Consider the following 144,179-nt stretch of genomic DNA (forward strand, 5'->3'; position numbering starts at 1 on the left):
AACAATGTCCTTACCAGCAGACATAGAGGCATTTCTGCACCGATGGGTGCATAAAAATGTTTTGCTAAGGGCGTTCTTGCACTGAAAGGACAAAATTTGAACAAAACCAAGCTAAGTATAAATATGGGCTTGCATTATTTCCCATATTATTATTTTTTTATGAACAGGTTGATTATCAGAACTGAATTCAGAGCTGCTCCTGTCTGTAGTAACATCATTATAAGAGTGGACTTCAGAATGAGGGCGTTGCTTGTTTAAAAACTTCACTCCATGGAGCTCTCCAAATTCATCTCAAATTAGACTGCTTCTGGAAACCAGATTTGTTCCTTCAAGCAGAGACACTTGTGGCTTTCCTGACTGGACTTCTTTGGATTCTTCATGCCAACCTTAAGGACCGTGGTCTTCTGCATGATACACATCAATTTCAAACAAGACATTCTGTGGTGAAACACTTGATGTAGATGATATGAAATTTTCTTTCATATAACTGAATCTCAGAAGTAATTCCTCGGGAGCAAGAAACATTGAAAAATGAAAATAAAAGGTCCATCAATAATGAATGTCTTGAGCAGTGTTCTTTTTTGTGCACAGATCAATGGATCTTTTCAAGTCCAAGCAGGGATGTAGTCAATGCTGACCTTGAGGCAACATTTTGCTGGCCTTGGTCCGAGTCACTGTACAGAATCTATGGGAAGTTCTCTCAAGCTGCCTCATGACTCTGAAGAATCAGCCTCGACCTCATCCCTGTATGCAAGTGTGATATATATCTACGATGCAATCTCATGATTAAAGAGAGAGAAACAAGAGAGCTTCAGATTTTGAAGTGTAGCAATCTCCTGAAATGTATGTTTTATTTGAAAATCAAACTAAAATAACTTAATTGGGCATGTTATTCATTATGATATGTATGAATGAAAGCATTTAAGCAATTTAGTGCTCTTGCAAAACATATTCTGAGTTGTATTTACTGCAGACCCTCTGAAATATTGATAAGCATTTGCCAGTGCATGAAGTGTTTTAATAAAGAGTGGCTTTTGTGCCTATGGAGAGTTATTATTTCTTCAACATTTCTTCATACAAATTATTTCAGAAATCACAATTTGAATATTCCATGACATCTGATAACAAGAGCAGAATATTTTTGGTGATTGACACACTTTAAAATGATATTAGGAGAGAATGTACTGAAATTGTGTGAAAATAATGGCATAATTGCTGAAGAGGCCTATAAAGATTGAAAATAACATTATTTCAAGTTTTTCTTGAAAAAACCCGTTGGAAATTGAAAATGGCATAATCTACACAAGTTTTCAAAACAAAATACAAAAAAAAAAAAAATTGCAGAATTTTTAGTACACAAGCCTATGGACAATCAATTGAACGTAAATCGAACGCAAATTTTGCGCATCCTCCAAAATCTTACATAAGTTACGGTCGATTTGCAATCAATTGCAAAGCTTGCGCTTGATCTACGTTTAATTGATCAAACGCAACTTCTTCTTGCAACAGGATTGAACGTATCTTGCGTTCAATTGCAGATTTGCGTTTAATCGGAGGACTTACGCTCAATTTTGGGAGTTGCGTTCGATTTGCGTTCAATCGCAAGTTTCTTGCAACACCCCATAAGTGTCCTACCAGTCAGCAAAATGCAAAGAACAAAAGGCCCCCAAAACTTACGAGTTTTCAAATTATACAATTATTGACATTTTCACCAACATAATAGTTTTTGCAGAATGAGCAGAAGCAAGACTCGTTAAATAATATGGGATGGGGCGAATTTCCAAAGTTGAAGTTAAAAGCCATAGTATAGTTGACAAATTACAGAGTAGGCATACATTTTTATAAAACTAAATTCTGCCGTGGAAGAATTTTTTTAATGTTATGGAGTTAGAATGTGTTTGGGGTGGAAATAGGGGGTAGGTTGAGGTTGCAATCATTAGTGCAATCAATTCCAGGCTTCCAATATCCAGTTTGAAAGCATTATAATCCCTTTTATTGCCAGAACTGTCATCAAATAAATCCACTTTACATAATCACATTTAGTATTTTAAAATAATGCTTAAACTTAAAATAATGTTTGCCCATAAGAAATTCTTAATGAAATGACACGATGCTTTCCCATCATCTAAATAGTCTGATACTATATTTATCTAACCTATATGCTGCTAATTATCTGCCCTGATTCATGTTAATAGTTATTGTTAATATTGTTTGATTGTGATCCTGAAAGTTGGAACAGGTTTGCAGTGGTGGCCAAAGCGGGAGGGGGGTGCAGGGGGACAATTGCCTCCCAAAATTTCTCGAAGAAAAAATGCAGGTTTTTTATAATGGAAATTGCCCCCTTTTTTAATGAAATGTGCTATTTTTCAAAGTGAAATACTCATAGACTACCTTTTGTTAAGTAAGCATGTTATTTTATGTGAGAAAATCACACATTTGTTGGCTCGCGCTGCGTGCTCGTATCAATTATTATTTCGTAAGGTAATCATTCTGTCCGAGGTTACAGAAATGCTTAGAATTTCCAGATTTCACATTAGAATATCACAAATCTTTGGCTCGCGATTTGTTCTCGCATCGCATTATTTAGTTTGGGAGATATGTATCCTATTAATCAGTTACTAAAATACAGTCCTTATCAGGTCCCCTGTCTGGTCAGTATATTAAAAATTTCAGGTCGCGCTTTGCGCTTGCGTGAATTCTTAAGTTAGATACACAGCTTTTTCATGATAACAAAAACTAATTGGAATGTTTAATTTGCATGTCTTATTAAATCAAATATCCAACAGTATGAGCTTGCGATTCGCGCTCGCAAGATCTCGCGAGGGTGCCCTTTTAACTGTAAATAGCGCCATAATTAACCCAAAAGCGAGTTTCACAACTTCAGATATAGAAATTTCTCCACCAAAAATAAAGCCTAAATGTATATTATATTAAATAGAATCAGAAAAAACGTTTGAAAGGCTTTGCTCAATTACTACAAAACATGCAACTACCTAAGGCAAATAATAATCTCATGGCGAAAATATCCGTTTTCACCACAATGCCAATTTTGATATATAAGTACCCTTCCCCCCCCCCCCCCAAAAAAAAAAAAAAAATACGCCGCCTCTGAAAGTTTGGCCATTGCCAGGAATAGATTAGCCTATAATCTAGGCGGAGGCTGCAGTTATTGTCTTTGCTACTATGCCGAACGCAAGAGATACGTCTGATCTGGCGAAGACTAAGCATTTATGGATGCGAAGCATCCAGTCTTCGCCAGATCAGACGTATCTCTTGCGTTCAGCATAATGGCAAAGACAATAACTGCAGCCTCCGCCTAGATTATAGGCTACATATAGGAATAGATAAACCTGAGCAACCTCAAAACGGAAGCAGATCATACTACTATGTAAAGTTTGTGGAGCCATAATTTCTGACGACTTAGCAACAAAGGTATTAGTTTCTCATTTGATCCAAAATGTGTATTTTTTTAAGTCCAAATATTTTCAAATCTTTGTAGAATCCACCTTAAAATTTTCACCAAAATGCCACGAATTCAATTTTAAAAATATCTATCCCCATCATCACGTGGTTTTAACATTTTATTACATTAGCAAGGAAACTTCGTTGTGGTCAGCGAAATCGATTTGAAGTAATAATGGAATTGGTGACAATTATATATATTTCTTTATTGCTAATAATGTTAAAAACATTCTCGGATATTATTATTATTATTATTCCTTTTCTCCTGTTTGGTATCCGCCTTTCTCTTAACAGGTTTGATAAACCGGAAGCACCTGTCTTTAATACACGATTCTTCACAGAAGGCATCACTAAGTATTCAGGCTGGGAACATACGCGATAACGAGTACACACACATCATCGTTGGAGCAGGGTCTGCAGGATGTGTTCTGGCCAACCGTCTCTCTGCCCAATCTAGCAACAAGGTACTACTCCTCGAAGCTGGACCGAAAGACAATTCGTGGAAGATTCAAATGCCAGCTGCCGTAGGGATTCCCCTCCACGCCAAAGACCACAACTGGTATTACCGCACAGTTCCACAGAGACACCTGAACAACAGGGAGATATACTGGCCAAGGGGTAAGGTCCTAGGCGGCTCTTCATCTATCAATGCAATGGTATACGTCAGAGGTAATGCGACTGATTACGATAGATGGGAGAGAGAGGGAGCTATCGGATGGTCTTATGCAGATTGTCTACCATACTTCAAGCGTGCCCAGTGCCATGACCAAGGTGAAGATGAGTACAGAGGGGCGGATGGCCCCCTGCATGTTTCCGCCGGTAAATCAGAAAACCCTCTCTTTGCTGCGTTTGTTAAAGCAGGTGAACAATGTGGATACCCTTACACCGCTGATGTAAACGGATACCAGCAAGAAGGAGTTGGGTACTTCGACCTGACAGTTTACAAGGGCATGCGATGGAACACCTCGAATGCATACCTCGGACCAGTGGATGTCCGAAAGAGGACAAACCTGAACGTCCAATCACAGGCATTATGTGATAGAGTTTTATTCGATGGGATAAAGGCAGTAGGTATAGAATTTACCTGTGACAACGAAAAGCAGGTGGCAAGGGCATCACACGAAGTGATTTTGTCAGGAGGGGCAGTGAATTCGCCGCAGTTGCTGATGTTGTCTGGTGTGGGAAATGCAGATGAGCTGAGAGAGCTAGGTATCCCAGTAGTTGCTAACCTTCCCGGTGTAGGACAGAACCTTCAAGATCACGTACAGCTCTGTATCAAATATAAATGTACGAAGCCCGTCACACTTTATACAGCAAAGTGGAAGATGCCCTTTTATATGATTCGAGTGGGCCTTGAATGGTTTATGTTTAAGACGGGGCCATGTACCACGGTTCACCTAGAAGCAGGTGCTTTTGTAAGAAGCCGCCCAGGAGTAGAACATCCCGATATCCAGATGCATTTCTTGCCATTACTATCTGAGGATAACGAACCAATGTTCGAACATGGTCATGGCTTTCAGATTCATGTCAATACGCTGAGAGAGACAAGTCGTGGCTTCATCAAGCTTTTATCTCGTGACCCCGGCGAGCATCCCCTCATTGATCCAAACTACCTGGAAACCGAGGTTGATCGTAGGGACTTGCGAGAGAGTATCAAAATCACGCGCAAGATCATTGCGCAGAAGGCCTTTGATGAATAACGTGGGGAAGAATTGTCGCCTGGATCATCAGTCCAGACTGATGCTGAATTCGATGCATTTATCACTGCCAAAGCTGACACACTCTATCATCCAACATCCACCTGTAAAATGGGTTCTGAAGGTGATGCAATGGCCGTGGTTGACAACACTACCAGAGTCTTTGGGGTGGAGAATCTAAGAGTGGTCGATGCTTCCATCATGCCTAGCATTGTCAGCGGGAACACCAATGCCCCAACGATCATGATAGCTGAGAAGGCTGCTGACATCATCCTTGGTAACAAACCACTTGAGAGAAGTAACCCACCAATCTGGAGTCCTGCATCCTTAGAAACTCAAAGTGATGGTTAATGGTAAATGCAATGAGCTCGGTTTACAAATATTCAGTCAGTGACAAAAAATATATCAGTGATGAAATCATAAAAAAGAAATAGGCCTATTTGACCTCATTGCGATAATATAACTAACAAGATTAATGACAATTTTGAAGATGTTCGTCATCGCGGAGAATTCAATAGAGTTGGTTTGATCGGTTGTCTCGCGAAGCGGTTGAAACTGCAGAAGATTTCACGACGTTTCGTTGGCTGCTGCTCAACTTTGTCAAGTGATGGAGACTTCGCATACCCGCTATAACCTTCGCCCTCGCACCGAAGTCTCCATCACTTGACAAAGTTGAGCAGCAGCCAACGAAACGTCGTGAAATCTTCTGCAGTTTCAACCGCTTCGCGAGACAAGATTAATGACTTTAACCCGCCTTTCTCCCGAACAGGTAATTGACATTCTGAGTATTGCGCGTGGATGACATTTCCATCTATAGTAGGTTTCTATTTTAGTGATGTCAAGTAATGACAATTATATGATTCCTAATATTGTCACACCTTTAGCTTTTCATCAATTGAATGACTGGCGTTTCTGTAAAGCATTTCTAATTATGTTTCTCTATATGTCAAAACTATGGTATCGATCTAAAAGATAAAGCGTGATGAAGCTATACGTAGGAAATGTCATCAGTCTCTCTAAGTGTTTATTCACGGTCTGCATCGTCTTTGTGAGGATGCCTCTTCTGAAGAAGGTAATATTGGGAATCGTGTCTTGCGTTTATGGTACGCACATTTGCATGGGCGGAAATCCCAGGGGGACAGGGGGGACTGTCCCCCCCACTCAAATAGTAGGGGGACACAATATCAAATGTCCCCCTACTACCCCCCCCCCCCCATATTGGCGGAGCAAAACAAGAAAAAAAGGGAAAGAAAGAAGGAAAATGAAGTGAGAAGAATGGGAAGATAGTCATTTTCATGACATTTTCAAAGTAATAATAATGAAAATTTTAGCTCTTTTTTTTAAGTGCGATCCATATCCACCTTACAATTTTCCTACAAAGTGCTTGAAATATAAAGCTGTAATTGACTCTTTTTTCAGATCGGAATATCAAAGTTCATGATTAAAGATGTATTTAGAATGCCTAGATTCTAGGTCTAAATATGAAACACGCGCGCGCATGTTTATTCAAATACTCAACTTGTTATCTAGTTTATCCAGTTTCAGATCACAATATCAAATTTGTTCTGCCCGTGCTTTGTGCTCGCATTATTAATGTAGGAAGACCCCCTATTACTCATCCTTTTCATGATTTACAAAACATTGATATTGATTGATTTATTATATTTAACCACGGTAAAAAGCCTCGATCAGCATATGGCTGTTTACAAAACATGAACAGAGTGGCCCATTTTTAGGTCTTTCTTAGGTCATTTTTAGGTCTTTCTTTAGAAATTGTCATAAATTTTCAGCTCGCGCTTCGCGCTCGCATTTTTTGTTTGTTAAAATATGTAACGCCTTCATTGCTAAGTGCAAGCAGTCCTTATACAGGTACCTTTTCAACAGGTACCAGTTCAAAACGTATATAAAAATTTTCTGCTCGCGCTTTGCGCTCGCATTATTAATACTCATTCTTTTCATGATTTACAAAACATGAATAGAGTGTCTCGTTCAGTAAATATTATAGGACTAAATCTCGAAATTTTCCGCTCGTATCAAGTGTCTACTTATATACCTATTCTGCTAGAGTTACAAAAAGTGCTTAGAATTTCCATTATTTAGGTGAAAATGTCAAAAAAAAATCAGCTGGCGCTTCGCGCTCGGATTATTTGATTGTTAAATGCTAACTGCACGCAGTCTTTAACAGGTATCTTTTCCATCAGTTCATTTCTGCTTGCGCTTTGCGTTCGTAGTAATTATTAAGTTGCATACACATTTTTTCAGGATAACAAACATTGCCCAGAATGTTCAAATTTTAGGAAAAAATACATTAAATTTCCAAAAAATTAGCTCGCGCTCGCATCATATAAATAAGGATTATGATATTATATATGAATTTATAAGAATAAAGCTAAGAAGTGACTAATGAGGACTACACCTTCAAAGAAACAAACACAAATCATCTTCGAGCTGCCGATCGGGGAAAATATGGCTGAAACAAGTTTCCGTCCCCCCCCCCCCCCCTATTGGCGATGGCTGGATCCGCCCCTGTGTCCCCCCTACCTTTTGGGAGAGATTTCCGCCCCTGCACATTTGCAATGTGACACAGAGTATTCACAAGCAAACAATTTAGGCTTTTTGCTTATCTGTACATCATGACGCCTGTAATTGTCCTGTTTATTACGGTTCTTATCATTTTTATTCCATTTAGTCTAATTGGAAACATATTTGTGGTTTGTGTACAAAAGTGAAGCTCTGCGGACACCCACTAACCTGATAATACCTAGTCTTGCCATTACAGATTTTCTTGTTGGGCTCGTTGGCAATCCTGCAGAAATCCTGGTACTGAAAGACTTGTAATACTTTTTTTTTTTTTAAAGATGTTTTATTGTTTTTCTCTCAAATCAAATTTCATATACAATGCAGTTTACAAAGTAATAATTGTAAATAATAATTCGAACAAAATAATCTCTTAAACTCGTATCTTATGCACATCATGAAATAATATTCTAAGACACTGCATCGTACCACTACCAGATGAGTTTAACAAACAAATATCAGAGAAAAAACTTTTAAAAGTATATGCGTTGTACCTGCCCTCTCCTTACCCACCCCCATCCCCCCCGCCTTCCCTCCGCAAACCCCCACACTTCACACCCTCAAACACTCACACACATCATACGCCCTTGCATACGGTGCCCGCGTCCCGTTTGAAACAAGAAAAACACCATAATGAACGAACATAATCTCGTGAGCTCTGTCGCCTCTATACTCTTGTAGGTGTTGTAAGGAAATGTTCCCATTTCCTTATATGGGTTGATAATTTACCCCGCGTTACTGCTAACATTTTCTCTTCACGTTCATTTTCTAATATCTTCTCTCTAATTTCGTTGGGACTTGGTGGTCTTTTTTTAGTCCTGCTGTATACAAAGATCATATATTTTATTAAAAGAATAATGTGATTAATTATCTGTTCCTTCCCTATATTAGCATGCTTAACACCAATGTGTATATCCACCCACCTGGCATTTTTTATTTCATACATATTGAATAAGTTACCACAATCTATCCATACGTCTCTCGTCTTTTCACATGAAAAAAACAGATGCTCGTAAGTTTCTTCAGTATTCCCACAAAATGAACATTCACTATCTGAGAAAATGTTGAATAAATGTAAATATTTCTTCGTGTATATTAATTCATAAAGCATTTTAAATTGAAACTCTCTAAGCCTACTGCTTAGAGTACATTTTCTGGGTCTTGAAAATATAGCACAGATATCTTTTTCGGAGAAATTATATGTCTTCTCTATATTATTAAACGCATACGATTTTTCCAATTTAATACTTAAAAGTGCCTTGTATATTTTCTTGGATGTCACGTTTGGTAAACTGTTAATCTTACCATTAAATATAAACTCTAGATTTAGACCAGTGTCTTCACAGTTGTCTTCTTTCTTTAAAAGGTGTTTCCATGTTGCTGGAATATTTTCAAAAACTTTATAAACTTTATCTATTTCATTTCCATCTAAACCCATTCTCAGAAAGTCTCTAGGAGATTTGATGTTACCTTCCTTGTCAACAATATGATGCAATTTATATATGTTTTTAAGAAATAAGTTTTCATCAAATAGCATTTGCCCGTTTAGTCGAATAAGTTTATTGTTAAAAAATATCTCATTTCTTTTAGATGTTTCTTTTTTTGAAAGGACTTCTTTGGTAGCGGCCCAAATTTGCAACATATCCATATAAAATTTTGGTAATGATATTTTACAAATATTCAGTGAAGTATTAGTGAATAATAACAAAAGTCCTCCTACATCACGGGTTCCAAATATAAAAAAACGTTTCCATCCTATTCTGAAATCTCCTGTCAAAAGCTTTTTCAGCCACATGACTCTTTGTGCATATACAAATAAATGAAAATCAATCATTTTAAGTCCTCCCCTTTCGTACTCCATAGACATCACGTTTCTTTTGACCTTATCTTTACCATTCCATAAGAAATCAAACATTAACTTTTCGATCTCCTCAAACACCCATATTGGTACTGGTAAAAGTGAAGACACATAATTTATTTTAGAAAGTGCAAATGTTTTCAAAAGTTGTATCTTGCCCATCAGGGTGAGATCTCTTTGCTTACACCATATTAACAATTTTTTTATTTTACTTAAAATCTCTTTGTAATTAACATTTTCCTGAATTTCTACATCTAATGAAAAAGTTATTCCCAATATTCTAATAGCTTCAACTAATTTACCAAATGGAACTTCAATATTTTTTGGAGAAAGAGGACCCAACGCTAATATAAATGTTTTGTCTTTATTCATTTTTAAGCCTGAAATCTTAGCAAAATCTCCAAATATTTTTCCGATTCTATCAATAGATTGGGAGTCCCTCACAAAAAGTGTCATATCATCCGCGTAGAGCGCTTGTTTGACTTCTACATTACCAAAGCTGATTCCGTGGATGGATTTATCTTTACGAATGGTATTAGCAAGGACCTCGATACAAAGTATAAATAAATAAGGAGAGAGGGGATCCCCCTGTCTCACACCTCTTTCAACACTAAAGTATCCTGTCGATATACCCCCATTAAATACGCAACTCAAGGCATTTTTGTATAATGTTTTGATCCAGCTGCAAAATGAGGACCCGAAGCCAAAATAACGTAAAACGTTTTGCAAAAAGATGTGCGAGACCAAATCAAACGCTTTTTCAAAATCTATTGCCATTAAGAAACCAGGTGCATTATTTTGCCGTGTATAGTAAATCATATCGTCAATCAATCTAATTGCATCTCCTATGTTTCTATCCTTTATATAACCAACTTGGTCGATAAAAATTATTTCATGTAATACCTGTTTAATTCTATTTGATAATACTTTAGTTAAGATTTTGTAATCGACATTTAATAATGAAATTGGTCTATAATTTTTTATTAACAGGGGATCTTTCCCTTCTTTGGCAAACATAATAATAACAGCTTGCTTCTGAGATGATGAAAGTTCTCCTTTAGACTGCTCAACATCTCGGTACATGTTAACCTTTCCGATATTCATCTTATTGGGAGTATCTTTTCTTCATATCATAGCCATTACCGCTGACCGCTTCATCGCGGTTACACGACCGCTGCGTTATCCAAGAATCGTGACCAACAACCGCGTTGCCTGTGGGATCGCATTCATCTGGATAGCTAACATTTCGTTTTATACAGTACGTGCTTTGGTTTTAGCAATCCCAGGCAACGAAGAGTCTTCACTGTTTGGGGTCCAGCTATACTAGTCCAGTAGATATGTGAAAAAGATGCTCGAATCTGGCAGAAAGTGTGAAATTTGGCATACAGGGGTATTTTTGGGCGCTGATTTCAAAAATTGCCGGCCCCAAGCGATTTGACCATCGGGTCGGCCGCCATTTTGAAATCCAAGATGGCCGCCATGAAAAATCATTAAATGTCATTTTCTTGAGTTTTACATGGCATGTGACACTGAAATTTGGCATATAGGGGTATTTTCAGGCACTGATTTCAAATATTGCCGGCCCCCGGCAATTTGACCATTTGGCCGGAGGCAAAATGGCCGTCATCTTGGAATCCAAGATGGCTGCCATGATATATTATTGCAATCATTTTTTCGATTTTGACCATCGGGTCGGCCGCCATTTTGAAATCCAAGATGGCCGCCATGAAAAATCATTAAATGTCATTTTCTTGAGTTTTTCATGTCATGTGACACTGAAATTTGGCATATAGGGGTATTTTGAGGCACTGATTTCAAATATTGCCGGCCCCCAGCAATTTGACAATTTGGTCGGCGGCAAAATGGCCGCCATTTTGAAATCCAAGATGGCCGCCATGAAAAATCATTAAATGTCATTTTCTTGAGTTTTACATGATAGGCGACACTGAAATTTGGCATGTAGGGGTATTTTGAGGCACTGATGTCAAATATTGCCGGCCCCCAGCAATTTGACCTCCAGGTCAGCAGCAAAACGGCCGCCATCTTAAAATCCAAGATGGCCGCCATGAAAGATAATTTGCTCAAGTCTTACGTATGGCCTGTAACACTTTAAATTTGGAAAAAAAACTTGATCTTTGCATCCTTGATCAATGACAAGAACATAGTAAATAGATGCTATTTTGAATTCCAATATGGTTACCAAGTTTGAATGATGTTCAACATTATAATGGTGAGTAAAACCCATTGCATTGGCACTGAAAACAGATCCAACACAACCACATCTTTGTCCGTTGCAAGGAATTTGGCATCCTTAATTGCTGATATAGATGTTACGTAAGTATGAAGCACCATAAATACACAAACCAGCTAGCTTCTTCTGCAGTTACACATTTGAAGTGGCTTTGGTTGAATAATAACCATCCGGAACAATCATTTTCTGTTGAGAGGCTTTAAATTATTTCTTTGAGTTTGATATGATCTGCATTATTGCACTTTGACAAATCGACGGAGTGTGGGGTGCTTATTTCAAATATTGCTGGCCCTCAGCGATCTGATCCTGAGTCAGAGGCAAAATGTCAGCCATCTTGAAATCCAAGATGGCTGCCATGAAAAAGATCATTGAAAAAAAATCACTTTATCTAGTATCACGTAACGTATTATTTTAAAGTTTGGCATCTAGGGATATTGAAATTGCCCCCAGTAATCTGTCCAACAGATATGCTGCAAAATGGCCACCATCTTGAAATCTAGAGAGGGTAGACTGTCATGAAAATTCATTAAAATAATTTTCTTGGTTTTAAACAATTTGAGGCACTGCATTTTAGAAATACAGGCAGGATTTTGGCCCGCTGGTTTTAGAATATTGCTCCAATAATTGCAATATTTTATTACAAATCAACATGAAGAAAACCGCTCCAGACTTGAAGTACTGATGGTTATATAGTAGTATGATGATGATGATGATGATGAAATGAAATTAATATTAATAATGGATGATAATAATACATATTTTATTGTTCAAAATAGAATTCAGTAACAGAAATGCTCCGAAAATTTATTTTGCCCATACCCTGTAGATCGTGAGCCCGGCAGCAACTTAGTAGCGCGACATCGGACGTTGCTCTATCCTTTAAAAAGGGAGTTCACCCCAGAGAAAAGTTTGTTGTAAAAACAAAAGAAAATATGATATAAAAAAGATATTGGTGGATCCATCAAAGATATTAGAATTTTAAGTTTTTGATTTGTGACGTCATATAGGCTACTGTACGAGCAGCTTTCCCATTATGTTGCGTGATATAAAATGCATAAATGGTTCATCATGGGTATTTTTTTTTTCCTGGAGCGGGTGTGAAATCATTTGTTTGTTGATATACTGAGGGTCCAATAAAAAAACATTTCATTTTTTTGAGGAGGCTACATTTCATTGATTTTTGTACTATAAGAAACATGGGGGAACTGCTTGCATCTGACGTCACAAATGCACCAAATGAAATTCCAATAGCTTTTTAAATATTTGATGGAATTTCCTCAAACCTTCAATATTTTTTTTCATTACTTATTCTGTTATTGTTTCAATAAACTTTTTGTCAGGTTGAACTTCCCCTTTAATTCGTTGACCGCCAAACAGGTTAGAAGCAGCTCCCCTTTTCTAACATCTTTTGGTCTGATGCTGTCGGAGCTTGAACTCCCGATCTCCCGATTGAGAGGCGAACATGCTCCCATTGTCAGATTGTCGAACACACGATGGTTATCCAAAAATGCCAGATGTGAAAATAATACCTACATTATAATTATGATACTTGATTTTTTTAAATGATTTTTTTATGGCAGCCATCTTTGATTTCAAGATGGCTGCCATAAATTGGATGAACATTACTGGATTCGAAAGAAGTCTATGGAGATCACAGGGAAATCTCAGTTGTGGGCGATGCCGTCGAACTTAACACACGTGTAGAAAGCAACTCGGACGCCAAAAGAAAGCTTATTTTCTTCTCTTTTGACTGATGATACATATGTTACTCACCATTATAATGTTGAACATCATTCAAACTTGGTAACCATATTGGAATTCAAAATAGCATCTATTTACTATGTTCTTTTCATTGATCAAGGATGCAAAGATCAAGTTTTTTTCCAAATTTAAAGTGTTACAGGCCATACGTAAGACTTGAGCAAATTATCTTTCAAGGCGGCCATCTTGGATTTTAAGATGGCGGCCGTTTTGCTGCTGACCTGGAGGTCAAATTGCTGGGGCCGGCAATATTTGACATCAGTGCCTCAAAATACCCCTACATGCCAAATTTCAGTGTCGCCTATCATGTAAAACTAAAAAAAATGACATTTAATGATTTTTCATGGCGGCCATCTTGGATTTCAAAATGGCGGCCGTTTTGCCGCCGACCAAATTGTCAAATTGCTGGGGGCCGGCAATATTTGAAATCAGTGCCTAAAAATACCCCTATATGCCAAATTTCAGTGTCACACGTCATGTAAAACTCATGAAAATTACATTTAATGATTTCTCATGGCGGCCATCTTGGATTTCAAAATGGCGGCCGACCCGATGGTCAAATCACTCGGGGAGGCAATATTTGAAATCAGCACCCCAAATCAAGCCTATATGCCAAATTTCAATACAGCAGTTCATATAAAACTCGAGAAAATGATTGCAATAATATATCATGGCGGCAATCTTGGATTTCAAGATGGCGGCCATTTTGCCGCCGGCCAAATGGTCAAATTGCTGGGGGCTGGCAATATTTGAAATCAGTGCCTCAAAATACCCCTATATGCCAAATTTCAGTGTCACATGCCATGTTAAACTCAAGAAAATTACATTTAATGATTTTTCATGGCGGCCATCTTGGATTTCAAAATGGCGGCCGACTCGATGGTCAAATCACTTGGGGCCGGCAATATTTGAAATCAGCAACCCGAATTAAGCCTATATGCCAAATTTCAATACCGCAGTTCATATAAACTCGAAAAAATGATTGCAATAATATATCATGGCGGCCATCTTGGATTTCAAGATGGCGGCCACTTTGCCGCCGGCCAAATTGTCAAATTGCTGGGGTCCGGCAATATTTGAAATCAGTGCCTCAAAATACCCCTATATGCCAAATTTCAGTGTCACATGCCATGTAAAATTCAAGAAAATGACATTTAATGATTTTTCATGGTGGCCATTTTGGATTTCAAAATGGCGGCCGACCCGATGGTCAAATCGCTTGGGGCCGGCAATATTTGAAATCAGCGCCCAAAAATACCCATGTATACCAATTTTTACACTTTCTGCCAGATCCGAGCATCTTGGCCATTTTTTGTCACATAACCGCTCCACTATACTGACAATGCCACAAAGTCCATTTCTACGGCTTTGATAATTTCTTACTCTGTGTCGACGTTGACTGTTCTTGGGCTCAATGTGCGCATATTACGAAATGCAGTAATAGCTAATGGAAGAGTGAATGGACTAGGAAACTATCAAGGGAACCTGCAGCTCAAAGCGTTTAAAACGAAGTCTCTGATCGTAGGAGTTTTCATCTTGTGTTGGTTTCCTTTCCTTGTCATGGTGTCTTTAGCTTTGGCAATCGATCTCACTGATTCTTTGAGTGAGATTATTGTAGGAATAGTGTTCACATCATGCTCATTTAATTCTATCATCAATCCCCTTATTTACTGTTATCGAGATCATGGTTTCCGCAAAGGTTTCTTGGACATCTCTCAGACTATCCTAAGCTTCATCAGATGTAAATCGTCCGCATAATGTAACATAGAAAATTGACATCTATTCAAAGCAGTAATGACATGTTGGCAAGGATGGAAACTATTAGTTGATGACATATTATAATGTGTGACGACAGCACAATGCTAGGGACTGATTCGATGAAATGAGTTGATGGACCATCCACAATGATATGAAGTTTGCAAGGTTTGAAACTTGTAAGGTTGGAAAGTTAAGAAGAGACGAAAGTACATTTGAATCTGATTTAACAGATCTGAACATCTGGGTAGCACATTTAAGATTCCGTACTATATGCATAATTTTGAAAGGAGTTGCTATATGTGTATGCACAATTATCGATTCTAAATGTTACTCACCAGCATTGCAGAAAGAAACTCCATGATTGATGGCTCAGCCATCGTTGGACCAGAGCATTGTCAGACGACGTTGTATCGTTGTTGGAGGTTGTAAACATCATTGAAGGTGCATGCACTTCTATCGTGCTAACGATGCGTGACAACCTTGAGGTATCGTAGCTAAATATGCACAACATTGATCTAGCATTACTCTACCGCTACATTATTTATTGGTTTTATTTATTTGTTTTGGTTGTCATTGGATTTAAGTGTGGCCACTTTCTGACACACTCTGGTTATTTTTATGGTTCGAATTCGAGAGTGATATGGAACTAACTTTAAGCTGCCCACATTAATTGGCCTAGCCGTTAGAAGAGTCTCTATGTATCTGAAAGCAGATATGCTGACAATGAATGATGCTTTTTTTTTTTTTTCAAGTATATGTTTAGGTTGCGTTAATCTTTTTATTGTCTTGTTCTCACTAGCATGTGGTCTCGCCGGTACTTGGGGGTGGATCAACCACAATGGGGTACACTTTTTCAAAAAAGTAAATTAGCACATCAACGATGTGGAGCTCATCCGGCATCTCGCAAAAGAAATTTAACACACTTTTTAATGTTAACCTAGTTGACACTATAGTGAATTAAATTGGTGACATAAATTGAGGAAATAGAATTGAACTTGATGAAGAAATGACAGAGAAGAAACATTTTTCTTAGATTTATGAAATAATTTCGTATAAATAAGCATAACTGATTTTCTAGTCAAATTTTGTGTGTGCAGAACCTTGGTGAACCTCATGTAGCTCTTGGATGGAACAGAATGCTCAGTAGTGAGCATATTATTTACTAACAAGCTATACTTACCTATACCATCTCATCAAATTGCTATTCGTTACCCTGACTCGAATAGCCAACGGTAAAAAACTCCCCGAAAGAGGCTAACTGCAATCAGGTAGCCCGGGAAACCCGTCACGGAACGAGACCCATAATACCCGCTCGCCGCATTTAAGCCTCCTCTTTCGTTGCCAAGGAGGGGCGAAGTCTGCTGGGGAGGACGGGTGGGGAGTTATAGGTAAGTATAGCTTGTTAGTAAATAATATGCTCACTACTGAGCATTCTGATTTACTACACTGTGCTATACTTACCTATACCATCTCATCAAATTGTTAGAATGGCACGGAAAAAACTGGAGGAGGGGCAGAAATGACACCCTTCCCAGACATGTTAGCATAACAACGATAAAGAAACTGACTATAAAATGGAGTAGTCTCCCAACTGGAGAAGCTACTCTATATAGGAATAAAGGGATATAAATATCATCAACCTCGTTAATGAAATATATCAACTGGAAATAGTCTAGGAACGATTAGGACAAGACAGAACCGCCGAGGCAAAACCTGTGTCTCGGCTAATTAGTAACAAAGATACAAAGGTATTGGAATTGGTCCAATAGGCTGCCTGGAGGATCTCCTCCATAGAGGTACCCTGAAAGAGCGCCCAAGATGCTGCTATGCCCCGTGTATCGTGGGCTCTAATGGACCCTGATAATATGGCGTCCTCTCCACCCGCCCTGATCCCCTGCACTAACCATCGATAACTTGTAATTGGACTAACAGGGCCGCGAGGTTCTATTGAACTAATGAACAGTTGGTGGGAAGTGCGAATACACTTAGTCCTATCAATGTACCACTTTAAGGCACGTACGAGACACCATAACCTATCTTCGGAAACTGAAGAGAGATTGCTACTGGCTGGAAGAACAATTACGCAGGGTTTAGAGGTTTCTTATTGATTCCTAGCTAGGAAACCTGGTCTAGGGATCAAGCGGACTCTGTCCTTCTCCCAACGGATATGACCCGGCCTTACCGTGAGTGCATGAAGCAAACTACGAATTTGACCTGAAGCTATGGCCAACAAGAAGGCTGCCTTAATGGACAGATCAAGGAGGGAGCATTTATGCATGGGTTCAAAGGGGGATTTGGCTAGGGCCCGAAGGACCCGTGGAAGGTCCCATTTGGGGAAGAGTCTTCGGCTAGGGGGATTCTGTAAGAAAAAGGATCTTGTTAGTCTGGCAAGGACAACTGAATTTGAGATAGTCTCCCCATTAGAGAAGCCTGAATGAATGGCTGCTATGGCTGACCTGTAACCCGTTATGGAGGAGACTGATAAACCTTCGTCAAATAATAGAAGTAAGAAATCTGCTATCTTACCTAAAGAGGCAGAGGTTGGATCAATCTGTAAACTGCCATACCACCGGAAGTATCTCTGGAGTCTAGAATCATAAGTGTTCCTGTTGGAGGATCGCAGGAATCTAGAGGCCATGTCTGCAGCTCTCTCCGAAAGGCCCGCTTTAGTTGCAGATTTCCTGAGATGGGCCAGAGTGTTAGGCAAAGCCTTTCCGGGTTCAGGTAATAAGTGTCCGTCCCGGGTTGTTTCAGGAGGTCCACCAGTGGAGGTAGCCATTTTGGAGTCACCAGGAGATATGTAAGTGTTGTGAACCATGGTCTCCTCGGCCACCAAGGTGCGATGAGGAGAACGTAAGCTTCTTCCTTCCTCACTTTCTCCAGCACTTGAGGTATTATGGGAAAGGGCGGAAAGGCGTAACCCAGGACCCCCTTCCATGGGATTGTTAGGGAGTCTGTCGCAAAGGCTAAGGGATCTTGATGCTTCGTGCAATAAATCGGGAGCTGCTTGTTCAGGGCTGATGCAAATAAATCTATCTGAGGCTGGTCGCCCTGACAGAAGATTCTCTCCACGATGTTGTGATTGAGTTACCATTCTGACGGGAGATAACTTCCCCGAGAGAGAAAGTCTGCTATGTAATTCTCTTTCCCTGGGATGTGGCAAGCCTCTAGGGTTATGCGATTGTTCTGGCACCATGCTAGAATGTCCAATGTCAGGAAGCAGAGAGTAGGTGACCTTGTCCCTCCTTCCCTGTTTATGTAGGAGACCACTGTGCTGTTGTCTGATTTAACCAGAATGCATTGGTTGGCAACTTGGGGGAGGAAGGCAAGTAGAGCCAGTTGAACCGCCTTCATTTCTAGAGCATTGATATGCTGTGCTGAATCTCTTTCTTGCCATTGGCCGGAGGCTTTGAATTTCCCCATGTGTGCTCCCCAACCCAGCTTTGAAGCATCGGTCGTTATGGTGAGAGTTGGTTTCGGGTTTTGAGTTTGCTTCCCTTGGTTCAGAAATCGACATGCTGACCACAGATGAATTGCATGCATCATAGCATCTGTCATGGGAACAAGATGGTCCCTGTGGTGAATTCTGGGCCTGAAGTGTCTCAGGAAGTTCAGTTGGAGTGGCCTCATATGTCGTCTGCACTGCGGGATTAGATCCACTAGGCTTGCTAATAGGCCTAGGAAAGTTTGCCAAGTTCTGGCTGGCGAGTATGAGTTTGAGTAGAGCCCTGCACCTACTGACTGAATCCTCTTTATTCTGTGAGGGGAAGGGCGAACTATTAAGTTTGGGATGGATATTATCGCCCCTAGAAACTCTGGTGATCTTGTTGGTGTGAACCTCGATTTTTCTTCGTTGATCAGAAACCCTAGATCAGAAGCCAGCTTTCGGACAATGCTTACGTTTTAGGCAAGAGTGGTACTGGAAGGGCCGAGGAGGAGCCAGTCGTCCAGGTAACAGAATATAGTAATGCCTCGCCTTCTTAACTCTGCGGCGAGGACTCTCACCAGTCGGGAAAATATCCTTGGGGCAGGCTTTAGGCCGAACAGAAGGGCTATGATCTGGTAGCAAACGTCTCCTACTTTGAAGCCCAGAAACTTGCAGGCCTCTGGGGCTATGGGGACATGATAGTAAGCGTCTTTGAGGTCTATGGTGACTGCCCATTGGTTGGGTTTTACCAGAGGTAGGATGGTTGTAAGGGATTCCATTCTGAATGTCTGATCTGGAAGGAGTTTGTTTACCTTCTTTAGGTTGATTATCATGCGGAAACCCCCGGAGCGTTTCTTTACCAGGAAAAAAGGGGGAGAGGATGAGGGACTTGTGGTCTGGGACTGTTACGATAGCTCCTTTCTGGAGTAGGGACTGTATTTCTGACCGGAGAGCCTCTCGGCGTGAAGGATCCCTTGGTATGGGGGTCTGTTGTCGAAAACGGGAAGGATGAATTACTCTTGGGAAATTTGGATTGTATCCCGACCTTATTATCTCTAGAACAAATTTGTCTTTGGTTATCTTTTCCAGTTCTGTAAGCAAAGAAATAGTCTTCCCCCTACTGGGACTTGCTGAAGGTGGGGAAGGACTAGTGTTTGATTGTCATAAGTCCCGGTTATGAGTGGGGACCCTGAATTCGGTGCGCTGAAAGTGGGCCTGGCGGCCCCGTCCCCCACCCCGAGGTTTCCTATGATTTTCCCCGCGGCCCCTTTCATTCCTGGCGTCGCCACCAGAGCGAGGGAAGAAGGAGAGGGATAGCCCCTCATGTTCATTGTAGGTCTGGGGCTGGGGTCTGGAGCTAGAGCTAGCATAAGGGGGTCACTGGGCCTGGCCCTGGGCCGGTCTAGGGCCCGGCGGATTAGGTCTACTCGAGGAGAGCTTATAAAATGTCTTGTCAGCTGTGGTGCTGGCTGAAATAGACTCGTCCAATACTTCTTGAAAGTGTCCATGAAACAAGTCCTTACCTTCGCAAGGAAGCTTATTGAGAAGTCTGGCTGCCCCTTTCTCGATCTTGAGAGCATCTAGAACTTTAGCCCTCCTTGCCCTCGTGCATAGCAGTGTTGATCTTGCTGCTTGCTCATACTGGAGATCAGCGATTTTGTGAGCGACTCTAACAATAAGTTCTTGTCATTGTTAGAGAATCCAAGCCGCTCAGCCTCACTAAGAGCGGTTAACAAGCACCCCTGGTACATTGCGAGTCTCATACCGCTCCGGGCGGCCGCGTCCAGCGCTGCTAGCTGATATTTGGCTGAGCGGTAACCAGTGCCGCGGAGAGGGTTACGGCCCGATCTAGACTTCCTCGCTCCCGCATCACCGACACGGAAAGCAACGTCCGGGACCGAAGGTGTGCACAAAAAAATCCTCTAAGTCTTGAGCGGCAAACCGATAATCCTTCGAGACTTCTTTACTGATCGGTTTAAGCCGAGAGTGTTGCTTATCTAGGCCCCGAAAGTAGGATTTATACGGAGCGTCCATCTTGATTGCAGGACTGACTTCGTCCGAATGACTAAGGGACGAGCTCAGGTGGAAGATTGACTTCTCTCGCTCAGTCTCGCTACTGGTACTGTCTTCGGCCCGAAGTTGAGGGCAGTATTTAGTCAAGATCAGGGCTGACTGATGCCTGTTCCCACTAGCCGGAGTATCGCGTTCGTGTATGCTAGAACTCTCTCGTACCCCTAATGGTGATTCTCCTCGTTCAAATCCCATTTGATGGGCAGCTTGCAGGGAATGCACGGGGCTGCTATTAGAATTTGATTGGGAGAAATCGCCCCAATCTCTTTTGCGAGATGTAACAGGTCGGTGGTAATCGAATTCCGAATCAGAATCTCCCACAATGGAGAACTCCTCGTTTCTATTCAGTCAGACGGCAGGTCCCAAGAAAGTGGCTTCTTTCATCCAAGTGATATTCATGACTTGAAATGTTTTGCATATTTAATGAGCTTGATGCGGACCAAAACACCTCTTTTCATTCGGTCATTGCTGCTCTAATTGTGCATCGAATTTCATAAATTTGGTATCATTGTAAAGAAGAAGAATCATTTTTTCAGGTCATGTGTTTGAATTTATTCAAAGATTTTGTAATATAGGTTAAAATTTTGATCTAAAATATGCTACAAAATAATTATTTTAACCTGACAAAAGCTGCTATTTTTACACTTTATTTTTGTTTGAGCCCAAATGATTTTAGATCATGATAAAGCTGAATATGTATGCTTTAAAATGATATAGGTTTCAAAATAAAAATGGGTTTAATCGGGTCAAGATCACACTTTTCATTTGCCAAGTACATAAAGCAGCTTGAAAACAAGAATACTGCACACTGATTGGTCAAAGAGACCACCCATTGGCAAATTCCAACGGTTCCCGTGCCTGGGTTCATGGGAAGGTCACACTTCCCATGTGGTAATCTCCTCAAATACCCCGCGCCTGTTGTTCTGTGAACCTTATCCAGCCAATCAGAACTCTGGATTTCATGCAAGTACAAAATTTCAGATATCTCGTCTTGTACCTTGGTGGGAAAAGTGTGATCTTGACCCGATTAAAAGGTGCCGCATATCAAGAGTGGCATTGTGAGAAAGTACAGAAGTTCAGCTTTATGGTGATATAGATATCATTGAGGCTCAAAATAAAAAGTTTTGCACAATTTGCAAAAGAAAACAGAGGAAGAAAATTCAGTTTTGAGGCACATTTTCAGGCCAGAAATTTACTTATTTAACAAAATATTGTATACAAAATAAATGACCAATATGAAAGAGTAACATTTACTCTGTCTGATGGTGCAATAATATTTCATTTAACTTGAGGTTAAAACAGGTAAATTCTTAGAGAAAGAAAATCTCACGAATCACGAGATTTTGCAAGGAGGAGGATTCAGCCACGAGATAATTTGGATGAATCTGGCCTTTTTGCTCATTAGCATAGGGACCTGCGGTCTGACTGTATTCCGTCCCCTCCTTTCTCTGCGAGGCGAGTATTCGCTAGCTTTTTCTCTACGGCTAGAATGAGGCGAGTTATCATTAGGCCCCACTCCGCGACCGGTACGAGGCGATCTAGACCTCTCTCTACGTCTAGAATGAGTCGAGTTTTCATTAGCCCGTTGTCTCGGGCGGCTTTGTCTAATACTTGCCGGGATGGCGGTAAGCAAGTCCAGTGGGTCGGGGTCGGGATGGGTCGATGGCGGCGCCCGCTGGGGAAGGATCGCCTGCAAGGCTTCCAAGATCCAACTACCCGCCTCGGCGGGGTGTGGCAATGAATGGACTGACCGGTCACAATCCCGGGCCAGTCGGCTCTTCTTCTGAATTACAGGGGGTTGTAGTGGGTCGTTAATTCGAGCCTGATTGTCATTAGAACACGAGTGGTCATCGCGAGGCCTCTTCTTGCCCGCCCTACTCTTTGATGAGAAGCTACCCCGATCGGAAGGAGTGTAAACAGTCTCTTCCGATTTATCCGTACCCTTGTCTACCTCCCGCCTATGGGACTGGGTGTCTGATTGTGTAGTGTCATCAGTCGACGTTGTCTTGGCCGGGTTACATTAGGGTTCTTGTTCTTCGGCTTTGTCTTGGCCGCCTTATCATCTTTACTATTATTATTTCTCGGCTTTGTCTTGGCCGAGATATTGGCCCTAGGCTTTGTCTTGACCGAGTTTTTCTCCCCTTTAATGAGATCTCTTGGGTTGGGGGAGGCTTGGGAATTATCAATGTTTATGTCAGTTATTTCTTCAGACATCGTGATTCATAAAGAAAGGCACTGAAGCGCGGTGGCTAAACGTTTCGAGTGTACTCAGCGACGTCGCGGTAACGAAAGAGGAGGCTTATTTGCGGCGAGCGGGTATTATGGGTCCCGGGTTATGGGTCTCGTTCCGTGACGGGTTTCCCGGGCTACCTGATTGAAGTTAGCCTCTTTCGGGGAGTCTTTTTACCGGTGGCTATTCGAGTCAGGGTAACGAATAGCAATTTGATGAGATGGTATAGGTAAGTATAGCGCAGTGTAGTAAATAATCAAAATCGGTCAAAAATGAGTTTCAAAATTATGTGTAGAAATTTTGTTTCCCCTCGTAGAACTATCTTAAGTGAAATTGGTGAACAAATGAGGGAGAAAAAAGCATTTATGAGTAGATTTCTGGCCCTTCGGACCGGATGAGCTAAAAAACAATCAAGCTATCACTGATGGCAAGCTTTATGAGATAAATCATAGATGGGGAAAGTATGTAATCGATTGTCTGAAAGCCGTCACGTGACATCTCAATCAATATTGACAATGTGGCACCAAATGCGTTTATGACCAACATACTTATCAAAACAAAATCGATTGTAGTTAACAAAACAAGATACTCAACTGTATGTCAACTGTCAGTGACGGAGAATTCAATGAAATAATTATATACGGTGGTGAAAATAATTATTTGATCATCTGCAAACTGTTTATCACATGACACTCTCACTAGTATATGTGATTTATTTTACTTTGAAAAATGATGTCGAGGTGTCTCCTTGGTTTTATAAGAAAGGTTTTCTTCATATAGTTCGAATAAAAATTGATCGGAGCTTACAATGTAGGATACATTTTCCGATTTGCGAATTCTCATTATCGACGGTAGTTTAATTGAATGAATTTTTGATAAACCCTTTTGGATATGGATATTTACCAAATAAAATTCGAACCATTTTCAACCAAGCCTGATAAATATATGGCTTAATCAAATTACTTGTTCATGTGGTATGGTTATTGCTACTGTGAATTTCTTTGCAATATCCCTTAACAAGGTTGTATGAGAGATGATTCAGGTTTTAGCAGACTTTGTTAAAACTTTTCCATGTTTTATCCTCTTATATTGCGCTGATTTATACCCGTTCTTTTCTCAAGAAGGCCTAACTTCTTAGGATTAAAAAGGAAAATGCCTATCTGTAGATACTCTCCAACAAAAAGAAAGATATGCTGTAAATATATGTTGTATTAATGATTAGTTGACAAAATTCTGCTCAATGAAAGAAAGACGTAAATCGTTTTACTTTAGGCAAATATATTGCAATCAAATACACGGCCAACTAATCTCAATTTGAGTAGAACTTATATTACCTACTTTGGTGAACTCAGCTAATGGACTTTGATGTGGGGCACTCAATGACTTTATCTTTGAAGTTTAACGTATCTTTGGAGACCAAGTTTGCGACGCCTGGGTACCAATTGTGAAATTACGCGACATTTCGTAAGTGCCCATCAGACCAAAATTTTTCCTAAACGTGTTTTAGAAAACAAATTCAATGCAAAATATGTATTTAAAAAAAATCATAAATGCAAGATTGTTTTGCCTGCACTGGTTTCAGTTGATTAATAATGCTCTTTATGAACACAAATTAGCCCCTGACAAAGTTTATCGAAAAAGACAACAACAAAAATAAAAAGTAAAAAACAAAAAAATGAAAAAAACAAAAAAAAAACAATAAAATTCAAGTGAATATTAATACTGGTTTGGCATTTTTGTAGATATTTGTTAAAATTCCCCAAAAATGTTTTCACCAAATATTAGATCAATAAGATTAAATCGTGATTTTTTTTAATTGCCATTATTTTATCGTGTTTTAAAGAGATTTCTCATGTGACCTGAAACTCGCACAGTGGTAGTGTGCTCTAATCTACAAGGCTGTATGTTTTTTTTCTTTTCATAAGAATATTTTCATTCAATGAATTATAAAATAAAACATTTGCTGTTATCGACTATCATACGGCCCTAAAACTGCTATTTTTGCCACAGACTCTTTATAGCAATCCGATCAAATGAACTTCCAACAAAAATTAGTAGCGCAATTTTTCTTTTGATTTTAATTTATGTATTTCTATGTGTTTCGACTCTTTGTTTTTTATTGCTTTTTCGATGAAAATAGTTGCAGACTTAATTCTGATCTAAGCAACACAAAGTTATATAAGTTCACTCGGTAATAGTAGAAATAATGATACATTTGTGAATTTTGGCTTAATACACAAATTGCATTGGATTTGTACATCGTTCACGTTTTTATTTTCAGTTTTGGGTCTGACATGCACTTACATAATGTTGCGTAATTTTGTAACTGCATACCCTGGCACCGCAAATTTGGTCTCAAAAGTTGTGCGAGATATGAAAGTAAAAAGTCAGCTAGCGGCGCTATTGAAAAATTTTGCACGACGGATTTATCGTGTAAAAATGTATAGGGGGGCGGAATCCACCCCCGGGCCTTTTAGGGTTAATCAAACTTACATTCTTTACTGACATGGAACAAAATGCAATACAAACCATACCATTATTTTGATTTTATTTTATTTAAGAAAGACAAGTTCCGAGTATAAAAAAAATTATCCATATACATATTTCTTAATCATTCACAGATAAATCAAGCATTCAATGTCTCAAAATACATGTACATCAGATGCATCTTGTGGATCTCCAGCACATTTAGATATAACATATCTCTATGAGTCTATAGAGAATTTTCCAAAATTTATAAATTGTTATACATGTATGGTATTAGATGTATACAAATAGAAAGAGGGGGGGGGGTGTGAAAGAATATTAACAGAGAATGATTTACACAAAAGTACATAATCATAATACCTGTGTTTTAGAATGGTGTGGGGTTCTATACATATCTTGAGTAAAAAACAAAATAAAATAATTTACCCCATACTATTATAAGGTAATGAATATTACTAGGGGTGAAAAATCATCGTACAAATATAAGAATAACATTTGATCAGATACGTAATACACATTTTGATATATTCTACAATATATATCAAAGATTATTATCCTCATTTAAACAGAGAGGACAAAAAATCTGTCATAACTCCAATTTGAAATGCAATGAGAATTGAATGCAGTTTCAAACAAGCATGAAGGGGTCTCTGAAATGAATCGATAATAAATTTACTTGACAAGATTAATAGAAAAATTTGAATCTATACATTAGTGTGACATTACATGTTCATTCAAAATGTACTTGTCAATGTTATGTGAAGAGTTACAGAGTGAATTAAAGACTATACAAATGAAACCATTAAGAGTGCATTTTGCTTTAACACTGAATAAAGATAATTTCCTGAAGATTAATTTTCATGCATGCATTCATAAATGATTATGCCATGCAATGTGCTTGTTTATACAAGATTATATTATTTACTCACGCACATTTATGCAGATAACATAATATGTACATACTTAATCAATCATGCATGGAAAAGAATCTTTGCAAATTAGTTGTCGCCATCTGGTATTATGCACAGATCCTAACAGTGACAAAAAAACTAAAATTACATGGATGTGATTATTTTGATAATAAGTTATATTTCAAGCAGCATCAATGGGTGGAACATAATGTTGAAGTGTGCATGTTCATGGCAATGAATTCTAACTTCAGGTAAATCCATCAACCTTCCACATGTCAAATGCTTGTCCATGTCCTCAAATTGAAATAGGAATAATAAATAAATCGGATTATCCAAAGTTGAACAAATTTCTAATGTCCTAGAAGATTTGTCTGAAACAAAGTATCTGTATCTAGTTCTCAAAGGAAAGTATTCTGCATTTGTCCTGGGCCATCCTAGCTCAGACAGTCAGCCATACGCTTGTTCACATTTCTACCCAGTGTGTACCTTTTCTGCGCAGAACAAAAGTAATGGAATTACCAAAAATTCTACTGGTTTTGCCTTATCCTTGCTACTGACAAGTTACTGAAGCAATTCTGAGTAAAAAAAATCAATCATAGAATCCAAGCGACCAGCGCTGAATATAAAAAAAAACACTTGATGATTACTGTAGATATTGTCACTTCACAATGTCATAAAAAAAACAAAACAATATTATACTTTCAATTACAACAAACTACGATAATTTCCTAACAAGTACCTGTACTTTATTTGAATGTCATTCATGAATAATCTCTATACTTTGACTTTCATCCAGTTTATTTTCAAATAGAAACAATGTATCAAGCCAAAAAAGACAAAAAAGTAGCTTTTCTCTTTTATTGATAAAATCATATGCCACTATTCAAACTTGATTACAAAATATAACATACTGAATCATATAATTAAGAGCATTTATCAATATATTACGTATGGTATATCTGTAGTTATCAACATTACCTTAATCATAGGTCAGGTCTACTCCAGATAAATATTCATTTGAATCAATAAAGAAAATTGGAAACAAGCATAATGCTGGAAATTTCATAAAACTTGACTGTAAATATAAAAAAGTTATAACATTTGAAGTTTCGCTATTTTTCCCAAAACAGTTGTAGGCACAGCTCAGTGATATGCAACTGAGAGAGTCGATGATGTCCCTCTCTCACTATTTCTTTTGTTTTAATTGTTTGAATTATACAATATTTCAGTTTTTGCACATTTGAAAATAATGATCAACTTGACTAAACCACAAAATGTTAAAACAATGGTAAGAATAAAAATATTTGTTACAATGAAATACAACAGAAGTAGTTTATGGATGATGTCATCAGTCCCCTCGTTTGCATACCAACCAGGCTGTGCATATACATGTAACTATTTTATATAATTAAGCAAAACTTAATAACGTTTTAACTTTATTTTACATCCAACTTGGCTAAAGCTTTCTGTGTTATATTTTTGTTAATGTTGGATTTTTCTCCTTTATTCAAATCAAGGTTTTCTGCGGTGGACTTGTCTTTCAAACTTAATATACAATATGAGTTGTGATCAATATTTTGTGGCATGACATGTAATCCTCACTTAATCCTACTTCAAATAAAATTCATTGCATTATATAAACAAGTGGTATGCCTCTGGCAGTCTCACCTGCATCACGTGATTCAATATAGCAGCAGTGCTGACTTTGAAAACTACTATAAAATAATTATTCACAAAAAACACCATTCATATAATGATACAATACTACGTTCATTGACATTTGACCTTGATCATGTGACCTAAAACTTGTCAGTGATACTTGATTACCCCTATATCCACATTTTATACACTATATCTATAAACTTTGAAAGTTATGACAGCAATCTAATAATTACCTCTAAAATGGCCAAAGTTCAATGAACTTAAATGACCTTTGACTTTGGTCATGTGACCTGAAACTCGCATGAGATGTTCAGTGATACTTGACGACTCTTATGTCCAAGTTTTATGAACTAGACCAATATACTTAGAGTTATGATGGTAATTCAACACATACCCCAACATGGCCAATGTCCATTGACCTTGGTCATGTGACCTGAAACTTGCACAAGATGTTCAGTGATACTTGGTTACTCTTATGTCCACGTTTTATGAACTAGACCAATACACTTAGAGAGATATGATGGTAATTCAACAAATACCCCCAACATGGCCAAAGTTCATTGACCTTTCAACTTGGTCATGTGACCTCAAATGCGCACAGGATGTTCAGTGATACTTGATTACTCTTATGTCCAAGTTTTATGAACAAAACCAATATACTTTCAAAGTTATGATGGTAATTCAACAAATACCCCTAACATGGCCAAAGTTCATTGACCTTTCAACTTGGTCATGTGACCTGAAATGCGCACAGGATGTTCAGTGATACTTGATTACTCTTATGTCCAAGTTTTATGAACTAGACCAATATACTTTCAAAGTTATGATGGTAATTCAACAAATACCCCCAACATGGCCAAAGTTCATTGACCTCTCAACTTGGTCATGTGACCTCAAATGCGCACAGGATGTTCAGTGATACTTGATTAACCTTATGTCCAAGTTTCATGAACTAGGTCCATATATTTTTTAAGTTATGATTACATTTCAAAAATTTAACCTTAGGTTAAGATTTTGATGTTGATTCCCCCAACATGGTCCAAGTTCATTGACCCTAAATGACCTTTGACCTTGGTCATATGTCATGAAACTCAGGCAGGATGTTTAGTAATACTTGATTAACCTTATGGCCAAGTTTCATGAACTAGGTCCATATACTTTCTAAGTTATGCTGTCATTTCAAAAACTTAACCTTCGGTTTATTTGGTGTTGACACCGCCGCCGTCGGAAAAGCGGCGCCTATAGTCTTACTCTGCTACAGGTATGCAGGTGAGACAAAAACAGATAAATGCAAATAAGACTTTTGACACTAATATAAACTATCCCAAAATAACCAACACCATTATTGTACTCGCAAGAGGACCATTACAGTTGTTATCAAGCACCATAAATAGCTCTCATGTAACTGAGGTATTCCATTGATTGTAGTCTATTATCTATATTTCAATTAAATGAACGACTTCAACAAAAAAGACACTGTTTACACAATTTTCTCTTCTAATTTTAACACTCAAGTTATCACCAGCTTGAGGAAAGGAGTTGTCAAGCATAAACCCTTTTCAGATTAATAATCCGTAAAAGTGTATAGCCTTTTTAGTTTTTACCAGGCTATATTCATTTCTGGTGCAACAATCAGTAGGTTTTTTTTCAATCAATGAAATTTCTCACTCGATCAATGTATTAACTGTTCAAATAATTCAGACTCTACTTCTGATGGTAGTCCCCGAACTATTATTTTTAATTCTGTTAGCCTTAAACATACAGTATCTTCTACTTTACCAATGTATCAGATTAGTAAAGGGTCATGTTGCCCTCTATAGTTGAATACTGTTTATATGAACTACATTCCAAACAAAAACATTCCTCCTGTATACAGTACACATTTATATATATATATATAACCATGTATATGAACTGAAATGATTCATAATTATCACATTATTATTATTTTTAATAAAAGTAATACATATTGGTATTTCAATGAAAATTCATCCTCAGATCAACTGAATATTTTATGACAAAAATTATTATTTCTCATAAAAGCAAATTCATGATTCAAGAATATTTTTCTACCACCTTGCAGTAATACATACTTCCGGTGTTTATATATATATATATATATATATTTATAAACATGTCTTTCTATCTCTATAATTCAGACAACTTCTAACAACCCAATTTTGGTGACACAATGAAAGAATAAGCTGTATAACAACAAAACTAACTAATTGTTGTAGGGCATTTACAATAAGATATATTAGACTGAATAAAGGAATTTGCTAATGTTGCAAAGTAAATTAGCTTTGTGCTCTTGAATGATAGCATGAAGTGTCTATTGTTATACTGCTTGAAGCCAATATCATGATTTGTTTGCAAAGTGTTTCAAATTGCATCCCTGTACAGTCTCTTTCTAGCAACTTTCTCTCACTAACATCTAAAGAATTATATAAGTCATTTAAACAGTTAAATCATTCATATTCCTGCTTATGTATGCAACATACATTATAAATGCAAAAAACAAAAATGTTTTATCAAGACATATTTCATACATGTAGGGCTTACTTTATAAGGCATGTTAACAATTAAAGTGCCATGATGATTTTGTTTGTTCAAAGATTCTATCTTACAGTTTCTGAACCTCATTTACCTTCAAACACTCAGCAGTATATGGAATGTATTCGTAGAACAGAAGGAGATAGTAACTCAAAATAATGTTCATTGGCTTTCTATGGATTTTACCACTTGCATTCTCTATTCTCAATTATTTACCTTTAAAATTAGAGAAATATCCGCACGCTGAAAGCGATTCCCTTGGCAAAAAGTAGCATGGAACTTGTCAGGAAACCAAACATATCTTAGATGACTTGCAGTTTAAACTTTGACATTGAAGATGTGCTTTGTAGAAAGTTTATTTGTCCATAGATTCACAAGGCACTCAGGTTTAGACGTCAAGACTTGGAAGACTCTCAGGAAGATGAAATGTAAAGAAATCCTTTGAAAATAACGTATGTAAGTGCTGAGGGTTCTCACTTGGTCATTTCCCCTGATACATACATTAAACTTTCTATCAAATCAGTTGCTTTGTGAGAACATCTGGAATAGAATGAATAACATAATAATTTAGAGATGAAAAAAATAAAAGGATTACAAAAATATGATAAAATATGTCTCACTGACACAAGCTCCCACACAGGAGAAAATACAATTTAATAGCTTAGAGGAATCCTCATTTCCAAGAAATGATACAGAGTGTACAGTGAAGCCTACTAGCTGACTATAAATTTTAATAACATTACAGCCCCCCCCCCCCTCATGCCTTAAAAATAAAAATAAACAAGTCCAGTCAAAATAGGTGGAATTTTCAGATTAGTCCTTAAATTATTTTGCAACAATACTATTTAACACATTTATTCACATCCACAGATATATGCATCTTAACAACCACAATACTAAACAAAGATCATTGCCAGCACTTGACGGATCCAATCTGGTGTGACACACTAACATTTCAACACAATGGTCTGCCCAACTAATAAAGTATCAAGTCTACCCTGGCTAGATATATGCCACTAACCACATCTTACTGGATCGACCTGAGGGGTCTAAAACATAGTCAATCCTGAGATGAAAGACATCTTACCTTCATTCTATCTGATACCGTTCCTTTGCTAACATTTTCTCTTCCTGGCGAAGATGATCTCACCGATGCTTTCTTAGTGAAGGGCGAGGATTCACTTGCACCATTTTCATTCTGTTTCAAAACAAAGCAAAAATCATAGTGAAGTTTTTTTATCATCTATTCATGCACATTCTTGACTATGTTTTTTTTTTCATGTCAGTAAATTACTTTTTTTCTTGCTTGAAGACACAGTAAAGATTGTATTGCATGAATCCTCCTATAGAGGCATAACACAACTCTCTCTTTCTCTCTCAGCCCCATTGACCCGCATTCTGAAGTACGGTTTAACTAAGGCCATGGTCTAACTCTGCTTTAAAATTATGGGATGCAAGAAATGTCAAACTTGCATTATCATTTTATGTTTCATATCTTGACAATGCTCTAGCCTCATGTCTTATGATGAAGAGAACTGTATCAGTAATCATTCCCATTCAGTTATGAATGATTTGAGCGTTAAAGGGGTACTTTGGGCTGAAAATTATTACATCTGAAAAAAGAGAGTTAAAATTCACTGAGCAAAATGCTGAAAGTTTCAACAAAATCTGATGACAAATAAAGATTTCATTTAAACTCTGGTTTATAGTTGTGGTTAAACTATGGAAAGCCAATTTGTGACATAAATCTCCAACAATAGAGGTTCAAAATATCAGCTAATTACTGTCTGGGAAAGATTAATAAGATAATTGTCTTCACCATTAATGAATTCTGGAAGAGAATAGCAAACACAAGGAATATGCAATGTAAACTTTTTTTTTTTAATTTTGATTAAACCCGACTTCAGAATACGGGCCACTGAATTGTAAAGTTTAGCATTAATTTGTGAAAGCAGTTATAAACATGCTATTATGAATATTCATTAGGTGGGCTGACGATGTCATGTCCCCGGTCCCCATTTCCCTTTCTTTATGTTATTAAAGAAATCACAAATATTTCATATGGGTTAACAGTAATGAATATCACATGCATTAAATCAGTTGTCAATCCATTTTTTAGGACAAAATGTGAATAAATCTAATTTCATATGATAAAATACAAAAGAACAAGTGTGAGGATGTGATATCATCAGTTCGCTCATAAAATAGTCATGACCACATGTATAGAACTCTTTCACTGAAATAATGAAAATCTTTAAAATGTCATAACTACATGTATGTAATACCTTGTCCGATTTGTTGAAATTTTCAGTGTTTTGCTTATCTGATTTTTCTATATCTATTCAAAGCATATTATTTTCAGCCTGAAGTACCCCTTTAAAAGAGCTGACAAATCAAACCTGAACTGTTAGAGATACCTGTCAACACTGGCTTACCAAAGTAAACCACAACTATAGACCACAGTTTTATTAAAACCCTCAGATCATGTCATTTTGGGCCTTATCATTTTTTACAATCTAAAAAGGGTGTTGCATCATCACTAAACATACATGTACAATCCCAACAATTATCAAACTGAAAAAAAATAGGAATGAAAGAGTTTCATTTTGACATTTAAGATGAGTTATTGTTTTAAGGTACATGTACAGTACATAACATCAAATGAGTTTGTTAAGGGCTGCATGTAGAACAATGATTATAATTTTTGTAGTGGATAGCTTATATAAATGTATTCCTACATGTATACAGCTTAAGATGAAATATTTTTTTCAATGAATTACATCGTTCACATGCCACTATAAAAGACATCAGAGGTTGCTATGCACTTCTTTATTGTACAGGCATTAATGAACATAAACTTCTACTATTAGACATTGTGATTCAAAGACACACAGGTCTGTACTGAATCAATATCAATTACCAAATTTCATCAGAACTGAATGAAGCACCTTTTGAAATTGAGATAAATTAATTTGACAATGTGAGTTTGAACTACTTTTAATCAAATTTATTGGATTGCACCTGTACTAGTGAGGTGTCCCCAGTCTGTAAACAGTGAGAGAAGTTTGGTAATAATAATATTATCTGCATAATGCATTCCAAGATAAGGACCTTTAAACAACTGGTTTCATTGCATGTTTCTGATTAGAAACATTCATCTGAAAGCTTGCAATTAAGAAAATAATCCAAAGATGATCTTGTTTTACAGTTTGAGTTAATTACTTCATTGTGATATAAAATAAAAGAATATACAAAAAGACAAACCGTAAGTTGTGTGAAAAGATGTGATCTTAATCTGAGATAGACATTTACATGTCAAACCTACTATCAAAATGTCTAAATAAAAAAATAATATGAATCTAGGAGTGAAATAACAAGAGATATGATACATTTTTTAAGGACCAAATTCCAGTTTATAAATGAAGTTTTCTGACATGATAACAACATGTATAAGATGAGTATTCCAGAGGCATTATCAGGAAAAATCATACTATTACCCAGAGGGGGAATGAAACTGTTCAACTATCAAATTATAATTTCACATTGGATGAATATAATCAATAAAAAGTACATTAATGGTCAGTGCACTTGTGTAAGATTTGAATATTGAAATCAATAGTTGAATACATGTATAATTCACATGGGATGTTTATCAAAACATGATAATTCAGGCTTTGATCTTGAAAATGGGATTGCTTGGATACAGTAGTACAAAGAGCTTTTTACACACTTTATTATTTTGATTCCTGGGCTCAATTACACAGAGGTTTATGAAGCTTTGTAAAAGTGAAAGAACATCCCTGATTGGCTACCGGTCTGTGTTTTGAACACAATTGACATGCAACAAGAATCCTGATTGGTCATTGACATTTTAGCAAACCATCTTATATCAGTACTGCACATTTCTATGAGCATTTACATGTACTTTCATATATTTCATTTTTTATGCATGTATGTATATAAGCGTGCTAAGAACAGCATTTAGAACGGGGGAGACAAAGAGGGAAGGATAAATATAAACCTAGAAATTTGACGTGTCCAAAGGACACAGATGCCCCCGCTTAATGCGATCAGAAATTCATTCAATATGATTAAACTTAATATCATGCAGAAACAATATAATTTAGACCTTTTAACCAACTTGCATATTTAATGAGCTGTGACCTTTGTCCTGCGGACTCCGAATTCGAACCTAGACTGTATTTTGGTGTCATCTACCTACACAACAATTTTTTTTTAAATCAATTATATATTTTTCGAGTTATTGCACGAAAACCAACTCACATATTCAATGAGCTGTGACCTTTGACCTGCAGACTCCAAGTTCGAACTTAGACTGTATTTTGGTGTCATCTACCTACACACAACAATTTTTAAAATCCATTAAATATTTTTTTAGTTATTGCACGGAAACCAACTCGCATATTTATTGAGCTGTGACCTTTGACCTGCGGACTCCGAATTCGAACTTACATGTAGCCTGTATTTTGGTGTGTACACACCAAATTTTTTTTAAATCCATTAAATATTTTTTGAATTATTGCACGGAAAGTTGGGGGGACGGACGGAGAGGGGCAACGCTTAATGCCCCCTCCAGACTTCGTCTGCGGGGGCATAAAAATATTGAAATCAATAGTTAAATACATAATGTATATAATTCACATGGGATGTTTATCAAACATGATAAATCAGGCTTTGATCTTGAAAACGGGATTGCTTGGATAGTACAAAGAGCTTTTTACACACTTTATTCTTTTGATTCCTGGGCTCAATTACACAGAGGTTAATGAAGCTTTGTAAAAGTGAAAGAACATCCCTGATTGGCTACCGGTCTGTGTTTTGAACACAATTGACATGCAACAAGAATCTTGATTGGTATGGCAAAACATCTTTCAAGATATCATTACTGCACATTTCTATGAGCATTTACTTTCATATATTCTATTTTTTATGCATGTATGTACATAAGCGTGCTAAGAACAACATTTAGAAGGGGGGGGGGGGGAGAAGGGGAGGAGGGAAAGGGGGGGGATGAATATATAAAAAAATTGTAAAGAAATATCGTCATACAAATGGGATGCAGTGATATACTTTTAACACCAATCAAAGAACAAGATCTACAACATTCGTGGACAAACAAGAGCGTAGAATGTTAGACAAAGGGCTACATGGCAAAAATAGAAGAAAAAAAACAAAGTCTTGAAAGTAATATCAAAGGAAGGTTTGAATTGTAACAACACTTGCACAATGCTTCTACTATGCTTTAAAAAAATCAACTCACCTCTGATGAGGAATCACTCTATAAAGATATTACAAAAAAAATTCAATAAAGCAAATTCTTAGACTATAATCTAACACTTTGTAAAGCATTGTTAATCAAGGCTCAACTTTATACAATTTTAGTATTGAAAATCAATAACAAGGCATAAACGATGTTGTGTCTCGCCCACTTGTGAACATAACAAGAAATATCGCGTCATAAGATAGTCTTGCACGTAAACGTTGACCTCAAAATGACCTTTGACTTTACCATGTGACCTCACACTGCAGCATAACATGCATGTCTCCTAAGTCCATCTACAACCCAAGTTTGTATGAAAACTGACTCTCGGTTGAGGAGTAATGTGTCATAACAGATACGTCTTGCACATCAAATTTAATGTTGACCTCAAAATGACTTTTGACCTTAAGATGTAACCTCCGACTGCCAAATAACATGCAGGTCTCCTTAGTACATCCATAACCCAAATTTGGATGAAGAGTGACTTATGGTTGCAGAGTTATGTGTCATAAAAGAGCTTTGCACGTAAACTTAATATTGACTTTAGCACATAAACTTTAACATTGACCTCAAAGTGACCTTTGACCTTACCATGTGACCTCAGATTGTAGCATCACATGCAAGTCTTCTAAGTACATCTACAATCCAAGTTTGGGTGAAAAGAGACTTGCGGTTGCAGAGTTATGTGTCATACTGTTTGTGACAGACAGACAACAGTCGGACGACATTTGGATCCCTTAGTCTCACCTTCACCGCTTGTGGGTGAGACAAAAAATGAAGATAGCAAGAGAGGAGGACAGAGAAAGAGAGAGATTAGGACAGGTTTCGAAAGGAGAGTGAGAAACCAATTGGAACATATAAGGGAAACTATATGAGAAAATAGAGAAAGATAGACAGGGAGACAGATAGGGAGAGATAGAAAGAAAGGGAGAGAGAGAAAAAAAAGAGAAATGGAAATTGGAAACACAAACTTACTGCATCTTTCTTTTTCCCAGTAGCGTCATCAATTTCCGCAGAGATTTGGACATGTTTCTTGTTTAGCTCCCGTAAATCTTTCTGCATGACATCTATTTCTTTCTGTATCTTCTCTTTCTCTATTGCATCTGAAGATGACATCTTCTTAGCCCTGTAAGGAAACACATACACTCATAATGATGATGATTGTTACAAACAGCATAGAGATGACACCCTAGGTTCTTTGCCCTGTAAAGAAACACATACACTCATAATGATGATGATTGTTACAAACAGCATAGAGATGACACCCTAGGTTCTTTGCCCTGTAAAGAAACACATACACTCATAATGATGATGATGTACCTTATTACAAACAGCATAGAGAGGGCATGCTCCACTGGAACCAATTGCTAGGTTCAAATCAAAATATAATAAGACCATAAACATGCAAATTGATAAAAATCTAAACAAAGCTATCAATTAAAAACAAACAAAATGTGATAAAAAAGCTTTAAGATTATTCAAGCAAACACAAGGCCAGAAAGAATTATTGGTTGGAAAGAAAAAAATTCAAGGGTTGTTGAAGTAGACAGGCTTATCAAAAAGGTCAATGGAGACAATAACCTCATTACATCTATAAATGATATTGTCAACGAATTCAATAACTACTTTGTAAATATTGGTCCGAATCTAGCAGATACATGTACTTTGCCAAATGAAAATGTGTCACATAGACGTTACTTAGGGGCAAGAGTTAACAATTCTTTATTTTGGAAACCTGTGACTGAGGATGAGGTTTTTAATCATCTTGTAACTCTAGATGAAAAGAAAGCTTGTGGTCATGATAATTTACCAGCACGATTGTTAAGAGATAGTGCTGTTTACATTTCAGGTGTCCTGGCATATATCTTTAATTTATCTTTAGAATGTGGGAGGGTACCAGATGAAATGAAAATAGCAAAAGTTACGCCTATCCACAAAAAGGGACCAAAAGATGAACCTGGAAACTATAGACCAATATCTGTTTTGCCAGTGCTCGGAAAGGTTTTCGAAAAAGTAGCAAACGGGCGATTAGTACAGTTTTTAGAAACAAACAATGCTTTTTACCACCACCAGTATGGTTTTCGTAAGAAGTACAGTACTAAGTTGTCATTAATAAATTTGTCCAACACTCTCTTAAAAGCAATTGATGAGAGTAAAGCTACACTTGGGATATTCATTGACTTCAAAAAAGGATTTGATACGATCAATCATAATGTCTTAATCAACAAACTCTCTCACTATGGAATACGCGGTCTCCCGCTTAAATGGTTCGAAGACTATCTTAGAGGAAGATATCAGTTTGTTCAATATGAAGAGACAGTCTCTAAAAAAATGGAAATCACATGCGGTGTTCCTCAAGGTTCGGTTCTAGGACCTACATTATTTTTACTGTATATAAACGATCTACCATCTGTTTCTAATTATTTCAATTTCAGATTATTTGCAGACGATTCTAATCTATTTCATACCTTCCCAGCTGGACAAGATGAAATTGATGTAAATGAAGTCAATATCAACATAAATAAAATACAAGAATGGTGTGTTGCAAACAAGCTTACTATCAACTCTATGAAAACGAAATTCATGTTGATTGGTAGCAGAAGGAAAAATATTAGACTAGCTGGTAAATTGGAAATAGCCGGAGAGGAGATTGAAGAGGTTAATGAAGCAACTTTTGTAGGTATAACAATAGATAAACATCTAACTTGGAAGAACTATATTAGAATAGTTAATTCATGTATACGTAAAAGAGTAGGAATTATATTTCGGTTGCGACATTTTGTACCAAAATATACATTAGTATTATTATACAAGGCATTCATAGAGCCACACATAACTTATGGAATCGAGGTGTGGGGGAGTACTTACAAGAGTAGCTTAAATTGTATATTTTACACCCAAAAAATGGCAGTACATGCCATCACATTCAGTGAGTGGCGAGCTCATACACGTGTATTATTTCAGAATTTAAAGATCCTAAATGTATTTGAAATGCACAATTTATCTATATGTACCTTCATGTATGACCTGGGTAATAATAACTTACCTCACTCTTTAGTAGATTATTGCGATGTAATAGAGCATAGATACCCAACAAGACAAAAAGAAGGTCGACAAGTACATTTACCAAAATTACGGACTACTCAAGGACAATTCTCTCTATCTTTCTTAGGAAGTGATTACTGGAATAATGTACCATTAGCCATCAAACTAAAAGTATCCAGAAACGATTTCAGGAATTCATTACAAAATCATTTATTAAATCAATAACTTATCATATTGCTCTGTATATAACATAAAATGTTACACTCATAATTTTATTTTGTTTTTTTGTAGTTGTTGTTTTTGTTGTGTTTTAAAAAAAAAACATACTTTAAAGTTCAATATTCGCCTATATTACTAATATGTGTAGGGGCCAGGCTCGACTAGCACTTGTGCTATTTTCTGGTCCCTTTTATCAGCTCTTAACATATACATGTATGTTTCATTTCTGTAATATTTATATGCATGACATAATAATGTAATATGTAAACATCTGTAAATATGTTGTTATCGTTGGTGAATAAAATCAAATCAAATCAAATCAAATCAAATCAAATTTATTGATGCTTTTAAACAGTCAGTCCGCAAGCCCTGAAAAAGTAGCTTCTTTTATCCAAGTGATATTCATGACAAGAGGGTTTTTGCATAGTTAATGAGCTTGGTGCGAACCAAAACACCTCTTTTTATTCGGCCATTGCTGCTCTAAATATTGACAAAATTTCATGTTTTTGGTATCTTTGTAAAGAAGAAGAATCATTCTTTTAGGTCATGTGTTTGGATTTTTAAAAGAATGTTGTAATATAGGAAAAACTTTTGATCTAAAACATGAAACAAAATATTTTTTTTCATGCAACAAAAGTTTTTGTTTTCACACTTAATTTCTGTTTAGGCACAAATGATTTTTAAATCATGATAAAGCTCAAGATCTAAGCTTTAATATGATATAATTTTTATAAGAAGATGTATTTTAGATGGGTCAGCAGCCAGCTTTTCATGGGCCAAGTACATTTTGCAGCTCAAAAACAAGAATACTGCGCTCTGATTGGTCATAGACCACACACCCACGCAAATTCCAATGTTCCCCACACTGGGCCTCTGCAAGGTCACACTCACCATGTGGTAATCTCTTCAAATTACCCGCGCCTGTTTGTTTTGAAAACAGTATTCAGCCAATCAGAACTCAGGATTTTATGTTACTCAGAAATTTCAGAAATCTTGTCTTGCATCTTGATGGATATAACTGGCTGCTGACCCATCTAAAAGATGCCACATATCAAGAGTGACATTGTAAGAAAGTATAGAGTTTGAGCTTTCTGATGATATAAATAATGTTGGTGCCTAAAACACAAAATGTTGCACAATTTGCAAGTGAAAACAGAGGAAGAAAATTGTGTTTGATGCATCTTTTCAGGTAAAAAATTCACTTATTTATCAAAATATTTCATTCAAAAGAAATGACCAATATAAAAGGGTAACATTTACTCTTGCCCATGGTACAAAAATAATCAATATTACTCAAGGAGAAAGTGGTTAAATTCTTTGAGAAAGAAAGTCTCACAATTCACGAGATTTTGCAGGGACATGAATTCAGCCACGAGAGGACTTGGATAAATCTTGCTCATTTGCTCATTAACACAGGGGCTTGCAGACTGACTGTAAACCCTGCACTGGATTGGCAATCTTTCACAGCCTATAATGTGTAGGCAGGACTGTTTGACTTTGCCATTTATTTTGACATAAATATCCTTGGCATATCCTTTTCTTGCCTCATAAAAATGCACTTATCTCTCAATATACAAGTCATATTTCAGCCCTATTGAATTTGCAAGCATTATTTGATCCCCGACATTTGACTTTTTACATGTAAACCCTACATGTATCTAGGCCGGGTATTTTGGGAGATCATATGGCTGGAGGGGGGGGGGGGCTCCCAGGCCCCCCCTTGAGATCTTGGCCGTTGATCGCGCGATCATGCCAAAAATTGGCACGCAGCTTGCCTGAAACATACTCTACAAAATTCTGAATTAATTTATTTCATGCAAATGGCTATTTATTAATTATGCTAATTTATGCATGATTAGTATGCAAAATCATACTTTGTCCTCTAATTCCCTAAATAAAGCTCCAAATGTTCTAATTTTTGGTGAAGAAACTCTTTGTGGTGTTCTCAGCAAATGAACATGATAAAATTGCGATATCACAACAATTTCTTATGTTTTTTATTGTTTATTGCAATTTCTTATGTATTTGTTTTTTGGACCTTTTGTTTTTTATTGTTTTTAAATGAACTCTGTTGGGGATTCTTTTGAGATCATAAACACAAAATAAATACATTTAGACCAGCAAAACTGAAAATAATCATACAATTATGATTATGAGTTGAAAACACAATTCGCATTGACTTTGTACACGAAATCACGTTTTTGAGCAATTTTTGGTCTGACATGAACTTACAAAATGTTGCGATGTACTTACAAAATGTTGTGTAATTTTGGAGCGGCTCCCGGTCGTCGCAAATTTGGTCTCAAAAGATGTGCAAGACTTGAAAGTAAAAAGTCACTGAGCAGCCTGGTCAAAAAATTTTGTGCAACGAAAATATTGCATAAATCGTTGAAGGGGAGGGGTCTCTGAAGCCCCCTCCCCCCAGCCTAGATAGGGTTAAGAGTGGTGTTGTTTTTCAGGCTTACCTCAGGTCTGCTATCTTTGTCTTAAGTTCTTTCTGCTGCATCTCCAATTCCTTTCTATCCTGCATCAATTTATCCTTCAGTAATAGGTGACTCATGCTAGAATCCTTGAATTTATTCACTGGGGCTTTAAACAAATAATACATTTTGTCAGATTGATATCTAATACCTTACCAGTGAGATCAAAACACATTACAAGTCACAGGGCAATATTTGTAAATACCAGATGTGGTAACAATCTCAACATGAATTTGAACTGAATCCCAGGCATGAAATGACTAATATAAATGAAGAAAAAAATTTCCCGAATGGTTCAGGTAGTAAATGCAGTTGTTGTTGAGGGAATACCAAAAAAAGTATGGTATCTGACAAGTAACGGGTCACTTTTTGCTAGCAAAGTTAATTCACATAATCCAACATGATTAAGTAAATTCAATTTTCATTTTACTTGCTCTCCAGCTTGTAATCCTTGATTCACAAATGTATCTTAATGGAAACAATATAGCTTGATCTAAAATGACAGTGGTGACCAGTGAAATCATGGTTTGCTGACATTAATGTCTCATCAACCACCCTATAGGCCTACTGATTGCAGTAAGAAAACTGTTATCTTCTTTTAGTCTTAAATTCAGAAAATTGACTCATCTACTACACTGTACATATAATTCTTTTATAAAACAGGATATAACTTACCTGATGGTTTCCTCTGAAGAGCAGGAGATGGTTTCTTAACTTCTCCTATCTTCTCCGGTGTCTCAAGAGTTGATGGAAGAGATGGAGTTGACACTGGAGTTGATGGAGTTGTTGGAGTAGATGCTACCTCCTCCACTTCTTCCTTCTCTTTCTTCTTCTTTTTCTCCTTCTTCTCTTTCTCTTTCTTCTCTTTCTTTTCCCGTTTCTCCCTCTGTTTCCTCTCCTTCTCTGTCTCTTTCTTCTCCCCAGGAACAGGTTCCGTTGGGCTAATCACCTCCTTTTCCTTGTCCTTCTTGACTTTGAAATTCTGATAAAGGAATCAATGACATGGAATAGTAAAATGAGATACAGCTCAATCTACTCTCAAATACATTATTATGATGAATATATATACATTTTTTCACAGAATGTACACTTTAGTAATCAAAATTCAGATTTCAATCTAATTTTTACTGGTCAGGTGAATGACCAGTAAAATAATAAATAAATAAATAATAACATTTGAAGGACGCTTTATACTGGTGTTTCAAAGCGCACAGGTTGGCAGATTATAATAATATAGTCAATCCATTAAAAAAGAAAACAAGTTATGAGAAAAGGTGAGTTTTAAGTGAAGATTTGAAAATTTCCACGGAGGGAGCATTTTGGAAATGACCTAGAATTCAACCCTGAAGACTTGATTTTGACGAGTCAATAAGACAAATCTGTCCTGATTTCTATTCCCTGTACTTTGTAATGTAGTTTGCTATGTTGGCTAACCTTTGGCAAGGTCTTGAAAAGGAACCAATTCTTTCAAAAGAAATATAGGCGATCTTTCTTTAAATATGTTTATACTACATTCCTTTCTCAAAATTATGGTTGGCATTTAAAATATTCCTTAATCATATACAAGTATTTTTAATTATTAACAATGAAGCATTATCATTTGCACTTACCCCAGAACCAGAAAAGTTTCAAAATTATTACTGCCTTTATAAACGCAGCAATTCTGAGTTTCATTAACTTTTCAATAATATTATATCAACTTTATAAAACAAACGAACAATCACATTTATTTATGTTCTTCTGTTTGTAAGGTGCATTATGCGACATTTTCTTTCTTGTATTAGTGCACTCAAGCATTTAATTTCAAGTGCTATTGCTACTATAAAAATCATGATAAATCACACATTAGTTCATATGTCATCATTACATTTCTCAATATTTAGCACTGATAAGGAATGTTAGACTTTCAAATATATGATACAACATACAGGTGCTTGTTTTATTCATGCAATGTTGAAGAATGAAAAATCAAAAGCTTAATGAAATGTTAGTGATTTGCATTAAAAGAATGTTAGCATAAAATAAGAGTTGATCAAAACAATGAAAATTCCATGCTAAGACAAGGGCCTATATTCTGAACTCTTGTTTTAACTTAAACACAGATCTAAATTTGGGGCTTAACTTTAACTATGGGCAGCAAAATGTGACTCCTATTAATGTAGAGATACATTTGAAAATCTAAAAAATAATAACTTTCTGGGGAATTGTCACATTTTGCTCCACCACTGAAACTGTTTTGATTATAAGGAGGCCAGTAAAACATACAAATTATACATTTTGAAATGTTTGGACATGTTCTACTTTCTGAAATTTTTGCACAAACGTAAACATTGTTCATCAAAACTTCAGAATACAAGCAGAAGATTTTAAATCAGAAGTACATGTACAAAACACATAGGATATTACTGAATGAATTAATATTGAAAGATCATGCCACAAAATATATGAACATTAGATGGCAGAAATGAGGGTCTGCATCACAAAGATTTGGAATCAATTACACATTCCAAAGAACAACAATTTTCGTCATTATCATTTTGTGATTCATTTCAAACCTTCGTCTATCAGGACCAATAATATGACATATGAATAATGTAATATACATTAAAGGTTAATTGATGGATTAATACAAACATGTGGTAGGATAACAGTACACACATCATAATATCATGTAAAAGCAGCAATGGAATAGATAATCAATCACAACTACAACTTTGTTTGAATACAAATGTCAATGATTCATCAAATGTGATGAATGATATGATTTTTAAAATTGGTTTGGATATTTCAAGAGGGTAAATGACAAGAATAGGATACCAAGCAAATATAATCAGAGAATAGCTGGAAAAGAGACAATTGTAAGAGATAAATCAGAACAGATAGCACTGTTGTATTCACTTTAATGAAGAGTATGTAACATACTAATTCCTTGTGATATAGGTCATAATCAAAAGCCTCAAAAAACGTTTTTTGTATCGTTCTATTTCTTTTTTTCTCCCCCCCCCCTCTCTCTCTCTCTCTGTCTCCATTCTCAGTTTCTTCTTATACTCAGATTCACACACATCTCCTCCCCTGTCTCTCCCAATCATCTAATTGCACTCATCACATTTACCAATTTTCCACAGAACAGCACCACCTAAAGTCTTCAACTATTTAAATCTGGCCAGGTTCCTTAGCCATAATGCAACATTTTTAGCAGTATATAGGTCTAATTGAATGGTGACATAGTCATACCACCATCATTGTGGTATTGAGTAGCAAAGCAAGTTTCTTATCTCTAAAACATTTTGTTTTCTCTATGGCAAATAAAATCATAGGCTACTTACAAAAATATTTGTATTTGTAAAAAGGTAAAAAAGGTATTGCATATGTATGTTTAAGACGAAAATTCATAACACATAGTCAATGATGGAAAAACAGTGTTGGTCAGTGTGTGCTCCCTTTAAAACAAACACCAATGAAGCATAACAACCTTCATAGCAAATTTTCTGAACTTTCAACATCCCCCCCAAAAAAATGAATACACACTCATTGACAATTGATTAATCATAGAGGAAGTGAGAGAAATCAAGGTCCTAGAGTCACAATTATCCATGTTTAACCCTGGAATATCAACAATGACAAAAATATTACTTACCTGGCCAAAAGCAGAAGTATCATGAAGGTTAGATATGTTCTACTTGCATTAATGATTTATGAACCAATAGTGTCATGAGATAATTTGAAAGTACATGAGGGGTTGAGTGCTAAAGCTGAAAAGAAAATATATGTATAGCATGTATGCTTCTTAGACAAGAATATTGAAAATAAAATAATTAATATGAGGTATGAGTATATATTTCATATAAGAATTGTCTGCCAGATGTGACCAAAACTATCATTGTTGTTGTTTAAAATTTTGGCATTTTGATCAGTAAAGCAAGGGTTTTCGCAATTAATAATTTTATGTTATTTGTAAATTTTAGTCAAACTTGAATCTTTGTGAAACCCCCTCCAGAGCCATGTTAAGCCGTCACTTTTAGCAGAATCAATTCTCAGCAACTTATACCTACCAATAATACAATTTATATCTGTAGAGAAAAGAAAATGTGAAACCATAGATGTACATGTGGCAAAGCAGTGAAGTGACTTGTGTGACGATACCTAAATGAATATTGAAAATGGGAAATGGAAGTATGGGACATAATCACATGAAACAGATTTTAGGCAATTAGCTTACAAATCTTCAATGTCTGAGAAAAGGAGACAGATTAAATGCAAGCATATTAATGAAATAGATAGATAGAGGTCTGAGTTGTCAATACAAGATTCAAAGGGAATATTCAACATCAGGCTAAAAGAATACTAATGCATTTATAAGTTGATTTGAAATAAGAACTACTGCATTTAGTTTATCTTGCATGGGTAAACAAATTGCATTTGTAAGTTAATCTGACATAATGTAGGTAAAACAAATGCATAAATATCATGTAAGTCTTTCATATAGTCATTTGATTTGCATGAAGAAATTTGCAGTAGTCTAAATATCGCATTTTACGACCTTGCATAAGTAAAATATTTGTATAAAGTTACCTCACATAAGTCAAAACATTAGGTGACTTCAATGTGCACAAGGAAAATAATTGCAAAAATCAATTTGTCCATGTCAATATTTTGCAGAAGTTGAGCTCACAGATGGATCAAGTCACACAATTGTATTAGTCAAACTTGAATATTAAGTATAAGAATATAAATCTTAGTCCTCATACACACGTAAATCAGGGAATGCCATATAAGTTGGTATAAGATAATCACTGTACACTCATTTTATTCTTATACCTTCTTTGTTTTGGGCTGTGTGTTTTATAAAGCAAAGCTACTTTAAACCCTCAGAATATTCTATTTTACCCACTGCTTATTGCGAATAGATTTTGTTATATACACAGATAGTCCATCGACTCTAGCAAGAGGTTTCTTGAGCATAGTATGCAATGGTATAAGATGTATAGCTGACTGTAACTCATAAGACATAGTGCATAGTATGACTGTGAGTAGATTGTGCTTGTTCAAATGAGATGATGCAATAAGCAGCAATTCATCAATATTTAACCCGTTGACTACTGTATTTGGTATTTCCCCAATAGACTTATATTGGGATCTTCTAGTTAGCAATTAATAAAACAATGTTATCACAGTTATTAAAACTTGTGTGATCTGCAGGTGATTTGAATTTCTGTGAGTGGTGCGTCAGCGATGACAAAGAGCAGGGGGTTCTCAAACTTTTTCTTTGAAGGGCCAGATGAGACTCAAAATAAACCTCAAAAGGCCAGGGTGAAGTGGATTCTTAGAAAAAAATGTGCAAGAAGAACCCTGCGGCCGGGGTCCTAGATGCTCTCCGGTGCAATCTGGCCCTTATTTTGGGAGAATTTAATCCAACAAATTTATAACAGTTTCAAATGGAACACAGGCAAAATTAGAAAAGAATTCAAAATACAGCGAGAGTCAATAGTAATAACAAAATTGTAGTATTTTGTTAAAAGGAATGTTGATTGTACCTATGTCAATTTTAACACATAGCTAGAATTGAAGAGACAGTTTTGTAGTAGGCCTATCAATATTTTTTGTAGTTAAAGTAGATTGGCCAACACATTTGCCTTGTGCTCGATTGCGGCAAAATGAATGCATACTTGCCTGTCCATTCTTCATGAAAAACACAATTTTCAGCATCCACCATTCTTTTCTTTGCAGAATTTGATGCCATCTTGACTTGGCTAACAATTAATGATGACTAATGTTCCCCTGAGAAAATCTGCAGAACTGAACCGCCTATTAAGCTTACGTTTTAACCAAATTGATCGTGTGTTGGAATGTGTGTGCATGTGTTTTCAAATTATGCAACGTGTTATCAACGTTTGACGTGAAACTACTTTTTTTAATGTAGCGTCGTGCTGGTCATCTAATAAGAATGTAGAACTGACAGAAAAGACTCCACTAAACTTTGTTTAAAAGTCAAATTAATTTGACTGCCATTACTTTTATTACAGTTTCATGGATACACAATGTAATAATATTGAGCAATGTTTCATATTGTGACTTAAAAGTGATTAAAAAAACAGCAGTCTCCCAGGCCGGATCCCGCCCTCGGGCCGTAGTTTGAGAACCCCTGACATATAGCATGGACTGGTGGTATTTGAATTCCTGTGTGTAGTGTGTCATCGATGACATAGAGCATGGACTGGTGGTATTTGAATTCCTGTGTGTAGTGTGTCATCGATGACATAGAGCATGGACTGGTGGTATTTGAATTCCTGTGTGTAGTGTGTCATCGATGACATAGAGTATGGACTGGTGGTATTTGAATTCCTGTGTGTCAGCGATGACATAGAGCATGGACTGGTGGTATTTGAATTTCTGTGTGTCAGCGATGACATAGAGCATGGACTGGTGGTATTTGAATTTCTGTGTGTAGCATGTCAGCGATTACAAAAAATATAGAATGGTGGTATTTGAATTCCTGTGTGTAGTGTGTCAGCGATGACATAGAGCATGGACTGGTGGTATTTGAATTTCTGTGTGTAGCGTGTCAGCGATTACAAAAAATATAGAATGGTGGTATTTGAATTCCTGTGTGTAGTGTGCCAGCGATGGCATAGAGCATGGACTGGTGGTATTTGAATTCCTGTGTGTGGTGTGTCAGCAATGACATAGAGTATGGACTGGTGGCATTTGAATTCCTGTGTGTAGCGTGTCAGCGATTACAAAAAATATAGAATGGTGGTATTTGAATTCCTGTGTGTAGTGTGTCAGCGATGACATAGAGCATGGACTGGTGGTATTTGAATTCCTGTGTGTAGTGTGTCAGCGATGACATAGAGTATGGACTGGTGGCATTTGAATTTCTGTGTGTAGCGTGTCAGCGATTACAAAAAATATAGAATGGTGGTATTTGAATTCCTGTGTGTAGTGTGTCAGCGATGACATAGAGCATGGACTGGTGGCATTTGAATTTCTGTGTGTAGCGTGTCAGCGATTACAAAAAATATAGAATGGTGGTATTTGAATTCCTGTGTGTAGTGTGCCAGCGATGGCATAGAGCATGGACTGGTGGTATTTGAATTCCTGTGTGTGGTGTGTCAGCAATGACATAGAGTATGGACTGGTGGCATTTGAATTCCTGTGTGTAGTGTGTCAGCGATGACAAGAAATATAGAATGGTGGCATTTGAATTCCTGTGTGTAGTGTGTCAGCAATGACATAGAGTATGGACTGGTGGCATTTGAATTCCTGTGTGTAGTGTGTCAGTGATGACATAGAGCATGGACTGGTGGTATTTGAATTCCTGTGTGTAGTGTGTCAGTGATGACATAGAGCATGGACTGGTGGTATTTGAATTCCTGTGTGTAGTGTGTCATCGATGACATAGAGCATGGACTGGTGGTATTTGAATTCCTGTGTGTAGTGTGTCAGCGATGACATAGAGCATGGACTGGTGGTATTTGAATTCCTGTGTGTAATGTGTCAGTGATGACATAGAGTATGGACTGGTGGTATTTGAATTTCTGTGTGTAGTGTGTCAGCGATGACATAGAGCATGGACCCTTACCAGTTTAAATCTAACTGACTTCATGACTGATCGCTAAATGAAATGAATTGAAAGTGAAGACAAGTGAAGCAATACTATGCACATCAGGAGATTAAATAGAGAGACAATTTCCAAGAGGATAAAAACTATGATTGGTAACAAAGAAATAATATACAGTCCAAGTACAGTGTGTACATGTATATATAAGAGGGAATTATGAAGAGTGAACAGTAGAACAGAAGAGCGATGGAAAGTGGAAATTTTTGGTCCAGATTTAGTGAGATAGAAACAAGGGGGGGGGGGCAGTATTCCATGCCATTAAGAAGCATTTTAGTACTTTCCTTTATCAAGGTAAAAACAATATTAAAAGGAAAGTACAAAGAGGAACAAATTGAACTTGATTAAGCCAGAATAGGTTCTCCTCAGCAATGTTTTAACAACCAACATTTCCGAGGTTCATCAGCTGATTAAAAACATACTAGAAAGGTGTACAGAGGATGTGATAGTATGAAGAATATAAATGTAGATGATGCAGGCTGATACAGCATAAACTCTTCAGAAATTGACTTACTAATTTGAAATTCTTTATTCGAGATTGCGCAGAAGAAGGAGAAGATGGGGCTTGAGAGGTATTAGGAATTTGGAGTGTATCAACAGATGCCTCTGCCGGCGATTCCTTGGTTGTTGTTTCTGAGTCGTTTAAAACCTCAAGATAAAGATCCTCAAACACAGCAGGTACATGTACGTCATTCTCAGGCTTAAGGGGACCATAGGGAATATAAATATGTTAGCAGGTTCTTTTATTCAAACGATAAACAAAATTATTCAGATTAACATGCAATGATTTACAGTGCCATAGAAAATACTTTCATGAGGTATGGTTAAAAGCCCCCTCACACATGATCGAATGTAGGTGGATGAAGGGTGACCAATGTGAAAAATACACAAAATGCACACAAATTCAAAGAATACAAATACAATTTCCATCAAATCATGCGATCAGTAACTATTGTCAAATTTTATCAACGAACGGAAAGCGAAGGATAAATATGACATGTGAAGAATATCAATATTTCGGTTCACCTCTTTGAGTAAATTGCAGCCGAAGGCGAGCGAAGGCTTGATATAACCCAACAAGTGGAATGCCTCTGGCAGTCTTGCCTGCATTACGCGATTCGATATAGCAGCAGTGCTGACTTTGAAAACAGCTTTTATTCACAAAGAAAACTCTCATAAAAAATAAAAATACTAAGTCCATTGACCCAACATGACCTTGACCATGATCATGTGACCTAAAACATGTGAAAAACATACTGTACTTAATTACCCTTATGTCTATGTTTCATGAACAACATGTGCAGATCCATAAACTTTCTAAGTTATGATGCCAATTCAACAAATACCCCCAACACGGCCTTAAATGACCTTTGATTTGGGTCATGTGACCTGAAAGGCCCACAGGATATTCAGGGATACATGGTTACTCTTATGTCAAAGTTTCATGAACTAGATCCATAAACTTTTAAAGTTGACAATTCTACAAATACCCCCAACATTATCAAAGTTCGTTGACGCCTTTGACCTTGATCATGTGACCTGAAACCTGCACAGGATGTTCAGGGATACTTAATTAATCTCATTCCTGAGTTTCATGAACTAGATCCATAAATTTTCAAAGTTATGACAATTCTACAAATACCCCCAAAATGGTCAAAGTTCGTTGACCCTAAGTGACCTTTGACCTTGGTCATGTGACCTGAAACTCTGGCAAGATGTTTTGTGATACACTATTACCCTTATGTCTACGTTTCATAAACTTTGTTCATATACGTTCCAAGTTATGACAACATTTCAATAACTTAGCCTTTGTTATGATCTCAATATTGATTCCCCCAACATGGTCAAAGTTCATTGACCCTAAGTGACCTTTGACCTTGGTCATGTGACCTGAAACTTAAGCAAAATATTTAGTATTACTTAAATAAACTTATGTCCGAGTTTCATGAACTAGGTCCATATAATTTCTAAGTTATGATGACATTTCAAAAACTTAACCTTGGTTAAAATTTCAATATTGACGACGCCGCCGTCGCTGTCGGAAAAGCGGCGCCTATAGTCTCGCTCTGCTATTCAGGCGAGACAATAAGACGAACTGTGAGCAATGGTTTGATATGGCGTGCGGTTAGAAACGAAGACGAAGGAATAGATCGAGCATTTTTGTACATTTGTGTCATCGTGTTGCTTCGTTAAGGGTTCTTTCGAGATCAATCCACTTTGGCAAAAGCGCGATGAGGAATTATGCGCGACAATAACACACAAACGATTACCGCAGACTAAATAAGAGATGCAAATTCAAACAGATGACCAACGATTTTTTAATTCGTCAGGAAATATTAAACGTTTAAAATTGCCGCGCGAAATAAAATAATTGCAGCTGTTAGTTCAGAAGGTGTACGAACCCAAACACGAACGGTAAATATCAGTTACCATTGAAAACAATTTTTTTAAATGCCTTACGCCAGCCATCGCAAGGCATATTTCAAGCAATTCGGTTAGGTGTGAGGGGGCCTTAAGACTGACACCATGAGATTGAAAAAAAGACCCATACTTTTTACTTGTTTGAGCGTGAAAAGCTCTGACACTCCTAGAATTCCACTTTCTTAAAGAACTCCACTGGTGTGACAGCTACCCCAGATATCATACCCACATAAGAAATCCTAGATATCCCCAGCAGAGGAAAGCTCCTTGCATGGAAATACACTTGACTTGTCACATTCCAATCCTTTGTACAGTCATGGTAACCCCTGGTACCCTGTCATCTCAATAGACTGTTAATACATGTACTACATTCTAAATGTCAAGGAATGATTCCTGTCTGACACCTTACTTGGGTACAGGGTACCAAAAGTAGATCACTGCCTTGCAATTCCATCCAAACATGTAATATTGTACAAACATGATTCATATTGAAATAATTAGGAGGCTTGTTAGCTTGGGTGATAGAGCGGGAGTTTCGGATTGCTGTGAACCGGGTTTTGATTCCCATTTGGTGCGCTAGTGCCCTTTGGCAAGTCATTCATTACCAGGTCCCTTGGATAGGACTTTAATCATTTGGTTCCCCTGGTTGCTTACTTACAAACATTCATGGTTTCTTAGCAATCAGGTAAAAAAATCACCATCAAATGAAAATCAGCTGTGGCTAGAATAGTCAATTAACATTTTGAGGAAAAAGGAGAAAAAAAAGTACATTGCACAAGAAATTATGACAAGAGAATGTTCAATGATGTACACACTGAGAAAACGTTTGAAAATAATTATTCTTATTATTCCTGTATTAGAGTTTTTAAAAGCATTGAAATGAATACAAACCTGTACTCAAATTATGTGAGATTATAACGGTGTTCAACCATCTCACTAGAAAATGAGATGGCTCAGATCCAACCCATTTTCTAACTTTTCTAAAAAGTACAGACATAAAAAGTACACATAGAGAATTTCCAATTACATGTCCATAAAAAGAGAAATGTTTATTAAATGCCTTGCTCACGGGCATAAGTGGCATGGATAGGGTTTGAACCACTGGTTTTCATGTCTAGTCAGGCTCCTTGGACCACTTGGCCATAGCACCTCCACATTTTCTAACTTGACACTGATTTGAGCCCTGCTTTATTGAGATGCACCTGCTGTATTATTAACCTATTTGGTGTTTCTACCTCAAATCCTGATTAAATGAATAATTTCAGTGACATTTTGGCATATAAATTGGGTCAAATTCATACCCGACATATATGGTGTCACAATATTGTACCTGTCAATTACATTCTACAATTCTACATCGAATTTAATAGAAAAAACTAAATTGAATGAAGCATAAACATTCATAAAAGTTGTGACACGTTTGGTGCAATGCAGTTTCACTCATTAAGAAACTAACATGTGACCATGTGTTTCAAAAATTTTGCAAAATAAATGAACCCAGTAGTACCCACTACATTAGAAGGCAAAAATTGTTATTCAGTGCTCATGTTCTAGAAGCAAGCATAGAAAGGCAAAATAAAAAGACAGACAAGTGAAATTTCATAAGATCTATTAAGCTCCCCCCTTTAATTATTTATCAATCAAACAGTTCAAGACTCTTTTATGTACATGTACCATTCCTTTTAGATATATTTATTTTCTTCTTTTTATCATTCTCTTTCCCGTCTATCCTCTCTCACATCCCTGTCTCTCCCCATCTCTTTTCCTCCATTTTGTTCTCTCCATCTAACTCTGCTTCTAGTACCCTCTTCTCTTCTTAAGCCTAGAGTCATCTCTACAAACATGCAGTTTGATATACAGTGCGTCCCAGAAAAAACGAAACCGAGATTAAGCGATGATTTATCATAACTTAATCACAAATAGAATAGACAAATGACCTACCAATGTAAAGCTTAGAATCTCCCCTTTCATCTGATATTACTTAGATTATTCCCCATTCACGCATGAGTGAGCAAAAACAATTTGAAGAAAGGATACCAAAACTCATTTGGCGGGGGGTATCTGAATTTCAAAAAGAAAATCACATGCCTAAAAAGTTCAATATCTGCTCTTTTATTTGATACCTTAATCACAAAAAATGGTCAAGAAGTAAAAAAGTTATGTTCCCTCGAAACAATACTTGTATTTCCATAATTTCATTAAATAAACGTGTTTTCACCGGTTTCCCACAGAAGCTATTGCATGGTTAACAAAAGAATTAATGCATGGCTGATCGTCAACAAAACGGAGTGTCGAGTGAGTTTGAACGATAGCCTGTAAAACCTCTTCATTTTATGAAATTATTGAAATTCAAGCCTTATTTCAAATAACCAGAAATTTGTTATTTCTTCACTATTTTTTGTAATTGCGGTATCAAATTAAAGAGCAGATATTGAAATTTTTAAAAATGTGGTTTTCTTTTTGAAACCCAGATACAGCCCGCCAAATGACTTTTTGGTATCCCCTCTTCAAATTGTTTTTGCTCACTCATGCGTGAATGAGAACTAATCCAAGTAATTTCAGATGAAAGAGGAGATTCTAAGCTTTACAATGGTAGGTCATTTGTCTATTGTATTTGTGATTAAGTTATGATATATCATTGATAAATCTCGGTTTTGTTTTTTGTGGGACGCACTGTATATAGCAAAGTGCACAATAATACTGCAGTGAAGTGATATCAGCAGTGGATCCAGTTCTGGTTTAATGGATAACATGAACACTTTCTCTCTCTTGCGTACTCTCATAACAGAAAAAAATTTATTCTTAAAAAATAAGATGCTGCATGCCAGATGAAGCATTGTACCAGACATAATAATGTCAGATATATCATATAAAAACAAAATGAAAATGAAATTAGTAACAAAAGACAAGAGATTTCATCTATATACTGTAAGGGTGTGTTTATGCTTCCATTGCGAGGACAGAATCAGCGTTTTCAAACGTCGATCCAAAACGCTGATCGTAAACGTGGTTCTGGGAGTGCTGTTTATGCTTAACTTTTCAGAGGCGAAATCACGATCTCCAGCTGGCTTCGCATCGTAATTTTCGTTGAGCAGGAAAGCGAGGTCAAATTGGGCGCGCCCTTTTTCGAAAGTTTGTTTTTCTTCCGAGTGTTGTTATGGGGAAGGTACGTCGACTGTTATATAAACATCGAACAATTCCCGATATTTTAGTCATTGCATGGAGCTTCTTGATATAACCATATAATTTCCACCATGGTGAGGATAATAGTAAGAAAAAATAAAGAATATTAAGTACACAAAATAATAAAATATCTATTTGTGTATGCTATACTGGGGCATCTGGCGATGTCTCCTCATTATAACTCTTGTTCCAGGGTTTTTTGTGTGTAAATCCCTCAACATTCAACGTGATGACAAATTGGAAGAGTAATACTAGTAATAGTACTACACATGCAAAACAAGGGAGATGAGAGGTAATTCCGTGGAGGTAACATGCGACCATGGAGCAATGCGACTGTATTTGCCCGCAGATTTTCATCTCACCGGAAGCATGTACCAAATGGCGTCATTTAAACACATTTACGATCGTGGTTCTGTTTATACTTCCCCAGAAAGCCTGATTCTGGTCAAAGGACGTTTACAAACGCACCTTTTTGTGAGTTTAAGATCGGCGTTTTGAAACAGCGTTTAAATGAAAGTAAGCATGGACGCAACCGTGTTTTGGACTAATCACGTTTGGAAACGCTGATTCTGGCCTAAAAAGTGGAAGCATAAACACGGCCTAAGTATACCACATACCCAGTTATCACACTCTTCATTTCTCTGATGGATAATAAAATTTATGAGAATTTAGTTTTTTTTTAATTTATAAAGTTGTGGATGGCATTTCAATATAGAAGACTAGATAATAATTCTACACCTGTTATGATATCTATGTTATTTATTTATAAGAAAAATGATTAACATTATAAATAAAGAAAAATGTGGAAATAATGGCACTTCCTCTCACTCCAAAGTTTATATCCAAATTGCAGGGCTAACATAGGTTAACAAAGTAATACAAAGGGTGCATTAGTCGCAAAAGGTCCCATGTGTGTACCACAATAACATAAATTGCAATGGTACTGATTAAATCAAGATTTTGAAGAATAAAATACACCAAAATCATAACATTTAAACATAAAGTGTCACAGTTTCATTTGCAAATGAAAAGCAACAAAACTAATAGTTTGGAAAGTAGATGTAGTTTATTGGACTTTAGAAGATTAATATCATTACAAAATGTAAAGTGAAGAAAGAAAGTGAAAACAATTAGTATTACATTAAATTTCAGTGAGGTGCAGTGATTTTTTTTTTTTTTTTAATTTGCAAGATGATTAGCAAATAAATAGGAGCTTGCAATTGTGAACAAATTCTTGTCACAGACTCACTGGTAACGACATTGTTTTCTTTTGGGCTGTTGTCTTTTCACTAGGTGGAGGAATGGGAGGGGCTAGGACATCGTCATAAATATCGTCTGGTGCTCCTCCAACAGGTGGCGTTATAGTATCCTCATACAATCCTTGGTCTTCTACAGTAGACTGACGACCCCTGGTAAACTTCTATTCATTGTTATTAATAAAAACATAAATTGGGTGGGCAGGGATTAAAGGTATAAATATTCATCAGGTAATCTGAAAAAGCAATCAGAGTGTAAAATGTCAAATTCGGAACTTATCTAAATATCATAGAAGTTTATTAATTATTGTAATAAAATATAAATAGGATCGTTGTTTAATAAATCATTGATCAGGCTAGAAGAAATAAATATGACTTTTGTAGCCATACTATGACAAATAAATTGAGCAATAAAAGCAAAGGGCATTCTACTTGTAATCCTCCATTGACAAATAAAGTGTTATGAACCATTGGGAATCAATGCACTCATTGTCCTTTTAAATTCTTAATAAAACTAGCTCTCTTTATAGCAGGTAAATTAAACAAAAAAAAGATGCACATTGGATAAAGATACACCGTAATAATCAAGATATTTCTACATGTGTTAATCTTATGTCTACTTCAAAATGATAACAGATCATATTGCTAAAAATGTATTGCTCTGTCATAACACTTGTAGGACAAAATAGCTCATAGAAAAAAAACAGAATTGCCAAAATGAATATAACAAACAAAAAATACACAAATATTTGATGCAAATCAAAGAAAAAAAAAACACTTGCAAGAGGATATTGCCACATTATTATGATATAAATTTCTAACAGTAAAACACAATACATGTTGGCATTATTAGCAATTGCTGTATACTGTGATCATGATTTTTTTTTTTTTACTTGCAGAATTCATGACATAAACCATCACCAAATTTTAGACTGCAAAGTAGGCCATTATGATTTTGTTCTACATTCACTTTTGAAACAAATTTTAACATAAATTATCAATCCCTCAAATATTGAGCGAAAATTGTTTTAAAAATAAAAATGGGAAACTCAATGCAAAAATATGGTGGAAAAGAGCAAATTTATTTGCAATATAAAAAAACACACAGGATACACCACTTCAGCAACAAATAGTATGATTCAAATCAAATTAACTTTTATGAAATGAATGGAATGGGCCTGGTATGTAATGTAGGAACTAAGAGTGTGAAAACATTGTTCCCTATTAAGATTATTTCAAGTTGCAGCCTCCTCCCCCCACACACACACACTCACAATGACAACGTTACCCTCTTCCTATTCACTTTTTGATTGAAAAAAATATATACATATCATTAATATTCATAGGGTTCCTTCCTCTTTTTTTCATTGGATATTCCATGACAAGTATGATTAATGTCACTCGCAATTTGTTTTTATCTGGCTATTCAATATTTTGTGAATGTCAATCTGCTGAATAACAAGTAACGACTGAACATTGCTAGCTTCAGCCTAGGGTTAATTTCATCTAGTTTCAAATAAGCACTTTTCAGCCATTGGTATGAGGAGCTTTGTCTACTGCAAAGCCAGCCCAAACACATAGTAGAACAAAAAAACATGTCCTGAGACAAAACTTTACTTGAGCTTCACTGAAAAATTATACAAAGTTAATATTTGTTTATATATTTGTTGAAACATGTATGCTTATGTATTTGTTGAAACACCAAGCAAAATTACAGAAAATTGCATATCTAAATTATTTATATGTAAATGAGAAGGAAAGAAGATATGATGAGTAAATGATGTGTTTATACTAGTTTATACAATGTAGGTGACAATATGACATTCAAAGAAATGATATTTCTCAGCAAGTCATGTTGGCCAGATAAAAAGTAGATAAGAAATAATAACTTAAAATTTGATCTTCTCTTTCTTCCCCTTTCTCTCTGTCTCCTCTTTGTCTCAATTAATTTATAAAGCGCCTTTTCTTTATAAGTATATTTTGTTCTGTAACTATAATTTTTTTTAACGTTCTATTCCAGCAAATTCGCCTTTCTTTCAATGATTGCAATGCCTGTTATTGTGAGTATGTTATCCTAAAGCTAGGGGTATTACAAATTGACATAATTTGCTAAATAATATACACATTCCAATGACCAGTAAATCTGAAAATGCAAGTTAAAGAATTTAGCCTTTACTGCAAGTAGATAAGTTCAAAGGTTATTCACCCAAATAATAAACACAAGAAATATCAATTATACACACCCACTTCAACACACACTTAAAAACACACACCCACTCACGTGCAGACTGATGTATGATTTTATTTTTTTTTCTTAATGAGTGCAATTTGAAATGAGATTGCCATGCCAAACCCTAAGTATACATATAGGGCTATATGTTTTGCATTTTGCACATGAAATTAAAAACTATATATCCCAAAACATCTTTCTCATCCCCCTACCACCCCCTCTCTGATTAGACAAAATCTCATCATTTATTCTTATCAATGTGATGCATCATTAGAATCCATAAAGAAAAGTCAATTATCCTCAACAAGAAATATCACCAAAAAAAGCAACAATGCAAAAACAAAGAAATGTAAATAATAAACAATAATTCATCCCAGTTACTGGGATTTTCTAAGCAATGCATTCTACTATTTCACCAGCACTTCTTTATTACCTATGGCATACCATCGCCTAGTTAGGAGTTGGTTGTGACTGTACCGTTAATGTATATTGTATCATCGGGAAACCTGAGCACATGACTAGATAGATGGCAGGCAAGTTCCAGACACACAAACCAACATGTGACAGCTACCAGTGCCTTGCTAACAGCTAGTGTCTTTGTGTCAATTATGCAATAAATATGTACAATGTGTAACCATTCACCCTAAAACCCATATTAATTTGCCATGGATGGTTCTTGATAGGGAGCTAGAATAGATATTTGGGTTTAAACAAATGAATCAACAACCAGTTCATCTTAAAGATCTTCTGACATATATGAAATGTTTGCATTTAATCAAAGCCAAAATATAAGTATTTTTGTTCGATCACATCACCATATGCATGCCTCATGCTTCAGTAAGCATGAAATACCAAATAGTGGTTTCCAATATTTTCTCGATATCTCCCTGATTTATTTAATGAAATCAATACATTAATACAGGTTACATCTAAAGTTCCAGAAGTTACACCCAACTTGAATTCAATGGATCTGCTTTGTTTTCATTTTAGATTAAAATCTCAAAATTATGTTGGAAAATTGTGGGGTTTAAGGTGGAAGGTTTAACTTTGTATTGTATGCAAATTTCATGATTATACACTACTTTTAAAAAAGAAGTATTTATGAGCTTGCTGCAATGGTGTTTTGAATGATAACCAGCTTTTCCCAGCAAAGGTAGATAGCTAGAATATCCTTTGGAAAAACAAGACTCACAAGCTTATCTTTAAAAAAATTCTTTCGCTTTCCTGCAGCTTCAGAAGGTGGTGATCTGACAATGCTGTTTTCATAGTTTTCATCTGGTCCTGGAGACAAATCTGTATCATCGTATAATGGCTCAATGGTGGATGCGGTCGACAGCTGACTTATGGTTGAAAACCTTCTCTGTTTTTGTTTGTTTATTCATAACGAAATAATCATAATCAATCATATCAAGTCACAATAAAATAAAACTTAGATATATAGGTATGAAAAGAAAAGAAAAAATGTCAAATCAGAATCAATGATTTCAGGGAAGTTACCATTGGATTTTGTGCATTTATAAGGTACTGTACCTAGATAATGCTCCCTATTCTTAATTGTCATATGAACTCCTTCTTCCCCAGCTGCCTCTCTCTCTCTCACTCTCTCTTTCAATGAGCCTTGAACACTCTGCAAAATGGTTTTTATCACATGATAAATCATATGCCATTGTATAATTATAATATCATTGTTATCACCAATGGATGAATAACAATATAAGTATGGATGAAGTAGAAAGGTGTAAAATTCAAAAGATACTACATCAACCACTGCATCATGGTAAGGTAGGTAGACTTCTAGAGTGCATTCAACATTAGGCTAAAATCATAAACAAGATTCATGAATCAAAACTTAAAGATAAATGCCAGTTGTGGTAACGATCTCAAAATGACATTTTACAGAATCCAATATAATGACCACCCAAGTGTCTGTTTGTATGAATAAAACATATGTGCCAAAGGATTCTGGAAGACATTGTGTAATTGCTAAGAAATAAGCAAAATAAGCACAGATTCGGGCACTTCCGTCGGGTCTTTATTCCAGCAATAATAATATATACTGTCCCACGTGTGCCTATCTGTGTTGGCGATCTTTAGTGTGATTATTTTTCAGCTAAGATTTTATGATTTCAAAAGCTCAGTTTATGTAACTGTACCACATCTAGATCCACGATGATATAGGAATACTTAACCTTGGTTTTACAGACTCTTTCTCACGAAATCAGTGTTTTACTGCAACTACTTTCATTTAGCTTTAAACACAAGACACAATAATTTCAGGAAAGTGGTCAAATACTACTATTTTCTCCTCTTTCATGACATTTGCCAACAATATATCACAGATAAGCAACACCCAAACATGATGCATTTTTGCAACAAAATGAGTTGAAGTTTTGTTTCTCCAGCATACCTGATGGAAAGAATATAATCTATAGATAGGAATAATGTTTCAAAGATGGTTATAAATAACTCTGTAAATAACATCTTATGATGCTAATGTGTCGGAATGTGGATTTATACAAAGCATCCAAATTCCAGCTGCATTAATTCCAACCTACAATTACAAATGGAATAGACTTTCATTATGTACAGCATAAATTGTACATGCACATGCAATGGAGACATAGATCAAATAATTTGTTAAAAGCGATCAAGATTAGTTACAGGATTTGAAGCAATCACACTGATTTAATTAGTTCTCCACTAGGAAAACAACGCTTTACATACTGAATTGAAAATATATTAACAACAGGAGAGTCTTCACATTAACGATTTAGTGCAGAACAGTATACTGCTAAAAATTAGCTTGATTTAGCAACAACAATATTTAGTTTCAAAGCTACATGGATATTGGCACCAAATAAATCAAATATCTTTCAAAAATAGTGAATCCAAAATACAATAAAAAATAGAGAGGAAGTGGTAAAAACCCTAAATACTCATTTTGATCAAAAAGGACTTTCATCTTTTCAAGCAAACTAAGGATTTCATAGCTAATGTTCTTTAAAAAATTGCAATTTCTTTAGGCTGTAAGCCTTTGAGCCGTACAGCGAATAGTTATGTTTTATTACCTTCAGTGAATCTCTCACCTTTTCCTACATGTAATATGTGATATTTTCCCTTCATAAAACGCATTTATTAAGAACTGATAAAACAGGATACTACAAAATTATAATTATACGTGGCATATATGTATCTATATCCATGCAGGGTTAACCATTGTATATCGCATGCAAACAAACCTTATTCAGTTGATTTTGTAATTGTACTCTTCTTCCTCTTTTGATCTAAATATTGCAATGCCATTTGAAAATGGGGTAGGTAAATGGAGAGGGGATTGGAGTGAGTATCAAAGGAAAGGAAATCAGAAACAATCCTGGAGTATAAACCATTTGTGATTGGAAAACACTCAGAGTATTCCTAAATACATAACAAAATCAATATAATAGTTATCTTTGGTGTATAAATAAACATGCTTTATTACACCAGTCTATGATGACATATAAATATCATTACATGTATGTACATCAATGCTAACAATGGCCCCTAAAATCTCCAAACAGTGACAATTCTGACGAATAAAATATGAAAGTTCAGAAAACAAAACAGAAAAAACAAATTCCCATAATATTAGTGTCCGCCAGGGTCATTAAGAAAAAAATATCATCTACTTGCAGGTATTGTATTGTTTGCAGGCGCGGATCCAGAGTTGAAATTTTAAGGGGTGCTACAGGATCCAGGATTTTTAAAATAGAGGTGGCACATTGAACCCATTGGAAATTTGACAAGCAAAAAAAAAAGAAGGTTGTTATCTAAATTTAATGTCAATAATTCATCCGCAAAAAAGTAACAAGCAAAAAAAAGAAAAGGTCCATTTATCTCTCTTCTTTTTTTTTATAAATCCTACGGGGGTTAGCGCACCTTTAGCCCCTTCCCCCATGGATCCGCGCCTGGTTTGTCCCACCATCATTAAAAATAAATGTAATATAAACCTCCAACATTCTTTGAACCACTTTAACATTGTAAAGCACAGAACAATAGGTCTTGATACTGCATCATTAGGCAAAGCAAATGATCGCAGGGAATTTTTATTCAATGATCATACACACCAATCAAAGCTTATCAAATCAGCAAAATAATTATTGATCAATAAGCTTAAAGTTAGTGTGTCCAGGTTCACTGAACCTACTACTCTGCGTCTTTACTTTTTAACATTAAAGTGAGTCTGATTGAGGATATTGAACATAAAATCATAATTAGTATTCAACAAAAAGCAAAATATAGAGTGCAAAATTAAACACAACAATCAAACACCTTGAAACTGAATCCCATGATATCCAATGAACTATATTGCAGTAAATGCAGGCTACATGATATTAATAGTACATTTTTCCCTGTACTAATACAAGGAAGTCTACCATAATATCAGGTTAGATTTCAATAGAATCAGGTGAACCAAGTTAAAGAGTAATTCATGAATTAATTTGTGAGTGATTTGTAATAAAATATCTGTAAAACGTTTAGAAAGACATCATTCTGCTGTGTCAAGCGCTGTATAAAAGCAGAATATTATTACATGTTCTCCTCTCTATCTATTAAATCCAACATGATAAAGGTGGACTCCCCTTTAAAACCAATCAAGATATTAACAGATGAACCTACCTGTGCGTTGTCTGTCTGATCAGCAGCCGTCTCAAATGAAGCAAGTAGCTTAGCCACCATGCCACTCTCCTCAGCTGCATTAGAGCTTGCTGGTTTTCCTCCAGCGCTTGTCTTGGTAGTAGCACTCATGGAGGCTGATACAAGCTTCTTCAGTAGGTGTCCAGCATCTAACATGTTGAGTGCCTGGGACGGCAATTAAAAGGCATACATCAGTTAATCTATACATAAAGTAGCACCAAACATTTTACCCTAAATAGACTCAAGGGCTATTACTATGGGCTACTAATGGGCTATTTCGAGGGCTAAGAAGATGGGGGGGATACCCCTATGATCTGCGCTGTCGATCGTGACAAAAATTTGCACGCACGTTACCCATGGCATAATCTACAAAACTATAAGATCAAATTCTGTGAAAAAATCTCATTGCTAATTTATGCATAAAATCAAAAGTTTGTGCTAATTAACTAAATAATGCCCCCAAAACGCTGATTTTGGTTTCACAGACTCTTTATTGGAATCTGATCAAATGTACTTGAAGGTCATGTTATATTGATTTGAATAAATTTAGAAAAATCAAACTAGCATAACACTGAAATTTTCATCAAAATCGAATGTAAAATAAGAAAGTTATGGCATTTAAAGGTTTCGCTTATTTTACACAATACAGTGATATGCACAACTCAGTGACATGCAAATGAGTCAGTCGATGATGTCCATCATCACTATTTCTTTTGTTTTTTATTGTTTGAATTATACAATATTTCATTTTTTACAGATATGACCAAAGGGAACGACTTGACTGAATCATATAGTATTAAGCAATGCTAATGTCACATGTTCAGGGAAGAATTAATCACTGTTTCACTTGACAATGAGGAGAAATTTAGAATATTTAATATTTCATATAATGAAATACAAAATAAATAGTGACTGGATGACGTCATCAGTCTCCTCATTTGCATACCAACCACGGTGAGCTTTCTTTTTTTACATCCGATTTTGATGAAATTTTCAGTGTTATACTTGGATTTTTCTCTTTTGAATCAAATCATTTTTTTGTTCGGGTGGACATGTTCTTTAACAAAGATTTCAACTTTACATTTAATATTTTCTTAGGTATTTTATTGTTTCCTAAATTTCTTATGTACATGTATTTCTCTGTTTTTCCAACTTTTCTTTTTCCAATGGAAATTGTTGGGGTCTTTGTTTTGACCATACACAAGATGAAATTGATTGACTTTAATCAGTAAAAATAAAAATAATTAAACACTAATGAATTTTGGCTAAAAAGACTATTTGCATTGAATTTGTACACAAATTCATGCTTTTGAGCAATTCTGGGTCGGCATGCACTTACGAAATATTGCGTAATTTCAGAACTGCATACCCGGGAGTCACAATTTTGGTCTCAAAAGTTGCGCCAGACTTGAAAGTAAGAAGTCAGTGAGCGGCGTCCAAAAAATTTGCGTGAAGGATTTATCACCACCCTGTCTTGTTAGGGTTAAGGAAAAACATCATAGGCCGTCTTTTTTCAGATCCTCTTCAAATAAGAATCTTGAATTGTACCATTATAGAAAAACCTAACTTATTATAAATGTCATAATATGACGATTTAGAAATTGTACTCAGACATTTGTGTATCTTTATTTTGTTTTGAGTTTATTATCAAGGTTTTAGGGATTATTTCTTCCTTAATGCAATGGCTGTGAGTTGGTAACTAGTAAGTATATGTAAGTAAGTATACAGTAAGTAATTAAGAAGGTCAAAAAGGGGCCTAAGCTTTCGATCCTAGCAGAATCTTCGTCGGAGGCAAAATGACAAACATATAAAGTGGAACAACCATAATATAGACCACAAACAAGCTACAGCAACACTAGAAACAAGGAGACAAAAGGGGCATTAGTGAGTAGAGAAGACCAATCAGGTTAGTGAAGGGGATGAAAGAGAAGGAGTAGGCAGACACAAAGGGAAGTTAGTGTAAGTAAGGCCAGTAAAAGACCTCAAGCCAAGAGGGATTAAGATAATGAGGCAGGCAACATCAAACAGGATCTGGAACAAAACAGTGATAGAGGGATGAATAACAAGAGAATTAGTGAGAGGTGGGTCAAACAGGTTACAAAGAAAGGCATAATAAACTGGTGCATAAGAGTGGGGTAAAAAAAAGGGAAAAGAATGGGGAACAACTGGTAATGTGCAAAAGACATATAAGTATATAAGATAAAGCATTAAACAAACTAAGAGAAGAAGGTACATGTAAGTGTAAATATGTATCTATAAGTGATATGTATATAAATATATCCAAAAAAGAAATGTATATTACCAGTTGTTCCCCATTCTTTTCCCTTTTTTTTACCCCACTCTTATGCACCAGTTTATTATGCCTTTCTTTGTAACCTGTTTGACCCACCTCTCACTAATTCTCTTGTTATTCATCCCTCTATCACTGTTTTGTTCCAGATCCTGTTTGATGTTGCCTGCCTCATTATCTTAATCCCTCTTGGCTTGAGGTCTTTTACTGGCCTTACTTACACTAACTTCCCTTTGTGTCTGCCTACTCCTTCTCTTTCATCCCCTTCACTAACCTGATTGGTCTTCTCTACTCACTAATGCCCCTTTTGTCTCCTTGTTTCTAGTGTTGCTGTAGCTTGTTTGTGGTCTATATTATGGTTGTTCCACTTTATATGTTTGTCATTTTGCCTCCGACGAAGATTCTGCTAGGATCGAAAGCTTAGGCCCCTTTTTTACTTTCTAATTTACTCCATTGGCTCTGTTATTAGATAAGCAGTTTTCAGCAGCTTCTTTTTGCCAGTAAGTAATTAAGTAAGTAAATTATGAAGTAGGCGGTAGTTACATGTAAGTAGGTAAGTAGCCAAACAAGTACATGTAAGTAGATAAATAGTAAGTAATAAGTATAAAGTAGACAACTAATTTTCACTGACCTCAATAAACAAGTAAACTTCTCCATCTTTGCTGAGTTTAAATGCTCCTTTCATCTTGACTTCCTTCTTATCAGCTGCAGTGACATCAATACCTCTGATACTAAAGCTAAAACTCTTAGGTTCCTCTCTGGCCACAGAGCATGAGAATACCATATCATGTAGTGTGATCCATCTTCGTCTGATCTTAACATCTCCAAACTTGGCCCCCAAAATGTTTACATAACCTTGAGGGAGAGGGAAATAATCCAATATATAAAATTATGATACAAATGATATATTTTTACCTAAAGGTTATGTTAAAATCGACACACATAATGAGCATTGCTTCTCTAAACTTGGCTACAAAATTGTTTCTTTGTGGAATAAGATAAATGAGAAATGGTATGATACATGTACAATAAGATCTATTCATTTACAAATATCCTAGAGCATGACTCTTCTCTGACTGATAATGGCTTGACTTTGTTATTACTGGGAACTTTTTCCTGACATGATAATCAAGGGTGGAAAGTGACATTTCAAGGAAATTTTTTTTTATTTCATTAATTCAGACATCTGCAACAATATTTTGGCATCCTTAATTGTTCCCAATTCGTTTTACCCACGAATGCAGTAAAAAGCAACATGAAAGAAGGTTTTGCTTTAAAAATATGTTCAAATTTTTTGTCCAAAAAATAATTGTCAAAATATTTATCCTTACTGTATGATTACTCAAAGTTGAGTGGCACTTAATGTGTAAGGAGGATTAATGATGATAGCTAATAGCCTACCTGATAATACATCTCCTTCTATAGTGAGTTGTGGAGTTCCATCTTTCTTTTCTCGATGAAACAATTTACCTGGAAGATGTAGGTGGGTGTATGAAAATCAAATGTTAACAATATCCAAGTAGAATGAACATTTATTAGTAAAGCAATATGTGTACACTAAAGTTCCACAATCTAGACAATTACATGTGTCATGTACACTTGATCATATTTTGAATTTTTTTATGCCTTATTTACAGGGGTATCTACCTTAGGTAATAATGTTTGTATTATGGCTCTAATACCCTTTATATGAATTTAGGAATCCAGCTCAGATGAAAATTGGTTGCTGCCTATTCAAAGGTCTAGGACCAGACAAATATACCGGCTTTGGGAAAGTATAGTGGAAATATTTTATCTGAGGTTCGTCCGGAGGCTATTACCAACATTGAATCGTGAAGAAATGAGTGAATGTACCAGTTTCTCCTTTGCTGAGCAAGTGAGATATTTTTGTAAAAAGCCAATATTGCGCAATTGATAACAAACTGATCTGCAAATGCTTGTAATCTGGTTGGACATGGACATGTGAAAATCAAAAATAACTCCAAGATTGCGACATGATTTTGACCTTCATGGATCATAACTTGATATCATACTAAACAAACACCTGTTTTAAGGTTCTATTCAATCTTAAGTTAGGGATTATAGTCCAGACAAACATGTTCATTTGGTTTGATGAGTATTGAGAGGGTTCTGGGTAAATGATGAGTGCATAATTCTTGGAGTGACCGGGTTGGTGAGTATTGAGAGGGTTCTGGGGTAAATGATGAGTACATAATTCTTTGAGTGACCTTTCTATTGACGATATATGACCACTGGTCAATGTTTAACCAGTGATCAACGCTTTAAGAACAAGCTTATGACAAATGAAAACAAATGGTCAATCAGTGAAGCTTACAAAACCAAATGTTTTAATAAGTTTTTATCAGATAATTTTCTTCATTTCTTTTACCCCTATAGAACAATATACAGCTTTATCATGATGGCCTGTTCATTGGATTTCAACTGACCTGCATATATCACTGACTTGACAATGAAGTGGTCTATAAAACACCTGTCATATGACAAATGAGCATCCAAGCACTGCACACTGTGACTCAGATGTTTTTATTTTTCATGTTATCATTTGAATTGTTTGTATACGTTTGTACATTAACTGTGACTGGAATATTTTGAAATTGGAGTTTTGTTCATGTCACCATTATTATTTCATCTTATTTGGCATAACCAGGAAAACATAAAGACCAAATACAAGCAATGTGATAAGAAGAGTATCTAGGATTTATGGAAAGTCAAAAGTGTAACTAAGCAACTGTCTTCATTTCCAATAAATGTGAAAATTACATAAACAACATGGGTACTCAAGGCTGTAAATAGCATGATTTGAGCAGATAAAGTAAAAAAAGACAATCAAATAACTGAAAATTTCATCCAAAAATTTTACAAGAAATAACACATTCTGACATTTCAAAGCTTTGCACTAGTTCGGTAAAGCGGTTCTATGCATGTCCTCGTAAATATGCAATGCACAAGTTGATGATGCCAAATTCCCACTTATTATTTTGTGTTTTATTACACAAAATTATATATTTATTCTTTTAAAGTTTTCCACCAAAAATGAACAATATTGTATTAACATATATTAAACATAACCATGATTTCAGGTCATTGGAAAGTGATGACATCATCAGACCTTATGATGAATATTTATGACAGGGTGCATGTAACTGAGCTCACAAATTTAACATTAAAAAACTTTGATTTTTGTTATCAGATTCATATAAAATTTTCAACATTCTGCCCAGAGAACTTTACTTTTGTATTTTCATATAATTATTTCCAGCCCCAAAACCTGATTAAGGATTAAACAAGAATGGACACAATCATATTTGAACAAAAAAGTGTCATTCTTGGTATGAGTATATAATACAACAACACAGTTGTGTGTGTAAGTAGCCAACTGAAATCAATTGAAATTAGGGAGTGTTTCATATATTATATATATATACCTTTCTTCTTGTCTGGACTATCCTCTCCATCCTCTTCATCCTGCTGACCTCCAGGAACAATGGTGTGATTTATGGTAGAATACCTCTGAAGGACCTACAGCAAATAATTAAAAAGAGTTGAAGATTGTAAGGAGGTAGGACAAATGTGGGGAAAGAGGATGAACGAACATTATATAGACATTTTAAAATAAAGAGATGAAGAGAAAAGAGAGAGACAGAAAGAGTAATCAAGAGAGAGACATGTATATACGAATGCAGGACAGGAGATGAATTAGAAATGGAAGGAGATGGGACAGGGAAGCAAATTTAGAGAAACGTGGAGATAGAAAAGCAAGAGGAGAAACAATGGGAAGATACACTGAGGGTTAGTAAAGGTACAAAGTGGAGCAAGGATAAAATAAATTGGTAAACAAGTAAAGTTTAAACAAGATCACTGCATAATTTAGAATTAAAACATGGGGATAGAATAAAATAATGAGAGCGCAAACTGGACTCATTAAAGAAACAAGGCAAAAGCGATTTTGTGTCTCGCCCACTTATGAAAATAACCAGAAATATCGTGATTTGCGAGGGCACGCAACATAATTGTATCGAAACTTCATTGTGAAATGAATGGGATGGAATGACACTTGTCATAAGGGCCTTGCACGTAAACTTTAATGTTGACCTGAAAATGACCTTTGACCTTACCAGGTGACCTCTGACTGCAGCATAACATGCAGGTCCCCCAAGTCCATTTACCATCCAAGTTTGGTTGAAAAGTGACTTACGGTTGCGGAGTTAGGTGTCATAAGAGAGTCTTGCATGTAAACTTTAACGTTGACCTGAAAATGACCTTTGACCTTACCATGTGACCTCCAACTGCAGCATAACATGCAGGTCCCCCAAGTCCATCTACCATCCAAGTTTGGTTGAAAAGCGACTTAGGATTGTGGAGTTATGTGTCATAAGGTTTGTGACGGACGGACGGACGTCATTTGGGTCCCTAAGTCTCGCCTTCACCTCTGGTGGGCGAGACAAAAAGAAGGGCTTCTTTATGCACAATGTTTATTTTTATTTGTATGAGAACCAACCAAGAATAAATACATGCATTCAATAGGCTTAGAAACCTTAAAACCAAGAAAGGAACACAGCTTCATTTCTAAATGGCACAAACTTATGCTCCCACTTCAAACCATTCAGCATTTAGATATTGCGCAAATCAACCAGTTTCACAAGCAGATCAAATTCTATTAGCAAAGCAAAAGCCCTTTTTGGCAACATTTTATTTATTATCACAAATGTTGTTTGTTTTGTTCAAGAACACCACATGAAGATGACCATGTGAAAGCTTAACCCTAAAAGGACGGGGGGGGGGGGCATGATGGCCCCCCTCAATGCTTCACACAATATTTCCGAAATGCAAAAGATAGCACCGCAAAATTTGGTGACTTTTTTTAATGGCAGCAGAGATCAGAAGGGGGGGGGGGCATCATGCACCCTGCACCCCACCCCATCCTCAATACACCTCAAATAGCCCAGTCCTTTTAGGGTTAAAGCAAAATGGTCTACTGGTGAAAAAGACAAAGATGATATTGATGATGATGAAAATTATGATGATGTAAACATGAAGACAATAAATAGTACATGTATTTATGGCAACAACAATGATAATGATCAAAACAATAATGAATCTCACTACGGGAACTCAATTAGCTACCAGCTGCAAGCTGATCTTCCTCCAGGCCCTGCTAAGCTTAAGTTGTATCATCACCATTCTCCATTCTAATACACTATGTGCCTTGATTGAAGGTATGAGATGGCCATGAACTATACCCATGTTGTCTGTTCATGATATATGGTTATTATTATTTGTTTAGCATCACCCATGCCTGAGAGGAAAAAGGCAAACTGAATGATTATGACCTGATATAAATAATTTGGGATGTACAGGTGGACCACTACTCAAATGTTTCCCCTTACTCCTCTGTTCATATCCAAGGGATAATGTCCTATAATCATCATACTCACAGCAACCCATTTGTTTGATGTTTCAGCTGAATCTGAAGCAAGAAGAATAGGAGGTTTGATATTGTGATGTTCTATCCTGATCACATGATCTTGTTTACCTTGTTGTCCTAGTAAGAACACATTGTAGCCCATCAACGGTAACCGCTGGGCTTTTGATTGCTTGTCCTAAGAGAAAGCATAGTGTCAATACAAATCATCTTATTCTAAATCTAGTCTGAACATCATTAGATGCAAATATTTCATCGCTAGTCTAAGCAATTATATCTAGGGAAGATGTCATTTTGTATCAATGTTAATATGTAAAAAACATATTTTCATCTATTTGGACTCTGAAACAATAACAAGTATGAATACCAAATGCCAAATTGCATGTAGTTGGAATATGAATTTTGTGCATAGACTTTCTAGGGTAAATAGATAATAGTGATAAATGAATTTGAATCTTAAAGATGATCTGGCGCTGCTCAGAGGATGTCAGGCGTACGTTCAGTTGAACAAAATGAATTTTAAGAGGACTTCTACTTCTGATTTTTTTTCTATTTCAAATAATTAACATAGATTTTTCATTTGTTTATTTAAAATGAGTGTTCCGATAAAAACTTCTATGATTTGTTTTGAACGGTACATTAAGAGATCTAAGTTCCGTTTGTACATGTATGTAATCGTTGTCAAATCCTTCAGTTAGTTCCTTTATAACTACTTGTGAGAAACCAAATCAATAAAATGTGATGCATTTTAAACTATTTCCTTTGAAAAAAAAAATTCTCCAAATATTGTTAGAGCAATAATTTCTTTTCCTATCCATTGACTTTTTTTTTAGTGTGGGGGGGCTATATTAGTTTCCAGGATTTTTTACAAGCAATTTATAATGCTATACATGTATGTGTCGTATTTCAATCCTGAATCAAGCACTCATTGCATAGCATTTGAAAAGTAGGCCTATATTATAATTTTGTTTATTGTAAATACTTAAAAAACATAATGCTGAGTAATAAGACTAAAAGAACCTACTTTATATGATTTGTAGAGAAAGAGTTGTCCATCCCTCGCTATGCAGTAACGTTTTTCCCACTTGCCAACACTCTTAATTGTACTGAAATAGTTGTTTAGCATAAGAAGCCTATCGATAAGGTCAATGTCCTCTTCGTGTCTGTGGTCATTCTTGAACTCCTCCAGTTTGTCCACCTTTGGTTTCTTCTGCTTTTCTCTGAATATAACGATAATTGGTGTACTTTTATAAGTAGGTATGTAGTACCATTGATAAAATAATATACAGATCTTTCATTACAAATCTATGTTATCATACATACATGTATGATGTTAATTATGAAAAACAATTCAGTTTATTCAAGTTTTAAGTGAATCACTCAAATGGTGTACTGCAGTAACCATGGAACAATTTAATCTAATATAATAACCTTTATGACCCTGGAACTCAGAATTTGATACCCCAAACTGTGCAGGTAGTGGTCACCCCGACATGCAAACTTGGAGTAGATTTGAAGATGACCAATCAAACAGTTCTTTTGGTATCAGGAGAAGGAAACAGGCTGCTGAATTTGGAATAAGTCCCACCCATGCCTGCAATATACCAAGATGCTACTTACTGCTGAAGTTGTTCTACATCGATATCTTCAACATCTTCATATTCTGTGGAGTCACTGTTGAAATCCTCTTCGATTTGATAATCTAATTAAAAGGGTGGAAGAAAAAAAGTCACTTCTGATGATATTGCATCATTTCATAAATGGTGCAATTCTGTTGGGATTCCTCTTCAAAAATGAAAGTTAGCTTAGAGAATTGTATGTACTGTACATGTACTGCATATGAGGTGTTAATTTCAATATTCTTAGGTGAGGGCAAGGCCAATTTTCAAAATGACATATATCTTTAATACAGAATAAAAACGTCAATGAGAGGGGCATTAATATACAATGTAGCCAATCAACATGACATCCAAGGCCTTAGATTAATTCAAGCCCTGGTAAATCACTATTATTTGTTTGTCGTCACCTGTGACTTGGAGGCAGAAAGTGAACTGAATCACTGTGACTTGCATGTCTCTCCTCCTGATATACATGTAACTGATTGGGGGAATTCAGGTGGACCACTACACCGGGGTTTCCCCCTACTCTATGAGAATAGTGCAGAGGGTTCTTAACCAGCAAAGGTGGTGGCTCTCCTCTACATGGGAGATACACTGTATTAGATTAGATGACCTCAGTAACTCCCGTTGGTTGGAAGTATTAGGAATATGTGCGTTGTCAAAAGTCACAATTGCGTCTTTCGCGTGGGAATCCCGCAAACGGCCTTTCATTATCAATTCTCACACTTCATCTTAGACAAACAATAGAGAATGAATGAAAGCCAAAGACACAGGCCTGTATTCCGAGGTAGAGTTTAACTTTGACCATAGTCCAACTCTGTGTTAAAATTATGGAAAGCCAAACATGTCAAAATTTTGTTTACATTGTATGATTCTAATGTTCACTATTCTCTTTCCTAATTCTTTAATAGGGAAGGCACCTATCTTATTGATCCTTCCCAGGCAGTTGATGATTTGAGAGTCAAATGAGCTGATGCATTGAACCTCTACTGTTAGAGATTTATGTCACCATTGGCTATCCATAGTTAAAACACAACTTTAGACCAGAGTTTAAATTAAACCAGACTTCAGAATACAGGCCACAGAGCCTTTATAGCAGGATTCCTGCAAAATGACACGCACTGAAAAGGTACATCATCTTAGTCACCTAGTAAGATCATAGCTAAAAGTTCACTACTCTGTGGATTTCAAAGAGGTTGTGCTGAATCCCATATTCATTTTTATGCAGAATTACAGGATAAGAAATGAAAGATACTGGGTTAGATCTGCAAAACAATCTTTATAAAAATTATGGATATAAGTTTTTATAAGGTGCATAATTCTACACCAAACTTTTCTACACAATCCTACATGATCTTGCTTCTTTCGTCATGCATCATACTCTGATTCAGGGGAGTGTTTCATCAACATTTTTGTCAGACAAGTTGTTAGATCTGACAATTTTCCTTGATCCCGGTTGGTCGAGAGGCACTGTTACTATGGCAACTGTCGGATAAAACAGGACTTGTCAGATAAAACATCCAACAAATCCCTTCATGAAATGCTCCCTAGGTTACAATCTAAAGCTTATATTTTTCAAAATTTGCTACATATATTGTCTTACTTTGAATCATCAAGCATCACAACAAACAACTTTAGGATGTTTCTTACCAGTCTTTTCTCCTTTTTGTGAGAATACAAACGTATTACCACTCCCTTCATCACTGCATGACCCAGGTGGCATCGACCCCTGAAAGATTGATATGAGAAACTTGATATATGCAGGTCAAGAAATGAATGAATTGATTGCTAAGTAGTCAAATACAGTATAACAGTTATTAATGCAAAACCAGAATACAGTACATCTCACATTATATTTAAAATGTTTGTCTATAGAGACAACATATCAAAAGAGATACATAGTAATTCAACTTGAGATACATGTCAAGAACTGAATGAATAATCTCAGCTGAGTGGTCATATACAACAGCTGCTGGTGCTATATGAGGATATCTCTCACTTCTAAAAAAGTACTTTTCAAAGAAGACATATTAAAAGCTTGGGAGTAATGTACATAAAACTTTATAAATAGGGTGTTATCCTTTTCTTCCACTGCAATTGAATCGATTAATTACTCCTTAAAAGTTTGAAATAAAAGGCCAAAAGTTTTTTTTTTTCATTTTCTTTACAGATTATCTTTTCTCTTTTAATTCAAGGCTCACTCCAGTGTGATGTGTGCTTTATTGTCCAAGATGGTAGATCTGATAACGTTCCATGAAATCTGACTAAAAATAGTATTCAATAAAATCTGTATCTCATTGGTGAAATTCCAAACAAGGCCTCATATTTTGGCAGGTAGGAGAATAGTCTTTCTTAAAGAAAATAATCTAGCAGCTCTAAGTTCTATTCTAGCTTAGTATTCTATATATTAAAAATTACCTAGTACTAACTTATATTTTGAGAATACTTTGTGAGTAACTTTACTTTCACACTGAGAAATTCCTAGTATTTTCTGATCTAAAGAAAATTCCCAATCACAAAGTACATATATGTGATAACGTGGGTATAAAAAGTGCCTTATTGAATTTATAAATACTTTGTGTGTATATATGTTCAAGGGCTTTAACAATTTAAAATATTGCTTTTTTATAGCTACATCAATCATTAAAGAAATATACATGGAACACTTACCAATGTAGGTGGAATATCCTCAATATAAACAAATTCAAAACTATCATCCAAATCCATTCCAGCTGAATTTCTTTTCTCAATTCAAATTCCAAAAATAAAACAAATATTGTGCACTTCGCTCTGAAAATCTTAAGTATACACTGTCAGCTGCAACCACAATGTAAATGTATAGTCCATTGTACATTAAATGAAGGAGAATAAACATGTAGTAGTATTTTGTTTTGCAAATCTCCAATGTTCAGCAGCCATAAAGCAGTGAATTACTTATTTCAATTACTGAATTTCCCTATGTTAATTAGGATTCATACCAAAACAGAGGGAATTTATAGAACAAAATTAGCCAAGAAAGTAGCCTGATGTAATGTTTCAATTCCTGATTCAACAAAAGATTGTGAAGTAATTAACAGTATTACATGCAAACGGTCAAGTAATCATTTCCTTCCCTACAGATAGAGATAATTCATTTCCACCCTATCAATCTATTTATATGATCATGTCCCCCATCCCCCCCCCCCCCCCCGATCCAGATGCCACTGTGCCTGTATCTATAGGTCATGCACTGTTTGGGGATCGGAAATAACAACAATATAACCACCCCTGGGCCCTGGCACATCTCTACTTCTCCTAATCTCCCTTCTCTTGTAATAATTTATTCATATGTAGGTTTACAATTATTCAGTAAAACTACCTCAAGAAGAAAATAACTGATTCAGTGAAAAATTGATGAATACCTTAATGTCACTCCCCCTCACTACAATGTGTATGCTACAAATGGGTACAGGAAATGCACACTGAATCATACACTGCTATTATTAATTTATAATCCTACATTACAAAATGTAGAGGTCTGGTGTACTGTTGGGAGGGCAAACGTGAGATATATAAACCCAATCAATACAAAGAACAGGTATTTCATATATATTTGGATACACCTTTTCAGGTTGAAATCAAGGGTTTTGCCAGGCATTTTATATGCAAAAAATAAGAATTGATAATTGCAGTAAACTAAGATAGATTGGTAACATATTGTGTCATCTCCACACACTTCATTGAATTAAGAGCAGGAACGCACTCAAATTTGAAGAAGAAACATTGAAAGAAATATATACATATAGATTTATACATTTCTTGAATCAGCTATTTCAAAGCTAATATTAGGAGTGGGCTATAAATGGGTGATTTTTGGTTTTACTGTGGCAACAGTTTTTTTTAATTCCTTTTACCTTATCTCAACATGAAATGACAATATTTTTTGTCTCGGGTCCGAGAAAAAAGTGTGCCGGGCCAAAATCCAAAATGGCCGCCAAAACCTCCCAAAATCACATTTTTGGCCACAACTTCTCTATTTGGTGGTCTTTTTCTCTGGTTTTGGTGTCTATTCATACGTTTTTGGGGGCAGGCAATTTGTTTTTCCTAAAGTTAGTATTTTTAAACCATTATGTGTAGAGTTAAAAGGTGATTTTACTTAAATTTACAAATTTTTGAAGCCTTTTTTCAGTCAAAAAGTAGGTTTCATCGTCTTGTGGTTCTTGGATATTAGACGATACCAGTTGAACAGTACAGTAAGCAGCTTCATTTAGCTATATTGCATTTATTCCTCTTAATTGGGGTTTACGGATATTTGGGAAATATATCTTATCAAATAAAAGAAAATGTAATTTATCCATAGGGGCTATGCGATGTACTGTACATACTACAGGGACACTGCATACATCCATGCATTGACCACCATGACATATAACAAGGCCTGTATATAAACTATATAGTGTCATAAAAATGAGCATCTGAGGTTTACATGTAGAATTAGATTGTGAATTTGACTGCTTGTCAGCTGATGTACATGATCTAACCTGATGTAACATAAATTGCACATAAACATCATATATGTACATCACAATTTTAGCAATTTCTACTTCATTTGGAGTTTGGTTTTTTTTTTTTACCTGGTTGTGGTGTCTAACCCTATGTTATATGTCAGGTAAATACCATGGTAATGCTGATCAACAGCCAATCATAATCAAGGATTCCATGCAAGTTACCATTGGATGGCAAAGTTACCATAATGGTAAATTTTATGCAACGGGCCCAGAATAGCTACAGTGTAAATGTCATTATGTGGGGTTCACTATAATCCATTGTTAAACCTCTCTTCGCCCCCTGAATGAGCATATTTGACAAAAGATGTCTTCAATTTCTGAGACAAAACATATCTTCAGTTTCTGAGGCATCTAATTTTAAACCTTAGAGCTCATCTCTATGACACTATAGTTTATATACAATATGTCATGGTGGTCTATGCAGGGACATACATGTATGTGTATGCGGTGCAGTATGTACAGTATACTGTATATAAACCCCTATGGATAATTGACATTTTTTTATATTTATACTTTTATAGATATATTTCGCAAATATCCGTAAAACCCAAAGTAGAGGAATAAAAGCAATATAGCTATTTGCAACTGCTTGCAATTGTGGAGCTCGCATCGTCTAAAATGCAAGAACCACAAGACGATGAAACCCCCTTTTTGACTGAAAAGGGGGTCTAAAACTTGGTAAATTTAGGTAAAATCACCTTTTAACTCTACAAATAATGGTTTAAAAGTACTAATATTAGGAAAAACAAATTGCCTGCTCCCAAAAACATATGAATATACACCAAAACCAGAGAAAAGAGCCACCTAATAAAGAAGTAGTGGCCAAAACTGCGATTTTGGGGGGTTTTGGCGGCCATTTTGGATTTTTGCCCAGCACACTTTTTTCTCGGACCCTAAGCAAAAAATATTGTCATTTTATGTTGAGATACATTACAAGGAATAAATAAAAACTGTTGCCATATTAAAATGACCAAAAAAGTATTTTTGACCCACGTATAGCCCACTCCTACTAATATACAAATAGCAAATCTACCTGCAGCTTGTTGCTTTTGGAAATATTGAGAATTTGAAATGCCAAGTAAAAAGGAAATTAGGAGAAGAGTAAATGCTTTGCAAACTGTGCGGCTGGTTCTCGATTGCTTCGCTTTGTTTCGGGATATGATAAAGAAAGTAAACACAGCATTCAAAACAGGTCAAACAGCACTTTGCTATTCCCACTGCATCCTCTAATTCTTAGGATAAGCGTGCCTATTTACCGATGTTGCTAGCTTTTAGAGAAGTCAAAATGATTGGCAATGATTTAGAATTTGATATCAAAACTAAATACAAACTCACTATCATGTTTTAAGTATGAATTTCATGGAGAGCAGCTAAGAAAAACAAGTTTTGGCAGATTATGCTGGTGAAAAGAATTAATCATTTCCCAAATTAATCCAAAGTGTTATTTTATTTTTTTTACAGATGTACAAGTCATGTACCATCAATACTGATTATGGACACCAGGATGTCCCTTATCAAAATTCTGGAAAATATGAAATGCCATCCCCAAAACAACAATGAACAACCAGGGAATATTTTCTGATCAAAAGTAATGAGCTAAATTTGCTAATCTGAAATAATAATTCTTCATATTGTCAAATATGAAGTTGTAAATTCAAATAAAAGACACAATTAATTTCTCTGGCACCATGTTTTTTTTTGGTCTGGTTTATTTCACAGTTACACTTAAAGACTATGTAGTGTGCACACTTCATGTTTGAGTAAACCCAAAATCAAACCTTCTTTTCTCCTTAGTCTTTGAAGCTCTCACATGATATCATCTACATTCCATTAAGTACAGGGTGTACCTGTGTGAGTTATTGTTGATTTAATTATCACACTATATTTACCATTTCAAAGCTTGGAATGTGTCTTTTCTAGCTCAATACAAATCTTGACAATCATTTAGGGCAATTTATTGTTAGTTTGGGGGTGGCAGGTCACACATATATAAAAGGAATGTTCATCATGGGTTGCAGTTCTTAAAAAAAAATCTACAAACCCTTCCTGATTCTTGATCATCTGGATCTTCATAGAAGTCTTCTCTTTCATCTATTATTCTCTTGATTGGTGGTCTGCTAATGGTTGGTGGTAACGCTGGAGGTTCATCTTGTACTGGTATCTCATAGGTATCTTCTGGAAGACTTTTGGAAAGGATAGACAATGAGGGGGTATTTCATGAAGCTCTTTGTAATGTGACACAAATCATTACAAAGTCATTTCAAGGCTGTTAAACCATTGTATGTAAAAATGAACATCATGAGGAGAGCCTAATTTTAGAATTATGACATAAAGTGGCAATATATTTTTGCTAGAGATTGTTCTCTGCAAGAGCGAGGAGGCTGTTTTCAGACAATATGATGCTGCGACTATTTACATACATTTATAAATAAAAAAATGACTATATCTGAGCTGCCAAAACAATTTTTATGTCGAAACAAAGTCAGTTTTACAATCAAAATGTACTCATTTTTTTCATATCAATGTTTTGATGGAGTGGATCTTGCCAAGAAGTGTAAGCCTCTTTGAAATCAATCACATGAAACCATGAAAAATAATGAAGAAAATTTGAAGGGTAAGAGTGTAGGCGTTAAACTGAACAAAACAACAATTTTTGTTCAACATTCCATCACTTTGCCAAGCTCTGTTACAAAATGGTCATATGTTCTTTATAGCACCTGTTGTTGAAGTATGATACCATTGTATATACAAGTTTATTATATTTTTTAGACAAAAAAACAATGAAAAGGTTAAATCACAATAAAATACTTACTCTCCAATTGTTGTGTTTTGGTATTGATTCTGAAAAACAAGGGATAAAAATGACTTGTAACTTGCACCTTACCACAATATTTACAGTTTGGTAAGAAAAATATTTTTAGCAGATTAACAGTTAGCATCAAGTTCATCAGCTGATGAGTTTGCTGAGAACTAATATTAATTCATTAAACATTTACAAAATTGAATGAATGTGAGATGTTAAAGGACAAGTCCACCCCACCAAAAATTTGATTTGAATGAAAAGAGAAAAATCCAACAAGCATAACACTGAAAAAAAATCATCAAAATCGGATGTAAAATAAGAAATTTATAACATTTAAAGTTTCACTTAATTTCACAAAACAGTTATATGCACATCCCAGTCAGTATGCAAATGAGGGAACTGATGACATCACTCACTCACTATTTCTTTTGTATTTTATTTTATCATTATATTATATTCTCCCTGAACATGTGGAATTACCATTATTTAATGTTTTGTGGTTCAGTCAAGTTGGTCCTTATAGTCAAATCTGTACAAAAATGAAATATTGTATAATTCAAACAATCAAAAATAAAAGAAATAGTGAGTGAGGGACATCATCGATTCTCTCATTTGCAAGTGACTAAATTGTGCATATAACTATTTTGTGAAAAATAAGCGAAACTTTACAATGTCGTAACTTTCTTATTTTACATCCGATTTGAAGAAACTTTTAGCATTATGCTTGTCTGATTTTTCTCTATTGATTCAAATTAACATTCCTCTGAGGTGGACTTGACCTTCAATATATTTTTTTCATCATTACCATTATAATCATTCTTATAATAATTATAATTAATAGCACTTTCATGTTTCTCTCATAATTATGTGTATTGGCCATATGAAGATGTTTGAAATGATTTCATATTGGATGCCTTCAACTTATACATGTACAGAAGCTACACCAACATGTACATCTTCAGTTGGTAAATTACCTGAAGAATATGCATCTCCTTTTTTTAATAAAAAACATAATATGAACACATATTCCCATACATAATGATTAGATAAAGTTGAAGGTGATCAGGGTGGGGGTGATTCAACTATTTATGTCAAAAGAATACTGATTTACCGGTGCATCGACAGATTTGCTATTCCTCCACGCTTCTTCTCTCAGCTTTGCAATATCTATTGTAAGCCCTTTGCTTCCTGATGTAGCAGCTGCAAAAAGAGATGGAAAACAAAAGTGAGATGAAGGAATAATAAATATTAAGTAAAGCAGATGAGCAAATACAAATCATGTTTGTGTAGCTACATATATAAATTATCACAATTGGTCAAAATTGATTTTACAAATTAAAGATATATTTTAACAGGAAATAATTATATTATTTTTCAACACTTTAACAATTTACTCAAAAGTCACTTTATTTTATGGAACAGTACAATTAGCTAACAAAAGTACAACCAATGGAAAGAATCAAAGCTTTTCTGAACAAAAGAATGGAAAGAAAGACTATAAAAGGATATTGGAAAGAGAAAGTGATAGCGTGCAGGTACTCTACCAATTAAAATAAGGAATTCAATTGCACAATACATGCCAGAATCACACGTTTCCTCTACTGACCATATAGTGACTCAATAGGGCCGTCTGCACCACCCCGAGTTTTGAAATTAGCGCGCTATTTCTGATCCGGCAAATTATCCCGATCTGAAAAATCTCGAGATTGCAATCCCAAGTCAACTCAGGTTTATTTGCCAAATAGCACGCTATTTTACGAATTATCGCGCTAATTCGTAGGTGCAGACGCACTCGGGATTATTTATTCACGGCGTCAGACCATAATGCATCGATGTCTCGCTCAAGCAGGAATCGCTCTTCTTGCGATGGTGGAGACGGGGTTTCTTGAATCTCGAGATTAATCGCGAAGAGGGCCGATCGGGCTAAAATCTCAAGATTGAGCAAACTCGGGATGGTGCAGCACCGCCTATTGATTGCATATCGCGGGAAGTTTAATCAAAAGCGCGGGCCATTGAAACTCCAAGATCCGAAAGTGCGCATGCTCGGAATATCGGGCCTGTTGCCTCGCTCGAGCAGGAATCGCTCTTCTTGCGATGGTGGAGACGGGGTTTCCTGAATCTCGAGATTAATCGCGAAGAGGGCCGATCAGGCTAAAATCTCGAGATTGAGCAAACTCGGGATGGTGCAGCACCGCCTACTAGTACCATAGACCTAGTAGGTCCATGATAGTACATAAGCTAAGCGGTTGTAAAGTTTGTAAACCACTTGAAAAGAAAGAGTGAAATTGAATCATTCAAATGTCTTTATAAACCAGTCATTTTATTCATGGAAATCTTAATTTAACGAGCTGTTAAATTGTATTTCCTCATGAAAATAGCAGTGGAAAATCAAATTATAAACAGGGTTTAAACAGAAAATGTGCATGAGGGAGAAGTGAAGCAGGGGGGGTGAAAAGATTGATGCTATGTTTAAAATTATAAATCCAATAGCAACTAATTTGAACTCTTTTGGAAATTAATGACTATTGATTTTTTTCTTTTACAAATGTAGGGGGGGGGGAGTATTCTCCAAGTAGCCGAAGTGTATTTTTCCATTGATAAGAAATGACTAGTTTAATAAAGTTGTTATGGTAACAGTAACAATTATACTAAATATGGCTAATTATAGGGTTTTGTACTGCTCTAGGAAAAAAAGAACATCATTGTCGAGACAGAAAATTATATAATACAGATTTGGATGCTTGCTGCAATCCATGAATGTTACCAAGCACAAATTTTGTTTTCTAATATGAATTAATCAGTGCTCAGTCAAATGAAAAACATTAAGAGGGAATGAGGGGCTCAGAATCAGCATGCCCACATCAAACTTTAAAAAAGTTTTATTCTGCATCAAAAATGCTACTGTCATCCACCCCTCCACTCTCCCTTCTCCAGGTGATAAAATGTATGCAAGACTGTATGTCTATTAAAAGTGTTTGATAGATAAACATGTCTCTTTAAAATACAATCAAGTTTCAACACCATATCCATTAACCTATAAACTTTTGGAGGAAACACAACACAAAACAGCCTAAAACAAAATACATGCAGAGGATCTGCTTGAGCAGGGTTGGTAAATGAGCTAACCACCAATATCCTAATTAAATTTGTCAGTATTCATGAGCAGTTATGGGATTAGTCCCAACTTATTTCCTAATTGACATATTTACCTATCAATTTGTAAAGCTTGCATGTTTTATGACATACCTGTTATAATAAACCTATGGGGGACTGTTTTTTTTGTTATAGCTACTGATGTACATTGCAATGCAGAACTGTTTCTCAAGTCCATTTGAACAGCATGAGGTGAAATACAATAATTAGGTTCTTAATTTATTTTCAAATAATACTCACTGGTAGTAGGCTTGTTACTGTTATAAACCGTTTTTTCTCTCCCTCTGTTTTTATTTCATTTCAATACAATTACTTGCATTGGAATGATACTTTACTTAAAACCACATTTTGGAACTTATTATTCAAATTCTGCTTTATTGAAACATGAACCAACAAGTGGGTCTTGTACAATCCAAGCCCAAGTTGCTTAATTATGTCATAATATACAAGGTTCCATTCAGCTCCTGGTAGTCTTACAATTCTGTCCATTAAATAAGAGAGCTTGATCAATCCACAAGCTATCATATTTCAGCTAAGTGGAAATTACAAACTACACAACACCCCTGGCCATATGCCAATATTTTACCCTTTTAACCTTCATTTTCCCATTTTCCCCAGCACAACCACAATACAAGTACATGTACCTGGATAATTTTATTTCTTAATTATCAAAAAGATGCACTTCCCTTCTCACTTGGGAACCTTTTCCTTCCTCCTTTACCCTCATTCTAGTTTTTTCATCACCTGTTCCTGTAATTGTATTTTGTATTTCATATTAGATTATCTTCAATATTGACTTTGTGAGTTGATACAGGGAATCGGATGATTGATGTAAACTAAAAGGAAACACTATCATTGTGTCAGTAGCCATCATGAATGATTTTATGATAATCATTCACCATGACAAGAGGAAATCCAAATGTTGCGTCATTGACACAACATTTGCTATGTAAATGAACATTCATCAAAATAACAACATCAATAGTTAGATTTAGTGATTAATCACTGAAAATATACCCCTCCACAACTAAGAAAGGAGAAAAACATAAAAACATAGAGCTGTATATATACAAACTCAAAACAAACAAGAACTCACACATCAATACACATCTATACACAAGCAAAATTAAGAACAAACAAAATTTGCCATTCTTGAAAATTAATGCCAGAAATAATTCCAACTTTGGAAAACCAAACAAACCCAACAGACAATCCTATTACCCACAGTGAGTATTCAAACATATATGGTTCATTGACACAGGGCAAACGTGAACACATAGCTTCAAGGTTGCAAGTTACACTCAAAAAATTGTTTTCCCTTGTCATATTGGCTTCATTTACACTCTAATGCAATTCTGAACCTATGTCTTGTGATGTACGATAAGCTGTCATCACCGATGCATCCAATGAACCCAAACCACCATTCTCAGTCCATCCTTCCAGTTCATTGACACACTCATAGTAAGTTAAGACTAAAGCCGTCACATGTTTCCATGTGAGCCTTGCATGTAACTTGCGGGTAACTAGTTTTGCTACCCGCAAGTTGCCCGCAGGTCTCTCGCATTGACAGTATCTTGCACGTATCTCACACGCAGTTGCCCACAGAAGTGCACGCAAGTCTGATATGAACAAAGAAGAGTTTTGAACATGCTCAAAACTTTGCTGCGGGTGAATTTTGGGAGATCACCCACAAGGCCCCGGGGGAGGGGGGGGGGGCAGTCAAATGTATTGCTGTACACACGCGTGACCAAATTATTTCCAAACATCCCCTAAACAAGTTTTTTCTGTGTGCAAAATAACCCCCTAAACAAGTTTTTGCAGGCTTTATTTACACAATTTGGACCCGAAACAAATTGTCGCCAAAATATGACCTCCGGGGAAAAAGCTTGGAGAAAAAACAAACCCTAAACACGTTTGGCTAGTCTTTAAAAAAAAAGCTTTGGGGGAAAAAACATACCCTAAATACGTTTGACACCGCGATTGACCATTGACCAGTCTTTCCAAACCACCCTTTTTCTTGAAAATCTGTGTTTTTGATACCCTTAACGAGTCCATGCGCGGACCGCGTCCAAAACTAAAAACCCTTTGAACGCGTTTTTTTGTCACGCGTGTGTACAGCAATATATTTGACTGCCCCCCCCCCCCCCCCCCCCCCGGGCACAAGGCTTGCATGGACTGCTGATGTGACAGGGCCTTTTGACTCAACTCTTGGTGGCAAGAGGCATTTAAAAAAGATACATTGAGGTAAAAGTCTCTTTTTTACCATGTAATTTCTAATAAGGAGCAGAATACTAGTAAACCACCTACATTGCAATGAGAGAGTGATGAAAGATCACACCCACTTTAATAATTTCAAACTCATTTTCATGGAGGTTCTCCCAAGGGATTTTTCATAAGGTTATGATTGAATTACATATCTCAGGCCAGAAAATCTCTAAATCCGTGGCTTAGGTGTGCTTTCAATGAAATGGCTAGATTTCATTGCTTCCTAAACCCTGACTGGTAATGAACTCGACAGGGAAGGAAATGTATCTAATTTGATAGATTAATGATTTAAAGTAGGTGAACTTATTTTCTCAAGTTCAGCGTGAGTGTAATAATCATACAAACTTCATTTTTATACACGGTTGCTGTAATTTCTGTTGGACTTTTTAAAAATCATTTAAGTTTGTCAGATATGACAGCAAGGAAACAAAGTAGCACAGTATGTCAAGACTTATTACAGGAAATTCCAAGTACATCCTTCTTCGCTCATTCAAATTAAGCAGTTGTTGTGGTGCATGTATAATATGCAACAAAAGTTACCAAATATGGAAAAATTTAATCATTTTTAGAAGAACTTGTTGATTATTCATTACTTTTAACCAAAAGATAATTGAGCATATGCTATAGCCTACATCTAAGCTCTTCCTTTTAGCTGGCAACAGAATCTAAATACTGTTTGCCAGTGTGATCCAAATGTAGTGCATGCGACATATTTTTATTTTTTGTAATGATAAATCATAGTTACCTTCTGACCTTTGCGTCTCTTCTTCAGAATCTGTAAAATCATCACTATCCTCATCTTTAGTATGCCCATTTTCTTTGATAATTTCACTGTGCTTTCCATTTTCCAAATTATTCCTCTCAGCCTCAGCCTCTTCTTCATCTTCTTCTGGAACTTCCTCCCTGACAATGACCTTCTGACCTTTCTTTGATCTTTTCCTTCCACTAAAAACTCTCTGGAATTCTTTTACAACCACATCTTGTCCAAATGTGACAGTTTTCCGTTTCTCAAGTTCTTCTTCCTCAGCAATGGGTCCACCATTGATCTGCTTATCTGGTTTGAGATTTCCATGACTATGCCTATCTACTTTGTTATTATTGCTGTTCATGAAGACACCCTTGATGCTCTTTGCTAGACTACCACTTCCTCGTCGTACACCACCTTTGGAGTTCCCTACGGAAGGAACCCCTCCACCATCTCCATCTGCTCCACTGTTATCCTCCCCTGGTTCCAATATTCCATTTTCAACTTCCTGGTGGCAATGCTCGCAGGAACCTTCCTTCTCCTCAAGGACAATCTTTAGTTTCTCATCGATAGAGTTCACCTTCTTCCGTAGTTCCACCATCTCTATCCTGGTATTGTCCAGCTTGTTGTTGATATGCCATTTCATCTGCTCTAGGAAGTCCTTGAGCTCCTCGTTGCTCACTGCCGACATTGATCCGACAGAGGTCATCGATGTCGTAGATAGCTTTCCAGAGAGGCTGGTTCTGTGAGGGACATCCTCAGAATCAGGGTCTGCATTGTTGTTTTCTGATAGGCATGCCTGAAACTCAGCATACTCTTTTGCAGGTTTTGACAAACATAACAATCCTTCCATCTTGGTTGAGGATATGAGGGTACAAAGAGTATAGGCTTCCAGTGAAGAACTTCAAAGTAAATAGACTATCTTCAATGAAAATGTTGAGAAAGCACCTCCAGCATTAAGGCAATATTGTTGAACAAAAACATTTGGCTAATGTTATGGGTTAACTGAATGTTTACCTAAATTGTACATTCATGACAAACATTCCAGTCTCTTTCATCGCTCTTCCGTATCAACTTCTAAGGAGGAATAAATGCTGCAGTCATGCAGTAAAATGGTTTACCTGAAATCCTTATTTTGTTCACATACATGTACTCCTGGGAGCATGTTTTAACTTCTAAATCTTTGTCACTTATTCAACTGATTACAGCTTTAGGTCTTTCCAAATTTCACCGGCAAGCAACTTTCACAAATCTTCTGATATATCCACAGAGATTTCAACTTGCCATCAGAAATTAACAATTTGCTAAGCTTTCCATTTCCCAGTGCGTCAGAGGCACAGTCATAGGTCACAACTTAAGCCAAGACATTCCAAATCTCTTTAATTAGTCCATGTCACCTTGCAGTCGGATCAAAAGTTTCTTGAGGAACATACCCTCTCCACATCCTTGATTGCTAATACACAAATCAGTCACGTCAAACCCCTTAGATCCCACACACTGATGTCTGCGTGGTTCTAGCAAAACTAATCAGGAAAAAAAATAATGATGAAATGCTTGAGCGCTGCTCATCGGAAACATCATTAGAAATCACTCATGTGAGCCTCACTGAGTCTTGATGATTAGGCTTAAGTTCACTGATGAGGCAGAAGGAGGAGAAAGATTTGCAAAATAAGTGATGTCAACATGACAGACCTATGAAAATGCTAAGGAATTTATGTGACAACTGTCGCAGCTTCAAGCAATGGGCATATGAAATCCTTGGAGATGCCAAAAACAATGCATTAAACTTTGATCAGATGTAATTGAACAGACAATCAGAGCCGCATTTACAAGGAAAAAAAGGATAAGGTATAAATTAAAAACTACATGTAATTAAATGCCCCATATGGTTACATATTCAAAGCCCTATCATAAATCAAAATGACCCTCTAGTTCAATCAAGAATGGTATAATACCCCTTTCATAAACCCATCCTCCAATTATTCGCCTAAGAGTAATGCGGATAATTCAATAAAAATTGCATTCACAAACTCCGAAAATAATCCGCACTATTTTTTACGAGCGCCCGACCTGAAAAAGGCGGATAATTGTCATGGCAACTGCACACACCCCCTCCGATGGGGTTGTGTTGGAAAAGGGTGACCTTGTGACGACACCATGGCAATTATCCGCATTACTTTGGAAATGCGTTCATAAAGTCAAAATCTGGTCCCGATGCCGCTATGCGGATAATTGCAGCATCGAAATAATGCGGATAACTCTGGTCCCGCTCCGATTTTACGACCAAATTATGCGGATATTATCCGCATAATTGGGTTTATGAAAGGGGTATAAAACATGGAGTAAATCTTGGAACATCCCCATAAGAGAATTAACCTCAAATACGGTCATAATGTACGTAACAACTTTCAATTTTCACATCAAGAGATTATCATAACTGAAGGGTAGATCTCTGGCTCTACTTCCAGTCCTAGGTCTAGCAAGCAATCAGAAAGAAAAATAAATTGTGCAATTATACTCTATCTGTTTTTCTCTATGTCCTCTTGTTATTATGGTGCAACCCCTAATCAATTACGCCTATGCAGTAATTTTTTATGATAATTGTATCACAAAAACAATCACACTTTCCCTGAAAATTGACATGAAAAGATTGTAGTAAGCACCATAAGATACATGTAGGTATCTTATGGTGAAGATAGGAAGAAAAACAGAAAACGGTGTTGGTTTATAAAAGAGCCTATTACATGATGTAGGCCTGCAAACCCTGTTAATCAAATTACCTAGGAAGGAAGGATATTATACATAGGGCCTACATGTTAAGGATTCAAAACTTAAGGCCCTATCAGATAGGTTCACACATCTACTGTATTAGCCCAAGCACAATTTTAAAAGGATACATGTAATGTATCATTCTTAATTTACAACCTCTCGAAAAAGAGAAAAAATGAAACAATGATGAACACACCCAATGTGGGCCTATGTTTCACATTATTGTTAATCAAAGCGATAAGTGTGACTTGGCATCAATGACAACTGTTCAAGTACTGCATCCTGGGGTGAATGAGAAAGTATTCCAATCGGCCAAGGAACAAGGCCTAGGAATCTAGTTTCTATAGACATCAACGAAAAGTGAATAAAACTAACAACCTATCACATACTATGTAGATCTAGAGCCTAAAGCAGGACTGCACTTCATACATGCCTCATGGTCAATGAAACTCTCATTCAAATTTTAATTCCATAAGTGGATATAATCTGAAGATTAAAGAGGATTATCCCGCCCTCATAAATCTGTCCTCTGGCTATGAGATCATTGAAAAGAAAAATTTTGTGCCTGGAGTGAATGCTCAAATAAACAGTCTGATGAACTAAGGCCGTGTTTATGCTTCCACTTTTCAGGCCAGAATCAGCGTTTCCAAACGTGATTAGTCCAAAACACGGTTGCGTCCATGCTTACTTTCATTTAAACGCTGTTTCAAAACGCCGATCGTTAACTCACAAAAAGGTGCGTTTGTAAACGTCGTTTGACCAGAATCAGGCTTTCTGGGGAAGTATAAACAGAACCACGATCGTAAACGTGTTTAAATGACGTCATTTGGTTCATGCTTCCGGTGAGATGAAAATCCGCGGGCAAATACAGTCGCATTGCTCCATGGTCGCATGTTACCTCCATGGAATTACCTCTCATCTCCCTTGTATTGCATGTGTAGTACTATTACTAGTATTACTCTTCCAAGTTTGTCATCACGATGAACGTTGAGAGATTTACACCAAAAAAAACCCTGGAACATGAGTTATAATGAGACATCGCCAGATGCCCCAGTAGCATAAACAAATTTTATTATTTAGTAAACTTAATATTCTTTATTTTTTCTTACTATTATCCTCACCATGGTGGAAATCATATGGCTATATCAAGAAGCTCCATGCAATGACTGAAATATCGGAAATTGTTCGATGTTTATATAACAGTCGACGTACCTTCCCCATAACAACACTCGGAAAAAAAACTTTCGAAAAAGGGCGCGCCCAATTTGACCTCGCTTTCCTGCTCAATGAAAATTACGATGCGAAGCCAACTGGAGATCGTGATTTCGTCTCTGAAAAGTTAAGCATAAACAGACTCCCAGAACCACGTTTACGATCGGCGTTTTGAATCCATGTTTGAAAACGCTGATTCTGTCCTCGCAATGGAAGCATAAACACACCCTAAGAAGTGTATACCACATCAGACATTAAACCATACCTAGTCAGATTAATTTCAAAATTTTCAAGGGTTTGTGTTTCTTCAGAATTTTTTTCTTCCATTTTACTCTCAAGTCGACTGCACTTAAAATCCACATGAACTGCAGAAGCCAGAGATAAATAGACGAAGATGGCTAGGGGACATGGGTGCCAATCTTTAAGGGGGAGATATGGGGACATATTTCTCATCACCCCTTCCCCCCCCCCCCCCTCTCAAGTACTGGTGAAAATTTTCAAGAAATTTGTTGTTTGTATTACTGTATTTTTTTTTGGGGGACATGTAGTCTGCAGGCTAAGACTATGATTGAAACTTTGATCTACAAGTGGGTCTTCACACAAGACTAGCACATGACCTGCTGTTTCACTTTCAGCAAGAGGGGTCTTCTGTTCAAAAGTCTGCGTGTGCAGCCTACAAAGGAAACAAAAGAAAACACAATTCAAGCGATATCCTTTTTATCCCATATCCCCATACCATTTAAATCCAGTATGGTTCAGACAAGAAAAATAAGAAAAAAAGTTTGCTTGATATGTTAAAGGTGAGTACTGGCATATGCCACGAATGTGGCAGGTATATGGTTATGCCATTGGACTTCAACTTTAACCTTTCTCCTAATAGTTACTTTCACTTCAATTGTGAAGATAGTTCTGAACTGCGATCATTACATTTTGCAGAACTGGTTTTGACAGGTGAGGTGGAGCAAATACTCTTTTCTGTCCGAATCACTTTAGCACCTCTAAGGGTGCCAAAGACACATGTACACACATGACAGAATATGATGAAATGAATTCTCCTCAGGAAGAAGAGATAGTGCATGTGATCCTAAATCCCACTGAATCATGTTTATTAAATGTATTAAATACATTGTACATGACAAGATCTAAAGCTATTAGACATCATTCCAATTAATCATTGCCATATTTAAGGCAAATCCCCACTTCACATTGTTCACTGATATCAAAATTATCAAAAGGTGTGAGGACACAAAAAAATGGTTTGCAAAAATGCTTAAAAGGTGAAAGAGATGTACAACCACAATGACATCAGGGAACTTGGTAATACATAGCATGCTATACTAGCTTCCCTTCCCCCTAGCAGTCATCTCATTTCCTTTAAAATCATAAGTGCATTTTCCCCCTCTTTAGAGCATCAAACAGACTCTAAAGTTGCTCCATGTTTGTTTCACAGTAACCATGGAAACTAGGGATTTTACTTATCTGCAGACTATGACCTGACCCCCATGTGGTACATAATAAATCACTTTGGTCTAGACAACCATAACGCAGGTATATAAACTTCACCTTCACTGAAATGAAGTTAAGATGAATCCAACAGAAACAAATATTCTCAATGTCATTTTCTGTAGATGAGGGGGAGTTATCAATGCTCTCCAATCCCTATTTGCCTCTAGAAAATACAAGCAATGAAATAATTTATAGTAAAGTTATACCAGAGTTATAACCCCTTATAGGCCTTTACACACAAAAAATAGTAAAAAATATAAACTCTGTTGGATGGCTCAAGGAGCATGTAGAAACTTATTTTATCTTAACAGGCTAAATAATATTTTTTTAAATGCCATCATCCTTAGTTTGGGACAAAAGTCCCTTCCAGAGTTTCTTGAAATCGGATCATGGCTTGAGACTGTTATTGCTCATTATTATCTGTTTATTCCTGATTGAATATGTACATGTACATAATACACCCACATCATATGAATGCATCATGACTTGTTTGGCAGGGAACCTACTGGCTTGGCCCAATGAGTTGCCCCCAGGGTGATGTTTCATAAAGCTCTTTGTAAAGATGCAAACGATTTAACACACAATTGGAGCATAATTGCACAAGGTCATCAATTGCTTGTAAAATCTTTCGTATATAGTTTTATGAAAGGACCCCCTTGGTTTGGCAGACAACTCAAGCTGAGCAGGTAGAGGATCCTGACTCTTTCTTCACATCCTTTAGTCAGCCTCACCATATTGTTCTAAGGAGACATGATACCATGCTTCTTGCTTGACATGAGACCAAAGACATTACTCACCCTTCCTCTTTAATACCCCTTTCATACATGTATTCATGGATGCAGATCTGCTCCGGACCAGATGTGGATCAAATGCAGTTTATTTCCAATTCATGAAAGGTTGTGGAGCAGAATAAACTGCATTACTTACTTGAGTTCTCCTTCTATAAGCACTTTAAAATTGATGAACAGGATTCTCAAATAATATGGCTTATTCTGGCTTATTCTAACCCTAACCCTACATCCTTGCTGCACTAATTCAGAGTTTTCTAAAATCATGAACGCGTTTTTTTTTATTGCAGAGCTGTGCTATCCTGATCCACATTCAATTAAGACTATTTCAGGGTGAATTTATAAAAGGGGTATAAGTGTAGGGTTAATCCCGCTCTGTTGATATGAAAGAGTGATAATAGCTCTTATGTGACCAAAAGATGCACAATTCTTTTGTTGTGAAAAAGGGAATGAAACACTTCCAGACAACCCAGTGTCACAGGCTGCTCATAATAATTAAGATTTCTCTAACATTAACTTAATTTCTAAGCAAGTATGTACATGGTTCTACCGAATGTCCTTTTAATTCAAAGTTTCAAAATGCATCACTTTTAGTAGTGTTTCATTTAAGTTTGCATGTTGAAAGACATTTATGTTTGGGTCTTGGGTCCAACAAAAAATTATAAAACACTGCAACTCCGATCCATTTCAAACACTCTTTTAAAGCTGTGTTTTGAGGGTAAAATAGTGTCAATACATGCAGCTCTAAACTATGACTCAGTGGTGCTCGCAACATTTAATGTCAAGAATTCATGGATGATGTCATCAGTGTAATAGCAGGTTGATGGAGAATATAGGAATCATGTTGCTGACATGGCAACAGTCTCATGGTAAAAAAGGGTAAAGATAAAGTTCAATTAAAGGGCCTGAGATTGATATACATGTAGAAATAGAGAATACATCAAATTAAATGGAAAATATTGATGATTAATATGCAGGGCCTACTAGTATGTTGTAAGGAAATTCTACCAGCTCTCTATTAAAATAAGGGGGGTGTTTGTTTTGTTTTTGTTTCGGGGGGGGGGGGAGGTGAAGGAGGCCTGAATATTTGGCAATGATAAACAAACAGCACTCTTTTTTTTACACATTATTGTATGAAAGTTAGTGCAGTAGAAAATCGACTATAATACATTTAAAATGACATGCTCCAGAGTACAGTAAATGGATACTGGTCCAAGAGGCCATTTCCTGGACTCTTATACCAATATTTTTAAATATTGTGGCTTATAAACAACATACATGTATGCACATGTGGTCTACACAGAATAATCACTGGACATATTTACATTAGAGTAGTTCCTCATTTTACCCTAAACTGAATGATAATCTGATGACTGTGAAAATAATTTTACCAAAGAACTGACTTTCCATATTCATTCAAATACAAAGCTACCCAGCTAAGGGAATTATATAGAGATGCAAAAACTTTACATAAAAGTGCAATATGTTTCAACGATTCTGTGGTACTGAGTGTTTGTTTGTTTTTTATGATACATTGACTCTATTGTTCATACAGATCAATTAAATTCATTTACTTTTCACTTGATCATTAATCTTATCCATAATTACTGATTCATTTAAAGTAGAAAGTCTTAGGTCTCTAAGTTACGTTTCTCTACTCATTTTCACAGCTTAACATTAATTCATTCAAATGTATCTATTAATTCATTTATCATTCATCATGTTTCTTAACTATTTGATCACATGAATTTCAGTTTTTTGCATCTGGATGGGCGACTGGTCACTAAATATTTGAACATGCATGGGCCTACACACGTCATGTGTGCTGAATCAAATCTAGCTAAAATGGCAGACTATTGTCACAATATCAAATGTTACAAATTCCTGAAATAACTTTGAATTTCAATGAAAGATTCCAACCAGTCAGTGTATTCCTACCTAGATGTCAAAAGTTCATTAATTTATATTTTCTAGCAATGCTAGTATTATCAATAATTTCTGGAAAGGAAAATGTTTATCATCTCAGAGACTCTCTTTAAAGTAGAAATAAATATCAAAGCAAGATATTTTATATAATCAAAATAAATTATCGCCTAGATTTAAACAAAAAGGGAACTATTAAAAACATCACATTCATTATCAGCTGAGTAAAAAAAAAAAATGACCAGTCCAAGCCAATAATTTGTTTTCCTTTAAAGTCTGTCATAACATGGAGTGTTCACTGCACAATTATACAGCAAAAGTATATTTTTAGGAGCATTCATAAAGCTGAATATCGGTTTATATCAATCAAAACACGATCTTGAAATTATAAAGTAGCCCCTTCCTGGCTCCAAAACTAATACCCTACTTAAATAAAGATTAGTTGTGAATTATTATTCAAGCATAAATAGCAATGCATCTGTTATTCATTTTTATGATCTAATGTGGCTAAGGCTATGAATGGTGTGACCATGAAGCTATTAAACTAAAAAAATACCATCATGTCAAGATTGTTTTAATAAAATTGAAGGAAGAAAACAACAAAAATATGTATAAAGGTGTGGTGTCAAAATTTTATCCTCCGTTTTAATTTGTGACATCAATGTGTGCAGCTACACTGTACCATTCATTTATTGTTCTGGATTACTGATATTTCCCCATAGTTATAAGTGTACATGAAAAGTCATGAATGCACATCATAAAAATCCTTTTCAAATTATTGAGAAAATTGCATCTTATTGGAGGGGCTTTGGAATTGTTTTTCGACTGAAATGACAAATCTGAAACCATCCTCTTCCCCACCCCACCCCCACCATTACTGGTTCGGATGCCTTCTCCTGGAGGGGCCACTTCCATTGCCGAGTTGATACCATGCGCGACCAAGGGGTCTCAAAAAGCACCCTAAACACGTATTTTCCATATTCTGAAAATGCACCCCTTAACAAGTATTGGCGTCTCAAACCCTACCCTTAACAAGTACTAAAAACAAAACGATACTCTTGGCAAGCATTCCCTGAAATGAACCCCTTAAACAAGTACAGCGATATATTGTCACGTACGGGTCCGTCGGTCGTCGGTTTTACCTTTACACACCATTTGGTTTCGTACGGCCCCACCTTCCACAACTCGCAAATCCACAAATCGGACTCTAAACACGTAGTGTTGGGGCAAAAAGGACATCCTTTATCAAACATTTTAATTTTGTTTTGTCATCCCCGAAAATTTGACCCTAAACACGTAACTTTCCTAGCGAAATAGACATCCTTTTTTCATTATTTTTGTGTTTTTGATACCCTTATCACGTTACGTACGTAACGTGCCCTATCGTGAAAAAGACATCCTTTTTACGTGTTTGTTTGGTCGCGCATGGTATCCACTTGTCAATGTAAGTGGCCCCCCCCCGGGTGCCTTCTATGGGATTACATGTGATGGAGCTGGATGCATATGACCCCCCCCCAAAAAAAAAAAAAAAAAAAATCAAAATTTAAACATGCATAACTCTTATTCTTTTATGGATTTTCAACAAACCATAAGAAATATGTTTCTTGCAATTTGTGTCTAGTTTTTTGTTTCTGTTTTTTTTTCTGAGTTAACATCGGGGTCGACTTGCCCTTTAAAGCATTAATCAAAATAAAGCTAAGTCTTTACAATGTACAGGGGAACATGCCAAGGTACATGCATGATCAAGGTGAAAAAAAATCATGTGAGCAAGCCAAGGATATTATTATTATTTGTTTGGCATCACCTGTGCCTGGGAGGCGAAAAGCGTACTGAATCACTATGACCCGCAGGTCTCTCCTCCCGATATAACTGATTGGGGGGAATGCAGGTGGACCACTACACCGGGGTTTCCCCCTACTCTTATACGTATAGTGCAGTGGGTTCTTAACGTGCAAAGGTGGTGTCAAGAAAACAGATAATCTTGTAGTGCACCTTACAAGTACACTTCAGATGATATAGCCTGCCATACAATCAAATGTTGAAGTAAGTGTAAACATTAATTTAGGTCATTAAATGATTTGTTTAGAATGATAGTCAATGACTGTCATAAGTACTGTGATTGTGAAGATGGGTTTTATCATGGAGATATTGACACATATACCTTGATTGACACATGGCGTTCAAAGACGGTCAGTTCAACAATTAACCTAATACAAAACCTTTCAATTTTACTACTGGCCATTGTAAATAACACATTGGACTACAAGCATACCTGTCTTCCCTGACAGTCAAGAAAAAGGAACAAATTATTAATAAATTTTCTTCAATACTACAAGAAATCTCATACTGGTTTAAAATGAAATGTTCTTTTCTTTAAAGTAGGAATAGTTTGCACGTAGTCCTATGCACATGTACCTACATGTAACTACATATAGGCCTATATATATCTCTATAATAAAACATTAGCCCCCTCTTCCCCCACCCCCTCGCAACCATAGTCTTCAGTTCCTTAGATCAACAAAATGGACTTGGGAAAATCATATAACAAAGATGATACCTCTATTGCGGTAAATATCACATCAAGTTTGAACAGTGTATATTGGACTTGCTGAGCTATAAGCTTGACAACCCCCTTCAAACCTTTCTAATCTTGACCCTGCTACCAAGTCATGCCAGGTCACATACAGTAGGTGGTTTCAGACCGCCTCGAAGTTCGTCAGTTCCAGGTATTCTCTGATCGGGAAATTTACCCGGATCAGAAAATACCAGGTATTTTGGTAATGTGAAAGCAAACTACCCGTAATTTCCCCGAAAGAAAATACCCGCAAAATAGTAGGTACTTGGCGAAATTACGAGAACTTTCGCGGGGATTTTTCCAAGGTCGCAGGTATTTTGGCAATGTGAAAGCAATTTACGGGAACTTTTAGCCCAGCATGTCGTTGGGCGCGGGCGCCGTGGGTGGCTGCTGGGCTAGTGGTTTTGAATCTCGCGCCTTGCCTGCTTATTAGACCATACTGCGCAATGCTCCTAACTTCAGGAATTTATCCCGAAGAGTATGTTTCGGGGCGGTGTGAATGCAGGAATTAATGGGTATTTTTTAGCCTAGAAATGTTCTCCTAATTTAACGGGGATTCTTGTGATCGAGGCGGTTTGAAACCACCTAGTTACAATAGAAAGGCAATGGTGCAAGGGCCTTACTAAAACAATAAGATATCAGAAGAGATAACATATTACGCAACATTCCAACATTCTTCAAGAATCTATGAATAGAATCTATAGGCCAATTGGCCTATGCCATTTCTTGGTCATATGGAGGTAGTCTTCAGGCACAGACCCTGATTGAAAGTTTGATCAACAAGTGTGTCTCCACGTAAAGACTAGCACATACAAAACTTGCTGTTTCAGAGCGAGAGGGCCTTTAGTACACAAGGCATGAGTAGGCTGCAATTCAGACCCTTTACTCAAGTGAAGGGTTTGCACAGCAGACTAATATGGAGGCACTAACTCACTTGGCATCAACCATGGAGACAGCATGATACTGACTGACAAAGATCAACCATCAATGTTCAACTGTTGAACCCTACACACAGGCTACACACAAACACTCATCTCAGCAAAGCTTTCAATTTCCAAAAAATAAATCAAATAGACAACTAAATCAATCTCCATTTACAATCTCCACATCAAATATAAACCCTTTCAAGTGGTCAAACTGGTTAAGAGGAACCTGATGAAAGAGAAGATTCAGTTACAAAGCAAACCCTGATGAGTCAAGGTAGAGTAAAGGAGAAATCCAAGGGCACATAACATCACAAGGCATAATTAAGTTGATACATTACATAAATCATGCGATCCTGTCCAAACTTAGAAATGAGCTTGATCCATTAATTAACCAATTACAAAGTGGGCTTGACACCACTTCTTGCCCCAGCTAATCCAGAATACTCCACATAGCAGAATGATTAGGAAGAGCTTGACAGGAAAGCATCCACAATAACCACAAGAGTGTGGGAGGGGGAACTGTAATCACTGCTGTCACTGTTTTCACTTGTGAATAGAACTTTCAGATTGTTGTCTTACAGCTCACACAGAAGTTCCCTCACAATCAAAGGTGCAATGTATGACTCATTGGAAGGGTTTTGAAGTAAAACCACAGAGTCAAATTTTGTTTGATCGTAAACGCAACCTCTGTTCAGAATCAGTGAACAGGAGCTCAGCTAATTGGTCTCTACTCTCTAAAGAGCCCTTACTAGCCCTCCTCTCTCTCTCTCTCTCTCCCTACAATACCCCCCCCCCCCTTATGTTGACTCTCTCCATTCCCTGTCCCTCTTCTCTACATCTTCAACTCAGGCCACTTTTTGCTCTTTTTCTCCCCTGCCCCCTTCTTAATCTCTTTTTATGCCTATAAAGTTAAAGAAGGGAATAGAGAAGGCCATTCATATAGATTGCACACAAACAAATCTTTCTTATGAAAAAAAAAAAACACCTAAGTACTTCTTATGTGACTCGGTCATTTACATATAATATACATTTTTGAAAACTTCTATTTTCTAGAAAAATACAGCTTCACAAGGTGCATGGCAAAACAGAAAGTGAAAAGGGAAGATACATGTAGGGGGAGGAAGAGGTGAGGTGAGAAGAGGTGTGTGGAGGAAGGGGGCGCATATTGAGTAATAGACTGGTCAATCTCTCTCGGGTGGAAAAACAAGGTGAAGAATAGACTAGTATTTTACAAAGCAAATAGAAACAAGTAATAATTAAAACATGAATAACTCCAATGTTAAAGTAGCTAGCTGCTTAGGAAAGTTCCTGAAACTTTATCCTGAGTCTTAACATAACAACGTGTGAATTAATTCAATTAACTTGTCTTAACAATACAAAACATACACTGATGTTTTCTTGCTAAGTAATACTAATGATAATAGAAACATACCCCTATATTATAGGTCTATGTTGGGGTTTCAGGCATTCAAAACATCATGTTCACAAAAGTGCAAGTAGACCTATATGTAGTAAATTTTTCTACTTATCAAACTAATTTCCTTTATGCATACCATGGTGAAATTAGCCATAAACTTAACCACAAAACAATTAGAATAAAGGCAGACAAATACTGTGAATTCATGCATATATGACTATATAAACTTTGTTTGACCTCAAACAAAATATTCTGATATTTTTTTTATTTGACAATGGAATATTCTTAGTAAATAGGCAAACCATATCTCAATTTTCAATTCCATTGTTGTATGCAGAAGTCAGTGGAACAATGACATGCACAAATACGTTCCATTTAGGGAAAAGGATATTCTTTTTAATTGCAATAAGATAAACGACTGTCCAACCCCATACCAAATATGTATAAAAATAAAAGAGGACTTGCTGCAGGTCAAAGTGGGTATTCAAGTCAAAAGTAGTCAAGTACATGGGCACCAACATTCATCATCATGTACTTGTAAGTGACCTAACTTTTCCTTATGGGTTAACAACTTTTTTTTTCTGTGCACTGCATTTACAGTTGCTACATGTGTGTTAGACCAGATGATGTGTTGCCATATTGATGTATGGTGGAATTCTTTATAATCTGTAGCAAATCTCCAAACCAATTTATTAGAAAATATACCCAAAAAAATCTGTAAGATAAAATGTAATGGAATTGCCAACTCATATATTTCACTTATTTACTAGTACTACAGTACCACTCTTCTTAAAACCTCATTTTCTTGAAATTTGTTCTTCTTTTCTTTTCTTTTTTTTTGCTTTTTTATTTATTTATTTATTCATTTTTTTACTTTTTGTTGGGTTATTTTTCTTGCTATAGTATAGGCCTATTTAAAGGTCAAGTCTACCACAGACAAATGTTGATTTGATAAAATAGAGAACAATCAAACTAGCACAAAGCAAAACATTTCCTCAAAATTTGATGTAAAATAAGAAAGTTATAACATTTTAAAGTTTCCCTTATTTTTCACATAACAGTGATATGCACAACTCTGTGGCAGGCAAATGAGACAGACAATGATGTCCTCCACTCACTATTTCTTATATTCTTTATTGCTTGAATTATACAATTTTTCATTTTTTACAGATTTGACAATAAGGACCAACTTGACTGAACTATAGGCCTATAGTATTAAATAGTACTAATTCAACATGTTCAGGGAGGAATTAATCAATGTTTCACTTGGCAATGAGGAGAAAATTAAAATATTTCATATTTCATGAAATGAAATACAAAAGAAATAGTGAGTGGATGATGTCATCATGCAGTCTCCTCATTTACATGTACATACCAAACAGGATGTGAATATACATGTACCATGTATACAGTAACTGTTTTTTTTTCAAACTAAGCGAAACTTTAAAATGTAAGAACTTTCTTATTTTACACCCGATTTTGATGAAATTTTCAGTGTTATGCTTGTTGGATTGTTCTTTTTTCAATTTTATTCAAATCAACTTTTTGTTGAGGTGGACTTGTCCTTTAATAATTTGAACGATTCGATATGTACCATTTATATTGCAAGGAGTATGGATTTTGTTTTAATTACAACAGGAGTCTCTCTTCACTTGACAAGCAGTTTAGCTTATAGTGACTCCCCGACATTGTGTAATATTATTGATTGTTATAACATGTATTAACCTTTTTTTTTGTGGAAATGACTAAATAAATGAATAAGTAAATAAATAAATAAATGGATGGATGGATAAATAAATGAATGAATAAATAAATAAATGAATAAATAAATAAAATAAATAAATAAAAATGATAGGTTCTGGGGAATCAAGGCTTGTGGCTGTAAAGTAGGTACCACATATATACAATAATAACAATAATAGGCATTTATATAGCACCATCTATCCAGTGTATTTTGGAACCAGATATGAATAAGGGTGTGTTTATGCTTCCATTGCGAGGACAGAATCAGCGTTTTCAAACGTCGATTCAAAACGCCGATCGTAAACGTGGTTCTGGGAGTGCTGTTTATGCTTAATTTTTTAGAAAGTCAAAAAGGGGCCTAAGCTTTCGATCCTAGCAGAATCTTCGTCGGAGGCAAAATGTTAATTTTTTAGAGACGAAATCATGATCTCCAGCTGGCTTCGCATCCTAATTTTCGTTGAGCAGAAAAGCGAGGTCAAATTGGGCGCGCCCTTTTTCGAAAGTTTTTTTTCCGAGTGTTGTTATGGGGAAGGGACGTCGACTGTTATATAAACATCAAACAATTTCCGATATTTCAGTCATTGCATGGAGCTTCTTGATATAGCCATATGATTTCCACCATGGTATTGGTGGTGATTTTTTACCTGATTGCTAAGAAAGCATGAATGCTTGTAAGCAAGCAACCAGAGGACCGACGGCTTAAGGTCCTCTCCGAAGGACCTGGTACTGAGGATTAATGCCTTACCAAAGGGCACTAGCGCACCAAGTGAGAATCGAACCCGGGTCACCGGAATACGAGTCCCCCGCTCTACCGACTGAGCTATCGCGCCTCCATAGTGAGGATAATAGTAAGAAAAAATAAAGCATATTAAGTATACAAAATAATAAAATTTGTTTATGATACTGGGGCATCTGGCGATGTCTCCTTGTTATAACTCATGTTCCAGGTTTTTTTTTTTTGCGTAAATCTCTCAACGTTCATCGTGATGACAAACTTGGAAGAGTAATACTACTAATAGTACTACACATGCAAAACAAGGGAGATGAGAGGTAATTCCATGGAGGATTTGGGGTATTAATGCGACCATGGAGCAATGCGACTGTATTTGCCCGCGGATTTTCATCTCACCGGAAGCATGTACCAGATGACGTCATTTAAACACGTTTACGATCGTGGTTCTGTTTATACTGTACTTCCCCAGAAAGCCTGATTCTGGTCAAACGACGTTTACAAACGCACCTTTTTGTGAGTTTAAGATCGGCGTTTTGAAACAGCGTTTAAATGAAAGAAAGCATGGACGCAACCATGTTTTGGACTAATCACGTTTGGAAACGCTGATTCTGGCATGAAAAGTGGAAGCATAAACACGGCCTAACATATGTTGCGTTTGGTGAGCTGAAAGGGGGCTATCTGTATGTGTAGGGTGTAGAATTTGTGACGCACATGGGGTGGGGGTGATGGTTTTGAACATGTCCAAATCCTTTATGCGTGCATATCTTATCAATCATAAAAGATGTCAATGGATACACAGGCTTTTTGGGTTTTTTTGTGTTGAAATTGTGCTTATTTCATGGATTGTATTGTGGTTGATAATGGGCGTTTTTTAGAGAGAGGTAGTGGTTTGAAACTATGTTAGGATGCTGAGGATAAGATCAGGTTTCACTGCCAAAGTTAATCATTAATTAAAGAGCAGAGAACGTTTGGTTGGAAAAAGGACAATTGTTGATCAAAAAAATTGGGTGGTGAGAGGATGCATTGCCCATACAGGGAATACATCCTCTCACCTTGTATTTTTTTAGATTGGAAGTGAATGTTGGGGTATTATAATAGTTAGTGTACACACTTTAGTTGGAGATGTTTATGTGTGGATGTGTCCGAAGTCCTACCCTGCCTGCTAAGTGCTAAGTTAGTGGTGGGCACATGGGCGAGGATCAGCCGAGGCAGGTGCGCGCGCCTGCCCAATCGCCTAGCCCTAGCTTAAACAAATTCCAATCTTATCAACTAGAAACTTTCACTACAGGAAAATTTTTGACCGCTTTTTCTGGTAGTGATATCAGATTTTCACGATATTAAGTACTTTCTGAGATAAACGACCGTCCACGAAATATGATCACGCGCGAAGTAAGGTCACACGACCATACTTTTCACTTACCCATTACCCTGAATAATACGGCGAACAATGTCAATGATGACCCACATATGCGATATGCAGTGAGCACTTATGTGATGCACTGAATATAGCTGCGTTTTCTTTTCCGAATATTTCCAAATATAAAACGTGTACGATGATCAAAACAAACAAGATAATTCTCAAATCGGAAAGTACCTGAGAGCAACAAAACCTCTGTACCCAGGGGACGTTGTTTAAACTATGAGAAACCTACTAAAAACAACAACGCCTTAGTATTCATTGAAAATAAAGAATAATAAATTAGTTGCTATTGATACCCATTCTTTTGTTCGCACAGATATCGCCCGACGATGTTGTGCATCTTTGAAAGGAAGTGGCTCCCCCTGAACGTATTATGGTACAGGGGTAAAAAAAACTTCATCAATCACGTGACATATAATAAAAAAACATATTTTCTTTGTAATCAGTTTGAACTTTTTTAATTTCAAGTAAGTGATATGTAAGTTAAACCGAAAAACGAGCATTATTTAGTGACGACAAAGATTCTGCTAACAAAAGTTAATGAAATGTTCTGAAAAAGCTTAAGATGTGAAGAGCGCCGCACACGGCATTCCAGGAACAGGGCGTCTAGAAATATTCTTTTCTGAGTCGCGTTGTTATTATTATCATTAACCCCGGCTTTAGCTCATGCATTCAAGGAATTAATCCTGCTGGGTACCCATTCACCTCACCTGGGTTGAGTGCAGCACAATGTGGATACATTTCTTGCTAAAGGAAATTACGCCGTGGCTGGGATTCTAATCCACGACCCTCTGTTTCAAAGTCAGAAGACTTCATCCACTGGGCCACACCGCTCCACACTGTACACTGTAACAGTGCCCACTGGTTTCACTCAGCTGATCGGTCTTTTGTTTACATACAGGAAAGTTTTTTTTATCCACTTTGAGACCTCTCTATAATTGCTTCATTACTACAACCCTCCACTAGTTCAGTCATGGTTGGATGGAGAAAAAGAGAGTGGAATCTTGTTTACCACAAAATTTATATTAAATCAAGGAAAAAGTTTAGGGCCTTTATTGTACCAGATAAAATGGACTCAGTGTATAATACCCATAAACACATCTACATGAGAAAGTACCTAAAGCACACAGTTAAAGGAAATGAACCTGGATTTCAACTTGAATTTATCTTTTTTACATAACTGATGGTCTTCGCTTGAATTTGTTTGATCATGTCACATGCTTCATTTTTGTTATATAATCAGGTCTGTTCTGATTCATTGATTATAATGAATATATCATCATATTTTGATTTCAGTTGATGAGAGGAACTATTTTGAATTTGTGAATTCACGTAGATGCATGAATTAATTATTTCTTTTTATAAAATGGGTCAAGAATATGGGAAAGTTGGAAAGAAATGTTACATGAGAAAAAAAAAACTTGGGAAAAGCAAAGCCAAAGACTATTTCAGTATCACGATAGAGGGCCCAGCATCAATCCAAACTGCCTCGGAAATGATAGTTTGTCACCAATATCACAGTAATACCCCTTTCATAAACCCAATTATGCGGCTAATAGCAGCATAATTTGGTCGTAAAATCAGAGGAGGACCAGAGTTATCCGCATTATTTTGATGCTGCAATTATCCGCATAATAGCGGCATCCGGACCAGATTTTGACTTTATGAACGTATTTCCAAATAATGCAGATAATTGCCATGGTGCGGTCACAAGGTCACCCTTTTCCAACACAACCGCATCGGAGGGGGCGTGTGCAGTTGTCATGACAATTATCCGCCTTTTTCGGGACGGGCGCTCGTAAAAATAGTGCGGATTATTTTCGGAGTTTGTGAACGCAATTTTTATTGAATTATCCGCATTACTCTTAGGCGGCTAATTCGAGGATGGGTTTATGAAAGGGGTATAAGATTAGTTGATCAGATAGACAGGACAATATAGCAGGTATACATGTAGATATACATGAAAGTCTAGACAAGCTAGCAGACAGATAGCCAGATAGGTGGGCAGATATGTAGACAGATAGATAGATAGATCAATAGAGAGGGGGAGACAGATTGATTTATTCTGAATATAGAGGGGGAGAGAGAGGGAGAAATGCAGGAAGTTACAGCATCAAAAAGAATGATACTCATGTAGTATGCTGCCCTCTATAGTGAATATACTATTTAGTCTATGTGTTTACTTCAGTATTTTCAAACAATATTTCTACTCCCACTTTCTATAATCTTAATCCAATTTGTGATTATTATAAAAATGATACAAATAATTTTAATCCCCATGATCATCTTATACAATGATCATCCTGTACAGTGGTAACTTTATCAAAATCAACACACCAATGCTATCAATTATCAGCACCATCATCCTAATCATCATCTTCATTGGGTGATTTCAAGTACGGTGTTGAAATCTGGTGTTGGTGTTGGGACAACACCAACACCAGCTACAACACCGTACTTGAAATCACGCTGGTGTTGGGATTGACCTCGGAAAATATGACGTATTTCCGGCAGTTTGTGTTGAGCTCTGGTGTTGAATGTCGTCTGCTGAACCGAGTATTACAGCTGGTGTTGACGATCTACGTGCAATTTCCCTATTCACCAACACCAACCCCCAGGGATTGGGCAAATCGTGATTTCAAGTTCGGTGTTGGTGTTGGTGTTGATGAACTGTAGTTCACGAACAGGAGGCGAACACAATGAAACACCCCCGTAAAATTATCTATTACAGTTAAGATGAGGGCAAATCATTAGAGTTTTACACATTTTAATGAAAAATAATATTTATGCTTTCTGATTATTGCAGTGATTTTAACCTGTGCATTCTGTACGATAAGTTTTACTGCAATTTATTCCCGATTTCACTTTCGTCGTCGAGAATTTTTCGCGTAAAGTTGAGATGATCAGCAGCACAGCGCAGAGGCGTGACGTCATAGGATATCGATAACGCAATCGGTATCGCTCCTCTGAACTCAGCTCGGTGTTGGGGCTCGATTCAGCAGCCTTTTCACGCTCTCAACACCAACACCGAACACCATACTTGAAATCACACATTATCACCAGCCCAACCATCATCACCCTTCCTATGATTATCCTCTGGTTTCTCATCCTTCTCCTTATTACCAACATAACTCTCATTAGGTCTGTCTGCACAAGCCTGAGTTTTCAAATAATTGTGCTATTTCTGATCCATCAAATTATCCTGACAGACTTTGAACAATCTCAAGATTATTTGTAATGGAGACGCAATCATCGGAGAGTACGCTGGATTAATCTCGAGATTGAAATCCCGGGTCAACTTTGGATTGTTTGCAAAATAGCGCGCTATTTACGAATTATCCTGCTAATTTGTAGGTGCATGCACACTTGGGATTATCAATTCACAGCGCAACACATAATGCATTGATGCCTCGCTCGAGCACGAACTGCTCTTCTTGCGCTGGTGGAGATGGGGTTTCTTGAATCTCGAGATTAATTGCAAAGGGGCGATCGGGCTAAAATCTCGAGAATGAGCAAAATCTGGCCGGTGCAGCACCACCTACATGCCACCATCGTTATCAGTATCACTGACACCATCCTGGCTCTAACCTCCTCCTTCTCCTCCTCTATTTCACTATCAAGCTTTGCATCATCATTAACATCACCAACATCTTTTTGATGATCTACATCATCACCTGTTACCACAATTATCATATTCATAATTGTTGTAACTGTCAAATCATCTCAACCATCACCATCATCATCACCAGAGACTTTCACCATTTATCATCACAAGCAGCAGTAACAGCATAGTAAGCAGCAGCCGCAGCATCATCTCAACCATAACCATAACCATCACCACCATTATCACCATGATCAGCATCATCACTATCATCATCATCATCACCATCATCATCATCATCAAGAACATCATCATTAAAATGTTGTTATCCTCATGATCATCATTCCCTCCCATTATTGCCATTGCCATCAGCATTATCATTTATCATCATCATCATAACACCACCATCACCACCGGCAAACCCATCATCATTCTTATACTTGTCATCATCATGAACTGAAAATCCTACCATCACCACCATTAACACCAAGAAAATGATCCCATTGCATTTCACATCATCTTCCATTCTTACCATTATTTGGTGTAGGTAATGGTGGTAAAGGAGCAGAGGGCACATCTGAATGTTCATCTATATAATCACTTATTGTCCCTTGATATTTAGCTACTTTATCTCTCAGTCCAGTCGTTAGGTTGATGAGAGCTAGGTCCGAGAGGAAATCTTGAAAGCCTGGTAATAGGTCCTCAAGCACTGGAAAGGAAAAGAAAATGAAAAAAAAATGAGGTTGAGGATAAAGCTCAGTTTGCTTTTAACAATGTCACTCACTTATTCATTCATTCCTTCAATAAACTTTGTTTATTTATGAATGTTCTTCACAAATTGGGAGCCCTTGCAGTAAGCCTGAAGGAGGGCAAGATATTTTTATTCTTCTTCTTTTTGGATTAAATAGCTGTAGATCCATTGTTGGAAATAAAGGAATTCTGAGGGCAGAAAAAGGCAGTTGCTTTCAGTTAATGCAAGCCCTATACAATATTGAATAGGTTCTCTCTCATGTTGTTCAATAATAGCAACAATAAAAAGGTGTTATGCTAGACAAGAGCATACACTTGAGGAGGCGCGAAAGCTCAGTTGGTAGAGTGGGGGTTTTGGATTCCGGTGACTCAGGTGCAATTCCAACTTGGTGCGCCATAATGCCCTTTGGTATAAAAGGCATTAATCCTCATTACCAGGTCCCTTGGAGAGGACTCTAAGCTGTTGGTCCTCTGGTTGCTTGCTTACAAACATTCATGCACTCTTAGCAATCAGGTAAAAAGTCACCACCACCAACCACACATATATAGGTCATGTGCACTGTGTAGAATGCTGGCCATCTGAAACCAATTTGGACTCTGACTGTACAGATGAGATAGGTATATACATTACTGCCCTCTATGGTAAAAAACAAGGAAGCTGCCTCATCAAACTCACAGCACACAACTGAACTTAAAAAACTCATGAAAGAAATGAAAAGACTTTATGAGTGAAGGCCTCAATAAACATCAGTAGGTCTAATGCAAATTCACGAGGTCATTTAAAGTAAGAGAATTACTTCCTCGTTAGAGATACAAAATATACATCTAAAAATGCATCTTAATTTAGAAGAGATGGTCCAGTCTTGTATTATTAGTATTCAAATCAAGCAATCAGTATGTTTTTAAACTAAAATAGTTGATTTTTTTAAATAGAAGCTTAAAATGATTTCAATGTTTAGCCATCACAGATGTCTGGATGGAATAGGGTCATGCAGGCACATGTCAAAAATAAGCATCTCCTTGAAAGGTCAATCCTACAAAAAACCTTTCTTTCAAAATAACCACTTTTTTCTTCCTCTACTCTGCCCTACTCTTGGTATCTGGGGGAGGTGCCTAATATACTCCTATCCTATGCAACAGAAACGTGTGTTATCTGAGTGCGGGTATTCTGCAAAATACAGGTGAATTTATGGCAAAGAATGGTCATGATACTGCCAACATACCATGTAGCTGGTGAGTTCTGTGGGAGAGGCACGAGCAAATCGCGTGTAAGGGCGAATGACTCTCTTTCCACTGGGTAGTTGCGGCAAAGATAATTATGTTTGTTGAACACCATGCAAATCACCAAGGTGATATCACCAGGTAACCCTCATGCAAGTAACTCACAGATTTGATGCAGGTTGGTAGTAGATAACACGCGGGGCTCATATGTCGCCCGCAACTTACAAGAAAGCTTGCACGTGCCACACTCGCGACTCGCCCACAGGGCACACGCAATTCACACAAGTCGAAAGTAAATTGCACGCATCCCGCACAGAACTTGTGGAAATTCTTGCTTGCCAACACACATTTTGTTGCATGCTGGAAAATATCTGCCCGCAACTCACCCACAAGGCTTGCATAGAACGACGTGACAGGGCCTTTTGGTAAATTTCGCAAAACAGTAAGGCTATATGCACAGTCACGTTGGTATGCAATGAAGGAACTGATGACATCCAGCGGAGTAACAGGGGTTGGTGGCCAGGGGGGCAAGAGCCAAAAATTTCCGGGTCATATCATGGTATGAACAGGCATAATGGTGTAATGAGGCGAACTTTTTGAGAGGACCAGATATTGCGTATCGGGCAGAATCTATCTTTAAAAGACAATCCACCCCAACAAAAAGTTGATTTGAAAAAAAAGAGAAAAATCTAACAAGCAAAACACTGAAAATTTCATCAAAATCAGATGTAAAATAAGAAAGTTATGACATTTTAAAGTTGCTTAATTTCGCAAAACAGTTAAATGCACATCCTTGTCGGTATGCAAATGAGGAGTCTGATGACGTCACCCACTCACTATTTCTTTTGTATTTTATTATATGAAATATAATATAGAAAGTCAAAAAGGGGCCTAAGCTTTCGATCCTAGCAGAATCTTCGTCGGAGGCAAAATGACAAACATATAAAGTGGAACAACCATAATATAGACCACAAACAAGCTACAGCAACACTAGAAACAAGGAGACAAAAGGGGCATTAGTGAGTAGAGAAGACCAATCAGGTTAGTGAAGGGGATGAAAGAAAAGGAGTAGGCAGACACAAAGGGAAGTTAGTGTAAGTAAGGCCAGTAAAAGACCTCAAGCCAAGAGGGATTAAAATAATGAGGCAGGCAACATCAAACAGGATCTGGAACAAAACAGTGATAATGGGATGAAAAACAAGAGAATTAGTGAGAGGTGGGTCAAACAGGTTACAAAGAAAGGCTTAATATAATATATTCTAATTTTCTCCTCCTTGTCAAGTGAAACAAAGTTTTATTTCTCCCTGAACATTTAGAATTACCATTATTTTAACAGTTTATGGTTAAGTTAAGTTGGTCCTTTTTGTCAAATCTGTAAAAATTGAAATATTGTATTATTCAAACAATAAAAAACAAAAATAGTGAGTGATGGACAACATCGACTCTATCATTTGCATATCGCTGAGTTGTGCATTTAACCGTTTTGTGAAAAATACGCGAAACTTGAAAATGTCATAACTTTCTTATTTTACATCCGATTTTGATGATATTTGCAGCATTATGCTAGTTTGAATTGTTTCTATTTATTCAAATCAACATTTTTCTGGGGTGGACTTGACCTTTAAAAAAAAAATGCGAGCAAAGCGAGCGAGCAAGCAAAATTTTTGACAATTTTAATACAAAATCCAATATTTTGACATGATATCCAGAGAATAATATATTTCACTCTTCTCTCTTTCCGTTCCTTTTTTGTGGTCTATACGCCACTGTAAACAGGATTCTTTGCGGCAGTAGCGTGAAGAGTACAAAAAAATGAGGGGTGCAGTAAGGCGCATGTGCTAAAAGCTGCTTAATATAAGTTCCGAGCGAGCAAAGCGAGCGAAAAAAAAAAAACCTTTTCATGAGAATCTAACTTAGACATACCTTTTGACATTATATTCAGTAAATAAAATCATACCCTACACTTTACTTTGCTTTTCTTTCCTCATTTTTTTGTTCTTGGTTGTAGAACTGTTGGGGCCATGGCCCAACCCTTCCATACGGCAGTGCTATGCGGTTGATATCAAAGCCATTTAAGCCTCGCAGATTGCCGCTATTTTTAATCAAATCGCGGGTATATACATCATTTATAGCTTTTACACAACACATTTATTCAACCCAGTTGCGTAATAAACCAAATATTTTGAGGGGGCAAAACATAGCAATGTGGAAAATTTGTTTTTAAAAAAAAAATTGCCTAACTAGAAATTAAATTATAATTATGTTATAGATTTTCCATTCTATTCAGCAAATAACACATTTCGTTGTTTCCATTTATTTCATTATACGTTGTCTCCTATAATTTCTTTTATTTCCTCTTCTGTGTGGAACCAAGATCCCCTCCCCCCGCGCCTGTAAGCCAGTGATTTAACGTAAATCTTAATGTAGGAAGGGTCTCTACAGGGGGGCGTTATAGAGCCATTTGAAGGTTATAGATGAAGAGCCCCTACTGTGTGGGGTCTGGGGCAAAGCCCCGGTAGCTTATTTGCATAAAATTTAGAAAGCTTATAGCACAATGTTGTATGCTGTCCATCTTTCTTCTCGCTCTTTATTTTCAATCCTCGGCAGCCAGGTCGTGCTATTAAATTTTTTTTTCTTGTCCCTTTTGTTTGTTTTCCAATTAAGCTTTTGACTAATTCCAATCTACCTTCGTTTCCTGCTATTGTTTGCCACTTTGTCATCTTTTTATTTATTTCCCATCATGCTATTGCATTACATAGGCTTATTTTGAATGATTTGTCCTTTCTCAAATGTTTTCTTTCGTTCCTTTTCCATAAAAAAAAAAATTGTTTTATTTTCTTTTATTTTCACTCATCCCTTTCCTTTTCCTCCTTTCCTTTTCCCCTTTCCTTTTCTTTCTCCCCCCCCCCCCTTCTTTTCTCTTTTTCCAGTTTTTTTTTTCATCGGTGAAATCCGCCAGGGGGGCAGCTTTCATTTTGTATCGCATTATATAAAATATACAATATTCTAATTTTCTCCTCTTCATGTGAAACAAAGATGTATTCCTCCCTGAACATATTGCCATTGTTTTAACATTGTGTGACCCAGTCAAACATCATCTCATTCAAGTTGGTCATATTGTCAAATCTGTAAAAATCTAAAATATTGTACAATTCAAACAATAATAAAACCATAAGAAATAGTGAGGCACTTCATTGTCTTTCTTATTTGCATATCTGTTTTGTGAAAGAAGCAACAATTTCATAATTTTCCTTGTTTTACATCCAATTTTGATGAAATTTACAGCATTAGGCTTTTTCAATTTTCTCTTTTGAATCAAAGCAACATTTTCTGTTGGTCAATTGACCTTTCTTTTATAATAATCTTCCAAACATGTGTTTTTCTCTTTAATCATCAGCATTTTGTCCAGCTACCTTGGCTTTCAGGCCTTCTTAGGTGTGTCTCACAAAGCATGTTGGGTTTTATCATTGAACACAATGTTGTGATGTCATATATATTTTTATATTTTATAATGTTTCATTTTCAATAGTGAGCCTTTTCCCTATAATTAGCAGTTTTGTCTAACGATAAATTATGAACATACAAGATTCTGAAAAACATTGGTTTATCAAAGTACATATAACATGTTGAAATAAGATAAATGAAATGAAAATGAAATTAAAATAAACCTCTGAATTTCATAACTAGCAGACCTTTATGTAAACTCTGCAACTTTATGATTACCAAGCTTGTTCTCTTTCTCTATTTGTTTCCTTTTAATACAAATAATTTGGTTTCCTAATAATTTCAATGATTTACATATATGTACAACTACATTTTGTACTAAAATCTAATGTAGCTACTTAAAGGACAAGTCCAACCCAGCAAAAAGTTGATTGAATAAAAAGAGAAAAATCCAACATGCAATACACTGAAACTTTCATTACAATTGAATGTAAAATAAGAAAATTATGATATTTCAAAGTTTTGCTTAGTTTCACCTAACAATTACATATGCAAATCCTGGTTGGTATGCAAATGAGGAGACTGCTGACGTCATCCACTATTTCTTTTGTATTTTATTTTATGAAATATTCTAATTTTCTCTTTGTCAAGTGAAACAACAATAATTTCTTCCTGAACATGTGGAATTAGCATTGTTTAATACTATGGTCCAGTCAAGTTGGTCTTTATAGTGAAATTATGTAAAAAATGAGATATATATATTGTATCATTCAAACAATAAAAAACAAAAGAAAAAGTGAGTGAGGGATATCATCGACTGTCTAATTTGTATGTCACTGAGTTATGCATATCACAGTTATGTGAAAAACAAGCGAAACTTCAAAATGTCATAACTTTCTTATTTTACATCCCATTTTGATGAAATCTTCACCATTATGCTAGTTTGATTGTTCTCCATTATTTCATTCAAATCTAAATTTTTCTGGGGTGGACGTGACTTTTAAGGAAGTCCATTACAATATTATTAAATGATCAAGAAATTATGTATTTAGTATGCAGTTGGCTAATCTCAATCTAGTTTCGCAATCTGAATTTCAGAACTTACAGCGAAATCAAAAGAAGGAAATACATTTCTAGGTGTTTACGGTTTGTATGACAAATCAAGATTTCAATAAATTGTAATGGTACATGTAGGTGGACTGGTGGAACAAAGAAGAGGCATGAAAATGTCTATTGAACTTTATCCATGTTTATGGAAGTATATCCCAAAGATGAAAGAAACATTGGTGTAGCTGTAGAAAGAAGCTCTCAACAAATCATAATCATTATGAAAATGTTATTCTAAACATTGATTTTAAGGCCATCCATTAAAAGTGTTGCAACAAACTCCGACTAAAAATACCAATTGATATAAGAATAATTTGGTCTAATGATTTGTAAGGACAGTACTCTAATAAAACCAACAAACACAAACAAAAATCAGACAAGCAAACTATTAAAAATAAAATCACTTCATAGATTAATCTAGGCAATCAATCATGCATGTCACTAACAGACTAATTTCAATCACACCTTTGAGAACCCTGTCCAAACAAACCACAGTTGTTTACATACATGTAGAGGGTTACCTTTCTGAAATATTGACTGTGGCCCGCTGGAGGCTGACTCCAGGAGACAGGAAAGGAAAGAAGTACTTTAATAGTCAGAAAGTGAAAATCTAGAGCAAATTACAGAAACCTATATAGTCATGTATATCTATTAGTACCAACTCACAGTACTTGCTAAATTGATGTAGAAACTAAAAATTGGCATAAATGTAAAGAATAGAACGTGTCAAGTTATGCTTGATGCAAAGATTTTCCTGAAAAGTGTTTGATAGGAATGCATGACCCAGCCTCAACGTTACCTTATCAAAGGTAGGAACAGTAGGAATGCATGACCCAGCCTCAACGTTACCTTATCAAAGGTAGGAACAGTAGGAATGCATGACCCAGCCTTAACGTTACCTTATCAAAGGTAGGAACAGTCGGAATGCATGACCCAGCCTCAACGTTACCTTATCAAAGGTAGGAACAGTAGGAATGCATGACCCAGCCTCAACGTTACCTTATCAAAGGTAGGAACAGTAGGAATGCATGACCCAGCCTCAACGTTACCTTATCAAAGGTAGGAACAGTAGGAATGCATGACCCAGCCTCAACGTTACCTTATCAAAGGTAGGAACAGTAGGAATGCATGACCCAGCCTCAACGTTACCTTATCAAAGGTAGGAACAGTAGGAATGCATGACCCAGCCTCAACGTTACCTTATCAAAGGTAGGAACAGTAGGAATGCATGACCCAGCCTCAACGTTACCTTATCAAAGGTAGAAACAGTAGGAATGCACGACCCAGCCTCAACGTTACCTTATCAAAGGTAGGAACAGTCGGAATGCATGACCCAGCCTCAACGTTACCTTATCAAAGGTAGGAACAGTAGGAATGCACGACCCAGCCTCAACGTTACCTTATCAAAGGTAGGAACAGTAGGAATGCATGACCCAGCCTCAACGTTACCTTATCAAAGGTAGGAACAGTCGGAATGCATGACCCAGCCTCAACGTTACCTTATCAAAGGTAGGAACAGTAGGAATGCACGACCCAGCCTCAACGTTACCTTATCAAAGGTAGGAACAGTAGGAATGCACGACCCAGCCTCAACGTTACCTTATCAAAGGTAGGAACAGTCGGAATGCATGACCCAGCCTCAACGTTACCTTATCAAAGGTAGGAACAGTCGGAATGCATGACCCAGCCTCAACGTTACCTTATCAAAGGTAGGAACAGTCGGAATGCATGACCCAGCCTCAACGTTACCTTATCAAAGGTAGGAACAGTAGGAATGCATGACCCAGCCTCAACGTTACCTTATCAAAGGTAGGAACAGTAGGAATGCACGACCCAGCCTCAACGTTACCTTATCAAAGGTAGGAACAGTCGGAATGCATGACCCAGCCTCAACGTTACCTTATCAAAGGTAGGAACAGTAGGAATGCATGACCCAGCCTCAACGTTACCTTATCAAAGGTAGGAACAGTCGGAATGCATGACCCAGCCTCAACGTTACCTTATCAAAGGTAGGAACAGTCGGAATGCATGACCCAGCCTCAACGTTACCTTATCAAAGGTAGGAACAGTCGGAATGCATGACCCAGCCTCAACGTTACCTTATCAAAGGTAGGAACAGTAGGAATGCATGACCCAGCCTCAACGTTACCTTATCAAAGGTAGGAACAGTAGGAATGCATGACCCAGCCTCAACGTTACCTTATCAAAGGTAGGAACAGTAGGAATGCATGACCCAGCCTCAACGTTAGTCTACAACTGTAGACCCACATCTGCAGTGTGTGTATCACAGCTGATTCAAGGAGTCTGCCTCAACATCCAAGAGGGGAACGACTGATTATTCTTTCCTATCCACTTTCAATTTATATATACATATAATTTTTCCCCTCAGCTCTTTTGAATAGTTACATTATAGTTTCTTCCTCTACTTTCCTCCCATATCTCATACAAGCTCAGCTCCAATTTTTCCTTCCTTATTCAGGCGATATAATAATTATTATATATATTTTTTTTTTCTCCACTCACCTCTTTTAGATTTACCACATTTGCTTATTTACATGTATACTATGGTTTCTTCATAATACACCCCCTCTCTTCTATATTTGCTTTTACCTTTTTAGGCAATTTGCTTCCTCTCTTTCACATATAGTATATACAGGTTTTTTTTTTTTTTTTTTTTTTTTTCCTACTTTATAGTCTTATGTTTTTTTCCCGTCACACCTAGCGGATTACAACATCAGTTACACCATATGTGTATTTAAATATATTTTTCATATACATTTCTTTTTTGGATATGTTTATATACATATCACTTATAGATACATATTTACACTTACCTTCTTCTCTTAGTTTGTTTAATGCTTTATCATATATACTTATATGTCTTTTGCACATTATCAGTTGTTCCCCATTCTTTTCCCTTTTTTTCCCCCACTCTTACGCACCAGTTTATTATGCCTTTCTTTGTAACCTGTTTGACCCACCTCTCACCAATTCTCCTGTTATTCATCCCTCTATCATTGTTTTGTTCCAGATCCTGTTTGATGTTGCCTGCCTCATTATCTTAATCCCTCTTGGCTTGATGTCTTTTACTGGCCTTACTTACACTAACTTCCCTTTGTGTCTGCCTACTCCTTTTCTTTCATCCCCTTCACTATTAAACCTGATTGGTCTTCTCTACTCACTAATGCCCCTTTTGTCTCCTTGTTTCTAGTGTTGCTGTAGCTTGTTTGTGGTCTATATTATGGTTGAACTTTATATGCTTGTCATTTTGCCTCTGATTCTGCTAGGATCGAAAGCTTAGGCCCCTTTTCAGTCAGTCCGCAGCCCGTCCGAAAGTGCTCTACTTTATTCAGCGGTATGCATAGCCGTCCGTGGTTATGCATACGTAATGAGCTGTGAAGACGAACTTTCCGATCGGTGTTTTTTGCTCTTAGAATCGTTTATTCCTCACATAATTGGTATTATTTTATAGATAAAACTTTGAAATTTTTGATCAGCTAAATAAAATGCACATTTAATGTATTTTGAAGACCGATATTTAGCTTAGAAAAAATGATTTTTTTCAAGAAATATATATGAATAAACAGAGCGCATTTTTGCATCGAAATCACACTTGCGTCAAATTGATATTATAATCAATATAAAGCGTAGACATTCTTCTTTACGACTGAAAAAGAATTATGAAATTTCATGATGTAGCAAAGTCAGGAACCACAAAAAACCACGGCAATGTCCATCGCGAAATGATTGGAATTGTAGTAGAATTGCCGACGCGTTCTGATTGGTCAACAGCGGCGCACAGACTTACAACATTATATATAGCTTAAAAAACCCGGAAGTAGTACGGAAGAGATCGATGGCGAATTGCGTGACATGCGCTATGTTTTGACGTATGCAAGGACCCTGGTTCGAACCCGTCAGGCTGTGTTTTTTTTTTTTTTTTTTTTTTTGGGGGGGGGGGGGGGTTGATGGGGATATGTTTATGCTTTTTCTTTAAATCATATTCCTTCATCGTTCCTACCCAGCTTTATTCTCTTTTTACTTTCATATGAAGTTCTATTTAGGCCTGTATTTATTAAATCATGGAGCTATTAATAGCTCTATGATTAATTCTTCTTCTTAATCGCTGCTTTTGATTTTCAAGTTCTTGATTACACTTATTTGGGCAGGGGTGGGAAGGGAAGTGAGTTAAAGGTCAAGTGCACATCAACAAAAAAGTATTTGAATAAATACAGAAATTTCCCTGTTTTAACACAAAACAGTTATATACACAAAACAATGGTATGCAAATAGAGTTGATTATGTCACTCACATCAAATTACTTTTTAAATTTTAGCAAATTTGATGTAAAAAATCTTTCTCGAATCACAATAGGTTATATTTATGGAAACTACGAATGTTAATGGAGGAATTAAAATCCCTCTCAAAATTTGTTAATGAAAATTAAAATAAAATATACATGTCATGTACATGTATCAAACAAAAAAATACACAAGAAATTAGAGTGCGTGTGACATAATCGGTTCTGTAATTTGCACATTGACCAAGATGAGCATATAATTGTTTTATAAAATTAGGCAAATTTCTCAATGTCAAAATAGTAATTTTTTGAATTTTGAATCATAGTTTTTATGAAATTCTCTGCAATACTTTATTTTTCTTTAAATTCAAATGAATTTCTTGGTGGGGTGGACTTCTCCTTTACTCTTTGCTTGGAATAGGGAATGCACATTAATATTTATCCACGAACAAAATTGTCTTAACATATGCAAATCAGTAATTGGACACATGCTCACTTTCCTTTCATCCAGGCCACTCCCTCACATCCACCAGGTTTACAGTCTTATAACAAAAATTATGAATTAATTATAATACCATCACACCATAGCTCCATGATCATACAACATTCATACAGTGCTTCACAACAAATATTTCACTTCTGTTCATATATGCAATAATTACTGTGGAAAACAAAAACAAGGCGTAACCACATTCAAATACCGTTTAAAAGGACAAATATATTATACCTTTCGAAAAAAAAAATTGTGAACATACATGGCACTTAACCTTCAGCACATTAGATAACATATAACAGAGTTGCTCGAGAACAAAATATAATTATGGGGCATTGCAAGAAACTTATGTTCAATTGCAAATCAACTACATGTTTGTGTTTAATCAAAGGACTTACCCTTAATTTTGGAATGTGTGATTGAGTAGAAAGTTTCTTGCAATGCATTAAAAATGTTCTTTGGTTTTGAATTGTGAATTTTTATTTTTGTCAAGCTGTATTCCTGTCCAAGTCAGTATTCTTAGTCCTCCCCAAAACTGTGCTCTAATTTTTCTGTTTCCAATATCGATAAAGATCAATTTTCTGTTGTATCATTATCAGTCCAAAATTTGCAAACGAAAAAAGGGCTTTGTCCAAATCATGGTCTGACCATTATAGTACATGATGGAATCTCCCAGAATGAAGTAGCAAGCAGAGACCAGAGTCAGCAAGTATACAGATCTGTGTGTAGAAGAGACAAAAAAGAGAGAAATAGTCTAAATTATTCAAAGTATGAATTATGTTACATGTAAGTCAATTAAGAGACTAAGTTAGTAAGTATACTGTCTGTGACAGCCACAATTTTTTTATTTGAACAAAATGGTTTATAAATACTACTGAGTATGGTAGTACCAGACTTTTTACTTTGACTTTAAACTGTTTATAGTCTCTAGAGTAGACTGTCTGAGCTAATCATCATTTAATTCTTAACCGCAGCCTGGGGCAAAAATCATCATGGGGCTCAACTTCGACTAATTAAGAAAAAATGTTAACAATTTTCAACATAAATCAAGAAATATCTCAATCTATAAAAACTTGATGGAATTCGGAAACCTGATAATCATTTGAATAAAACTTTAGAAGGGATCTACTTATTAAGCTTCGTTTATATTAAGTCTTAATTAAAAAAAAAAACAAGTCCACCGTCCACAGTCACAAATATAATGCGAGCCATCTGCCATCATTACAGAAGTTTCAACGTATGGGACCAAAGGCGAAATTCTACCAACCCGCAACGAACGTAATTTTGGCATTATTTCGCGCCATCGTGGAGTGAACGAGAAGGTTACTTCCGGGTAAAACGTAAATTTCTTGATTTTTAGGGTATCATTTTCTCTAAAATAAAAATATAAGGTGAGTTTGCGTCAAGTTGGTTCTGACATATTTTGAACAGTGACTTTCCTTCTTTCTAAAAAACCCCGATCGGAACAATTTGGTTATGTAGCAAAGTCAGGAACCAAAAGTGAAATTCCGACTACAAAATCGCAGTTAAAATATTACTAAAATAAGCATCAATTAAAGAGGTAAAAATGGTAGGTTGAAAATGTCGAAATATGGAAAATTATATACCAAAATGTAGATGAAGGTCTTGAGAATAACTTACCACAATTCGTTTCGACGTAAACTGAAGTTAGCGACCAGTACAGAGCTATAACTTCAGCCCCTCCAATTCAGTGGGAAAATCAAGCCAAATTGATTGCACGTTTTCCTTCGGAGACCGCTAGAGGGCCGCTGAATAAATCTCCGTGAATATGCTCATTATCGAGCGAGCTGCGGTCTGACTGTTTTTGACTTTCTAATTTACTCCATTGGCTCTCTTTTATTAGATAAGCAGTTTTCAGCAGCTTCTTTTTGCCAAAAATTAGTATGAAAAGCAATTCACTTGAAGTATGTAAAGTGACCCTTATTAATTTTATTAAAGGGATGGTCCGGGCTGAAAGTATGTATAGCTTAATAAATAGAGTAGAATTCACTGAGCAAAATGCCGAAAATTTCATCAAAATCGGAAAACAAATAACAAAGTTATTGAATTTTAAAGTTAAGCAATATTTTGTGAAAACAGTCGTCATGAATATTCATTAGGTGGGCTGATGATGTCACATCTCCACTTGCTCTTTTGTATTTTATCATATGAAATTAAGTTTATTCAATTTTTTTCCTCCAAGAACTAGACAAATTGGATTGACAACTGATTTAGTGCATTAGATATTTATTGCTGCAACTTATTTCATTATAAGGGAGACATATTATTCACACATGTATGAAATAATGAAAAAATTATGATTTTATGTAATAACGTAAGAAAACGGAAAGTGGAGATGTGACATCATCAGCCCACCTAATGAATATTCATGACGACTGTTTTCACAAAATATTGCTAAATTTTCAACTTTAATAACTTTATTATTTGTTATCCGATTTTGATGAAATTTTCGGCATTTTGCTCAGTGAATAGATATAAATATTTTCAGCCCGGACCATCCCTTTAACAGCATTTTTTAATGAATAGTGATCCCTTTATTTGACCTTAAAACTACAAACATCTGGTCCCAGATATAGCACATTATGTTCCATTCATTATCATCATTACAGGGATAATGCGTGGAATAAATGCTGACTTAATAACATCAAATTCCCTCTTACATTACAAAATTCTTTGAAATTATTTATCTGTAAGCCTTGAACAAGCATGAAATACACACATTACGCCTACTGTTTCAAATAATTGTATCTCTGTCACAGATCACGCAAAATAATGTTGATCCATTAGAGAAAATTCCTTAATTGTTTGAATTAAAAGTCAAATATTTGCACAGATATCAAATTAAAGTGTGACGTATATTGACTTTTTATTATCTGAAGTGAGATAATCCATGTTCAAGTAACCACATGAAACCATTTCCTTATTTAACAACATGTATGTTTATCTCTCACCTCCTAAATAAAATATACATGTATATTGGCTTTACTAGCATAGATTTAATAGCTAAGTAATGAAATGATACATGATAATATCATATATCATTTCTTATACTTTTAAAATAAGTTATATGTACAGAGCTTTCTCGAAAAGCATGTTTGTTTTTTAATGAACTGAAGGTATCACCCTGTCTTAAAGATGAATACCAGTTGTGGTAACGATCTGAAAATGAGTTCGAACAGACTCCGATGAAATTACCACCAAAGTGTTTATAGTATGTATCAATTAAAAAAATTTGTGCCAAATAGCTCTGGAAGAAAATGCGTAATTGCTGAGAAATGAGCAAAATAAAATGTCGGGTATTTTTCAAAGCAATATTAATACACTGTCCCACATATGCTTTCCTGTGTTAGTGATCATCAGAATAATCCATTTTTAGCTAAGATTTCATGATTTTACAAAAGTTTACATTAATGTACCAGATCTAGATGTGTGATAATATTTTGACAACTAAACCTTGATTTAAAAAACTTTCTCATGAAATTTTGCAGCGACTACTGTCTTTTACCTTTAATATAATATAAATAAAAATAGCATATAAAATAAATACAAACAAATCAATTATTGAAGCAAACAGAAAACTGGCAAACATGGAAATGATGTAAGGCCCCCCCCCCAAAAAAAAAACAAAAAAAAACAAGTGAAACGCCTCTGGCAGTCTCGCCTGCATTACGCAATTTAATATAGCAGCAGTGCTAACTTTGAAAACTACTATAAAATAATCATTCACAAAAACATCATTCATATAATGACATAATACCACGTTCATTGACCATAAATGACATTTGAACGGAGACTTAAGACTGTCAACTACACCCATGTCCACATTTCATTCACTCTATCCATAAACTTTCAAAGTTATGATGGCACTTCAACAATTACCCCAACATTGCCTAAGTTTATTGACCTTAACTGACCTTTGACTTGGTTTTGTGACCTGAAACTCACAGGGGATGTTCAGTGATGCTTGATTACTCTTATATCCCAAGTTTTATGAACTAGATCCATAAACTTTCAGAGTTAGGATGGTAATTCAACAAATACCCCCAACACGGCCAAAGTTCATTGACCTTTAATGACCTTTGACCATGGTCATGTGACCTGAAACTCGTACAGGATGTTCAGTGATACTTGATTACTCTTATGTCCAAGTTTTATGAACTAGATCCATAAACTTTCAGAGTTAGGATGGTAATTTAACATATACCCCCAACACGGCCAAAGTTCACTGACCTTAAATGACCATTGACCATGGTCATGTGACCTGAAACTCGCACAGGATATTTAGTGGTACTTGATTAACCTAATGTCCAAGTTTCATGAACTAAATCTATAAATTTTCAAAGTTATGATAGTAATTCAACAAATACCCCCAACTTGACCAAAGTTCATTGACCCTAAATGACCTTTGACCTTGGTCACGTGACCTGAAACTCGAGCAGGATGTTCACTTATACTTGATTAACCTTATGCCCAAGTTTCATGAACTAGGTCCATATACTTTCTAAGTTATGATGTCATTTCAAAAACTTAACCTTCGGTTAAGATTTTGAAAATAATTTTCCCAACATGGTCTAAGTTCATTGACCCTAAATGACCTTTGACCTTGGTCATGTGACCTGAAACTCAGGCAGGATGTTCAGTAATACTTGATTAACCTTATGTCCAAGTTTCATGAACTAGGTCCATATACTTTCTAAGTTATGATGTCATTTCAAAAACTTAACCTTAGGTTAAGATTTGATGTTGACGCCGCCGCCGTCGCCGTCGGAAAAGCGGCGCCTATAGTCTCGCTCTGCTATGCAGGCGAGACAAAAACTATGGCTGATATCAACAGCATACAGCAATCACTAAATTGGAATGCTAGCTGGCGTGCAAATGGTCAGTTCCCCCAGTGATGGTCAAAGGTGGTGTATTTTGCTGTAATTCTTCATGTAGAGTCCTTAGAGAAATTTAAGTGTGCTGCAAGAAAAAGTGCAAACTAGTAGGCCTATTACTAGCTAGTGACTGCACTGCATACACATAATTGATATCTAATGTTATATACTAGCTAGCTATCTGTCTACTAGTCATTAACTAGACAAATTATCTAGAGCTCATAGCTTCATATAGTGCAAATGCTGAAAGTGGTGCCATGTGTGTCATACATGAATCTTTCAAGAGTGCAAAGGAGGGGTGGAGGGTCATATCATAAAGTTCTTTGTAAGTTATATCAATGACTTCACAAGCAAACAAGACTGGTTTTGACATGTTCTTGTAATAAATGAAGATTAGGAATATATATATTGTAAAGCATGCTATGGCACCAAAGAACAGGTCTAGTCATTCCATTCATAGAATTTGTTCATATGAACTGCTTTATAAAACATGCTGAGAGAAACTGCTTAGAGCTATGACCTTGATCCAATGGCCAGTATGCACTTGGCAACCAGCATGCTAGTGCGCAAAAGCTCCAAGCAAATCTGTTAGATCTACATCAGAGATCACCTTACTGGTCAATCTGGAATCTCTTCATTTCACTCTTGCTTACAAAAATTTATACTTTAAAAAAATATTTGTTACATTTTATTCAATAATTTGTTTTCTAATTTTCAATAGTAGGCTATCCATTCCTAAGAAAATTAAAATTGAAGTTCTTCTACAGTGAACTGTCACTAAAGATAATCACTTCTAAAGTTAATGTAAAAAGAGGATAGTTGCTATATACCAGTCTAACATACAAAATAAATGTCCTAATGTTTTGTCTGAACAATTGCAATCTCAAGCAAATATGCCACTCACTTGAAGACCAAACACTTGATAGGAAATAAATGGCCAATTTATAAGGTTTTGAAATGGCCAATTACAATGCAATTACATAAAGCAATGCATTAAATAGACATTAATTTCAAACCTTACTGAAAACATAAATTGCCTTTGAATAGCCTTTGTACTTTGAAAAATGGGTAACTCATAAAGGGAGGGAAATTATTTTTATTGTATTCCTCCTCATTTAAGCAAATACAAAAATGCACATGTAATTTTTCACTGTTGACAGCAAACATGGAAAAGGGACTGCTCTTCAACTGCATTTTTTCTGGTACTTCCTGGTTTGGGGAGCATTTAAAAACCAGAGCGCAGGCATGCATTTCCCAGAGTCATCAGACTTCAAGGACATTTTTAGTAAAAACCTACCAACACACGAATGTGTGTAACCTGTATATCAAACACTGCAAACGCTTGATTTCACTTTTATTTTGATTCGGGAGGGGGGGGGGTTATAATTACGAATGGGGGAGTAATTGAAACAAGTGGAACGCCTCTGGCAGTCTCGTCTGCGTTACGCGATTCGATATATAGCAGCAGAGCTCTATTGAACTAATTTTAAATTCACAAAAGAAAACATTCATATCATGATAAAACAATATGTCCATTGACCCAAAATGACCTTTGACCATGATCATGTGATCTAAGATGTGTGCAAAACAATCATTTATACTTGATTACCCTTACATTATTTGATGTTTCATGAACTAGATCCATAAATTTTCTAAGCTATGATGGTAATTCAACAAATATACCCAACATGACCAAAGTTCATTGACCCTAAATGACCTCTGACCTTGGTCATGTGACCTGAAACTCACACAGGATGTTTACTCTTATGTCCAAGTTTTATGAACTAGCTCCATACAAATTTTAAGTTACGATGGAAATTCAACAAATACCCTCACATGCCCAAAGTTAATTGACCCTAAAATGACCTTTGATCTTGGTCACATGACCTGAACCTTTTCTTTGAAAGTTTCATGGGCTAGGTATATAGCTATTCTTTCTAAGTTATGATGACATTTCAAAAACTTAACCTTAGGTTAAGATTTCAATATTGATTCCCCCAACAAGTCACGGTCTAAGTTAATTGACCCTAAATGACCTTTGACATTGGTCATGTGACCTGAAACCAAGGCAGGATGTTCAGTAATACTCGATTACCCTTACATGTATGTCCAGGTTTCATGAGCCAGGTCCATACACTTATGATGTAATTTCAAAAACTTATCCTTAGGTTAAGAAAAGCAGCGCCTTTAGTCTCTCTCCTAAAAAGGGGAGAAGTCAACAAAATAAATCAAATTAATCAAATCACTTGCATTTATACCAAATATTTGTATAATTTCCATTCAATGTAAAAAGAGTAAATTATCGAGAGCTAGCAGAACTGTAGTGTAGGGGTACATAAATTACTACCTACCGGTATCAGTGACTAAGCCTCTAAATCCTTCGATTACAACATCTTTTGATAGTATTTACAAGTTACTCTTAACGATTTTCCACAACACCAGTCAAATAGTGGTTGTTAGGGTCAAATACCAATTGATAAGACCATGGTATATTTGTTCTGACCATCATTAAAACAAGTGACCAGTGACATTAATATCTATCTGTACTATAACACTATACTGAAGCTTTTAAAGGGATATATATATATAGTCCTACATGTATCTGTAAGATTTTATCATTATTTGTCTCATGCAAAATTCATCGATTCAAAGTTGATTTATAAAAATCAATCATATATTATAAATATCTTACTTTCAAAACATCTGATCATTTTTCTTTGAGAAATGCTTTTATCAAAGTGAATCAGAAATAAGTTGTTAAATCAAAGTCCTTCTCTATTGGAAAGAACACATTATTCCACGGTGTGTGCCACAGTGTGGAACTTAATGTGAAATCACTTTTACACTGTTAAATTTAAGCATTTCAACAATAAAGTCAACCATGTGAACACGCTGTGAACAGTCACACTGTCGAGATGTCCACAGTGTAAAAAATATCTCTGCACTGTTGAATGATATTTTTACAAAGTCCACACTGTGAACACACTTTGTGACACTGTGTTCTTTCCAGCATGGTACATCTAATGTTTAGCTTTATCTATTAAATCAACACCTTTTCAATTTGGGTTTGGGCTTAAATGTGAGACATGTTCTTCCTTTAACTCTTTAATATTCAGCTTCAAGTCCTAATTGTCTGCATAGTTTAATAGGTAAATAATCCTATTCAAGTAACAGTTGAAAGTTCAGATTTGCATTATAGGAGACCCTCAAATCAATAGTCAATAACCTGCTGAACAGATTACTCATTTTCAGTGTAGGGTGTTGATTTTTTTTAGCATTTGCTACATAGTTGATCAGATGTTCTGGCAGAGTAGGCCCAACCTGAATCATGAATCAAAACTAGGACACCGTTCTACCGTCCTAAAACTAGTCAATACTGGAAACAAGTTTAGGAGAAACTAATTTAACGTGTAATGAGAACGAGTGAAGCGGTTTTGGAAGCAATCTTCCAAACCAATTCTAAAAACCACCGCACAGTGTAGTTCTGAAGATCGCTTTGCCTCGTTAAACTGGTTTAAGCATATTAAGTGAGGACACTACCGTTCGTCGGGAAGCAATCTTTACAGTTTGAGCGTACTACTCCACACACTGCGTGTAGAATGCCTACGCTGCAGTTTCAAATTTCACGCGAAACATGTGACCCCCCCTGAGAGCGTTCCCATACTAACAAGACCACTTTACCTGAAGTGGTTTTGAAAACATTTTTTGGCTGATCAAATGGGAACGCTAGCAAAGCGATCCTACTGGTTTCCTGAACCGATTTCCAGTAAACTAGTTTTGGAAAGTGTAATGAGAACGGTGTCTTGAATTACATACCAGATATCAGTGAAGAAGACCATTTAATTAATACAAAAGGCCTACCCTCCTCATGGCACAAAGAGCATATACATGTATGCTCTCATCCATTTGGGTATTTCCAGTGAATGTTGATGAAAGGAACATGTCCTCCAAATAAAAACCGTTTACAGCCCGACTGGTTTTAGAGAAAAGCAAGCTTCAAGCATGATTCAAACACCTTTTAGCGACAGACATTTTTTTTTTCTATAATGGCTCTCATGGGAAAAGTTCAAAATGAATTTGATAATATAAAAAAGGATTTTCTGTTCTGGTTAGATTCCTTTGTAGAAAACCCTATGTACCTTGTGATATCTGTTAAAGGCTTGTATATATATATTAAACTATTACTTATCAATGCTTACTTTAATACCAGTGTTCTATTTAATGATGTCTTAACAGTTTAGAACCAATGGACCACAGGTGTACAGTTCTGGGGAGGGAGGGCTTGGGCGATGCTCCTATTGAAATGCAAATATGTGGTAAATTTTATGGTGAAGAAATATTGTATACTTGTTATTTAAGTCTTTCACTTTAAAAGTCACACCAGAAGGAGCTTGCTATTGACTTTTAAAAGGTATAGTTCACAAGGAATACTATATGAAATTATGAAGGAAGTTGCATTCCCATCGTGCATAAAAAATTACTATGAAATTGTTTTGTACATGCACTTACCAAGTACCTAATTGTTTGTATCAGACAATTTTTGTTTGGTTTTCAGGGGGGGGGGGTAGGGGGTACTTTTCCCAACCTATTGCCTAAATCTGCAACATTTCTTAAGCTTAACATTGTGATGAAGGGGATTTCCAGGGTCCCTTTTTTAGTTTCTAGGATTCTTTTGAGCATTGCCTCTCTAAAAGTAAATTCCTGGTTTTTATACCTGTTAGTAGTGTGGATGTGTGATACAATTTTGTTTTTGGTTTACAAGTATAGATGAAAAGTGAAATTTGACAGTTCTGATCAATGTTGCATGGATCTACTAAAACTGTGTTTTTTTCCTAATTTACAAATAGTTCAGTTTCAGTTTAGAAGCTGGAGTTTATTTTTTGTTGACAGCTTAAAAAAGAAATTAGCAAAAGAAAATGCTTTAAAAAATTATATAGAGAATTGAAATCCGACAGATATGAACAAGCATTGCTTGCACTGACCAGAATAGAAATCAATAAAACTACAAAAACTACATGGCTGCATGAGATTCGGGGGAGGGGTACGTGTAGCCTAGGGGAGGAGACCCTTATTCATTTTGCCTTTTTTGAGGGGAGGGGGAGGTTGGAGAAGGAAAAGGTTTAAAAAGTCAATATAAAACTTATGAATATATTATGGGTGTATAGTCAGAAAAATCCATGTGTACAGTCAATGCAATAATAAATTACTATAGGAAAACGTGTAGCTGCTATGACCCCCCCCCCCCCCCGAGTAAGTAAAACATACATTTCTTATCTTTTGATAATTAAAAATGTGAAGTATTATGAGAAATTATGATTTTAAAAAGCCTTACATATAAGTACCAAGAAAATTATGCCATTGAAAATCATATGGCACTGGTAAATGTTAATGTGTATTGTCAGTTACCGACAAGTAATGATAAAAATGTTCAAATCAAAGAAAGGAATTAAGAAAAAGAAAAAGTTTTTTAATTGAAATGTTCCTAAAAACTTGGGTATACTTCCACATCAAGCTCACTTTCATGTAAAGCCCTGCACAGAAGATACAATGCAATGATTCCACACATTTGACTTCCATGTGTTTTTCTCTATGGCAAATTAAGTGTAATGTCAGTTACCGTAATGTCAGTTACCAGCATGGTTGTGGAAAAATTATCATAGCCCCCAAAAGACAAAATCGAATTGTTTAATATTTTGACACATCTTAACCTAGTAACGGAGGTATATTTACATATTCAAGTTATTACTCTATCTACTCAGGGACATGAGATATTTCAATTTTAATGAACACCCTGAAATTGCATGTCCTTTTGCGTTATGTCAGTTACCGACACATTTTTGCTTGCTGATGCGTAAAAAAATGTGGTTACATAGGAAAACTTAGTATCAGAGTATACAGCAAGGTTCACTTTATTAACTCTATCAAAAGCAAACTCCCATCATTTGTTGTTTTAGAGATACACACGATGAAAGGTGTGAAAACATTGTGCCGTGTAATGTCAGTTACCGTGAAAATGCCCATCTACTCTTTTTTTTTATTATCAAATAAAATAGAAATGTTTGAATTCTTTCATCATAATGTGAAACAAGGTTTGATCCCTCTATGAATAAGTGGGATTGCCATTGTTAAAACCTTTAGTCACTCAATGAGAATGAGTTTCTCCAGATAAAAAAAGAATATTCTATGTTTCGTAATAAAATACAAAATAAATACTAACTGCACGATTTCATCAACTCTCTCTTTCTTATGTGTATACAGTATCCAATTTTATCAAATTTTGGTATTTGTTTAAGTGATACATTTGACATTATAATTGTCTTTCTCTTCAAATCCATTTTTTTATATATGTACGCTGGCCTTGCTGTCTTTAAACATCTCTCTTGTCAGCTTGTTATATACTCTGAGTGCATATTCAACATATTAATTGTTCTATCAATTAGCAACTACTGGTAATTGAAAAGATATTAATGATATAATTGATCATACAATTAAAAAGGATAAGTATCTGTGTTCCCACTCTTCAGAGTAAATCTTCCTGTTGGACACTAGCCGGTGGTCTGTACTAAATACGGCAAAGAAGAAGAAGATTGCATTCTGCGTGTAATAAGAGGCATCTAAATACTTGTAGAGGGAGTTTTAAACTACATGTATGGACAGTAGAAATTTGAAGGAACCCAAGTTTCTTTTTTGAAAACATTATCAAATGAAATAAAAACTGTCTTAATTCTTTCATCATCATTCAAAACAAGGTTTGATCCTTCCTTAAATAGGTGAGATTGCCATTGTTGCAACTTTTAGTCACTATATTTCATAATGAAATACACAAGAAGTACTAACTGCACAATTTCATCAACTCTCATGTTTATGTGCATACAATATATAGAATTTTGATCTTTTTTAAATGATACATTTGACAATATAATTGTTGTTCTCTTCATATCCACTTTTTATTAGGTGGCCTTGCTGTTTTACATCTAGTCAGCTTGTAATACACTGAGAGTGCATATATATTCAACATATTAATTGTTCTATGAATTAGCTACTGCCGACCCTGTACTTAGAATGATATATTAAGTGTTATATCATTTTATTTGCAAATCTGCACACTAAAGGAATACAATATACGCCCAGGACACTTCCCTTTATTGAGAAAATGCAGGGCAATAAAATTGAAACATGAAATGGCTCATACAATTATCATATAGTTATCAGTGTTTCCACTTTGCAAAATAAATCATCCTGATGGATGTTCATGCATACAAAATATTCATTCACTCCCGAAAAAAAATCAAACTATCAATGGGTCTTGATTTCTCTGTAATGAATGGTAACTTCTTTAATAACAATACATTATCCCCCTAAATATTTCATCACAATGTGATGGAGCAAATACAAATACAGACCATTAAAACAGTTTTAATTCAGTCACTGTGAACTCTGTAGGCTTGCAAAGGCATCAGGATTCGCTTCATACTCTTTAAAAATTCTGGAAATTCAATCAATTCCTGGAATTATCATTAAAAAGAATATTTTTATGGAAATCTAAAACTTGGGACAAGCCAAAGCACTCTTGAATACGGTAATCATAACCAATTTGTTCTACTACAATTCTGATGGGGATAAAAACTATGATTTTTCATTCTATCCTTTTGTTGATAATATAAATTAACACTTGGTTAAAAAGATGACATAGCAAGATTGCTATGATTTCCACAGTTGCTTACAATTGTTGTGATTTATATTTTGTCACAATTCATTTTACTGTGTTGAACCATGAATCTACTTCATGATAGAACACACATCATACTGATTTTTTTTTCATGTATGAGCGATAACTGCAAAATTGAACGTTATTCTTTATCAAATTCCTCATTCTTTTCACCTTTTATGAAAATGTGTTATGCATGATCGATTTGGCGGCCATTTTTGCCCTCTTCTAAAAACCAACAAAGATGGATTGATATTCAGAGCATTATATTTGCCAGAAAAAAATGCAACAATTTTGTCATAGAAGGTGAATGTAGGGCCTAAGTACAGTGTGTAATTTGGAATATTTTGGGACATTGTCAAGGTGGAAGTACATGTATCTGGTAAGAAAAAAATGTAGGTAGCCGGGTACTGGGGACCCAAGGGCAATGGCTTCATACATTTGTTTTCATCTTTCTACCTTAAATGAGAAAATCTATCCAGGAGCATTGATATCAAACCTCTTCATGGTGAGAGAAAATTTAAGGGTATCCCACTCGAATGCTCGCTTACGCTATAAAATATTGAAATCTATAAAACATTAAGTGTTCAATTAAATTATGAATCCCCTAAAAGTATAATGCCATGTAATAGAAGGTCCTAGACTGAAAGACTGTTGAAGTCTTTGTAAACGAGTCAAGAAAATGATTGTCACAGAAAAACGCCTCTTATGCAATTTAACAGGAAAAACTAACTTAAAGCATTTTCTAACATTTCCGTCTTATGAAAGTGTGGCCACCAATTTATCTTTTTTTAATTCATTGGTTGTTTTTTTATAAATAATGAATAATTATGGGATATTTTGTCCCCTAGCTGTCTCGCTAAAGTTTGCATTTTTCCAAAGGGTGCCTTGAGCATATAGTAATTGCATATCAGAAAGATTATTTCCTGAATTATTAAGACTATTCCATGCATCAGAGGTGGTATCAAATCGTATAAAAAAGACTACATATTGACTGGGCAATCAATTTATCCACAAAAATTCCTCTTTTTTTAATTCCATAACTGTTTTGACTTTGAGGTATACTTATTCATCATAATGAAGGGAAATAGTGGCATGCACTTTTCTGGGTATACATCAAGCAACTCACATTGGGTTTTAAGACTGTTTAGAAATGCAAAGAACAATATGAGTTTGGTCAATTTGTATTTTCCAAATTTAATAGGCAGGCATGAGAGAAAAGGCTGTACATGTAGGCCTATGTATACCTGAAGTAAACAACAATTTGCTGATTCTTTAAATAGATTCAATGCATTTCCTCAAGATAAGTTTGGGGTCATTTTCAAACCGTTCTATAATAGAAAACAGGAAAACAATAAAAAATATCCTTTCTTGATCATTCCATCAATGATGAATATTTACATTACATAATTAGTACAGATTGGATTCAATACGTAAATTGCCCTTTTTCTGCCAATAATTTTTATCTTGTTTCTGGTTTTGCCAATTTGGTATTTGTAATTTTGGGTCCACACATTGTAAATTCTGGTTTCTTTATTTCACTATTTTATTTTGTTTTCAGAAGAAATTACTATTTCTGGTTTTGATATTGTCTCTGTATTCTATAGGTTTCAGATTACTCTATGCTAATGCGTAAAAATGAAAGGGGAAAATTAATTTTCACATCAGTGAAACTATTCTCTCTATGAAAATCAACTTGTTAATCCCCCTTTTTTCTGTATTTGTGTATTTATTCATTTATGTATTTATTTATTTATTTATTATTATTATTATTTTTTTTTTTTTTTTTTTAAATTAATTAATCATTTTGTTCATCACTACATAAAAAATATGGGTGATAACCCCTTGTCGTGCTACCTTTGGTTAAATTGTAAATCCATGCACTGTAAATGGGACAGATATTGAGGGTCGATGGCTTTATCAAATTAAGATGCTCATCTACACTGAGCTTCATATTTTCCTGCTAATTGTCCTCTCAATTATGGGGCATGATTAATTACAGCATCCATCCATATGATTAGTATTTAATATGATTCGTTCCCTGCTCTTTTTCTCAGTATGCACTTTACATATTTAGCACACTTTAATTGGCAATGGAGAGACCTGCATGGAAGAGGTGAACAGAGGACATTGAATTGAGACCGGTGATTGCGTATTATTAATGCAATCTGCCTTTTGAATAAAAATGGAATATCATTGCAATAGCTTGGGCATTCAAATATCATTGATTTCTAACACTGCATACGTGTAGAGGCAGTACATGTACACCGTTCAGAGATAGCTGTAAATAAAATTCAGCATTACATAGAGTTCTGCATGTATACTGTGCGTGATACACAATTTACATGTGTACAGTATGAACACATGAATGAAGGTGTTGTGAAATTAATATATTTTTTGGTACTACACTACTTTTAGCAAGCAGCAAAGCTCTATAGACACCACTTTCTTATAATGGTTCCTTTGGAAATAAAAGTTGAAAGATGCAATTAATCATCTTGTCTTTCCAAAACCGAAGAATGGAAATGACATTTTTATAAAGTTTAACGAAGCAGACCAGATGCAACCGATCATGCGGAGGACAGATACATTAATGAAGGAGGAATCAGGCATGAAAGTTTGACAAGAAGTTAAGGGAAGAAAGGAGACAAAATATTATTTCTGCTTCTATTATGCCAGTAATTCAAATTTTCCTTCAATTTCCATTTGAATGTGAATGATAACACAAACAATATTAATATTGATAGGTGTACATTTACAAGGCATGAAAGCAGGATGTGAGCAAAAAACTATAAGCCAACAATTTCTATGAAACAGTCATACCTGAAACTTAGCTTTTGTATACAAACGTACCTCATAAGGACTACCACCATTGTTGGGAATGTTACCAAAAAATAATGTCAGCAAATGTTGATAAATAATTCTCCAGAAAAGACACTTATTTCTGTCAAGAATACTTGTGTTTAAGGAGAAACGAACAAAGACCGAAATATAAGATCAAAATTCAATTCTCAAGAATGTTTCAGATTCAAGTGCTATTTACAGGCGTGGTATGCAAGCATAGGAATCCATCCATCATGCTGAGATTTCTAATCCAAAATAGGATCATGTTCATTTCTAAACAAAGCACAAACTGGTTCACATTTTTTTTCATGCAGAAAAAGCACATCAAGACCAAATTGGACTGGGATAGGTTGAGTCAGCCAACATGGGGCAAGTTGAGCCATGGTAATTCATATAATGTATACCAAAAAAAAACCTAAAGAAGCCATTGATATGCAGGCAGAAGAGACCAAATTCAGTTGTTTTACTTTTAGAGGATATTAACTAGTATTTATCCAGAATTAGAAAGTGAAAAGACTTTGAATAAAAACTTGTCATGCTGGTTCTTGTCCCATACCCTTATAGTTTTTTTGTGGCTCAACTTACCCCAGATGGCTCAACTTACCCCACGGGTGGGACAAGTTGAGCCATTTGACTTTATTTTTCAAAGATGACAGTGACTTTCAGTGTGGGGGTAGAATGTATTTAGGTACAACAAAATGTTGCCCAAGAATTAAATTAAGGCAAGGTACTTATTCCTATAAGATTATTAATCATATCAGTTCTCACATGCAAAAAGCAAAAAATGGCTCATCTTACCCCATCTTCCCCTACTTTCCAATATTACAGTTACAATTTTTACATCAAGTTTGGCAGAAATTTCTCAAAATGTGTAGCAATATTTCATTCTCCCAAATGTCAGTGCTGAAAATAATAATATGGTAATTTGAGGCTAAACAAGTTCTCATAATTCAGTATTTTATAGTGGGGGTGGATGGGGTACAAAAGAAATTTCTGAATTGAGGTCCTAACAGCTGTATGTAGAAATGCTATCCCAATTACATAACTATCTGATTTAAAACCAAATAAAGACTGCTTGCAGGAAGTGGAGATGATATTATGTCCTGCAAAAGCATGTAATGTACTGTAGACTACCTAATTACGTTGAACTAATACCCCTTTCATACTGCGCTTTTCCCTGGGAACTTCAACCGCGAAGTTCGCCAGCAGAGGGGAAAGTGTACAGTATAAAAAGTACACAGGAGAACTTCCCCAGGGATCTTCTCGACATCGAGAGGTGGGAACTTTCCCAGCAAACGGTTTCCCCGGCGAAGTTCGCCGGTTAAATGGCCAGTATGAAAACTCCCCGGAGAACTTCTCCTCTTTAATGACATCATCTTGGTCAAATTTGTTCTCCTCCGAAATACCCTGAACTGAGATTCCACACGCTACATGTAGCTGTTATTTCTGTGACTAAATGTGAAAGGCCATGCTTTATGACCGACCCGATCAATCCATAGAGTTGATATACCCTCGAGCATACAATTTCATTATTACTAACAATATTTATTACAAAATCATTATTTTACATGCTGAAAATATAAAAATACTTTGATTTTTGTTTTGCTTATAATATTTCTAAAGTATGTTGTACCGGTAATTTAATTTGTTTGACACCTTTTGTAATCAGTAAGAAGTAACGTTTACAATTTTCTTTTCATTTGTTCTGCGTACTGAGCTGATCAGCTGAGGTTTACCAGCCGTTATCTTAAAAACCTCACTGATATAATTAATTAGGTAACTGAAATCAATTAAAGGAAAGATTATGATTGCGCACGATATCAGAAAATGTAAAAAGCGTGTGCCTTCCTTGACACCAGGTCTGCACTAACTTCATTCTGAGCAAATCGCCTGTCGACTTTTGCCGGGGAAGAGATGCCAGTGCCAAAGGGTACAATTTTTTCTTCGCCGCCGGGGTTGTGAGGAATGCATGCCATAGAAGTTTGCAGGGGGAAAATGAAGAGGCCAGTTTTGATAGGGGTATAAGATAATTTAAAATTTTGAGGATTTGATTGAATGGCTAAATCTGATATTATGATTTTTAGAAAGCAATTTCAAGGTTCATTACTTTGATAGTTAATAGTCCTAAAGAGGACTAATACCAAACATGCCACTATGTATCAGTGGTATAGATTCTGACAGCTTTGGCAAATTAGTATTAAGAATGAATTTGTGATATACATGTTTATAGTTTGGAGCATTCATAAGCTGAGTTTGCAAAATATTTTAGCAATTCAATAAAATTGAAATTATATCGTTTTACTCAAGAAACATGATGGAAAGAAAAAAATTAAGGGCAGCCCCCACCCCCCCCCCCAAAAAAAAAAAAAAATAATAATAATAGAAAATGACAACTGTATGTATACCATCAATTTGCACAACTTGTCAATTGCAAAATCTTCTGGGATTGAAAACTGTAGTTTCCACAGCTTCAACTATTATAAAAATAATTAAAAAATAAATACTTTTTACATGTTTACTGTTGACAGAAATGGTCATCTACATTTTTTTATCTAATAGGGCCTATCAACTGACACTAATGAAGTAGATGGTGATAGACTTGTTAATACAAGGGCAGTCCTGCCACTAACTGTTCTTGATTGATAGCACTTCATTGAATTACCAACTTCCTTCCTCTATAACTTCCCAATTGTAGTCCTTTGCACTGAGAAGGAAAGATGAGAATAGGTGGAGATGAGAATTGATATCTAGAGGACCATTGCAGAACATTTGTAGATGCATCATGTAGCTGGCAAGAGTGACAAAATATCAGTCAGTGGTTGACATGGGTGAAGGAAGTGTGTGGTGCAGGCGAGGGGGGGGGGGCCTTTATGACTCCTGTTTTTCTGAGAAGGGAAGTGTAGAAAACAAAGTGACCCAATGGTTTTTTTTTCCAAATTCCAGTGACAATGCTGACTGCATGTTATACAGAACTTGACTGAACAATCAGACTTTTCCACAGTCGTTTCAAATATTAAAAATATTTGTGACACCATAGTTTTACTCTTTGTTGTGTTCAACAGGAAAATTGAGAGACTATGCTGTGTGACAATGGCAACACCAGCACGAAACATGCAACTCCACTGACAGTGCTCCCACAGCAACAAGACCACTCACTGAATGCAAAGTGGTTCTGGAAACTGTTTCAGGAGATTGGTAATTGAGAATGATAGCGAAAAATGACAGTTCAGTGGATGCTGAAGGCTGTACTCCATTTGGGAATTAGTGCAGCAAAAAGGGCAATGTTCAAATTCATAAAATACATCAATGAATCGGTGTGGGAGTGTAAGATGATCAGCTCTAAATTATCAAAGGTATAATTTCTTAAATGACAAGAGTGAAGATGGCCGGGTCTTCCATACATGTCGTATATGCTTTCATAAACAGTGAATATCTGTGAAGTTATGAAATCTGTAAGAATATGCTCTGGGACTACAATCCTTATACATGTTAATGTTCTCTCTCCACCATCAGTGTTCACTATCAATTGAGATTTGTGACCAGTTGCTCCCTCTTTCTCTCTTAAAACATCTTTGATTTCAGTGAAGTCAGAAAACAATATAGCAGGATAAGGGAGTACCATCACTGAAAGTAAATTGCCATGGTCTCTGGCATGATGCAATATGATAGAATCTTGAGAATCATTCATACTTTGATGTTTGACATAAAAATTGGCAATGTCTTGGGATGGATGTTGAAGGTGAAATGTAGAATATCCTGTGTTAATCAAATTCAAGCAGCTGGACATTTTTATCAGCCATTTATGAACAAATAGTGACAAATGTCTTGCACCTAACTAACTGAACAATTAGTCACTTTGGTGGACCTTTCAAAGCTTTGATAAAGTTGTAATTCCCATGAAGACTTTCATAAAATACTTTGGAGGTGACGAATACATTAACCTAAACTATTCGGGTAGCGAACTTGATTTACTGAATGGTTTTCTTTATCATGCATAGGGGCTATAGGCCTATAGACTGTAACAATATAAACATTCTGTTAATTTTATTTTTCATATTTTGTCCTGGTGCCATTTCATTATGCTGTTCGTAAGTTATGAGCGATTTTAAGAATGACTGGTGAACCTTTCTTACACGCTTAACCATCACTAATGAATATACCATTTACCACAAGAAAGGATCACCAGTCCTTCTTAAAGTCTCTCTTAACTTACAATTATCATAATAATAATAATAAACACAGCATTTGTTATGCACCATCTATCTAGTTAACTATTCCGAGGCGCAGAGGGATGGAGGGATTACGGCGATTAAACAATAAAATAACATGAACATATTTAACAAATGTACATGTAAGAAGAAAAGAGAAAGGATTTTAAATACTTTTTAAATGATTTAAGTGATTTAATTGTTCGGATTCCCAGTGGAAGAGCATTCCAGAGAGAAGGAGCTGAAGAGGCAAAGGCCTTTTCTCCTAGGGTTAAATTTTCTCTCTGTACATTAATCTGTCTGTTAGTGGAGGTACTGAGATTTCTTGCGGGAGTGTATTTTGAGATGAGTTGATGGTATATAGGGGACAGACTATGCAATGCATTCCATGTGTGGAGTAAGATTTTGAATTCTATTCTTTTAGATACCGGTAACCAGTGAAGACTTTTAAGAATTGGAGTGAAATGGGTGAAACGAGATGTTCCACTGAGGACCCGAGCAGCAGAATTTTGAGCACGTTGCAGCCTGGCAAGTTGATATGATGTAGTAAACAATAAAGCATTGACATAATCAATTTCCCCCGCCCCCCCCAAAAAAAAATCGCAAACAAGGAAAAAATTGAAAAGGGAATAGAGAAGGGTGAAATATGATATTATTTTCAGAATACTATATCAAAATCTATTCTAAAATTTGATTTTTTTAATAAAAATGTCGAAATTTTTGCTCACTCGCTTGCAATTTTTTATTAATTTTATGCAATATGCCATATCTAACCCCTCAAAATTTGGGGCTCATTATGCCACTGATGCTAGATAATTGATTTTTACTGGGGCTATCAGTTTAAGGTGAATTGTCTATCGCCCTTTTTATATCTTTTAATGTGAGGCACAGAAAATGCAGTACACATCAAAATGGGAGGGGGACTTACCAAACAAAGTTGAAAATATAGGACACTGATAGTTCTTATAGCAAGCAAACAAAGTAACTGTAAGCCTAATAATCATTTCTAAAAATATTATTGGATACTTTAAAAAAATCAAGATTACATCGTTCAGTAATGTGTTAATACAACTGTATTTATGATCACCCTGAACTGCAGAAACTGTGCTTTGACCTACATGTACAAGTCAGGATTTTATACTGGGAGAGGGAAAGTGAATATAGGATCCAATTTTTATTCAAATTGATCGACCTCCGTACTTTAGAATGAATAAGACTCTGTTTCCATTAGAGTCCTAATAACTACATGTAGTTTAGTGGAAACCACTTGGAAACAAGTTTAAAGTATATGGGCACACTCAAAGCGATCAATTTGGAATTAACCACCTCGATCAAGGTGTGGTTTTCAAGACCACTGCGTCATTAAATCATAGTTTAAGCGAAGGTGAGAACACAACCATTCTTCAGGAAGCGATCTTCGCTACTCCAGAGTCCACACACTGTGTATAGAATGTCTACGCTTAAACTTTTCAAATTTTGCACAAAACTTAATTGTCACCCCACCGAGCGTGTTCCTACAGCAATGAGACCAGTTTCCAAGAATCACTTTTGAAAACCACTTCAGGTGATCAGATGGGAACGCTAGCAAAGTGATCTTCCAACTGGTTTCCTGAACCGGTTTAGACTACTATCCCAGTTTTAGGATTGTAATGAGAATGGTGTCTTTGTCTACAGCATCAATCTACCAGCAATTATCTCATAAATGACTGAGTATCTCTATCATAGCTTGTGAATATGTGTACGTGTGCATGTCAGCTTTAGATCAATTACACATTTATTATCAGAATAAGAGTGGAAAAAAGTAACAGGAATTCCAGTATCAAATTAGTGATTTCTTACATGCATTCTCCAGACAGTTTATCATGCTTTCCTCTTCTCATAAAAAAAAGAGCCAGGAATAATTTGGCTAACCAAATTTGATTTAAGCATTTTATGTCATTAAGAGAAAAGCTCTCATTCACATCCTGTACAGTCCTATAGCTGCTACACAAAAATAATGATACCAGGAAAAAAAATTTAGTGCACTAATACAATACCCCAAAAAATGAGTTGCATGTAATTTATGCTTTAGTACTCTAACTCCCGCCTCCCTGCTCTGATGTTACTTACAGTACATGAACAATGTAATGTACGTCACAACCCTGACAAAGTAAGACATCCATTCCACCATAAATACTTTTCAGTGATTGTGAAAAAGGCATTTTGAGCACTTGGCTAAACATATTCAAAGATAAACTCCAGGAACTACCACAACAAAATCCCTCATTCTCATTTTTCTTTTAATCATTGATTTTGAACTATGAACTGTATATTACAGTCTTTTCAATTAAACAAGCCACTTCCTCAGTTCCTTGAATTTCTAAATCCAAAGAAAAACTAGTTTAAAAAAGAAATTACATAAATAATATCCATCAAATAAAGAGAAATTGAAAAGAAAATCAAAACCAATAATGACGTATAGAGAGCTAAAAGGTTTCTAAACTGTATCATTACTAATTGTAAATGTAGTATACTATTTCAAAAGTACTGGTACACACAGGTAGACCTAGGCTTGAATGTCTATTTCAATATTTCCTCATGAGGATGCCATTTTCCACAGTTAAACTAATATCATACATAAAATCAATACTGTTTACTATTCAAAGTTGATTTAGATTGTTGTAATGTTAACACAATGATAGGAAATATCAGAAATTTCAATCAGCAGTTTAGGTACGTGAGAGCTCACAAAAAAAAAAAAAGTTATTAATATTCTGAGGCTCTTACATGTTTATTTGTTATATTTTCAAGATAAAAGCAACTTATCAGTTAAGTCATAACCATTAAAGAAGATCTAATTCATTTTTCTGAATATATTTAAAGTTGAGTGGAGACTACTTTTTTTTTCTACTCCTCACAAAAAATCTAAAAGCTGATCAATATGTTTCCCTCCAATATTTAGCATTCTTTGCATAGATGGTGTCATAAGCAATAAATAAGCCAAGTGGGTGTTTAATAAAAGTTGTTTGTAGGTTAAGAGCGACTTTACGAATGTCTGGTGATCATATCTCATGCGCTATAATCACCAATGAACATTTAATGGTGAATACCATTAACTACAAGAAAGGATCGTTCTTAAAGTCGCTCTTAACTTACAAACAGCTTTATGAAATACCCATCTTGGCCAAACTGCAACCTGCTGTTATTAGCATATTTTTATGACATATTCTCACAACACTGAATATTAATTCCTAAAACAAATTAATGGATACAAAAGTATTGCAACACCTTTTATCACATTCCCAATGGAAAAATAATAATTCAGTATTGGGTTTCAGTTTGAGGCGCATCACACATGTATGGCATTTTTTCTTTTTCTTTTCTTTTTTTTCTACATTTTCCTATTGCCCTTTGGAGAAGTGACCATCTTCTCCTTGAAAATTGAGCCAACTGTAGATGGACTGGGAAACCATGCATGTTAGGAACCATGATATGAGCAGCTCAAATGCTAGCAAAATAGCACTTTGTCTGGAACTAAACTCCATCGTAGTTTAGCCAATTGCACCAATGACGAGACAGAGAATATTTTAGCACTTGCAATTCCATACATCAGGTTCATAATATAAACCAAGTACCAAATATGTTATCTTCCCTTTAAAATGAGTCTATCTGGCTGGGTTTCAATGACAATGAGGTTTAGTGTTGAAGTTTGAACTTGACAAAATAGAGGTCACATTGGAATCCGTCCCCTGGGATAAAAGTCTGGGGTAATGATGTAGAACTCAAACTTTGGACAACTTTGAACTCTCTCCCTCACTGCATCTCTCTCCCTCTCTCTCCAAGTTCCTCTATCTCTGCCTCTCTCTTGCCCCCCCCCCCATATTCTCATTATCCTCTTTAAATCTGCATGGTTTCACCTGCCCTTCTTATCACTCCCTCTCTTCCACCCTTTGGTTCCCTCTCCCTTTCACTCATATTCTCATTCTTTCTCTCTAGGTGGTTTCAAGCCGCCTCGAAGTTCGTCAGTTCCAGGTACCAGGTAATATTGGCAATGTGAAAGCAAATTACGCGTAATATCCCCGAAAGAAAATACCCACTAAATAGTAGGTACTTGGCAAAATTACGAGAACTTTCGCGGGGATTTTCCAAGGTCGCAGGTATTTTGGCAATGTGAAAGCAATTTACGGGAACTTTTAGCCCAGAATGTAGTTGGGCACGGGCGCCGTGGGCGGCTGCTGAGCTAGTGGTTTTGAATCTCGCGCCTTGCCTGCTTATCAGACCATACTGCGCATGCTCCTAACTTCAGGAATTTATCCCGAAGGGTATGTTTCGGGGCGGTGTTGAATGCAGGAATAATTAATGGGTATTTTTTAGCCTAAAAAAGTTGAATTTGAATTGAATCTAATTGAATTGGGATTCTTATGATCGAAGCAGTTTGAAACCACCTTCTGTCTCACACACACACACTCTGCCTCTCTCTCTATCTCGCTATGGGGGAAGAGTAACCCCCCCCCCCCTACAGCAGTTTTAAGTTTGTTTAAAATTTTTTATATGAAAAAAAATATTACATATGGTTGGTTTTGGAAATAGTGTTAACCTTCAGCCTTTTTGGTGTTTATTTTTAATTCTTGGAATATTTTTTTGACAGGGAAAGAGCTCCTAGATATTGCTGCATACTGTGACCTTTGGCCTGTTGTTTTTTTTTCTTTTTTTTGTCACAAAAATGTTGCCCTCCCAAACAATATTGTTCCATGGTATGCCATTCCATGCCCTTTCCTGAAAACACAATCTTCATCTAGCTTCTTGCAGAAAGAATGGGATAGGGAGTGGGGAAACCAAATACTCTAGATGTTGCTGAATCAACCTTTAATAAAAATTCTTAAGAATTAGTTAAGTACTGGCTTCATGTATACCGGCACGTGATACCAATGACACAAACCAGGAGTAATGCAAGGCGAGTCATATGCTTTTCACACTGCACTTTTTGTCCTAAATTGGTGGGGCTAACGGGGGGTCTTAGCCCCACCAATTTCCCGGGGTTAAGCTTAGCCCACTTCATTTTCACACTACCTTTTAGCAAAGTGGGCTAGCACGGTAAATAGTACGGTACTATCTGGCCCTGCAAAAAAGCAGGTTTAGCCGGCTTATTGTGGTGCTAGCACCACAATTGCGGTGCTAAGAGATGCAGTGTGAAACGAAACAGGGCTAAGCAAAAGCGGGGCTAAGCATTAGCCAATCACAGAAGTCGAGATTGCACGTTAATCGCGTTCTGTATGGTAAAATCATCAATATTTAGGAGCTGTGTGATTGCCCGGGGTTAAGGCGTTAACCCCGGCTAAGCAATAGTACGGGGTTAAGAAAGACAGTGTGAATCGAAAAAAAGATAGTATGGGGTTAAGGATAGTCCAGGGTTAAGGAAATGCAGTGTGAAAAGCATATAAGAGTACATCCATTCCACTCCCAGTCCCACCACACCTCTTAATGAATAATGAAAACTTACTTCATAGACGCCCTAGTTCTTTTTCTTTTCTTCTTTCTTTTTTGCTATGTATCCACTATCCACCCATACTAAGTTATTTGATCAGGATATTAATATATTGGTATGGTAACCAAACTATGATGATTAGATGGGGTAGCAGCCTATCCGACTCGTTTACTGTTGTTAATGGTGTTCAACAAGGAGGATTATTGTCTCCATACCTTTTTAACTTGTACATGGATGACTTATCTGTGAAATTGAATGATTGTAGTACAGGCTGTTTAGTTGGCTGTACCAAGATTAATCACTTGATGTATGCTGACGATCTTGTAATTTTTAGTCCGTCAACTGCCGGGCTGCAGAGTTTGTTAAATGTTTGCACTCAGTTTGGTATGGATAATGATGTCAAATTTAATGCGAAAAAAAGTCATGCTATGTTTGTTACTTGTAAAGATCATAATAGATTAGTGTTTCCAGATTTCTATCTGTGTGGCACCAAACTTGAAGTTTGTAAGGAGACCCGATATCTTGGTCATTTTTTCACAGAGGACCTACATGTATGTGATGATAGAGATATTTATAGACAGTGTTGCAAACTTTATGCACAAGGAAACACACTGTGCAGGAAGTTCCATATGTGCTCCCATGGAGTAAAAATTGCATTATTTCAAGCATATTGTACACCGTTGTATACTGCACATTTATGGTGCAGATATAAAAAGAGCAGTTTAAGGAAACTTATGGTAGCCTATAACGATGCTACGAGAATGCTTCTTCAGTTACCTAGGCACTCTAGTGCTAGTAGAATGTTCGCTGACGCTAATGTACCCTCATGTCAAGCCGTTGTTAGAAACCTAACTTTTAAGTTTATTGAGAGAATTGACATTTCTGAAAATGCTATTGTAAATATATTGGTTAAACCCTTACAGAGCTGTACGAGGTACACCTCAGAACTGTGGAAGCGTTGGTATGACAATTTGTTAGCAGAGTCATAAGTAATTAGTGGTCTACTAATATTAGTCTGTATCTTTGTCTTTTTCGAGACAAGTTACTCATTTTGCCATATGTAAATATTTCCATACTACTATTCACTTACTGCTTAACCACTTGTTTTAGGTATTCATTGTTTGTTCCTAGTTATTAGTTTGATTTGTTTTTC

The 144,179-nt window shown here is 36.1% G+C and overlaps 1 protein-coding gene and 1 pseudogene across 1 annotated transcript; one reads left to right on the plus strand and one right to left on the minus strand.

Moving 5' to 3' along the window:
* The first annotated feature begins 3,183 nt into the window (after nucleotides 1–3,183).
* LOC129276098 (choline dehydrogenase, mitochondrial-like) lies at nucleotides 3,184–5,510 on the plus strand (annotated as a pseudogene).
* A 25,629-nt stretch (nucleotides 5,511–31,139) lies between these two features.
* LOC129276812 (actin filament-associated protein 1-like 2) lies at nucleotides 31,140–98,186 on the minus strand. The gene is made up of 22 exons (XM_064109655.1): nucleotides 98,017–98,186; nucleotides 85,980–87,073; nucleotides 80,928–81,016; nucleotides 79,826–79,854; nucleotides 79,055–79,196; nucleotides 74,117–74,195; nucleotides 72,468–72,549; nucleotides 71,872–72,067; nucleotides 70,861–71,025; nucleotides 68,851–68,944; nucleotides 66,806–66,874; nucleotides 66,036–66,259; nucleotides 63,097–63,279; nucleotides 59,630–59,797; nucleotides 56,201–56,371; nucleotides 49,862–50,047; nucleotides 42,405–42,711; nucleotides 41,715–41,838; nucleotides 36,961–37,111; nucleotides 35,986–36,003; nucleotides 31,792–31,902; nucleotides 31,140–31,244 (listed from the first exon to the last, which is right to left on the minus strand). Exons 2-22 carry the CDS (start codon nucleotides 86,830–86,832, stop codon nucleotides 31,224–31,226), a joined length of 3,462 nt encoding a protein of 1,153 aa, XP_063965725.1. The 5' UTR covers nucleotides 86,833–87,073; nucleotides 98,017–98,186; the 3' UTR covers nucleotides 31,140–31,223.
* Nucleotides 98,187–144,179: the final 45,993 nt, after the last annotated feature.

Source organism: Lytechinus pictus, chromosome 14 (assembly GCF_037042905.1).
Source record: "Lytechinus pictus isolate F3 Inbred chromosome 14, Lp3.0, whole genome shotgun sequence".
NCBI classification, from domain to species: Eukaryota; Metazoa; Echinodermata; class Echinoidea; order Temnopleuroida; family Toxopneustidae; genus Lytechinus; species Lytechinus pictus.

Excerpts from the sequence above, each read along its gene's own strand:
- LOC129276812 (XM_064109655.1), bottom strand. The coding sequence starts at position 86,832 with ATGGAAGGATTGTTATGTTTGTCAAAACCTGCAAAAGAGTATGCTGAG. Across the intron at positions 81,017-85,979 it reads AGAGACGCAAAGGTCAGAAG|CTGCTACATCAGGAAGCAAA; the intron begins GTAACTATGATT and ends CTCTTTTTGCAG. Across the intron at positions 72,068-72,467 it reads GATGTAGAACAACTTCAGCA|AGAAAAGCAGAAGAAACCAA; the intron begins GTAAGTAGCATC and ends CGTTATATTCAG.